General features: G+C 40.3%; 3 protein-coding genes across 4 annotated transcripts; 2 read left to right on the plus strand and 1 right to left on the minus strand.

Moving 5' to 3' along the window:
• The first annotated feature begins 27,926 nt into the window (after positions 1-27,926).
• Positions 27,927-29,416, plus strand: LOC311170003 (tubulin beta-4B chain-like). Its single transcript, XM_084232316.1, has one exon. It carries the CDS (start codon positions 28,179-28,181, stop codon positions 29,298-29,300), a length of 1,122 nt encoding a protein of 373 aa, XP_084088442.1. The 5' UTR covers positions 27,927-28,178; the 3' UTR covers positions 29,301-29,416.
• A 19,767-nt stretch (positions 29,417-49,183) lies between these two features.
• Positions 49,184-92,841, plus strand: TOPBP1 (DNA topoisomerase II binding protein 1; the record flags this gene model as incomplete). Of its 2 annotated transcripts, none has more annotated exons than XM_084231031.1 (27): positions 49,184-49,267; positions 52,020-52,154; positions 53,962-54,105; positions 54,709-54,890; positions 56,608-56,804; positions 58,373-58,552; positions 59,269-59,438; positions 61,739-61,902; positions 62,052-62,299; positions 64,580-64,893; positions 65,806-65,978; positions 69,746-69,957; positions 71,352-71,635; positions 77,905-78,078; positions 78,167-78,276; positions 81,300-81,423; positions 82,216-82,362; positions 82,483-82,585; positions 83,512-83,704; positions 85,747-85,967; positions 86,623-86,789; positions 87,004-87,115; positions 89,235-89,398; positions 90,288-90,425; positions 91,700-91,789; positions 91,913-92,074; positions 92,698-92,841. In XM_084231031.1, 27 exons carry the CDS (start codon positions 49,184-49,186, stop codon positions 92,839-92,841), a joined length of 4,536 nt encoding a protein of 1,511 aa, XP_084087157.1. The 2 variants fall into 2 exon arrangements, with proteins under 2 accessions (XP_084087157.1, XP_084087158.1); XM_084231032.1 differs by having other exon boundaries at positions 59,284-59,438.
• Positions 92,842-112,928: 20,087 nt separating this feature from the next.
• Positions 112,929-126,807, minus strand: CDV3 (CDV3 homolog; the record flags this gene model as incomplete). The annotated part of the gene is made up of 5 exons (XM_084231607.1): positions 112,929-113,079; positions 114,165-114,324; positions 118,538-118,686; positions 125,804-125,880; positions 126,568-126,807. 5 exons carry the CDS (start codon positions 126,805-126,807, stop codon positions 112,929-112,931), a joined length of 777 nt encoding a protein of 258 aa, XP_084087733.1.
• Positions 126,808-144,179: the final 17,372 nt, after the last annotated feature.

Raw genomic sequence — 144,179 nt, forward strand, 5'->3', positions numbered from 1 at the left:
CAGGCAGTCATAAGGAGGTTGGGGCAGCCCAGCAAACAAGAACCCTCCATGATAAAGAAGTCAAGGGCCCCAGGAGAAAGGTGAGTATGAGGGGAATCTGAGATGACTCCTACATTGTGTTCATAAATAATGTGCCATGCGTCTCATAAGACAAGCATGAATAACATAGGAAGTCAGAGAAGAGTAAAATTCTGTAATAGAAACTGTGTCAACTCTTAGGAAAAATTGAGCAGCATTTCTTAAAGAGTGACTCCCCCAAGCAACTGAGCTGGTATATGGGTTCTTGTTCAAATGCCATCTGAGCCTCACTTCAAACCTATACATCCTTAATCTTGGGAATGTCTGTCCCAGAATTTTGAAACTGATAGAGGAAAGGGGTTCTCACCATGAGGCCAGGGAAGGTGAGAATGAAAAACATTAAATGGCTTTAAAATGATTTTCTGCTCTCCTAGACCCTTGAGACTGTTTCGATTGTGGGCACAGGTGACTTGCTAATAGCCATCTGTAGTTCTCACCAGGACACACTTCACACTCCCTCCATTTTAAGCTCTTTCCTTTTTCAGTTTTATTACCATTTCTCAGTCCTGTGTTTCCTCCCTTTCCTTTGCAGTTTCTTTTACGCCCCTTAATGGCTCTTCATCCCTCTTTCTTGGAGCTGTTGATCTTCTATAGGATTCTACATTCATCTTCCATTTTTTTTATTTCTCCTGCAGGAATGAATCACCCTTCTTTATCTGTGCATTATCCAATGCAGCAAAGCTCTCTGCATGACTCTTCAACCAAGATTTTGCCAGTCTTTCCTATTCTAGTATATAGAAGGTATAGTGAATATTCTTTAACAAATTTACTATTATAAATCAGGACCTCTAGGTATGTCTCCACTACTCTTACTGGTCTAAAATAAATGTCAGTTTACATATCCTCATCTGTTCCCATGACTTCTATACCAAAGAATCCCAAACCTATTACATGCCCTGAGGTATTTATCTTTCATTTCCTCTATCATATCCAAATTTTCCTCTATCATATCCAAATTCTCTTCCACTGTAATTTGGCCTTTCTCTTAGGTTTTATCTGCATGGATGTGAAAGTACTTACCTGTCACCACTCTTCTAAAATGGACACTTGTCATCCTTTGTTGTCTTCATGCCTCTTTTCCATTTGATTACTTATTTCCTTGGAGACTATTTCTATGATTATTCTCTCCTTCATTCTTTATTTCTTCTATCTTTGACTTATTTTATTGGCTGGTTAATTCCTCTGCTACTTGAAAGGTCCATCACTTCCCAATTCCCTACTTCTTCATGTTGCCATTAGAATAATTTTTTGATTAGAATAATTTTTTGAACTTCTGGTTTAAAAAAGTTATTAACGTGTCAGCATCTAAGCAAACAAAGCATAAGTTGGCAAATGAAACCTGACAAAAACTGACTCAGATCCCCCTCAAAAGCCTCAGCTGTCTCTGCCTGCCACCACCTCCAAGAAAAAATAATAACACAGAGCCTGGTATATAGTAGAAACTTCATAAATGACTGTCGTTGAATGGGAAAGCACTGTTTAGGAATACTAGCCAATAACAATATAAAAATAAGCTTTTTTATTTTGCTAATGGAAATATGTGAATTCTGCAGATACAATCGTCTAATTCATTGACTCTCATACTTTAATGAGCATCAGAATTACCTGCTGGGCTTATTAAAATCCAGATTGCTGGTGCACACTCAAGTTTCTGATTCAGTAAAACTGGGATGGGACCCAAAACAAGGTCCCATGACAATGATGCTTCTGGTCAGGGGACCACACTTTAAGATCTATTAATTTTGTTAATAACACTTAAAATGCTAACTAAACTGAAAGTCACTATGTTGTGGTTTTTTGTTGTAATTGTTATTCTCCACCACATCTAATTAAAGGATCTAAATTTGTTTATGGCATTTATACGCTATTTACGTATTTCTGTTTATATCATGATGTCTTCCTAAACTCCTATGATTTTTAGTTTTATGTGTCAACTTAGTTAGACAATGGTGTCCAGATATTTGATCAAACACCAGTCTAGCTCTCTCTGTGAAGGTCTTTTAACAATGAGATTAACTTTTAAATCAATATATTTTGAATGAATCAGATTACTCTCCTTATGTGAATGGGTCTCATCAAATCTGTTGAAGACCTTAGGAGGAAAAACACTAATGTTCTCCTAGGAAGAAAGAATTCTATCCACATATGGCTTGGAATTTGAGCTACAATGTTCCTTGGTCTCCTACTTACCTTGCAAATTTCAGTTTTCAGCCCCCACAATTATACGAGCAATTCCTAAAAATCTCTCTTTCTCTCTCTCTCTCTCTCTCCCCCTGCCCCTATTTATCTTCATATTTATATCCTATAGGTTCTATTTCTCTGGAGAACCTGACTAATAAAACCTATATCTTTAATCACTAAAAGCCTTCATTCTTCTGATGGGTCTGCCACGCTCATTCTTCTGATGGGTCTATATAAAATGAATTGATCTCTTGAGGACTATTTCAGATAGAAATGATATAAGTCCAAAGATAAGAAAATACTATTCATGTGAAAACTATATTATTTATATGGTTCCTAAAATTTCTAATCTTTGTTTAAACTAACTAGTCCTAATGATTTTTTCATAATTTAGCTTTTTAGGGGGAAAATGAGCTAATAAATTAAACAGGTTATAAAAGGAGCAATATCCTAATGTCATTTTTATTTTCTGTTCCATTCAAGAGCTAAAATTAATTGTCTCTACAATCATTAATAAAATAGGGCCAGCGATGTTGACTGTAGGAGTATTGCTCTAGTCCCTAATATCTTTAAAGGCATGTAGATGTGTCTTTGTGTTGGTTTTATAAATAGGGACTATTTTCAGGAGAAATTGAGTCCCAGGGAAATAATATAGAAAGGTAATGAGAACATGTCCCTATCTGAAGTTTTTCAGTTCATTACAAAAAATTATTTTCTCATTTTCTCTTAGCTATAGATGCTTCAGTGGAATAATTACCTTTTAGTGGAAAGAAGGGATGATAATGGGACAGCATTTTGTCCAATTTCACACTAAGGAATATGATTATTATTTATACATTTTTTTCTCCTCTCTAGCTTATACCAATAGGAATGCAAAGATTTCACAAAATAATTACATAAATGGTTATTTCCTGCCAATATAAAATGTCACTGAGCACAATGGTGGAGTCATTCTCCAAATAACAGCTGACTTTTTGGTTTGACCTATGGAGTTAAATCACATAAGCTACTTAAAGTTGGAGTAATAATCTTTGGAGATTAAAATGATGAAAGCTTTAAACTGGCCTGGTGCCAAATTTTGATTTCCCATTATGCCTTCTGGGCATAGTGTGGTGAATTTTGGGAAAGTGTTCTCTTGGTGAGTGTTCAGAAACCCTTTGTGATTCACTCCAATTTAGTTACTATCATTTTTTAATTATTTGCTAGTCTTTGGTCAGGTAACAAGGTCTAAGAAATTTGACACTTCAGTATCATTTTTCCATTTGTTAGTATTGAGACTGTAGAGTAGAGACTAAAGGCACAGACTTTGACAGACAGAAGAATGGGTTCAAATTCCAACTTCTCCTTTTATTAGTTCAATGATCTTGGGCAAATTAGCTTCTAGGTAAAAATTATGACTAAGGGAATCCTCCCATGAGATGGTGCATGTAAGCCCAGTGTGGTACTGGTCATCAAAGTATCACTTAGGAGAGGAAACACATTTTCACTTCAGTGTCTTCCTGGCCTCCCCAATTTCACTGATATGCCCAAAATTGGACCCCCGATTCTTCACCCCAATGTGTTGTTTCTGCACATCTCCCTGTCCTGTTGAGGACAACACCATCTTTCTATTTGCACAGACCTCATAATAGCTATCTATGCATTTATTTGTTATAAATAGAAACATATTTTTCTATCATATAGTGCCTGAAAACTGAAAAATAAAGTTGTTTATTTTTGTATATTTATAATAGATAAGTATTTTTGTGAATTTATAATAAAAATTATGAAATAATCCACATAACACATGTTTATTGTAAAAATAAAATATTTTGGTGCTTGTTAAAATGATAGGAAGAGTTTATTCAAGTCTTTCACAACGGGGAAGAAACTTGCAACTGGGGAGAGAGATTGAGCTCAACTCTGAATGCAAGAAAAAGTGGGGATTTATAGCCAAGTAGCATAGTGAAAGGGTCAATGGAAGGAAAGTCACTAAGGGATGAATCAAGGATAAGGGGATTCTTGCTAAACTGATCTATCAGGATTCATGCCAAAGTCAACCGAAGGCTTAGATGTCAAGGGTGAGGGGGTTTATGAATTTGATCATATGTGCAGGGAGGAAGGATTTTTCCTAAACCGACTTAGTGGAATTCTTGGTAAAAGCCAGCCAAGGTGGAGACATAACCAAGAAGAAGTCTCATAGGACAAAATTTTGATCAAAGAGGGAATCCGCCATTAGCTTCCTATCCCTGTCTCTCTTTTTTAAGTTTTTATAAAATTGATTGAAACTTCATATTTCTTCTCAATTTTCAACTATGAGTTTTTCTTTAGCTTGAGTAATTCATGTGTTTTCTTAAAATTGGCACTTTTTGGTGGTAGATTATTAACATAAAAACCTTCAGTGGACCATGTTTTTCAATACATATTACCTTATGGTGTCCCTCCTACATTGATTATGGTTTTGTCATGTGACTTGTTCTGTCCAATGAGACATCAGCAAGTGCCCTGCAAGTAAAGGCTTGATGGCAGTTATGAACTGGAGCTGACTCCATTAGAAATTTGCTGCCAATCTGAGGGGGTGGGGGGAAGAAAATATGGTCTAAAAATGTAAAAAATGATAAATGTTAAAAAAAAAGAAATTTGCTGCCATCTGGTGTGGAAGTTTGGTCTAGCATGTTTGAGAATGAAGATCAGGAGACAAAGACACAGGTCCTAACTACCCTCCAACTAAATGGAACCAAATAAATGAACCCAAATCAAGTCAGCAAAAGAACGGCCCAGCTAACTGATTAAACCATGAGAAATAATAAGTCAGTGTTACTTTAAACCATTAAGTTTTTGAGATACTTTCTTAAGCATCAATAGATAATTCAATTTGAATTCATTTGTAATGTTTAACTACTATTAAGATATTATTATCATTATTTCAAATGTCATGAACTAAATGACCTGTTACCACACTGGAGATCAGTGAAAATTGTGATAAGTGGTAGCTGTAGAAGTGGCACTGATATTCTACCTTTGATCAAAACTCACAGTTAGGTTGAGATTCCGATCAAGAGGGAAGAATTGTTAAATATAGAAATAGCAGCCCCCAAATAGAGTGGTTCAAGGTGGGCACCTACTCCCAGATTAATATCTAAAGTAACTGCAATTTCAACCTTTCCCCAAAATGCAATATTAAATCAGTCAATCTTGGATACTGCACCACTGAGCACCATTGAGGTAAACTATGTAATGACACACACCAGGGATTCCCCCCAAGAAAGGTAGGCTTATCTGAAATAATTTTTCTTTTCTTTCTCTAGTAAATTTGTCCCGCCATTTTTTCATCTATAAAAATTTTGTGTAAATCCTTGCAGTGCCTTTCTACGTGCTTGATGGGATACTGCCTGATACTGCAGTGAGGGTGCTCGGCTAGGCCTTTGGAGTGTGGAAATGGGAATCTTCAGGAAGGCTCCTGGGCAGAATGAGCAGCATAAGCCAGGGTCGCCCTGAAAGCCCTTGCTGGCCAGGGATCCAACTTGTGCTCCAGAGGGTGAGGATAGCTTCATAGTGCTGTGCTTAACCCCTTGCACCACCAGGGAGGCCCTGGAAAGTTTTTTTAAAAAGTTTTTTCTCAGACCAATTAAATCAGAAACTAGAGGGTAGGGTGAACCAAAGCTCTGGTATTAAAAAATACTACTTATTTTAAGTAGTAATGTGTCAACATGAAAAGACATTCATAATATATTGTTGAGTGAAAATAAAGCTTATGAATAACAAAAAAAAAATACTACTTATTTTAATGTGCAGTCAAAATTGCGATGTCCAGCCCCCGTGGTGGTGCACGGTTAAATCTCAGCGTGATCAAGCTTTCAACAGCCACTGCTATGTTCGATCCCTGGCCAGGGAGCTGACCCACATGGTGCAGCAGACCGCTCCTGTCTTGCTGGCTGCTCCCCTCGGCAGTGTATTTCAGTAGCTCTGCCTGCTCTGCTCCCCACTCTGTCTCTGGTGAATCTTCTCACCTCCCCTGCACCTCTGGCCAACACCCCAGCTCTTGTATGCAAAGATAAATTTAAAAAAAAATTGAGATGTACTGGTACAGTAAAAAATTTCAGATCATCAGATGATTGAAAACCAATAGCAGCAGTAACCTAGCAACTAATCTACTAATTCTGAAGGAAACATGTCTGAATTGTATCTCTCCATCCTCCACTCTGCTCTGTGCCCTTGTCCCAATCTGCCACTACAGTATGGCATCCATGTTTTGTATCTTCCTTGGATGACCAAGAAAGAGTTCATGCATATTCATGATAAATTCATAGCCATTAATAAAACCACAAATGTGGCCAAACAATGGATATTTATTTCACTTATCAGAATCTACTCCAGACCTCTAATTTAGGTTTTTACGTGGATTTGGGGGAAAGTTGTAAGATTAACTGTAGCTTTCTTTTTATTTTTTTTTTAAGATTTATTTTATTTAGGGCCTCCCCGGTGGCACAGCGGTTGAGAGCTGGGTTGCGAAGCTGTCTGCAGCCTCTGCAGCACGGGTTCAATCCCTGGCTGTTTCCCCGCCACCAGAGGAGGGTCCCACATGGCGCGCAGACCTCTCCTGCCGCCCGCTGCTCCCCTCAGCAGTGTACTTCGGTCCTTCTGCCTGCTCTGCTCCCCGCTCTGGCTCTGGTGAATTCTCTGACCCTCCCGCGCTTCTGACTGTACCCAGTGCATGTATAAACAAACAAACAAATAAATAAATAAAATACGTGCCTCTTTAAAAAAAAACAAAAAACAAAAAAAAACCAAACAAACAAAAAAAAAAACATATGGTGTAAATTTAAAATAAATAAATAAATCTACGAACTGTCTATTTGGAATTCTCTCTACCCACCTTTAAAAAAAAAAAAGATTTATTTTATTTATACAGAACCAGGGTACAGGCCAGATGTGCGGGAGGGTGAGAGGATTCACCAGAGACAGAGTGGGGAACAGAACAGGCAGACCTACTGATATACACCGCTGAGGAAAGCAGAGGGTGCAACAAGAGAGGTCTGCCCCGCAATGTGATTATCTCCCCAGCTGGCCGGGATCAAACCGGCCCTGCATAGGCTGCAGAGGCTGCAGACAGCTTCACAGCACTGCACTCAACCGCCTGTGCCGCCAGGGAGGCCCAACTGTAGCTTTCTTATACCTTAGCTTTTGAATCCCTTCAGAGGTGTTTCTGTCAGCAATGACTCTTAACCACGTGGTACTGTAGTTGTGATGTCTGAGGTTTTCATTCTTGACTTACACTGTAATCTCCTTAAAGGGGTAAGGTAGCTGTGTATTTTATTCATTTTTGCATATCCAGAAGTCAGAAGTCTGGGGAGGAAATCACTTAATGAATATCTTTTAAAATTATTTTAATTAAAATGTCCATTATTTTCAATAAAATTCACCCCTTTCAGGTATACAGTTTAATGAAAATTAGTAATTGATAATTATGTAGCCAATTCCACAATCAGGATGTAATACAATTTCCTCTTCCTAAAATATTTCTTTATGACCCTTTGTGTGCAAACAGCACCCCTGAACTTAGGCCAACACAACCAGTAAAAAAGAGCACTAAAAAAGGACACTTTTGCCTTTTATAGAATTTCCTGTAATGGAATCATGGTATTCAGGTTTTTGTATGTATTATGTCAGACTGTTTGATGTTATCTATTAGTGTACCAGGGGTGCGTTTTCTCTCTTTTAAGATTTTTCTCTTTGTGTCTCATCTCAGGGTGTTATCTGACAGGATTGTGGTTCATCACACTTGGAAGTTGAAGTCCTCAGTAAATATTGTTAAATAAAATAAAAATTGAATTAGAAGAAGTTCGAAAAAGGAAAAAGACTATTTGGGTAGAAAGAAAATTTTGTATTGGAACTTATAGATGTGTAGTCAATAGAACTTAACCAATGAAATGTGAGAGTTAAAAAAGAAAAGTTTAATTCTGAATTATTTGTCTTAGTCAATTATCTGAGAGTAGTATAATTAAGTGAGATATTGCAGAAGAGCCTTTCTAATTTCTTCATCAAAGGAATACTATGATTAAAAAAAAACTTCATTTTGAAACTATCTTAGTATGATAAAGTAGGTCTAAACCCAGCTTTGGATCATTTCTAGTTCATTTTCTGTATTTAGTCAATGAAATGTCTGGTATCAAAGTAAGTTCCTCTGAATTCAAGGCTTGATCATGTTATTCTGTAATTGTCATTTAATCAGATTAAACTCTCCATGGTTTCATTCTACTTGACAACTTAACAACTCTCAGTTCTTATCTTCATTAAAATATTTTCCCCCTCTCTACTCCCTCAGAAAATTGTTCATTTTTCTCCATCAAACCATGTCTATTTATAGAAGGCTTCCCAGCCAACTGCACTGCTGTTCTATTCACTGTGAAGGCCCATCATTTCCATTACAGTAATTTCTAACTCCATAGAACGTCATAAACATCTCTGTATTTTTTTTCCTATGCTATTTATGCTGTATTAGACTTTTTGAAAGTGAATATTTAAGTTCTTAGTATGCACCAAACTTGTTTGTGTATAGTCTCACTTAATTTTCACCATGGCATTATAAAATAGTATTTTAATTTTCCAATTGGGAAAATGAAGACAGGGCAAGACTAAATAATTTAACAAGACTAGATAATTTAGCAATCACCACATAATTAACAAGTGGAAAGGTTTGCGTTTATTAGATGAGATGCAAACTGGGATTTCCCTCTGCAAGATGGTTACCTCCACACATGAAGCCATACTCAGAATGATTTATTCTTCTATTTTTTCTATTATCAATAGATTTAAAATCACTTTCATGTAGAGCTGTTTTTTCACTTTGCAATCTCCCATAATCTTGGCTCCTATGTTACTCATGTTATCCCTACTTAGTTTTAAGTGACCAGATGCTTATCTTTGCCCAGAAGAAGCAACTATTTCATGAGTTCATGAAAAGTAATAGGCAATGTAACATTGCTAGCAAATGCCAGCTGCATTGCCAGCCAAACCACAATGCTTCCCAAGGTTGAGCAGAGCCCTGGTCACAGAGGCAGTGACTGCTACTTCACTCATTTACTTGCCACTTGCTGCCACTGCTGGTAGCTTTGCCCAACTAGTCCTATACATTCCAAAGCCTGCTCTTTACCAAAGATCATTTACCAGAAGTAAACCTATCTTACAATGGTCATCTTTCAAATGACTTCAAGACAGACTCAAAACAGCAATTATTCAACTTTATTGCTTCACCTACTAAAGCGTTTTTCCTTTAATGGGCTGCCAAGCTGTACAGAGAGGAAATGCTCGTGGCACAACCAGAAAGAGGAGACTACATGGGGAGTTAGAAAAGCAAACGCCTGTTCCCTGGGGCTTCGCTAAATAGCTGGCTTTCAGATTTCTGTGTTTCATGGAAGTCTCTGATACTGGCATCTGTGATTAGCTATTTGACCCCCTTTATCACCTTTTCATGTTAACACAGAGGTTCACAGTGTTGTTTCTTGTCAAAAGAACCACACTAAGTGAGATAGAGGAGCCTAATTGAGGATTTTGTCATGCTGATATTAATGACCCAGAGGGAGGCAGAGCACCAAAGCAAACTGTGCAGAGAGAATATTTTGCAAAGGTGGCAACCTGTGGCACAGAGTGCCCTGGAAAGACATGATTTGGGCACAGCCAGTCAGAACTTAATTTGTTACCTCATGTTTATGCTTTCTGTGGGCAACAGGTGTCTGAGGTATCATTTGAATAGGGACAGATCACTATTTTGTTTATAATCCAGGGTTGCTGTTATCAACAGGTACAAGTGCATTAAGTGCATCTTAAAAGAATACTCCAAGTGGGTAAGATAAAAGTTATTTGATCTTTAATGAAGAATTTTATCTCACTTTCTATTACTCTGACAGTGTATTGTATTGCACTAGGCCAATTTGACTTACAACATTGTGGAATACAACAGCATTTAAAATCTCTCCAGGAAATTTGGTCTGCCTTACATGGTTTTGTACTTAGCTTTAGAGGATATAGTGTGAGTTTTAAGACAATTGAAAATGAAGAACTCAGCAGATGGTTTCAAGGCTATGGGTTCTATTTGGGTTGAAGATGAAAGAAGTATTTTCCTGTGAGATAGTGGGGTAAGATTCAGTGATATTATAACCTCGTAAGAGGTCAGCAATTAGAGATGGAAAGAAGATTAATTTTGCAGTTGTAAATTTGCATTCACAACTGATAGTAGAAGAATGAAAGAACTTGCCAAAGGTAGTGATGTTTAAATGGAGGCTGATGCAGTTCACCCAACTTAACAAAAGTAAATTGAGCATTACATATTTTTAAAAATTCTATTTATAAAGCAGTTGATAGCAGTGATATTTAGTATCAGGATTTTTTGAGGGCCCATCTATTCTTTATAGATAATCCTAAAATTAGATAATTATATTACTGTACATGTCTTATATAATAATGAAATCTTCTCTGAATTAGATCTCATATTTAGGTCTATGATGTATTTCCAACTAGTTTTTGTGCATGATATGAAGTGAGGTAAAGGCTCAGATTTATCTTTCTGCATGAGGCTATCCAGTTGTCCCATTTGTTGCAAAGACTATTCTTTCCCCATTGAATTGTCTTGGCATTTTTGTCCAGTAGGTTTTTAATATATGTTGTATATATCTGACTACTATATAATATAGTCAATGTCCTCATCATGCTCACAAAGCAACCTAATGGTAAATGGAAAACCTACTATTGTACTAAGTCTTTATTCTTGTACAGGGCATCTCTAAATGCAAGAGAGTGTCTAGGAACATTAATCACATAATAATATAATACACAGTTATGAGCTATGATAGATGTTCAAGTGATTTTTATTTCTAGAAGCACTGGTTAGGGCCTCCCCGGTGGCGCAGCGGTTGAGCGCTGGGTTGCGAAGCTGCCCGCAGCCTCTGCAGCACCGGTTCGATCCCCGGCTGCTCCCCGGCTACCAGAGGAGGGTCCCACATGGCGCGCAGACCTCTCCTGCCGCCCGCTGCTCCCCTCAGCAGTGTACTTCAGTCCTTCTGCCTGCTCTGCTCCCCGCTCTGGCTCTGGTGGATTCTCTCACCCTCCCACGCTTCTGACTGTACCCAGTGCATGTATAAACAAAACAAACAAATAAATAAATAAATAAATAAAAATAAAACATGCCTCTATAAAAAAAAATAGAAGCAGTGGTTAGCAATAAGCTACCACCAAGTACATATTTCTTAGAGTACTGAAATATTAATTTATATATCAATTTTAAAATTTTAAATATGGATAACATATGTTATTATAATAACTCCAGTCATATTGGTTGTTAAAAATGTTACATAGCCTAGTCCTCAGCTTTGGTCTGAATGTTCATGTCATGCCCAAATTCAAGCATTGAAACTTAACCCCTCAAGTAAAGGTGTTAGGAGATGGGGCCTGTGGGAGATAATAGGTGCCCTAACAAAAGAGATCTGAGGGCCTCCCTGGTGGTGCATCACGTTGCTAGCCACACTGAAGCTACCCACAGCCACTGCAGCACAAGTTTGATTCTTGGCCAGGAAGCTAACCCCATGTTGCAGCAGACCTCTCATGTCTCACCCGCTGCTCCCCTCAGCAGTGTCTTTGGTCCATCTGCCTGTTCTGCTCCCCGCTCTGTCTCTGGTGAATTCTTTCACCCTCTGCGCCTCTGACTGTACCCCAGTTCTTGTATAAATAAATCTTTAAAAAAAGAGAGAGAGATCTGAGAGAGCGTCCTTGCCTTTTCCTGCCATGTGAGGGTACAAGTGAGAAGTCTGTGAATTGAAAAAGGGCCCCATCCTGCTGGCACCCTGCACCTAGACCTCCAGCCCCCAGAGCTGTGAGAAATTAATTTCTGTTGGTTGTAGATTATCCAACCTGTGGTATTTTGTTACAGTATTGAAAATGGAATAAGCAATCCTCTTATGGTTCTGTGAAGATGCGTTCATTCACCAGATTTTATTGAACACTGAGCTAAATATTGGACATCTCTTGTTCTTTTCTTTTGTAAGCATTTATGACTCTGGGAAAGTCACTCAACTCTTTTTCCTCCTCAATGTGGATACTAATTCTATCAATCTCATAAGACTGTTGTGAGACTAAAAAATGGGTTAACATAAAATGCTAAAAATAGTAAAAGTTAGTCACTCTTGCTCCTCATTTGATTATAAATTCTTTGAAGGCAGTGGTTTGTTTTTTTTTTTTACTTTAATTCACTGATAGTGTAATTTTCTGGAAACATACCTGATACATATTTGGTGTTAAGAAATTTGTAGAATGGATAGCATAAATCGTAAAATATTGGTTTTCAATATGACAACTTGTAGGGATTTGTGAAACTGATAACCATTGGAAAGTATGTCCCACATTCCTTATCTGTTATAACTTAGAACTGACTGTCCGCATGTCAAAAAGTATGCACGAGCATACTGGCCACCTTTGTGAACCATAGATTCGTAACAATATTTCATAAGTAAATGCAGTTTTAAAGGATTTGTGGGCTAAATTGAGATATACATAAAACAAACCACAATGAGATTAGAAAAAAAATCTCATTTTCCCAAACACCCAATTAAAGAATTAAAAAGACCTTGATGTAAAATCTTGCCAGAACTTCCTGATAGCACTGGGAACTGTGAAAAAAGAATGTGGTAGATGGGCCTCCCCGGTGGCGCAGCGGTTGAGCGCTGGGTTGCGAAGCTGCCAGCAGCCTCTGAAGCGCCGGTTCGATCCCCGGCTACTCCCCGGCCACTGGAGGAGGGTCCCACATGGCGCTCAGACCTCTCCTGCTGCCCGCTGCTCCCCTCAGCAGTGTACTTCGGTCCTTCTGTCTGCTCTGCTCCCCGCTCTGGCTCTGGTGAATTCTCTCACCCTCCCGTGCTTCTGACTGTACCCAGTGCATGTATAAACAAAACAAACAAATGAATAAATAAATAAATAAAACATGCCTCTATTAAAAAAAAAAAAAAAAGAATGTGGTAGGATAAAAGAAGAGTTGGCATAGAAGTCCTCCTTGGCATCAGCAAAGTTCCCTATGCATTTATTGGATTTCTAGTAATATTTAGAATGTTTCACGAGAAGAAGAATCAGTTTCTAGAAATAAATTTAAATGTGAATGCCACAGTAAAAGACCCCTTGGAAACTCTCATTGCTTGCTACTCTGAGCTAAATATCCAGTCAAGTCTAGATTCTATCAAATGAAGATTCTTTCTTTAAAAGGAAAGAGAAATTTGATCACTGCTGGGAGTAGGTAAAGTCAATTGTGAAATGAATAGGAAAAGGACACAGTTTCAAAAAGAAAGTGAGAGTTTCAAAGTTGGCTCTTTCAATATGCTTCTTGACAGATGTGCCATCGCTGAGCTTTTTTCTTGAGGTAGTCAAGGAAGTGAGTCTCTAACAAAGGCGGCCTCTCATGTGCCTCGCTGCATGGAAGGCAGCCTCTCTAATTGCATTTGGTTAATTTTAAAAGCCAGGGTTCTTGTGGTTTGAGCTCTTGTGGTTTGCAGGGAAATGTCTGAAGAATGCTAATTTGTTTATTTTCAGAACCTAAAGAGGCAGATTTCATCAAAATGTGTCCAGTATATCTTTCATTAAATTGAAATGTAATGTTAATGATCTAGACCAAATAATGTAATAATGAGGTATTTCTTTGCAATCTAGGTTAATATTCCTAATTTAATATAATCTTTCCCCTATTATTTTGATGGATTTGTTTCCACTTAAACATGCATCTTTATTTAAGCATTGGCTTGTTGTAGAAGTAGACCTATTCTTTTTCAGATCAGTTAAGTGACTTTGTCTTCTGCAAGTGGAAAGGAAATGATATGTATGACCGAGTTTTTCTTTAAGGAGTTCAGCATTTGCTGTACAGTCTTTTTTTTTTGGGGGGGGGGGTGATAAGGATCCTGGATCTAGAGCTCATAAACAAAATAACAATTAAAAAAAAAAAGGAATAAGGTAAAGCAAAATGTTGCCAAGCAAACAAAATTTGGATCCATTGTTACATTTGGAAAAAAAGAAAGTAGGCGGATTCTATGTAACAATAATAAAAATAAGTCCTGTCTATATAAGTAGTTTAAATTGTAGAAGTGTTTTCACATACATTATTATATTTGATCCTTGTAACACTGTTGTGACAATAGCCTAGCAAGATGGGCTTATATTAACCCCATTTTGTAAATGGTGAAACTGAGTGTATTAGTTGTCTAGCACGACCATTACAAATAACCATAAATTGGGTCTCCCTGGTGGCGCAAGGGGTTAAGACACAACCTATGAAGCTATCTGCTGCCACTGCAGCACGAGTTCGATCCCCAGCCAGGGAGGTGACCTACATGGTGCAGCAGACCTCTCCTGACTTGCCCGCTGCTCCCCTCAGCAGTGTATTTCAGTCAATCTGCCTGATCTGTTTCCCACTCTGTTTCTGGTGAATCTGCTCACCCCCCACACCTCTAGCTTGTACCCCAGCTCTTGTAATTAAAAAGAAAAAAAAGGAAAAAAATAGCCATACACTTTATGGTTTAAAATTAAATATATATAGAGTTCTGGGAGATAGAAGTCTGAAATCAAGGTGTCAAATTGCTGCATTATTTCTGGATGTTCTAGGAGAGAATCCAATGCTTGCCCCTTTCAAGTTCTGGTGGCTATTCATTTTCCCTGGCTTGCGAACACATCCTTCTCATCTCTGCCTCTGTGGTCACATTGCCTCCTGCTCTTCTGTCTGTGTCTTCTCTGTGTCTTAAATCTCCCTCTACCTTTCTCTTAAAAGGAAAGTTGTCATTGGATTCAGGGGCTATTCAAATAACCCAGGATGATTTCTTCATCTCAAGATCCTTAGCCATTAATTATACCTGCAAAAATGTATTATACTTATGAGCCAATAAAATAAGTATCTATGAAACTGGATGATATTTCATGGATACTAAAGAGAAATAAAGTAGCCTCATAAGAAAATTAAAACCTTGAAATGGAGAGTTCAAGTATGAAATAAAAAGATTAATAAGCAGATGTGGAATGAAGAGTCAATTGGTCTTATTATTTGAAATTCATAATGAGGTGACATGACATTAAACAGACTTCCCAGGCCTGTCTCCTGGCAACAATTGTTTTACTCTGTTTTTACAAATAGGATTTTTTTAGATTCTGCTTATAAGTGATATCAAACAGCTTATCATTCTCTGACTTATACAGTATAATGTGCTCAACATCCCTCCAAGTTGTTGTAGATGGCAGGATAGCCTCCTTTCTCAGAGCTGAATAGTATCCCATTATATATATGTACAGTCTGTTATATATGTATAATATATATATACAGATATTATAACTTTTATCCATTCATCTATTGATGGGCATTTAGGTTGTTTCCATATATTGACTATCATAGATAATGCTGCAAAAAATTTGGGAATGAACATATCTCTTCAAAATCATGTTTTTGTTTCCTTTTGGGTATATACCTAGAAGAAGAATTGCTGGATTGTGTGGTAGATTTTTTTGAAGTATATTAACTTATTTATTATTGAGGTAATATTGGTTTACAGTACTGTATATGATTCAGAAGTATAGGTTCACAACTCTTTTCATTTTAAGAATTTTTAACCTTTATTTTTAAATGTTTTAAAAGATTTATTTATTTGTGCATACACGAGCTGGGGTATAGGCCAGAGGTGCAGGGGGTTAAGAAGATGCACCAGAGACAAAGGGGGGAGTAGAACAGGCAGATCCACTGAAAGACACTGCTGAGGGGAGCAGCAGGCAAGTCAGGAGAGGTCTGCTGTGCCATGTGGGCCAGCTCCCTGGCTGGGGATCGAACCTCTTTAGATCATATCACACCATATCTACCACCAAGGCACCCAAAGTCCTCCACCATAGTCCATTAGGCCGATTTTCCCCTTTGTTCTACATCTTTCTCTTCCCTCTTTGGTAACCTCAGTTTTACAGTTAGATTTCTGTTTTTAATTTTTTCAAGGAAACTCCATATTGTGCTCCTTAGTGGTTGGATCAGTATATCCCCACCATCAATGTAAAGGGGATTGACCACATTCTGAAAGCACTTCTTGTTTCCTGTTGTTTTATTTTTTTTTTATTTATAAATTTTATTGTTATATTCCCCATACAATTGCAGCCCCCCATTCTGACCCCAATCCCTCCCCTCCCACCCCCGCCCCCCTAAAAGTATCTCTGGTTCATAGTTTTTTGTTGATTTTGATTTTCACTTTCTTATAGTTATTCATTTTCCTGGTCCCTTATTTAAGTTTTCTAGATTCCTGCTATGAGTGAGACCATCCGGTATTTTTCTTTTTCTTTTTGGCTTATTTCGCTGAGCATGATCCCTTCCAGCGCCATCCATGTTGCAGCAAATTGCATGTGTTTATCTTTTTTGAATGCTGAGTAATATTCCATGGTATATATGTACCACATCTTCTTGATCCAGTCATCTATTTTTGGGCATTTGGGTTGTTTCCAAAGCTTAGCTATTGTAAACAGTGCTGCTATAAACATAGGGGTGCAGGTGTTCTTTGGAATTGATGTTTCTGTGTCCTTTGGGTAAATACCTAGGAGTGGAATTGCTGGGTCATATGGAAGCTCTATGTTTAGTAGGTCCAGAAATCTCCACACAGCTTTCCACAGTGGTTGGACCAGTTTGCACTCCCACCAACAGTGCAGAAGAGTTCCTTTTTTTCCACACCCTCGCCAACATTTGTTGTTGCTAGTTTTTTTAATATGTGCCATTCTCACTGGTGTAAGATGGTATCTCATGGTAGTTTTGATTTGCATTTCCCTGATGACAAGTGATGTTGAACATTTTTTCATATGCCTGTTGGCCATTTGCATTTCCTCTTCAGAGAAGTTTCTTTTAAGCTCTTCTGCCCATTTTTTTTTTTTTTTTTAATTTTCTAGAGGCATGTCTTGTCTTATTTATTTATTTATTTATTATTTGTTTGTTTGGTTTATACATGCACTGGGTACAGTCAGAAGCGCGGGAGGGTGAGAGAATCACCAGAGCCAGAGCGGGGAGCAGAGCAGGCAGAAGGACCGAAGTACACTGCTGAGGGGAGCAGCGGGCGGCAGGAGAGGTCTGCGCGCCATGTGGGACCCTCCTCTGGTGGCCGGGGAGCAGCCGGGGATCGAACCGGCGCCGCAGAGGCCGCGGGCAGCTTCGCAACCCAGTGCTCAACCGCTGCGCCACCGGGGAGGCCCTCTTCTGCCCATTTTTTGACTGGATTATTTTCTTTGTTGTTGTTGAGTCTCATCAGCTCTTTGCAGATTTTTGTGATCAGTCCTTTATCATTAGTGTTGGGTGCAAAAATGTTCTCCCAGTTGGTGGGGTTTCTCTTTGTTTTTGTTATTGTCTCTTTTGCTGTGCAAAAGCTCTTTAATTTGATATAGTCCCAGCTGTTTATCTTTGCCTTCACTATCACTGCTTTGGGTGATGTGTCTGTAAAGATGTCTTTGATGTGCAAATCACGTAGTGTTTCGCCTATATTTCCTTCTATATATTTTATGGTTTCAGGTCTTATGTCTAGTTCTTTAATCCATTTTGAGTTGATTTTTGTGTATGGTGTGAGGTGGTGGTCAAGCTTCATTCTTTTGCATGTAGCGACCCAGTTTTCCCAGCACCATTTATTGAACAAACTTTCTTTGCTCCAATGCATAGTCTTTGCTCCTTTGTCAAAGATTAGTTGACCATAAATCTGTGGGTTTATTTCTGGATTTTCTATTCGATTCCATTGGTCTGTATGTCTGTTCTTGTTCCAATACCATGCAGTTTTGATGATTATGGCTTTGTAGTATAGTTTGAAGTCTGGGAGTCTGATGCCTCCATTCCCTTCTTTTTTTTTCAGGAGAGCTTTGGCTATTCGGGGTTTTTTGTGATTCCATATGAATTTCATCAATAATTGTTCTATTTCTTTGAAGAATGACATTGAAATTTTGATTGGAATAGCATTGAATCTGTATATTGCTTTTGGAAGGATGGCCATTTTAATAATGTTTATTCTTCCAATCCATGAGCAGGGGATGTCTCTCCATTTCTTTGTGTCTTCTTCTATTTCTTTTAACAGTGTTTTATAGTTTTCTTTGTATAGGTCCTTTACCTCTTTTGTTAGATTTATTCCCAAATATTTGATTTTTTTGTTTCAATAACAAAAGGGATGGTCTTTTTGATTTCTTCTTCTTCAGATTTATTGTTTGTGTATAGGAAGGCTACTGACTTTTGCGTGTTGATTTTGTATCCTGCCACTTTACTGAACTGATTGATGAGTTGAATTAGCTTTTCTGTGGAGTTTTTGGGGTTCTCTATGTATAATATCATATCGTCTGCAAATAGTGATAGTTTGACTTCTTCTTTTCCTATTTGGATTCCTTGGATGTCTTTCTCTTGTCTTATTGCCCTGGCTAGGACTTCCAGTATTATATTGAAAAGCAATGGTGAGAGTGGACATCCTTGTCTTGTTCCAGATCTTAATGGAATTGCTTTCAGCTTTTCACCATTGAGAATGATACTGGCTGTTGGCTTGTCATAGATGGCCTTTATGATGTTGAGGTATGTTCCTTGTATCCTAAGAATTTCAAGGGCTTTTATCATGAATGGGTGTTGCACTTTGTCGAAAGCTTTCTCAGCATCTATTGATATTATCATATGGTTTTTATATTTCTTTTTGTTGATGTGTTGGATAACGTTGATTGATTTTCGGATGTTAAACCATCCTTGTGCCCCTGGAATGAATCCAACTTGGTCGTGGTGAATTATCTTATGGATACATTGTTGGATTCTGATAGCTAAAATTTTATTGAGGATTTTTGCATCAGTGTTCATTAGGTAGATTGGCCTGTAGTTTTCCTTTTTTGTGTTGTCCTTGTTCGGTTTTGGTATTAGTGTAATGTTGGCTTCATAGAACGTGTTTGGTATTGTCCCTTCCTTCTCAATTTTTTGGAAGAGTTTGTGAAGGATAGGCACTAATTCGTCTCTGAATGTTTGGTAGAATTCATTTGTAAATCCATCAGGTCCTGGGCTTTTGTTTTTGGGGAGGTTTTTGATTACCATTTCAATTTCGCTAATTGTAATTGGTCTGTTTAGGTGTTCTATTTCTTCTTTATCTAGCTTTGGGTGATTGTAGAGTTGTAGGAATTTGTCCATCTCCTCTAGATTGTTAAACTTGTTGCCATATAACTGTTCATAGTAGTTACTGATTATTCTTTTGATTTCTGCTGTGTCCGTTGTGATTTCTCCTCTTTCATTGATGATCCTGTTTATTTGTGCTTTCTCCCTTTTTTCCTTTGTGAGCCTGGCTAGGGGTTTGTCTATTTTATTGATTTTTTCAAAGAACCAGCTCTTGGTTTCATTGATCTTTTGGATTGTTTTTTTAGTTTCAATTTCATTTATTTCTGCTTTGGTTTTTATTATTTCTTTTCTTCTACTGGTTTTGGGGTTTTTTTGTTGTTCTTTTTCTAGATCTTTGAGCTTCGAGATTAGGTTGTTTCTTTGCGTTCTTTCTTGTTTCTTGATGTGAGCTTCTATTGCTATATATTTTCCTCTTATTACTGCTTTTGCTGCATCCCATACATTTAGGATATTGGTGTCCTCCTTGTCGTTCAATTCAAAAAATTTTTTAATTTCTTCTTTGATCTCCTCATTAGTCCAATGGTCTTCCAGTAGTGTGGTTTTTAATCTCCATGAGGTAGGAAAGTTCCTTGCCTTCTTTTTATGGTTTATTTCTAGTTTGATGCCTTCATGGTCAGAAAAGATGGTTGATATGATTTCAATCTTGGTGTATCTGTTGATGTTTGTCTTGTGCCCCAGTATGTGATCGATCCTGGAGAATGATCCGTGTGCGCTTGAGAAAAATGTGTACTCCGTTTTTTGGGGGTTTAGTGTTCTATAGATGTCTGTTAAGCCCAATTGCTCTAGGTCTTTATTTAGAGCTTTGGTTTCTTTACTTATTTTTTGTCTTGTTGATCTATCCATTGTTGATAGTGGTGTGTTGAAGTCTCCCACTACGTATGTGTTTTCTCTGATGTCTGTTTTCAGAGAGGACAACAGTTGTCTGATATATTTTGGTGCTCCTTCGTTTGGTGAGTATATGTTAATGAGTGTTATTTCTTCTTGAAGTATTGTCCCCTTGATCATAATGTAGTGACCATTGGGGTCTCTTTTTATCTTTTTGAGTTTGAAATCTGTTTTATCTGATATAAGTATAGCTGTTCCTGCTTTCTTTTTTGGTCCATTTGCTTGTAGGATTGTTTTCCATCCTTTAACTTTGAGCCTATTTTTATCTTTTGTAGCTAAATGTGTTTCCTGGAGACAGCAAAAGGTTGGGTTTTGTTTCTTAATCCAGGCTGCAACTCTGTGTCTTTTTATTGAAGAGTTTAGTCCATTTACATTTAGAGTTAATATTGATATGTTAACATCTGTATTTGCCATTGTGTTTGTCTTTCCTTTGATTTTATTTATTTATTCTTTTAATAACTTTTTTTTTTTGGCCTTCTTTCATTGTTATTCGTCGCTCTGAGGTTCTGGCTTTAGGACTCCTTGCAGTATTTTTTGGAGTGGGGGTTTAGTTGCAATGAAATTCCGGAGTTTCTGTTTGTCTGGGAAGGTCCATATTCTTTCTTCAAAGAGGAAGGAGAGCTTTGCGGGATAGAGTATTCTTGGTTGGCATCTGTTTTCTTGGAGTCTGTTGACTATGTCCCTCCACTCTCTCCTTGCCCGTAGTGTTTCTTCGGAGAAGTCTGATGTCAGCCTGATTGGTTTTCCTTTGAATGTTATCTGTTTCTTCCCTCTTGCCAGCTTCATTATTTTTTCCTTGTCCTGGATTCTTGGGAGCTTTACTATTATGTGTCTTGCTGTATTTTTCCTTTCGTCGTGGAAGTTTGGTGTTCTTCTTGCTTCTTGTATATCAATTTTCAGCTCCTTCTTCACATTTGGGAAGTTCTCTTCAATTATCTCTTAGAATATTTTCTCTGTTCCTACATCTCTCTCCTCTCCTTCTGGTATTCCTATAACTCTTATATTTCCTTTCCTCATGGAGTCAGATAGTTCCCGAAGTCTTTCTTCGTTCTTTTTCCTTCGTACTTCTCTTTCCTTTTCTGTTTTGGTTCTTTTTATTTCTGTGTCTTCAAGATTACTTATTCGTTCTTCCATTTCATCTATTCTGCTTTCATTGCTTTTCCCAGAATTCTTTAGTTCTTCCATTAATTCTTTGATCTCCTGCATTTCTTTTACTTCCCTCTTTAGGGACTCAATTTCTTTCTTCTGACCATTGTTTTCCCTCTCTAGGGACTCAATTGCATTCTTCTGATCGTTGATTATTTTTCCCTTATCATTGTTTTCCTTTATGACTTCTGTCAGTTTTTTAATCACGGCAATTTTAAATTCTCTTTCTGGAAGGCTCAGAAATTCTTCCAAGTTATTGTCGTTGCAATCTGGGGGCTGGCTTTCTTTTTGTGGTGTGCTTTTTCTCTGGAGAGTTGCTAGGTTGCGTGTGGTTCTTCTCCTCCCTGCTGTCTGTTTTCTAATTTGCCGTATGCGTTGGGACACTGTGTTGTTGGGACTTGCCGGCATCTTGGGTGGGCTTCTCTGTTCCCCTCTGGTTCTCCCAGGAGTCATCTGTCAGTTTCAAGCAGCCTTTACTGGAGAAAGGTCCCTGTTCTAAAATGCCGATGTGGGGACACACTCCCCTGTGCGCCTGGTCTGCCCTGGCGGTGGGTTCCTGCTCCCCTCTGGGCTTGGACTGCAGGCCAGAGGGCGTCTGGCGTGGGCGAACTTCCCCCGCTCACCTCTGGCTCCTGAGGAAGCCTTCTGCAGGTAGTCTTTACTGAAGAAATGTCCCTGTTCTAAAATGGTGATGTGGGACACACTCCCTGCGCTTCTGGTCTCAGGCACACTATTCTGCGCGCCTGGTCTGCCCCGGCTGTGGGTGCTCGCTCTCCCTGTGGGCTCAGACTACTTGTTCAGAAGGGGCCCGGTGTGGGCTAACTCCCCAGCTGGCCACTAGCTCCTTCAGTAGCCTGTGCTGGGGTCAAGTCGCTAGGTGGCACCAGAGATCTCTCCTAGAGCCCTTGGGGAGCTGATTTTCCACCCCGTGGGACAGGGAGCAGAGCGGGGATGGTAGGGTACACCTCAACGGCTTTGGGGTGCTGTGTCTGCCTTGTGCCCCACCGTCGTGGGGAACCCACGCCCCTAATTTCGTGCCCCGGGTCTCAGTTCCAAAGCCCTCAGTTCCAGGACGCGGGCTGTAGCCCAGATCAGTGGCGCGGGAATGGCGCCTTTTGAATCCCGCTCCCCTGCCTGGGCGCCTTGTTCCTGCTCACTCAGGGAGGGCCTCCGCCCGGGTCTCAGTTCCAAAGCCCTCAGTTCCAGGACGCGGGCTGTAGCCCAGATCAGTGGCGCGGGAATGGCGCCTTTTGAATCCCGCTCCCCTGCCTGGGCGCCTTGTTCCTGCTCACTCAGGGAGGGCCTCCGCCGTCTCCCGGCAAGCCTAGGTCGCAGGCGCAGGGCCCTGGGCAGCTGCAATCCGAGCGCCGCTTTCTCGCAAGCTTACCGGGCGGCCGGGGCTGTGTGCTGGTGCTGGTCTCCTCCTGGGGGGCGGGGCTCTCTTTAATGGCGGCTGGAGCTCACCTCCGCAGCGGATCCTGCAGGGTTCGCCTCAGCTCCCGTTCACGGGGTGTGGTGGCTGAAATAGTTCCTTTCCACTCACAGTCCCGCTTGCTGCATCCGTTTTTCTTGTTGGGCGTTTTGGTTTGTTGAAATAGTTCCTTTCCACTCACAGTCCCACTTGCTGCATCCGTTTTTCTTGTTGGGCGTTTTGGTTTGTTGTTTGCCGCCTCTGTGGGCGGGGGAGGGGAGCAGGGTTCTGCGCTTCCCTCCCTTCTCGTCCTCTTTTATGGCCACTTTCTTCTTCGGGCAGTTTGTTATCTTCCGTGTCCCAGTTCTCACTGGGACCTGCCGCTTTTCCTCCCTATTAACTTTTTTTAATGGGAGATCTTACTCGCAGCGTCTCCTCGCCGCCATGTTGCTCCGCCCCTCTCTTGTTTCCTGTTGTTTTAAAAGGTTTATTTATTTATGCATACAAGAGCTGGGGAACAGCCCAGTGATGCGGGGGGTGAGAGGATCCACCAGAGACAGAGTGGGGAACAGAACAGGCAGACTGACTGAAATACACTGCTGAGGGAGCAGCGGGTGAGTCAGGAGAGGTCTACTGTGCCATGTGGGTTGCTCCCTGGCCAGCTGGGGATCGAACTCATGCTGCAGAGGCTGTGGATTGCTTCATAATGCGGTCCTTAACCCCTTGTGCCACCAGGGAGGCCCTGTTTCTTGTCTTTTTTATTCCTCTTATCTATTTGCCAATCGTCATTCTATCAGATAGGAGGTTACATCTCGTTGATTTGCATTTATTTGATTATCAGTGATATTGAGCATTTTTTTCATTTGCCTATTAACTATTTTGTCTTCCTATTTGGAAAAATGTCTCCTTAGATCTTTTATTTTATTTTATTTTTTATTTTAACATTTAAAAATTTTTAATTTTTTTAGATCTTTTACCCACTTTCAAATCATATTGCTTTTTGTTATTTAATTATATGAGTTATTTATCTATTTTGGATATTAACTCTTTATCTGATATATGATTTGCAAAGATTTTCTCCCATCCTAATGGTTGTCTTTTCACTTTGTTGTTGCTTTTGCTGTGTGGTGATAAATATCACTAGAATGGAAATCATATTACAACATATAAATATATCAAATTAACACATAAACACCTTAAATGTACACAGAGTTAAGTTAAATATATTTAATTTAAAAAATTAAGCAGACTTCTCAATTGCAGTTTGCTCAAAGTTTTTAATATTTCAGTTTGAGTGTCTTGAATTTTCAAAGCAATTGTAATCTTTTCCAAGATTACTTGAAGAAGAGAATTCCTTTTTGCTGAACTTCAAGGAATAGTGGGCTTCAAAGCATGGTTGGAAAAGCAAACTATTACCACTTGACAAAAAGAAATTTAGCTCAATTCCTATGAATAATTTGTGAGAACAGTAATATGAATAGCTATCATTTATTGAGTATTTACTATGCATTTAGTTACTGTTGTATAAGTACTTTATATAAGTGCTTTATATATAAAGTGCTTTATATCAACTCATTTAGTTTTTACAACACATTTGAGTATGAAGGTTCTATTATGATTATAACTGAGGAAGTTGAGGCAAAGAGAGATGAGGCCACCAGTCCAGGTTTACACAGCTAGTTGGTAGTAAAGTCTGACACCTAACCCAAGCTGCCTACCTTATCAAGCCTGCTATCACAATCAGTATGTAATTCCAACACTAAAATAACAGAGCAGTTCCAATGTAACCAGGTCACTAAATGTATATCTACACTGGTCTCAAAGACCTGCAAAGCAGCAGCTTGGGCAATTTTGGTCTGTATTTGGCATCAGGAGAGTGAGGCTCACTGTCCAATCAGTCCATCATCATTTCTGTCATCTGGGGCTTTGAGATGAAACAAGGCTAGTGTTCTGAAGGAGCAAAAGAAATATGTCGCTCTGTTCTCAAGACTTATGTCAGAAATGTTTCAGTCAGATAATTTACTAGGGCTGGTTCTATTCCTATTTACTTCAAAGCTTCAGTAAAAATGAAAGGGCTGCAAAATGGTATTTAGTTTTGCAGAGAGACATCTGGATTCTTCTGGATCTAGTCTTGCTGACAGCATTCATCCTCTGACAACCACATGCTGATGTAGAAGATGTTTATTTTCTTTTTCCCTAAAATAAAATTATGAATGATTTTTCTTGAATATTCCCCAGCAAATTCTCTGTGGTACATTTAAAATCCACTCCCACCTTCTGCCCCCAGATAACCACTACTACCAATGCTAAACACTAATTTTAGGAGTAAATGCTGAATTATTTAACACTGAAGAGTAGATTATTTGGTAGAACAAGAAGATTGCAGCCATATTTTAAAGAGTGGCATCAAACTCACAGGATTAATTATTGTTAGTAAAGCACTTACACACAGAAGTCAACTAATTGATTAAAAATACAACTAAGAGAGAACTTGCCTTCTGTGGAACAGTCCTGAGGGCTTCTGATAAAATTTTTGAAAGGAGTCAGCAATAGCAGGAAGAGCAAGACATTGCAGGTGAGCTGAGCTCAACATGTAACATGTAATGATTTCTAACTTTTTAATCCTTGCATGTTTGATACAATGGCAAATTCACCTGTACCACTGGCTTCCATTATGATAGAAGGGGCATTGTATTTCCAAGGGTCTCAGGAAATACAGAGTTGGTAATAGCTGCAAAGAAGTTAAGTTTCTTGCCCAAGGTCAGTCAGAATGAAGATTCATCTCATATTAAGATGCTGCCCCTGCACTACTCCAGGCAGAAAGGCAGAACCAATACATGGTCTCGTCGGGATCAGTATTTCTTTCTTTTTTCTTTAATCTTATGAAATTCTGTTTTTCACAAGACAATAATTCTCATAGATTTCAATTGACACGGTTTCTTTTTTTTTAATTAATAAATTTTATTTTTATATTCCCCATACAATTGCAATCCCCCCATTCTGACCCCAATCCCTCCCCTCCCGCCCCCCACCCCCCAAAAAGTGTCTCTGGTTCATAGTTTTTGTTGATTTTGATTTTCACTTTCTTATAGTTATTCATTTTCCTGGTCCCTTATTTAAGTATTCTAGATTCCTGCTATGAGTGAGACCATCTGGTATTTTTCTTTTTCTTTTTGGCTTATTTCACTGAGCATGATCCCTTCCAGCGCCATCCATGTTGCTGCAAATTGCATATGTTTATCTTTTTTGAATGCTGAGTAATATTCCATGGTATATATGTACCACATCTTCTTGATCCAGTCATCTATTTTTGGGCATTTGGGCTGTTTCCAAAGCTTAGCTATTGTAAATAGTGCTGCTATAAACATAGGGGTGCAGGTGTTCTTTGGAATTGATGTTTCTGTGTTCTTTGGGTAAATACCTAGGAGTGGAATTGCTGGATCCTGTGTAAGCTCTATGTTTAGTAGGTCCAGAAATCTCCACACAGCTCTCCATAGTGGTTGGACCAGTTTGCACTCCCACCAACAGTGCAGAAGAGTTCCTTTTTCTCCACATCCTCGCCAACATTTGTTGTTGCTAGTTTTTTTAATATGTGCCATTCTCACTGGTGTAAGATGGTATCTCATGGTAGTTTTGATTTGCATTTCCCTGATTGCAAGTGATGTTGAACATTTTTTCATATGCCTGTTGGCCATTCGCATTTCCTCTTCAGAGAAGTTTCTTTTTAGCTCTTCTGTCCATTTTTTGACTGGATTATTTTCTTTGTTGTTGTTGAGTCTCATCAGCTCTTTGCAGATTTTTGTGATCAGTTGTTTATCATTAGTGTTGGGTGCAAAAATTTTCTCCCAGTTGGTGGGGTTTCTCTTTGTTTTTGTTATTGTCTCTTTTGCTGTGCAGAAGCTCTTTAATTTGATGTAGTCCCAGCTGTTGATCTTTGCCTTCACTATCACTGCTTTGGGTGATGTGTCTGTAAAGATGTCTTTGATATGCAAATCACGTAGTGTTTCGCCTATATTTCCTTCTATATATTTTATGGTTTCAGGTCTCATGTCTAGTTCTTTAATCCATTTTGAGTTGATTTTTGTATATGGTGTGAGGTAGTGGTCAAGCTTCATTCTTTTGCATGTAGCGACCCAGTTTTCCCAGCACCATTTATTGAACAAACTTTCTTTGCTCCAATGCATAGTCTTTGCTCCTTTGTCAAATATTAGTTGACCATAAATCTGTGGGTTTATTTCTGGATTTTCTATTCGATTCCATTGGTCTGTATGTCTGTTCTTGTTCCAATACCATGCCGTTTTGATGATTATGGCTTTGTAGTAGAGTTTGAAGTCTGGGAGTTTGATGCCTCCATTCCCTTCTTTTTTTTTTCAGGAGAGCTTTGGCTATTCGGGGTTTTTTGTGATTCCATATGAATTTCATCAATAATTGTTCTATTTCTTTGAAGAATGACATTGAAATTTTGATTGGAATAGCATTGAATCTGTATATTGCTTTTGGTAGGATGGCCATTTTAATAATATTTATTCTCCCAATCCATGAGCAGGGGATGTTTTTCCATTTCTTTGTGTCTTCTTCTATTTCTTTTAACAGTGTTTTATAGTTTTCTTTGTATAGGTCCTTTACCTCTTTTGTTAGATTTATTCCCAAATATTTGATTTTTTTTGTTTCAATAATAAAAGCGGGCCTCCCCGGTGGCGCAGCGGTTGAGCGCTGGGTTGCGAAGCTGCCCGCAGCCTCTGCAGCGCTGGTTCGATCCCTGGCTGCTCCCCGGCCACCTGAGGAGGTTCCCACATGCGCGCAGACCTCTCCTGCCGCCCGCTGCTCCCCTCAGCAGTGTGCTTCGGTCCTTCTGCCTGTTCTGCTCCCCAATCTGGCTCTGGTGAATTCTCTCACCCTCCTGCGCTTCTGACTGTACCCAGTGCTTGTATAAATAATAAATAAATTAAAATAAATCTTTAAGAAAAAAAAATAAAATAAAAGGGATGGTTTTTTTGATTTCTTCTTCTTCAGATTTATTGTTTGTGTATAGGAAGGCTACTGACTTTTGCGTGTTGATTTTGTATTCTGCCACTTTACTGAACTGATTGATGAGTTGAATTAGTTTTTCTGTGGAGTTTTTGGGGTTCTCTATGTATATTATCATATCATCTGCAGGCCGGCCAGTGCGGCAACCAGATCGGCGCCAAGTTCTGGGAGGTGATCAGCGACGAGCATGGCATCGACCCCACCGGGACCTACCACGGCGACAGCGACCTGCAGCTGGAGCGCATCAACGTGTACTACAACGAGGCCACCGGCGGCAAGTATGTGCCCCGCGCCGTGCTCGTGGACCTGGAACCCGGCACCATGGACTCCGTGCGCTCCGGGCCCTTCGGCCAGATCTTCAGGCCCGACAACTTTGTCTTCGGTCAGAGTGGTGCCGGGAACAACTGGGCTAAGGGCCACTACACAGAGGGCGCCGAGCTGGTCGACTCTGTGCTGGACGTCGTGAGGAAGGAGGCCGAGAGCTGCGACTGCCTGCAGGGCTTCCAGCTGACGCACTCGCTGGGCGGGGGCACGGGCTCTGGCATGGGCACGCTGCTCATCAGCAAGATCCGGGAGGAGTACCCCGACTGCATCATGAACACCTTCAGCGTGGTGCCCTCGCCCAAGGTGTCGGACACAGTGGTGGAGCCCTACAACGCCACCCTGTCTGTGCACCAGCTGGTGGAGAACACGGACGAGACCTACTGCATCGACAACGAGGCTCTGTACGACATCTGCTTCCGCACCCTGAAACTCACCACCCCCACCTACGGGGACCTCAACCACTTGGTGTCGGCCACCATGAGCGGGGTCACCACCTGCCTGCGCTTCCCGGGCCAGCTCAACGCCGACCTGCGCAAGCTGGCCGTCAACATGGTGCCCTTCCCGCGCTTGCACTTCTTCATGCCCGGCTTTGCCCCGCTGACCAGCCGGGGGAGCCAGCAGTACCGCGCGCTGACCGTGCCCGAGCTCACCCAGCAGATGTTCGACGCCAAGAACATGATGGCCGCCTGCGACCCGCGCCACGGCCGCTACCTGACCGTGGCCGCCGTGTTCAGGGGCCGCATGTCCATGAAGGAGGTGGATGAGCAGATGCTCAACGTGCAGAACAAGAACAGCAGCTACTTCGTGGAGTGGATCCCCAACAACGTCAAGACGGCCGTGTGCGACATCCCGCCCCGGGGGCTGAAGATGTCGGCCACCTTCATCGGCAACAGCACGGCCATCCAGGAGCTGTTCAAGCGCATCTCGGAGCAGTTCACGGCCATGTTCCGGCGCAAGGCCTTCCTGCACTGGTACACGGGCGAGGGCATGGACGAGATGGAGTTCACCGAGGCCGAGAGCAACATGAACGACCTGGTGTCCGAGTACCAGCAGTACCAGGACGCCACGGCCGAGGAGGAGGGCGAGTTTGAGGAGGAGGCCGAGGAGGAGGTGGCCTAGAGCGGCCCGTGGCGGAGCGTGCGAACTCTTTATTCCCCCCCAGCCTGCTCCGGCCGCTCTGCCGCACCGCCACTCGCTCCTGCCCCGACGCCGCCGGCTGTACAGATGCCATTAAAGGGTTTTCACAGCGACTTCTTCTTTTCCTATTTGGATTCCTTGGATGTCTTTCTCTTGTCTTATTGCTCTGGCTAGGACTTCCAGTATTATATTGAAAAGCAGTGGTGAAAGTGGACATCCTTGTCTTGTTCCAGATCTTAATGGAATTGCTTTCAGCTTTTCACCATTGAGAATGATACTGGCTGTTGGCTTGTCATAGATGGCCTTTATGATGTTGAGGTATGTTCCTTGTATCCCAAGAATTTCAAGGGCTTTTATCATGAATGGGTGTTGCACTTGAGCCTAAATTTTCCCTGGTTGATTCAACAAAGTGGCAAAATGCTTATTAGGCGGTATAAAAACTAGAAGTTGTTACGTGCTTAGAGAGGGTAGGAATTTATGTCTTCTTTTTAAGAAAAAATTAAACATGGAAACTGAAATATAAACGTTTGATTGCATCTGACTCGCATTCCCTCATTTAGCTAGCGTTTTTTGAATATAACACTACTAGAAGACGCATTTCATAGTTAATAGCAAAATATTCAATATGTATGATCAAGCTATCAAAAGAGAAGTAGAGCAAAATATTTGTGCTGGTCAAGTGTTCCATGAATATAAAAATTAGGAAAACACAGATCTCGTAGTGAGCTCACAACCTACTATATACATAATCTAATCAGGCAACTCTTAGTTCTCAGAGGCACCAAAAGATGCAGAAACTATTTATAACTCAACCACTAAGCTAAAATGTACAATAAATAATTCATCTTCCACATCAAAAAGTTAAATGTATGTGTATACACATACATAAATAAATGTATAGATGTGTACCTTTAATTTCACTTTCTCGCATTGTGTCAGTCTGGTTATAACAAAGAGGAAAAGACTAGGACAATTTATATTAGAACCTGGGATTAAAATGCTAACAAAAAGATTGACAAAATTAATACTGTGATAATGATTACTGGCTATAATTTATGGATAATTATCTGGGTCCGATGCGATACATTTTCATACAATGCCTCACTTGTTTATTTATTATGGTGTATTTTCCACTTATTTAACAACCCAATTTAAACCTTACATTTGGCATCTTTGACTAGCCAATACAATAATTCAAGTAGCAGTTTCTGTTAAATATCAGTTTTCACTAAACAATATTCATGGAGCACTTAACCAACATAAACATCTTACCCTACTTCCCTTTTGATCCTCTTATACACATTGAATATTTGCTAATGGTATGTGTTTCTTAATATTTTCTAAGACTTAAATTTCAGGGAGTCAGGGATAAAACATTACTAAAGTTTCGTATTCTGCTTCTTGTCTAAAAATCTCCAAATTGTCAGGGTACGTTTAAATATTCCAATTTTATAGTTGGTATGAAAGTGTTTGGGAATTAATTTAAAAATTATATTATGAGAAGATTATCATTAGAAATACTAAACCTAAACATGTTTTAGAACAATATAGTAAATAGCAAGATTACAGTATCGAGATTACAATATCCATACCCAATTTTTGTCTTTCTATGAGTGCTCTTTACTTTCTTTCTTGTTGAAATAGATATTTTTCTGTTTAGTCATTTGAATCTGTTTGCCTTTGAATAATGGATAACTTTTATTTTTAGCAACTGTCAGAGCCTACACCTTATTCTTCAAGATAAGTGGATAAGCTATGAGTGCCTTCAGCCTGCCTTTTTTTTTTTAGAAAAAAAAACATTCAGTATGAATTTGTAGAACAACCTGTGTCCTTTGTGTCTGTTATTTTTCACTGAGGGCAAATGGATCTCTCTCACCCCGAGACCCCAGTCAGGCAAGTCTGCCTTTCCTTTTCCCATCCCCAAGACAAATTAAGAATGCTGAAACCTTTCACTCATAACAAAACAGTGATAAAGCAGGTAACAAGACCTCACATTAATCAGGTTTTTCAAAGAAGAGGCCCCAACCTGCACCCTTTGTCTGGCCTGCTGGTAGGTGGGTTTTTTCCAAGCCCTTTTTAGGGTCCTAGCATTCTTTAGTCCGGCAAGACATTCTCCTTGGAAATGTTTCACTTTTCAGACAGCCTCTGTGTTGATCAAAAAACCCAGAGAGCCACTGCAGAAATCTGAACTTCTAATGATCTTCTTTTATATTTTCTTACAATGGACAATGGTCCTCTCAATACTGATGGCATCTGTACACAAAGCAGGCAACAACACAAAGAGATGGAGGGTGGAGAAAGAGTAGTCACTATCAGGAAATGTGCTGTATCATCTCGGCGGAAAAAAATCCTGTTCTCTGTAGCCAAATTGTTGCTGTCTCATGTTGAAAATATTCAAGGTCTCCACAAACCAAGATGAGAAAAGATAAGAGTAGATGAACAATTTTCTTCTCGGGAAGAAACATCACCTCCAGTTAAATAGCAATAGACCAGGCTTCTTGTGCCTTTCACTACCAACACAACAGAAAACTAACTCAGTAATAATTCCTCCCTTAAGTTTTCCCCAGGCGGTGCCTGACTTTTTTCCAAGCCAAATGAAGCAAGCTGTCAGTGTGTACATAATTACAATGTTGAGTCAAGTACGCCCTCTGCTGATCAATTGAGATACTACCAAACTGGTACTGGATTCATTGATACCAGAAAGATGCTTGTGGCAGTTTTACCTGCAAGTGTGTTTTTTAAAATATCACTATATAAGAAAATTGTAAAAATTTGTGTATTTTATTTCATAGAAACAGGATTTAATATAAATCAGTTTTTATTATTTAACTTGTATTAATTCATAAATTGCCATGGATTGCTTGGAAAAATTGAAATAACTTCATCTTTGTCCTCAAGATTTTTGCAAAAAAGCTAACATTTCAATAACACGTGAAAAGTTATTATTATTATTATTATTATTATAAATCGGGGATTGACTTTTTTCTTTAATGAGTTAGGCAGTAAAAATATTAGAATTTGCTCGTCATTCTGTCTCTTTTGCAGCTATTCAGCTCTGACTTGCAAAAGCATTCACAGACAATATTTGAATGAATGGTTGTGGCTGTGATTTAATAAAACTTTATTTACAAAAAACATGTCAGATTGGGTCTGTAAAGCAGTGAACCTGCAGAAATGTTGTACCGTGAAAGAATGTAAGTACCCCCAAACTGTCACATTCTTTTAAAAAAAAAGTTGCTTGGGGAGCGGTGTGCTTATAATTTTTGCTTGAAGATTGCTATCACTTCCAAACTTTTGGGAACTCTTCTTTTTGATTGGTTTCCAGACTCAATTAAAACCCTTGCTGAAAGCAATGAATGGTTACAGCTGTTAGGAAACTCGGAGGTTATTTAATACATTTATTTCATTGACAGAAGAAGAAACTAAAGGCCAAAATAATTCCTGAATGCTATCGTGCTCATTGGATCAGTTCTAGAAGACTTTGGCTATTTTGGTAAAATAATCCATGGAATAATGTTTTGAAACCTTAAGGAATATAACAAATATTATTGTTATGAACATAATTAAGGAAAAAAAAAGACTTGTGTTTTCTCTTTCTTTGACAACTAAGTCTACTTAAATGAGAGTCACAAGTCAACATCTCCCTCAATTGGAAGCATCAAAAAATTTAAAGATATTAATTCACACAGGTATTTTATGTAAAGGTAATTTTATAGATTTTAGAATTTTTATTGGCAGTTGAATATAGAGGTGACTGTAATTTCTCTCAGCATTTGAGCAAAGTTGTGAATTTTATATGTTGATTTGATAGCCAAATGTAGTTATGTTTTCATTATCAGATTATTTTTGGAAAAGGATGGCATTATTCAAAGATGGAAACAAATTTTGATTATAAAAGTTAGCCTATCTGGTCCTGGCTCTCAGTGAGCTCTCAGGCTATGGAAGTAATCTGCCTCTACATTTCTCCTGCTAATTATATCTGGGCTATGGCAAATGAGTCAGTACTTGGAATGTAAATCCTGGCTCATCTATTCCTGAGTTGCCCAACTTTTAGAAAGTTATTTAATCTCTTTAGTGCTCAGATTTTTTCTTGTTACACTGAAGTTAATAATAGAACTTTATTAATATTCAAAAATAAAAAAATATATTAGTTCTGCAGACTCATTCTAATCTGGTATCACCAGTTGTAGCAAGTTCTAACCCCCTACCTTTTTTCCCCACATGTTCATGTTTATTGCTTCCATGGTCACCTGACCTTTATCAGAGGTTATTTTCCTATGGGATTTCAAGGAACATTTTGTAGTAGAGTGACTATTTGATGTTGGTCTTGAAGGCTGAATAGGCTTGAACAAGCAGAGATGAAGCAAGAGAGGAAAGAATAGACATTTTTGACAAAAGAAGCATTATCGACATAAAATGCAATGTGCTTGGGGAATGGTGACTCAACTATGGGGATTTGTTTATGTCTGCTTTGTTGGGAGAAGTATTATGACAGAGATTGTTTGAATCCAAATCATGTTGGATATTGAAAGATAATGAAAGGAGGTTGAGTCAGACTGGAGGCTATTGGAGGTTTTTTAACATGGTAGTGACATTGTCAGAACTGTGGTTTTTGTCACGTACCTGAGAGCTTAATCTCAAGAAGAGGAGATGAGCTGTGGCAGTAACTTGGGAGAAAAGTAACAAAGACCTGAACTTTCCAGTGTTGTTTGTGAATAGATAGAAAGAAATGCAATTTGATTCACAAGCTGGAGAAAAATCTACAGTCTGGGTGTCTGAGGAATTTATTGAGAAAGGGAGAAATGGAAATGGCTTTTAAGATTTGTCAGATAGGTTGGTAACAGCATTAATATTTGAGGAAACAACAGCCTGTTATATGGGGGAGAATATGAATTTTGTTTTGAACGTATTTATTTTGAAGTGAGAGAACAGCCACATAACTATAAATTGTAGGATTTGCAAATACATTTTTGATTTTTAAAAAAGATGTAAATTTAGTAGTTGTCTGCATAAAGTGATAATTGAAGCAATGGAAAGTGACACTTTTCCCATATGACTTCAATGCTTTCCTTTTAATAGGATTTAAATAATTCATTTTGGTCAAATTGGAGCTAAAACTTCTTTGAAAACCTATGATATAATAAATTCATATGCACCATAGATTTTATAATAATCTTTTGTTGCTCAGAGTTTTAGGAGAAAATCCTTTAGAATGTTAAGATTTCAGACTCAGCATTTTTTTTTTTTTCTGAATGTGTGGAAAAGGAAGTTCGTCACTAGTTAGGAAAACTGCTGGAGATGTTGCCTATTTGTCAATAGGGTGGAATAAAAAGAAGGGGGGAAAAGAGTTCCCTAAGTATTCTCTGCAAGTATTATTACTCAGGAAGGGCAGCATTATAATTATTTTGAGAAAGTTGAGCTTATGAGCATGTTAGAATTTAGAAGGGTTGAACAGAAATCACCAATTTTCCAATTTATATTTTCATTTTGAGATAATTTATAACATGATTTACTAATTCAATCCCTCATTATATTTTATTACAGTATTTACAGAGCAGGAAAAGATTAATGACTAAGATGAAAGCCTCTATTTGAACTTAGGAACTGGATATTCCACTTAAAAAGGAAAACTAAAGTTTAGCAAGAATGAGCAATATTTTGTGATGTAAAGGCTATGTAGCTCACTGTGGATGAAGAGAACAAGCCAAAATTTCACTAGATAAAATACAGAACAAGATTTTACAAAATTAATAAGAAAATAGAGAAGAGTCCAAATTCATCCATCCAAATGGCTATACTTTCCTCACTTCCTGTTTCCCCTCTTTACTTCCTGTTTGCAGGTAAAAGGAGAGCAGAGAGAATACAACATATTATTGCCTAGTTTTCACACTGGCACTCTAAGGGTCAGAGGTACTCTGGTCTCAGATAAGATAGGAAGGGATTCAAAAAAGTTCATACATGGACAAACAGATATTACCCATGGCTAATATGAGTAAAATGAGAAAAATAGGATAATGACTATGAGAAATTATTGTGATTATATTAGAAATGAAATAAATGAACTTCCCCTGCAGAGCACTTTGAATGAGGACATACCCCAGGAAACAAAAGAAAAATATCCAGAGCTAATGCTTTGAATTTTCAAACAAAGAGAATTTAGTATATGTGAAACCATAAATTGGAAAGGAAGAGATAAAAAGATAATTTTTGGAGAGGTAGAAAAATAAATTGAATATAAAAAGAAAATTTTGAAAGTAATTAAAATTATGAAGTAAGTCATGTTGAAAATTAAACAAATGGATGGGCCTCCCTGGTAGCACAGGGGTTAAAGTCTTAGCACTATCAAGTTATCACCAGGCACTGCAGCATGAGTTCAATTCCTGGCCAGGCAGCTGACCTACATGGCATAGCAGATCTCTCCTGTCTTGCCTGCTGCTCCCCTCAGCAGTGTATCTCAGTAGATCCGCCCATTCTGCTCCTCACTCTGTCTCTGGTAAATCCTTTCACCCCCTGCATCTCTGGCCTACATCCCAGTTCTTGTATGCATAAATAAATAAAAATAAATCTTTCTTTAAAAAATAATGAAAAAGAAAATCAAACCAATGGTAATAAGACTAGGAAAATAACTCAGATAACATAAAGAATAAAGACAAGACATGAGTCCCTGTTAAAAGAATAGAAACAAATGTTGGCAAGGATGTGGAGTAAAGAGAAGTGTATTACTGTCGGTGATCGTGATCCATTTATTCATATTGTGACCAAATAGCAAATTCACTATCAGTGAATTAAAGTAAAAAAAAAAAAATCACTGCCTTCAAAGAATTGTGTGTGTGTGTGTGTGTGTGTGTGTGTGTCTCAGTGTCATTAAAGATGCAGGCCCAAGATGTTAAGTACCTTGAAATCTCGAGATAATCCTGCACAACCAAGAATTGTCTTGCCAAAGACTAATAGCATAACTGTGGTAGACACACTGAGATCTAGTCAAAGATTATTATCCAGTAAAGAAAAAGGAGGCTGCAGGAACGTTGTATCAAATGATCCTCATGCTCTCTCAAGTGTATTTCTCATATAAATGGAGGTTTGGTTCATATGTTATATTCTGTTGTGACAGTCTTGCAGTGGGTGTAAGGAGTGTTTATCCACTTTATATAGGACCCTACTTCATCCAGTTGACTTCAGGACAATGTCATGTCGCCTTAATACCAGGAACACTGAAAAAAGGACAACTGCTTCATTACAAAGGTTAAGTGAATGTTCTACTGTCAAAAGGAAGTGAGAGCGGAGAAAAAGTTATAGCCCCGGCTCTTTTTGTCATTTTAGTCTTTGTTCTCACTCTGAATTGAGAAGTTAGTAATTATTTGAAAATGAGCACAATCATAATACAAATTAGAAAAGGAGCATATATGTCCTTAATTACATTGTGAAATGTGCTTTTACTTTATATTTTACTGACTTTATTTCTCTGTCATTCAAAGGTTAAGCATATGGCCTCGGGACTTTGACTTCCTTGTTCAAATTCCAGTTCTGATAATTCTGTGCTGTTTATGTTGAAGACTCAGCTTCTTTATTTGTAAAAAGAAGTTTAGAGTTGTTTTGAATAGAATACAAAATAATTTACACCAGCTCCTTATCGGTGCACAGAACACAGTGAATCCTCAAAAACTAGCATCATTTCGGTGTATTCTCTGCACAGGTGCAGACATTCTAATAAATACACTTCAGCATAATTATAAACCTCAAATTTGTTCTCTGGAATTTTTTTTGTTTACTCTTTTTATTTTATTTTATATAATTCTTACATCAGTTTTCATTTTGCACAATGTATGCATTTTTTATTATTTAAATTTTATTTTTATATTCCCCTTACAATTACAACCCCCTTATTTTGACCCCAAGCCCTCCTTTCCACACCCCCCATAAAGTGTCTCTGGTTCATAGTTGTTTGTTGATTTTGATTTTCACTTTCTTATAGTTACTCATTTTCCTGGTCCCTTATTTAAGGTTTCTATATTCCTGCTATGAGTGAGACCACCGGTATTTTTCTTTTTCTTTCTGGCTTATTTCGCTGAGCATGATCCCTTCCAGCTCCATCCATGTTGCTGCAAATTGCATGTGTTTATCTTTTTTGATTGCTGAGTAATATTCCATGGTGTATATGTACCACATCTTCTTGATCCAGTCATCTATTTTTGGGCATTTGGGCTGTTTCCAAAGCTTAGCTATTGTAAACAGTGCTGCTATAAACATAGGGGTGCAGGTGCTCTTTGGAATTGATGTTTCTGTGTCCTTTGGGTAAATACCTAGGAGTGGAATTGCTGGATCATATGGAAGCTCTATGTTTAGTAGGCCCAGAAATCTCCACACAGCTCTCCATAGTGGTTGGAACAGTTTGCACTCCCACCAACAGTGCAGGAGAGTTCCTTTTTCTTCACAAGTTCGCCAACATTTGTTGTTGCTAGTTTTTTAAATATGTGCCATTCTCACTGGTGTAAGATGGTATCTCATGGTAGTTTTAATTTGCATTTCCCTGATTACAAGTGATGTTGAACATTTTTTCATATGCCTGTTGCATTTGCAATTCCTCTTCAGAGAAGTTTCTTTTTAGCAATTCTGCCCATTTTTTGACTGGATTATTTTCTTTGTTTTTGTTGAGTCTCATCAGCTCTTTGTAGATTTTTGGAATCAGTCCTTTGCCATTAGTGTTGTGTGCAAAAATGTTCTCCCAGTCTGTGGGGTTTCTCTTTGTTTTTGTTATTGTCTCTTTTGCTGTGCAGAAGCTCTTTAATTTGATGTAGTCCCAGCTGTTTATCTTTGCCTTCACTATCACTGCTTTGGGTGATGCGTCTGTAAAGATGTCTTTGAGGTGCATATCATGTAGTGTGTCGCCTGTATTTCCTTCTATGTATTTTATGGTTTCAGGTCTAATGTCTAGTTCTTTAATCCATTTTGTGTTGGTTTTTGTGCATGGTGTGTTCTCTGGAATTTTAATCAGCTCATAATAAAAGCCATACAGTCTGGAAGCTATTATATATGGTTACAAGAATCCTATAATTGCCTTTGAAAATGACACAATTTAGAATAGTCACTTTTTGTCTTCTGACTGTAGAAAAACTCATCGCAGGGCTGCTACGGGAATTACTCCAGACATCCCTGGCCCCTACACCGTGATGGTTCATCTGGTGTTGAGATTTGTGATACAGGTTAACCTCTGTTGCTTTGAGAGAAATATTTTTTTTTTTAATTTTCTAGAGGCATGTCTTATTTATTTATTTGTTTGGTTGGTTGGTTTATACATGCACTGGGTACAGTCAGAAGCGCGGGAGGATGAGAGGATTCACCAGAGCCAGAGCGGGGAGCAGAGCAGGCAGAAGGACCGAAGTACACTGCTGAGGGGAGCAGCGGGCGGCAGGAGAGGTCTGCGTGCCATGTGGGACCCTCCTCCGGTGGCCGGGGAGCAGCCGGGGATCGAACCGGCGCCACAGAGGCCGCGGGCAGCTTCGCAACCCAGCGCTCAACCGCTGCGCCACCGGGGAGGCCCGAGAGAAATATATTTTTAAACATCTAGCTAAATGTCCATAATTTTGAAAGTTTGCCTTCTTTCATTTTCTCTTGCCTACGCTTACTCTTAAATACATTGTTGGTGGTTGTGCTCTTTCCCCATCTCCCTGAATCGCTGGGAAATTCTTTTCAAGCTTTAATGGACTTCAAATGTAGATGAAAACTAATTACTACCATTTCTATTTTGTATCTCTTTATATATGTGTATATATATATATGGTTTACTGCATAAACCAAGATTTAAACTAAGATAACCAAATTCTTGAAGTATCCACTAGGGGGGGAACTTGTCCTTTAATTAAATGTATACTTTCATTTAAAAAAGAGAGAGAGAAATTAAAATTTCTATCCTCCTTCTGACCATCTGAAAGCTTTAGCCCTGGTACTAAAAGCTTTGCTTAAAGTCGTGGTTATATTGTGTCTCTTTTGAGGTTGATGATGCGGAATTTACTCAAGGAGAAAAAGACATGCTGATCTGTGAACAGTGTTTAGTTTTCTTTTTTTCTTTACCCTTCATGGCTACCCAAACAAAAGTCTCCAGCCCTTCTCTCCTCAAAGGATGGAAGGTGGAGTTGAAACATCAGAGCTCCCTATCATGACTCTTCCTGGGATTTGTCCCCATCCCGAAACCAGCTAACAACAAAGACACTCCTGCCAGCAGCATTTCATTAGTCCATAATGAGCAACTTGAACCTCTACTATTTCATTTTTGCCCAGTTATTCATAAATGGCTCAACCTTGGTCACAGGATGAAGTTTAAGAAAAAGAACGTCTACATCTGAGGAAGCAACCGAGATCACTGAAAAGCTGCTGAATGAGAACTGAAAAGAAAAAAAGAAAACTACCCTTAAAAGATTTTATAGAATTAATAATTATCTAAAAATAGGCAATATTTCTAGCCGCCTACTTTATCCACCTGTATCAAGTCACTGGTGTCAGCCCCTCATCTGAGGCACATTGACAGGCTGACATGTAGCTTCCTTGTTCATAGCTTGGAAAAAAAAAACTGATAGCTGGTCATTTTTGTGGTTTTCTTCTATTTTCCTCTTTTTCCTCTCCTTTTTCTTCCTCCTCCTGTCTTTCCCTCCCTCTACTTGCTTTTCTTTTTGGCTGTTGAAGATTTATTGCCTTTCAATACTTACTGATGATGTTTTCATAGTGCCGAATGAGGTCCCAGCCGTTTTTAACAATAACAGGCCATTATTGATCCCACGATATATTACAGGTTCTCCCTCATCTTTCTTCCTTCCTAGCTTAGAAGAATGTTCTTCCCTTTACTATGATAAAGAGTCCAGTTAATTCATAGGGCTAAATACTTTGCTATGACTTTTATAGTACTCATTTGAATATCATCCTAAAAAGAAGAGCATTTGTGTGCTTCTGAGGAACTTTCTGGTATAAAGATCTGCCTGAGCACATGCCAAAACACCTGTTTATTGTCAATCTTAGAAGACTTCTTTGATGCCATCTTTGCTAATCAAGCATCTGGATGGAGATTTTTGCAACATTTCCGGGTCCTCCTGAAGAACTGGTCCAGACACAAGTACCAGTATCCTTCTGTGCTTATTCTGGCTCCAGCCTGGCTAGAGTCTGCCTTTAACTGCCTTTGCTGAGCTGGCTGGAAAGGTCAGACCTTCTCTAGCTGTCTCAATGTAACTCAGGAGCATGGAGTAATTTTAAAGGAGAAAATATCTTGCTGAGCAAATGCCTGGGTGCTGCGTGATGTGGGCACTCCCAGCACTTGTTCTGTGGTGACAGGGTTGGGAGCCAAGTCTAGGGGTATTTTTTTTTCTCCTTAAAGGTCAGACAGATTAAATTTGAACAGCAAAGAAAAGAAGCAGGCTGTGTCCCAGGATGTAACACTGGGCCTTTAATAAAATCAGGCATTTTCCTTTGAGGAATCAAATTGCAGAGAACACTGCATAGTCAGAAAGAGTTTGGGGAAGGAAGCCCCCAAATGATTTGTCTTAGTGTGCTTTATTTTGCTTTGGGGCTAGCTTGGATCAGCACTTTCCCTCTGACCTGAAATTAGCATGTTATAAATGGACCAGTTAGGTCTCTGATCCAGCAAAGAAGCCAGCCTGAAAAATCATTTTGAGAAATACACTAAATCATTTGTTCGAGACATAGAAAGCCACTGTGCCTTGAGAAACAGCATCAGCAAAATCCCTTGACAAGTATCCCCATATCTGCTGTTGAGGAGCAAAGGTTCTCCTTCCTTCTTGGCTTGCATTCTTTAAGCCTGTCACTTCACTACTCATACTATTTAGGGTTTGATTTCTACTAAGAGGTTCTCAGAGACTGTCTACAGACAGCTTTTTTTTAAAAGATGTATTTTATTTATGCATACAAGAACCAGGGTGTAGGCCAGAGGTACATGGGGTGAGAGGATTCACCAGAGACGGAGTGGGGGGCAGAACAGGCGGATCTACTGAAATGCACTGCTGAGGGGAGCAGTGGGTGAGACAGGAGAGGTCTGCTGCACCATATGTGAATCAGCTCCCAGGCCCAGGTATCGAACTCATGCCACAATCAAGGGCTGGCATTAGCTTGATAGCGCTGAGACTTTAACCCCTGAGCCACTGGGGGAGGGAAGGACCCTGTAGACAGCTTTTGAAGAAACTTCCCTTTCTGCACTCCTGTGGGTGAGAAACTATGGAGCTATTTAATGCAGTTTGCAAGAACCCTCGTTTCCACCCTCTTTTTACCGGGCAAATCCTTGCTCTTCACATACACACATAATGACCATAATGAGTTCCAGGCAAGAGCAGAAATCCACATGCCCTGTGTCTCTGCCCTGTGCAGAAGGCTGAATAATATTCCCTTGTTTAAATTTGCCACCATTTATTTATCTATTCAACTCTTGAAGGATATCTGAGTTTTGGCAATTATGAATGAGACTGGCATATATAGCATGTGCAGGTTTTTGAGTGAATATAAGTTTTCAACTCTTTTGCATAAGTACCAGGGAGCATGATTGCTGGATGGTATTATGGTAAGAGTAAGAAGTAAATGATGGAAAATTAAGTTTCTTGAGTTAGCATAATTGATACTGTGTTTTTTGTTAAAGAAGTATGTCCAAGCCAGAAAGAAGCAAAGGATTTGGTAATATGTGCACAAAAATTGATTCACCACTGAATTTAAATAAAATGCTTAAAGGGGCTCACTTAAGAGTGGATCAGGAAGAAGATAGGTCGAAAGATTGGCTGCATCAGTGAGACAGAAGCATTGTAGTAGTCAGGGAATAAGGAGGCCAAGTCAGAAAAGGAAGATGGTAGACAGAGAGAAAAACTTTTAATGTTATCAGAAACTGTATTTTGCACAACACTAGATGAACGCTTCAGGAAATAGACCTTCGGTATATTTAATTGAGAATAATAAAAGGAAGGGATTGGAACTATCAAGTCAAATGAAAAATTATTCATTGATCGTCTACTGTATACTGTGTTGTCTGCTGGCCTTTTGAGGAACTTCTATTTACTTAGACCTACAACATTTTCTACGGATTTCTAATCAGACTAGAGTAGATAGAAATTAGTGTATTGGGCCTCCCCGGTGGCGCAGTGGTTGAGCACTGGGTTGCAAAGCTGCCCGCAGCCTCTGCAGCGCTGGTTCAATCCCCACCTGCTCCCCGGCCACCACCGGAGGAGGGTCCCACATGACGCGCAGACCTCTCCTGCCGCCCGCTGCTCCCCATCAGCAGTGTACTTCGGTCCTTCTGCCTGCTCTGCTCCCTGCTCTGGTTCTGCTCCCCTCAGCAGTGTACTTCGGTCCTTCTGCCTGCTCTGCTCCCCGCTCTGGCTCTGGTGAATTCTCTCACCCTCCCGCGCTTCTCACTGTACCCAGTGCTTGTATAAATAAATAAATTAATCTTTAAAAAACTATAATTTTAAAAAAATAAAAATAAATAAATTGGTGTGTTGACCTTTAGCACCCTCAGCATGCTGAAAGGGGTGTCTTCGCAGGAATGTGAAATCTGCTCAGAAGCTGCGGGTACACCAAGTTTCTCTGGCTGCCAGCAATGTCTTGACCATAGGAGTACAGGAGTTCATGTCATTTGGTGGGTAGCCAGCATCTGCAGTGTGATTTCACAGAAATTGTTTCTACAAAATGAAGATGCAGAATTAGAAAAAAAAAGTCAGAATTTTCAACAGTACTATAATTATAAGGAAACTGATTTCTTTCTTTCTTCCCACTGACTTATGAAGATGACAATTTAAAAAACTTAGTATATGTTTTAAAATGTACTTCATTTATGATTCATTTATTTGAAATGCATTTTAAAATATTGCTATTTCAAAGGTTTGTTCTTTAATGATATTTTAAAATAAGTTTAAAAATATCAAAGTTGTTCTTTTTCCTTCTTTAAAATCCTATGTGAGGGCCTCCCCGGTGGTGCAGCGGTTGAGTGCTTTGTTGCGAAGCTGCCCGCAGCCTCTGCAGCGCCAGTTCGATCCCCGGCTGCTCCCCGGCCGCCAGAGGAGGGTCCCACGTGGCGCACAGACCTCTCCTGCCGCCCGCTGCTCCCCTCAGCAGTGTACTTCGGTCCTTCTGCCTGCTCTGCTCCCCGCTCTGGCTCTGGTGAATTCTCTCACCCTCCCGCGCTTCTCACTGTACCCAGTGCTTGTATAAATAAATAAATAAATAAATAAATAAATAAATAAATAAATAAATAAATAAATCTTTAAAAAAAAAATCCTATGTGAGTTATACTTCAGAAGCAACTATCTTTTCCAAGTTAGAGAAGTGGGTTTGAAGCTATAGTTCAAGTTTTGTTTGTTTGTTTAAAAGTGAACTACATTCCTTTTGAAATGCCTCACATGCAGAAGTCACTAAGAATATCCAGTGTAGACACATCCTTCTGAAGTGCATGTGAATCAAGAATAATTGTGGGTCTAGAGTGTCTGCTGGGGTGTGACTTGACCCTTTCTGTTTTATTTCTACTACAATGCAAAGACAGTTTCCACACCCCAAGTTTTCTTGCTGATGTTCCTATACAATTTGACATTTATCTGAAGACTGTTCACATCCCATTATGTTTTCTAAGCTATGTGTCAGCATTAATAATCAGGGAATAGTGTAGATTTTCATGTGTTTTGACCATGATGTAGCTCATGCCTGCTATTAAATTGGATAAAACAAATGTAGTGATTTGAGGCCTTAATGGTTTCATAATAATAAATTGACCTTGGTGTTATCTGTTTTAAAATCAGTGTGTTTCTATTTCAGACTTCTATATCAGCAGTTTAAGTTTTATATTTTTTCTACTTTATTTTTTTACTCCATGCTTATGAAATCTAAGTATTCTATTTTTGGTAATGTATAATTTGAATTTCAAATAAGATATTCCAAATGAATATACTCTACTTTTCAAAATCTTTTGTTTCTATTCTGCTTTGGCATTGATATTAGTTTATTATTATAAAATGAATGTTTGATATCAAAGAACTTGAAATGGCAAAGATGGATATAGGTGAAAAGTTAGTGTGTATATTCCTCCAATTCCATTTTCTAGACACCACCACTAACTTCTGAAGTAGTCTAGATGTTTTGAAATCATACTGTATTTCCTACATTGAAACGTTTTTGAAATGTGAAAATAATATAGTCAAATATTTTATTACACTGTAACTCTTAAGTTATAAGATCACTTAGTAAATTAGCCACCTATGAAGTATTCTGAATCTTTAACCAGCCAGTTTATATTGAGAATTATAATATTTTAGCAACATGAACCTGAAAAAAGTTAGCACAAGTCAACTCCATTAAAATAATAGCATTTGGGGGTAGGGCCAAAACTGATTCACAGATTGCTCAAGTTGGGGTGAAGATGAAATTATGTGCTAGAGGTTAGAAATCCAGTTAGAGTAGACTTGCCAAAAAAAAGGAAGTTTTGAAAATGAAGATAAAATTGAGATAGGAATAACAAGGTGAAAGGGGGGAGAACATGTATCCAACACTTAGGAAAGGAGTACAATACAAACAATACAATTTAGTGTTCATATGTGTGAGTTTCCATGTGTAAGCTTGAAGATGGGTACATCAAAATTTAAATATCCAGATTTCTGGTTTCATCGACTGTAATGACAGGAAGAGCATGGAGCAGGATCTCTATGATTCTATGCAGATGGGTGAAGGAGAGGCCCTGGAGCCCTCAGCATCTTTTTCAGGCTTTTATTGAGTTTACCAGGTACACAGCAGGCAGGGAGGCCGGGAGGCTGGCAGACCTCCCAGCCCCCAGCGTATCTTCATTCTCTCCGGCATTCTCTCACGGCCTCTGCTTCTCTGCTGGTTCTCTCCCAGTCTCTTGCTGCTGCTTCTTCTGGTCTCATTCCTCGGCATCCTGGCCTTTTATACCCAGTGTCTTGGCTCAGGTGCACCCACCTATGCATGCCCACACCCTACTCCAGGTGTCCGCCATCAAAGCCTGATTACTATCCTTACCCCTTACTCTCAGTTCTCAGTTGATAATGATGAACTACTTGGGTGTAGGATCATATTCTTAGCTAGATGTTTTCTGCCTGGTTGGTTGTAATAGACATCTGTCACTCAAAACCTTCAGTTTAGCTCATTTTTAGGACCTAGATGCAGTTAACTTTTTTGATCTTGCAAAACCTATTTTTTTATTTTTAAATTCTCCTTTGTCTTTGCTTGCAAACAAGCCAATTCTCTGTTTCTCTTTCTTATAATACATAATTAAATTCAGCCAGTAATAACCAATATGAATCACTAATATTCTGTTCTACCTCCATTTCCCTGTACCTCAGCAGATGTAGTAGGCCAAAAATCTACCTTCCAGGTTACTGAAGATAACAGCTTGAATAAATGTTTTGCCACTGCAAAGACTAATTCTGTAGCAATAAAAATCAATGACTAATCTCACCTTAAATGTATACCCATTTATTTATTCATAGCACTGGAAACTAAATATAATTGTATTGCCCAAAACGCTCCTCAAAAAAAAAAAAATCTATCTTAATTTGCTTATTTTTTTACTTTATTTTTAAGCAGTTTTAAAGAATACAAATTTATTACTCTCCATTATACATTGGTCAGTAGTCCCACTGCGATCTTGACATCCTCTAAACTCACCCAGGTTGTCAGCTGAATTGAGTTACTCATGGTTGTAATTGAGGAGCCCATCTCCTTGTTAACTGACATCTGTGGGAATTTGTTTTTTCATTTTGAGAAATCTTATCTATGTGGCAAAGCAACACAAGAAATACTCATGTTATCACCATCCATATATTAAAAGTAGCTCTTTTGTCATAATATTCCTCATGTTTTTTCATTCTATGACTAGGTAAAGGTAAAGTTCCATTTTTTACATCTTAAGCAGAATCTGGAATGTCTTGCTCCAGGTGACAGAAGGGCAAATAAACTGGGAGGTAACCCTGAATACCAGGGACATGAAGAGAAAGTTAACCCCAAAACTCTATATTCTGAGGCAGCTCCATCACCAAATTTTCATGGACCATGACCATATCGCTTTCACCTTTTCCCCAAGGAGAGGCAAATTTTAATGTGTATCAGAATCACCATTGGAGGGCTTGTTAAAGCAAATTATACTGGGTCCTACCCCTTGAGTTCCTGACTCAGGAGGTTTGAGATTGTGCCTAAGACTTTTTATTTCTAACAAATTCTTAAGTGATGCTGACACTGCTGGTCCAGAGACCTCACTAAGAGAATCACTGCTCTATTTTCCAAATTTAGGTACTTCTCCTTCTAAGATCCAGCCAAGCTAAAAGCTAAAGGATTGATTTCACTTTCTTCCTTCTGAAAACTATTAATCTCTTCTCCACAGGCCTCCAAACTGTCAGGAATGTAATCCTGCTCTCCTGGTGGCCTCAATTTTATGCAGAGATGGGCAGGCAACATGTGACATGCAGTTGTGGTTGGTCAGGAAGGTACAGAATCAACAGCCAAACAGCCACTTCTCAAAGGCAGTTGCTACCACTTCCAGACTATGTGCCCTAGGGAAGTCTTAAACAGTCTCATTTTCTCCATCTACATACCCTGGAATCATGATGCTCACATACTAAAGAACTCCTTACAGAGTAAACAGGAGTAGCAAGCAGGAGTCCTGGGTTGGCTCTGAAGTGATCTACAAGTACTAATTACTATTATAATTTCAGGAAGGGGAATTGTGGCATTTTTTTCCCCAATTTCAGTAACTTTTATTTTTAATGCTTAACCTTTCCCCAGCAACAGGCTTTTTTTTTTTTTTTTTAATAGAGGCATGTTTTTATTTATTTGTTTGTTTGTTCGTTCGTTTTGTTTATACATGCATTGGGTCAGAAGCACAGGAGGGTGAGAGAATTCACCAGAGCCAGAGCGGGGAGCAGAGCAGGCAGAAGGACCAAAGTACACTGCTGAGGGGAGCAGCGGGCGGCAGGAGAGGTCTGCGCGCCATGTGGGACCCTCCTCCGGTGGCCGGGGAGCAGCCGGGGATCGAACCGGCGCCGCAGAGGTCGCCGGCAGCTTTGCAACCCAGTGCTCAACCGCTGCGCCACCGGGGAGGCCCAGCAACAGGCTTTTATCTTTGAGACTCGGTATTATGCTCTGGCTCACCTTCATGGATGAAGTCACACTAGGGCTGTTGCTTATTGCCATTTTTAGACTCTTAAAACCTACCAAGCTACATGGCATTAGAACTTCAATTCAAAATCATGAGCTTCTCAATGGCCAAAAATAAAAAAAAAGCAGCCCTAACTAAGCAGTTTTTCACTGGTTGTCTTCGAGCCAAGAATTTACAGTTCTATTTTATTTCTTCTCCTCGAACTCAACATTAGGTTCCATCCCAGAATTTCCCCAACAGGGAGTTACAGATTAGGAAAATTAGTTGCTCAATGAAGAGGGTAAGGAGGAAGTGGGCAGAGGGAGCATTAACGATGTTGACAAAGACCACCTGTGCCAGGCATGTAATTAGTCATCCTGATTATCTTCCCTTCAAAGCTCTTGGCTGTGGCAGGCAGTGATTCTATTTCTGCTGTACTGGTGGCTAAAGAACCCAGTCGGTGGCGTCAAAGGACCCGCAGGCCCTCTCAATTCTGGCACCTTCTGTGTGATCTTGGACAAATCCTTACTTTCTCTAAGTCCCAGTTTCTATATCTGTAAAATGAAGATACCACAGTTTGTCTTGCAGAGCTTAGATGCTAATACATGGTTTCTCGCAGGCTGTCTGACCTACGGCAGGTGTAAACATTTACCAAGGAGACCCACTTTCCCTGGCTTTATTTTTCGGTGTCAGGATCTCCTGTAAGATACTGAAGGCCTGAGGCCCAACCCTAACCCGTGGGTCCTTGGTCCGCTCCCAGCGGAGCCCAGACTCGCCCTTCCAAACCCGCAACTACAGAGGACGCAGCCTCAGGCTCCCCGGAGACCCACCCCAGCGCCCCTCACCGCGTTTGACCTCCCCGCCCTCCCCGCGCGCGGCGGTGGCGTCACTTCCGCCGGAAGAGGCGGGGGCGCTCGAGCACTTGGCGCGAAAGTCGGTTCGCGGCCTTGGCAACTTCCGCGTTCTGTTCGCTCGGGCTGGGGGCGCCGCCGGTGGGCGGGTGTGCGCCGGGGTGGCGCCCGACCCCAGCCGCCGTCCTGAGGGCCGCGCGCCGCCCCGCTCGCCGCCCGAGAACCCCAGGCCTCCGCCGAGGTGAGTGCGGCGCCGAGAGAGGATTCCGCCCCCTCGACACCCCAACTGCGGTCGCGACGCCCCCTGTGGCCTTCGGGGCCCTGGTTTCCTGCCCTGGTAATCGGCCCCGGGTCGGCGGGGAGGACCCTGACGCCCGAGAGGACGGGGCTGCGGCGGACCCAGGGTAGGGCCTTTCCCTGGGAGCTGGGGAGCGAGAACATCCGGGTGTGTAGGGGTCATGACTTTCCTAAATGGCTTCTTTGTTTATCTTTAAAATCCCTTAGACTGAAGGGTGGACAAATCTCGAGGGCCGGGGGTCCCCCCAGAGGCCTGCAGGGACAGCTGCGATTGTGTATCTTTAAGTGGAATTAAATGTCCATTGACTTCAGCGATGTAAGCCCCATAGCCAGGGCCCTCGAGGTGTTCCGTTTTAGGGACGTTAATTTCGTTCTCTGATTTGCAAGGGTTGGTGTCGGTGTTGTCATCTTTTCCCTTGACTTTGCCCTACCCCAGCGTTTCCTAGAAACGTGATGGACGAATTCATGGGCTGGGCAAGGCCAGAAGGGCCGCCCGTGCTGTACTTGTCTGCGCTGAAAAATAGGCACCTCAAAATATTTGACTTCATAGGTAATTGTGTTTGTGTTCTTGCTAATGGTTCCTTTATTTTGACAGCTCAAAAATGTCCACAAATGACAAAGAACCGTTTTATGTGAAGTTTTTAAAGTCTTCCGACAATTCTGAATGTTTTTTTAAAGCTCTTGAGGTAAGAAGAGTTGAAAACATCTTGTTTGATGCTGTGAATTTCTTGATTTCAGGGTGTTTGGTTTAATGGGATTTTTATGCGCTGATCGTAGCTATCTTATTTTCATAATTCTATCCGTGTAGTCTACAATAGTGTAGACGTATCACTGCATACTTTTCAATTGGTGTGAGTGTATCATTATTAAGCATTTGGGGGAGCTTATAATCTATTATAACATTTCTTTTGAAGGTAATAGACCTGCTATTCTTGGAAATTAAGTTGCTGGATTGCTTGGTTTTTAAAAAAATTTTAGGAACCAGAGTAGTCCTTGTATGTTGAAAAAATTTGAGTAGGTCACATACTGGTTACACATAAGTTAATTGTTAAAAGTATGTTTCATTTTGTATAGTGTGATAAGAGAATGTTGCTGTGGTGTAGGCTCTTACTACTTAACAGAACTCAGTAGTGTCAGCATTGCCTGAAAGTTTGTTAGTGCAATACTTTGATGCAATTCAGACTTAGCATTTAGAACATTTTAACAGGATCCTCAGTGTGATTTCTATGTACACTGAAATTTGAGGTGCACTGTTGTAGTTTTTAATTCATCAGTCAGCAAATAATCATTGTGTCCATGAGCTAATTTCTGTTCTAGTACTTGGGGTATGTTATTGATCAGAGCAGTCAGAAATCCCTGCTTACTCAGAACTTATATTCTATTCCAGGTGGAGGGAATTGGCATTAATTAGACACGATGAATGAGTAAACCATGTAATATGTTTCAAAGTGTTGAATATTATGGGAAGAGAAAAGAGGGCCAGGGTAAGGGATTCTGGAGAATGTTTGGGGGAGAAGAAGAAGGGAAGGTTATGGTTTTAAATAAAGTGAGATTAGGATAAACTTTATGAAGATGATGATATTTGAGTACGCTAAAAAGAGGTGAGATACTTAGCTATGTGGATATCTGAGAAAGGGTTTCAAGCAGAGTGGACAACCATCCACAGGCCTCTGGAAAAATGGAAAAATGCTTGGAGCATCTGTCCAAATTAGTGTGGCAAGGAGAGGGAATGAATATTAACAGATGCTTGAGAAAGTAAGAGTAAAGCGGTCTTGTAGGGCCTTGTGAGCCATTGTAAGAACTTCAGCTTTTTCTTTCAGTGAGATGGAGACCCACCAAAGGGCTTTAATCAGAAATGTAATATAATCAGACTTAATTGTTTAAAAGGATCACTAAGTATTTAATGTAACGACTTCAAAATTTGCCCAGAAAATACGTGCATGCACACTGAGTGGGTATGGTAGCTTACAAGATAGATTTTTTTTTTTTAAGATTTATTTATTTATGCACACAAGAGCGGGGGTGTAGTCCAGAGGTATGGGGAGTGAGAGGATTCACCAGAGACAGAGTGGGGAGCAGAATAGGTGGATCCACTGAAAGACACTGCTGAGGGGAGCAGCAGGTGAGACAGGAGAGGTCTGCTGCGCCATGTGGGTCACCTCCCTGCCTGGTGATCCACTTGCAGACAGCTTCATGGTGCTGAGACTTTAACCCCTTACACCACCAGGGAGGACCCCAAGATAGATCTTGAAACTGTAATTTTTATAAGGGAGAAAGACAAAAATTGTGTGTGTGTAACATGTCAATGTTTTTCTTTATAAAATAAAGTGGAGAGGTAGGGAAATGGTATTTTAGATGTATAATCAAGATAGGCATCTCTGGTGTGGTGATATGAGCACATATGATTGAAGTGAAGGATTGTCAGGTGAAGACTAGGGAGATAAGTATTCCAGGCAGTGGGAACAAGAACAAAGCCTCTAAATGGACTCATGCTTAGCTTGTTGCAAGCTTAATAAGAAATCAGGAATGGGGCCTCCCCGGTGGCGCAGCGGTTGAGCGCTGGGTTGCGAAGCTGCCCGCAGCCTCTGCGGCGCCAGTTCGATCCCCGGCTGCTCCCGGCCACCAGAGGAGGGTCCCACATGGCCCTTCTGCCTGCTCTGCTCCCCGCTCTGGCTCTGGTGATTTCTCTCACCCTCCCGCGCTTCTGACTGTACCCAGTGCATGTATAAACAAAACAAACAAACAAATAAATAAATAAATAAAACATGCCTCTATATAAAAACAAAAAAAATTAAAAAAAAAAAGGAAATCAGGAATGGCTATAATAGAGTAAATAGTGGTGAGACGAGGCAGCAGGCAAGCTCTGGTCTTATAGAACATTGTTAAGAAATGTGGAGGGGCCTCCCTGGTGGCACAAGGGGTTAAGCATCCGCAGTATGAAGCAACCTGCAGCTGCTACAGCTCTAGTTCAAGCCCTGGTCAGGGAGGTGACCCACACAGCAAAGCAGACCTCTCCTGTCTTGCCCACTGCTCCCCCTCAGCAGTGTATTTAGTTGATCTGCCTGTTCTGTTCCCCACTCTGTGTCTGGTGAAGACTCTCAACCCTCCCCCCGCACCTCTAGCCAACATGCAGCTCTTGTATGAAAAATTTTTTAAAAATGTGGATTTTGAGTGTGGCAGGAAGCCATTGGAGGGTTTGAGCAGAGTGCTGTGACCAGATTCCCTTTGTTAAAAAGGTCACTAGCTGCTATGTGGAGAATAAATTTAGGACAAGAAAGGAAGGAGAGTTGGGGCCATTTTAGAAGCAACTGCAAAGGTGAGAGATGATGGTAGTTTTCAGTAGGGGAAAGACTGGATTTGACATGGATTTTGAAGATTGAAGTTTATGGACTTGAATACATGTGACTAATTTCAGTGCATTCATTTTTTTTCTTTCAGTCAATAAAAGAGTTCCAATCAGAAGAATATCTTCAGATTATTTCAGAAGACGAGGCATTGAAGATAAAGGAAAATGATAGATCACTTTATATCTGTGACCCTTTTAGTGGCATTGTCTTTGATCACCTCAAAAAGGTTTGCTAACTTAAAGTATGTTCCTTCAACAGTCTGGTTTCTGTTTTTGTTTTTTGTTTCAGTGGGCATAACTTCTTTGCCGATGATACAAATTACTAATACCAAGGAATTCTTCAATTTGGGAGATCAGAATGTTTTTAAAGGCTAATTATGTTACAGTAGGCATTTGATATATGTAATTTTTATATTTCAGGGACTGAACTTCAGTTAGTGTAAATGAACCTTTATAGTAATGATGCATTTTAGTGAAATTTTACTGTTCTTAAACCCAGTTTGATTGCATGTTATTTCAGGGAGGTAGACCGCAACATATAGTGCTGTGTTATTTACTGTCTTATGTGCTGTTGCACACAGAATTTTAGTGCCTCTACTTTGTATATGATCTGAAAATTATATGCTAAGAGGAAGTTTTTGGGTGATGAGTATTGCTAATATACCAATGAGCTATCTTATTTTTTTTTGTTGTTGATTCTAGAGTCTACTGACTCATTACTTTTTTGGTGTCTGGACAAGAGAGAAGCATTGAAATAAAAGTAAACTGGCTGTAATTCCATCCAGATTACAAAGAAGTGATTCTTGTTTGAAGGAGAAGAAAACATAGAAGAGTAGGTAGATGCAGTATCTGTATAATTTATGGAAGGTCTGTTGCCCACCTTTGCCAAAAGCATTGTTGGTCTTACCCTCCTTTTGGAAATAACACTACTTGTCAGACAGAGACAAAAAGAGACAAAAGCATCATAAATTTACCTTTCTTATGGCTGACCCAAAAGATAGTAATCATTTGCCCTCAGATATTTAAATCAGTCATGCTGTGGTGACTTTGGCATAGCATGTGGTGACTATAGGCCTTTTAGTCAGGCTTGAATATGCCGATGTTTGAGTAATGTTGCTAGCTTTGTTAATTATCAGTGAAAATAAAGTCTTTTTTTTTTTTTTTTTTTTTTTTTTTGAGTAGCCTGCAATATCTTAGACATATTTGTGGGTCTTCCTGGGAAAGACAGAGTATTTAAAATACAAATGTGTAGGTATTGCTATGATTAGATTTTTGGTGACATAGTAGGTATATTAGAGTGGGGTGTATAGATTGTTACATTTTCAAACTGCTTTATTGACTGGGTGCTTTATTTGAAAAGTGTGTGTTTATTTTTTTCTAATTGTTAGAGCATGAAATTGTTACTCATACTCCCTTATTAAGAAGCATTTGTTTCAGAGATTAAAATTTTGAGGGCAATTTTAATTGAGTTTGGCTCTTAGAGCTTCTTTCTTTTTTTTTTTTTTAAAGATTTATTTATGCATACAATAACTGAGGTATAGGCCAGAGGTGAGGGGGTTGGGTAAGAGGGTTCACCAGAGACAGAGTGGGGAGCAGAAGAGACAGACTGACTGAAACACACTGCTGACTGAAGCAGCAGGCGAGATGGAGAGGTCTGCTGCGCCATGTGGGTGGCTCCCTGGCTGGCCAGGGATCGAATTCATGCTGCAGTGGCTGTGGATAGCTTCACAGTGCTGTGCTTAACCCCTTGCACCACCAGGGAGGCCCCTCTTAGAGCTTATTTCTATTGATAGCCTACATTGTTTGATATGCTTTTGGTTTGTGGGTGGGTGAGTGTACATATGTGTGTGAATTTAATATGTAATGTGTGAGAAATTATCAATATATAATGGTCTTTATTTTTTCTCATAACAAATTGTTGATTTTTTTACAGTGGTCAACTTCTATAAAGAATTGGTCATCATTACAAAATTAAATGTTTTAAGATTGGAGGTCTTTTCCTATTAACTCAGTAACCTTTTTCTTTCTTTGTAGCTTGGTTGCAGAATTGTTGGTCCTCAGGTAGTAATATTTTGTATGCACCACCAGCGATGTGTCCCAAGAGCTGAACATCCAGTCTATAACATGGTTATGTCTGATGTAATAATATCTTGTACAAGCCTGGATAAAGATAAAAGGGTAGGTGTTGAGAGGAATATCATAATCAATATATCTGTTTCCATAGTTAATTTTTCACTATGTAGGAGATGCCTTGAAAGATCTTCCACTTAGTGTTCATGACTTATTTCAAAGTCAGAATACAACAGTGTATTGCCTTTTTTTATTTTTTAATAAATACAGTGAAATTTGTTGTATTGAAAACCAGCTAATTGAAGATTTTTGTTTAGATTTAAAAGCAAACTCACTTTTTCTTTATATTGTCAGTGAATGTTTTTAAATTACTTATATTTTTCCACCATATATATATATATATATATATAATTCATATACTTTCAAAACATGTACAGTAAATTAAAGTATATTGTATATTTATAAATGCAGCATTGTTTAGTGAATTCATGGACTCGAAAGAGGTAAATATAGGAAAATGTATCGAGGCAATTTTTTTAATTTGTAATTCATATATATCTTATTTCCATAAGATAATTTGATTTAACTTTGTAGTGATAAGATGCACTGTGCATTCACACTAACATCAAAAGATATTTATAGGATTTTGTATTAAAAATGGAGGAGATATTTGCTTCAGTACTAATACTGTGTTTTCTTTTGGGGCTATAGGAAGAAGTTCATAAATATGTACAAATGATGGGTGGACGTGTTTACAGAGACCTTAATATATCAGTAACTCACCTTATTGCAGGAGAAGTTGGTAGCAAAAAATACTTAGTTGCTGCAAACCTAAAGAAACCTATTTTGCTTCCTTCTTGGATAAAAACACTTTGGGAGAAGTCACAAGAAAAGTAAGAAAAACATTTAAGTTTTCCAGATTTTAAAAAATATATCCATCCAATCATTTTGATATCTGAGTGTTCATAGGGTAGGTTTTATACTATTCTTTTTATATTTGCTACTGAGGAACAGAAATGGGGTCCTTAAGCTTCTTTAGGAGCAGAACCTGCAAACTTATTACTAAGGTATAAGGTGATAGGCAGAATTGGCTGTGGGTTTAGCATTAGTTACAAGAAATGCTTTGATAATTGTTTTCAAAATAGTTGAGAAAATCTGGGGCCTCCCTGGTGGTGCAAGAGGTTAAGCACCGCACTATGAACAATCCGCAGCCTCTGCAGCACAAGTTCAATCCCTGGCTAGCCAGGAAGCAACCCACATGGCGAAGCAGACCTCTCCTGACTAGCCCGCTGCCACCCTCAGCAGTGTATTTCATTCAGTCTGCCTGTTCTGCTCCCCACTCTGTCTCTGGTGAATCCTCTTACCCCTCCTCCCCCCACATCTCTGGCCTGTACCCCAGCTCTTGAATGCATAAATAAATCTTTTTTAAAAAAAAAAAAAAAGTTGAGTGCCCTCCCCGGTGGCGCTGCGGTTGAGCGCTGGGTTGCAAAGCTGCCCACAGCCTCTACAGCACCGGTTCGATCCCCGGCCACCAGGAGAGGGTCCCACATGGCGCCCAGACCTCTCCTGCCGCTCGCTGCTCCCCTCAGCAGTGCACTTCATCAGTCTGCCTGTTCTGCTCTCCGCTCTGGCTCTGGCGAATTCTCTCACCCTCCCGCGCTTCTGACTGTACCCCAGTGCTTGTATAAATAAATAATAAATCTTTATAAATAAATAAATAAATAATTTTTGAAAGATGAGAAAATCATTGTAGCAACTGTAGCTCATGTATTACATTATTCTTCAATACTGTGTCCATTCGTTAAGAGAGTAAATTAGCCATATTAGTGGTCATACATATTACCCTCCCAAAGGAATATTAGCCATTCACTAAGATCCATTCACTAAGATGATTTTTCAGAATGTTAAAATTGAGTCCACTTTCAATACCTTGCCTTAAGTAAGGCAATAGATACACATAATGCAACAGGAAAGATAGCATCCCTGCTGTCGTGGAATTTAGAACCCATTTCAAGAAAAGAGGTACTATTTCAAGAAAAGTACCACTGTTTGAATTTAATAGTCATTTTTCTGGTCTTTTCAACATCTTCTAGCACATCCTAACTTTATCTCCATATTGACACCCTCACTCCCAGCCTAACTTACTTCATCAGTATCTGCCTGGCATGCCAGCAATAATGAAATTTTTGTTGGTATTCGCCCCCAAATCACTGCTCATTACTCAGGTAGTATATTGGAAGAATAAAAAGGCTGTTTTTCTAATAGGTGTCCAAAGCCCCTTTGAATTTTTTAAAATCCAGACTTACAGCTTTGAAAAATATACCACTTTGATGAGCTTAAATATGGTTACTAAAATAAATATTTTCCCATAAGTTTTATTTGGAAAAATGCCTCTATCCAAAACACTTTTTACTAGAGGCAATGATACTGAGCTAGATGAGCAATTAGTTAAATTTAGACTATATTTGTTTCCCTTCAAAATGATTAAAATCATAAGAAGTGAGGAAAACATGAGTGGTATTTCTTTTTTGTCATTGTTCTTTTGGGAAATTTTTAATGACCTGGTATGTTTAATGTATTAATTGTCTTTCTTATTTTTTCCCCCCACAGAAAAATAGCTAGATACACTGATATAAACATGGAAGACTTCAAGTGTCCTATTTTTCTTGGTTGCATAATCTGTGTGACTGGCTTATGTAGCGTAGACAGGAAGGCAGTTCAGCAGCTTGCACTTAAGCATGGAGGTCAATACATGGGACAATTGAAAATGAATGAATGTACACACCTCATTGTGCAAGAACCAAAAGGTAAAGCTGTCTTTAACAAATGGAAAAATGCAAAGTTTTCTTTAGTATTTAACATTTTAAGATCTTCACAGATAGTGTTTCCCTCTGATGTGGCATAAATCTAGCATTCCCCACAACCCCTCCTAAAATCTTGCAAAGATAGAAAAGGTATATAACTCATAGTATTTATCCTGGTCATTACTTAAGAGACAAGAATTTTGGATGAATAACAAGAATAGATGTAGCTAAGTTACATGTCTTTCTAATGACAAATTTAGAAGATGTGGTTTAGTTTTTAATTGAATAAGTTTCACTAGATGAACTAAGTTTTAACTTGAAAGCTGTATCTTACAAAACATGAGTTTGGGGCCTCCCTGATAGTTCAAGGGGGTAAGACGCAACCTATGAAGCTATCTGCAGCCATTGCAGCTTGAGTTTGATCCCTGGCCAGGGAGCTACTCACATGGCGCAACAGACCTCTCCTGACTCTCCCGCTGCTGCCCTCAGCAGTGTATTTCAGTCAGTCTGCCTGTTCTGTTCCCCACTCTTGTCTCTGGTGAATCCTATCACCCTCACACCTCTGGCCTGTACCCCAGTTCTTGTATGTATGAATAAATAAATCTTTTAAACAAAACAAAACATGAGTTTGTTAAAGATACATTACAAATAAGAATTCCTTAAAATTGCTATTAATTTTGGAGATCTGTAACCTTTCTGGAGAATATTATTTTACCAATACCCTAGTATATATACTAGCTAATGAGAGGAGGATTTTATTTTCATTTTCATTATCTTTTGTCTATACTGTTAAGCTACCTAGGTAAGTAATAAAATTAGGAAAATAAATTAAGATTAATTAATTAATGATTATCCTTAATCAGAACTTTAGGTATGGCCAGTTAACATTACTGTTGTCAATTGGTTTGATAACCGCTATTGATTTTCCAAATCTAAAAGTGGTTCCTCTCTCGGTCACAAAATTGGGGGGGGGGGGTGGAGAGGAACTTTCATGTTATTATTTACTACATATTCATCTGTTTCTTTTGATACTATTTTAAAGTAGATTATATTAAGGATTTTTTTAAGATAATGAAAAGTATTTTAAGTGTATTTGCCTATTTGCCTATCTTTCTTGTACTTTAGAATCCTCTTGCTATAGTAGTATATTCAAAACTAGTGGTTCTTATGTTGCAAACATTTACATTGTTCAGTCATTTTATAGTCTTACTGAAACCACATAATTCTGAAATGTATCCCCATTTTACAGACTAGGAACTAGTTTAAAGAGTGATGGAGTGATGGAGGCTGTGCTCAAACCACTTTAACATTTCAGTTACCCCTCCTCCCTTGTCTCTGGAATTTTATAAAAGATCAGTACTAATATAATGTGTATTTATGCAATATATAGGAAATATAAATGATTGATAATGTACAATAACTGCTTTTTGACATACCATGTAGCATACTACTTAAAAGAGTAATTGTTGATAACTGATTTTGTTTCAGGTATTTATTTTTAACCTGTCATAATTTGAATGTATCTGCAAAAATAGAATTTAATGGTTTGCATTTCTCTGTTAACGTGATAGGTCAAAAATATGAATGTGCCAAGAGATGGAATGTACACTGTGTGACCACACAATGGTTTTTTGACAGTGTTGAAAAAGGTTTTTGTCAGGATGAATCTATGTACAAGACAGAGTCTAAACCAGAAACAAAGACTATACCTGAGACTTCAACTCCTACTGGACAGATCAATGCAATTGCTAGTAAGTCTCATTGGAATTACAGTAAGAAGTTATTTTTAAGAGAATCATTTTATTATGCTAAGAATTGATTTGTTACAGGCTCGCCAAGGTACAGAATTATTATTTTCTTGCTCTGTATTAAGGCATAATTATATAATGAAATTAGCCAAACTATATAAAAATTTTGTTCAGAACTGCTCCTGACATTTCTCTTTATAACTGATGCATACTTTCATACCCCTGATACAGTGCAAAATATGATTAAAGAAATTCAGAATAGTAAAAAAGGTTTAAAGGAATTTTTTATATCTTGACTGATGTGCAAATATTAGTACATGTTCATACTAGTTTGCTAAAATTGTTACGTATCTATTATATATCTGTATTCATATAAAATTTAAAAGTTTCTGTTTTGTAGGCTCCATGTTGGCAATTTTGCAAATGTAAATTTTTTTTCAAATGTAAGCTGCCAACTTTAGGTTTTATTTGGGCGCAAACCACTATTAAGAAAATGTATTAAATGTATTTTTATTTGAGTAAGACATGAACCTTAGTTTCATTTTCCCTTTTCATACTTCACTATCAAGATGTTATTAAAAACATTTGAATCTTACATTTGAATGTTATTAAAAACATTGGAAATTCTTCATAGTCCTTTGTTTATAAAAAAGCTGTAGGAAAATAGGTAATCAGTTATTTTATCTCCATAAACTTAGACATTTTTGTTTACTATGTAGGTCGTACTCTTTCAGATGTCAGCCATATTTCCAACATCAATACAAGCTGCATAAATGAGTCAATATGTACTTCAGTTCTTAATAGCAAAGTAGAGCCTACACTTGAAAATTTGGAAAATCTGGATGTCAGTGCATTTCAAGCACCTGAAGATTTATTAGATGGTTGTCGGGTATGTCTTTATTATGTAATAAGTGATAATATGTGTCAGTACTTCCTAGCATAACTTTGAAAACCCTTCAGACTTCAGCTTCCTTGTTATAACCCTTGTTATATAACCCTTCATGCTAGCTAAGCAGATACATTCATTAGGTCATGTCCATCCTTTAGATGTCAGGGTGTATCTGCCTGGGATTTACTTTCATCTTGTCATCTTTCAAAGTTCATATAAGCTTTTCACTCTATTCTGAACCTTTCCAACTACATTAATCTTTCCATGGTTGGAGGGTACTTTCTGAACTACTAAATGAATTTTTATTAATGACTACTTTAAAATGTTCATAATATACTAGACACTGTGCTAATCATTTCATATATATACATTTTTTTTAAAGATTTATTTATACAAGCACTGGGTACAGTGAGAAGTGCGGGAGGGTGAGAGAATTCACCAGAGCGGGGAACAGAGCAGGCAGAAGGACCGAAGTACACTGCTGAGAGGAGCAGCGGGCGGCAGGAGAGGTCTGCGTGCCATGTGGGACCCTCCTCCGGTGGCCGGGGAGCAGCCGGGGATCGAACCGGCGCTGCAGAGGCTGCAGGCAGCTTCGCAACCCAGAGCTCAACTGCTGCGCCACCGGGGAGGCCCCATTTCATATATATTATTACTGTGTTGTATAAAACTTTCAAATTCCCACAAATAAGTCTAAGATGATTGTTACCCTGAAACTGAAATATGAAGGATTAAAATTCTTTTCAGTAACCGATATTAAGTAGCCAGTAATCTACTCCAAAGCCTGTAATCCTAAACTTTAGGCATATTGCTTTGCCTCATATCTCCATTTATTTTTTGTATATAACTAAATTATAAGTGCTTTATAGAAACATCACATGCAGTACGTCTCCCAGAGTTACTTAATATATTCCTATTTGTAGAATGTGAAGACTATGAATTAATTCTCAAAGACTAGCAAAGATTTAACCCTGTTTTGTTAGGAAAGGAAATTCGGGGTCTCCCTGGTGGCACAGGTTAAAGACAGCACTATCAAGCTATCACTAGCCACTGAAGCACAAGTTCGATCCCTGGCTGGCCAGGGAGCGACCCACATGGTGCAGCAGACCTCTCCTGCCTCGCCCGCTGCTCTCCTCAGCAGTTTATTTCAGTAGATCTGCTTGTTCCGCTCCCCACTCTCTCTGGTGAATCCTTTTACCCCCCCATACCCCTGGCTGACGCCCCAGTTCTTGTGTGCATGATTCAATCCTTAAAAAAAAAAAAAAAGGAAATTGGTCACATCACCTTATCTTTCTGTACTTAAAATAGTTACCAGTTTATGGGCAGAACAGAAAACAGCTTGTATAATTAGACTATACTAATTCTGGTTGTGAATTATTTTTTACTTATGGGAAGTACGTGATTCCTAATTTTTGTCAAAATATATTCCAGTAATAGAGGTTATTTAGTTTGGGATATAAATACAGCTAGAAATACATGTGCATTCCTAAGAAAATTTTAAACGACACATATATATATATTTATGCATACAAGAACTGGGTATAGGCCAGGGGTGTGGGAGTAAGAAGATTCACCAGCGACAGAGTGGAGAGCAGAATAGGCAGATCTTCTGAAATACACTACTGAGGGAAATAGCAGGCGAGACAGGAGAAGTCTGCGTCGTGTGCATAGCTCCCTGGGTGAGGATCAAACTTATGCTACAGTGGCTTGATAATACTGAGACTTTAACTCCTGTACCACCAAGGGAGGCCCTACATACTAATATTTAAAAATACATTATTGCATATGTTATCCTTAAAGCATATGCTTAGGTCTTAGATTTAAATTTTCTTGTTTAAATCAATTGTGCAAAGATACCTCAATTTAGAGGGAGGAAATTGGTTTAAAGTGCCTAAGTAACTTGCCATAGTCACATGGTGGATCATTGTCAGCTAAAACAACATTTGCATAGTTTTTCTGAAGTCAGACATTTAACTCCAGTTTATTTCTGTAATTACTTAAAAATTTATAAGTAGTAAGAACTTTACAATTTAAGAAGCAACCTGTATTTTAGAAGTTGCTGTGATACTAAATTCTGGCTTCTGTTTCATCCAAAGCCCAAAAGTACTTACCAAATGCCTGCTGTGAAGGATAAAGCTGCTATGGAATTTTGCTATGAAGTGCAAAATTTCAAAGTATACTCACTTCTTAATATATCTTAAAATATATATATATAAACATATACAGTGGATTTAGATGCTTTTAGTGACTGTTTCTGTTGAGATACCATCTTAAATACATTGAAGTATTTTCTTTCTTTACAGATATATCTTTGTGGTTTTAGTGGCAGAAAACTGGATAAACTGAGAAGACTTATTAATAGTGGAGGTGGAGTTCGTTTTAACCAGCTCAATGAAGATGTAACTCATGTTATTGTGGGAGATTACGATGATGAATTGAAGCAGTTTTGGGATAAATCAGCCTACAGGTTTTACCACTTTTTAATTCAAAAATTTTTTACTATATAATGATTTTTCTTAAAATTCCATGTGTATGTAATTATGGAAACTGCATTGCAGGTGGGATATGACGTGTTTATACTTTAAATTAATATATATCTATGTGCTATTTTTGTAGGCCTCATGTTGTGGGAGCAAAATGGTTGCTAGAGTGTTTTAGTAAAGGTTATATGCTTCCTGAAGAGCCATATATCCATGCTAACTACCTGCCAGTGGAAGTTCCAATTTCAGATCAACCTGAAAGTAAAACAGCCCTCTTGAAAAAGAACAGCAGCTTCTCTAAGAAAGACTTTGTTCCCAATGAAAAGCCTGAGCAAGCTGATGAAGATTTACTCTCTCAGTATGTCAATAATAACTCAACAACAGGTAAGAAAAAGAAGATTAGTATTCACAGTCATTAAGAAGTAACTTAGTAGTAGAATACACATATATGTGTGATTTCTTCTGGGTTTTCTAGATTATAAGTTAAATTAACCTTTTTCTTTAAGTGTTAACATTTATTTGCTGAACAGGGTAAGGCCAAATTGTTCTGAACCCTCTGACCCCACTTCTCTTCAGCCCACCAGTTTCATTGCCATCTGTTTTGTATAGAGGCATCACTTGGTCTGTATGTGAGTTTGTAACTGTAAGAGCTTTTATTTTAACCTGTAACAAATGCCTCTTTCTTGGTTTTTGTGATCTTTGATACATACAGTGCTACACTGTGGATTGCCATCTTGGGATGTAGTCTTCTTGGTATGGTTCAGGAAATTGCCAGTGAAGAATTGTGAGCACTATTTCTCTTTAACAAAAAACTTATGTAGTATTTAATACATTCAAAAACACAAAAAGAATATACCACTTTGCCAAAAGCCTCTTGTGGACCACTCCCCATTTTCTTTATGGTTTACATATATATATGTAAACTATATAGAGACTATTTCTATATATAAACTGTATGTATTATATAGTTTACATATATACATGTAAACTATAAATACTATTTTAATTCGTCTCTACTGGCTCACCTGAGTACCTCTGCAAGTATCTCCCCTCAGTTAAGAGTGTGATTCCTCTTTAAAAAAGGGTATAAATACACACATTTTATTGGCCTCATAGTATCATGATTATTATATGAATGTAAAACACTTAGGCACAGTATCTATATAAACAAAGGATCCCTGAATAATGTCCAGACTTGTCAGTATCTAGACTTGTCAGCATCCTATAAAGCAGTACTCAGCATACTTTTTTTAAAAAGGATTTATTTATGCATACAAGAACTGGGGTGTAGGCCAGAGGTGTGGGGAGTGAGAGGATTCACCAGAGACAAAGTAGGGAGCAGAACAGGCTGATATACTGAAATACACTGCTGAGGGGAGCAGCGGCGAGGCAGGAGAGGTCTGCTGCGCCATGTGGGTCAGCTCCCTGGCCGGGGATGGGAGTGCTACAGTGGCTGCCAGCTTCTTAGTGCTGAGACTTAACCCCTTGAGCCACTAGCAAGCCCTCAGCATACTTTTTTTTGTAAAGGGCTGTAGAGTAGATATTTTAGACCTTGCCTGCTGCATCCTGTCTTTGTCACATTCTATTTTGTTTGGTTTTTACAACCCTTTAGAAATGTGAAAACATACTTACAGACTGTGGGCCCAGTTTGACAATTCCTACTATAAAGTGTTACCTTCCAACACAGCTCCATGAGAGTTTTAAAAAATACGCTAAGGTTTTCTTAAGCTAACCTTGATTTACAATGTTTGCTATGTATTAGGGGACTGTGTGTTTCTGTTTTTGACATTTATATTTTTATATAGCTATGTTTTTTTCTTCTGCCATTTCTCAGCCAGCTTTACCTAAAGAGAAATGGTTGAGATCATTTCCTTGGGTCTTTGATCAATTGTTCTATTAGGAAATGTGTAGAGAAGCTAAGTTGAAACATTTTAGGAATTTATTGAAAGAGAGGTAACCACACATGGGCCCCCTGGTGGCACAGGGGTTTTTCTCAGCGCTATCAGGCAATCACCAGCCACTGCAATATGACTTCAATCCCTGGCCGGTGAGCTAACACACAGTGGTGCAGCAGACCTCTTCAGTCTCACTTGCTGCTCCTCTCAGCAGTGTATTTCAGTAGATCCACCTGTTCTGCTCCCCACTCTGTCTCTGCTGAATCCTCTCACCCCTCCTCCCCCATACCTCTGGCCTACACTCCAGTTCTTATACACATAAATAAAAAGAAATCTTTAAAAAAGAGAGAGATAACCACAAAATTCTCTTAATGCATTTGTATATTTACTTTCATTTGAAGAGCCACTTAAGCTTTTGTTACTTCTGTTTTCCCCTTCATATTTTCTCTGTCCTATTATCACAACTAGTTTTGTAACAAAACAGGCTCATGAAACTTCTTAATTTTCAACTAGGGTTTCTAATCCATTAGCAGTAAATTAGAACAATAATATGATTGTTGTTGTCATTTCTAATGGAATATGGCTTACTGATAATATTCTTAGTGACCCAGAAGATGAGATGGATTTGTATCCTTTGCTGTGTACTTTTAATGCCTTAGATTTCTAAATAAGATCACTATTCTCATGTTATACTAATATCTTTGCTAGGAAATAAACTTTGATTATATGATAAATTATATGTTAGAAAACATTTCTTTTTCTCTTGTAGTTGAAGCTTCGAGGTCTGAAGTTGAACCTTTTAGTGATTCTACTTATATTTCTCTGCAAGAAGAAAATCAATCTTCTGTCACTCATTGCCTCCCTGACACTTCTACAGTAATTGAAGGTTTATTTAGCCAAAAGAGTTTCCTTGTCTTGGGTTTTAGTAATGAAAATGAATCTAATATTGCAAATATCATAAGAGAAAATGCTGGAAAGATTGTGTCACTTCAGAGTAGAATTGTTGCTGATTATGCGGTGGTTCCTCTACTGGGTTGTGAAGTAGAAGCAACAGTGGGAGAAGTTGTTACAAATACATGGCTGGTAAGAAAATACTGTACTAGTTAAAATGTAGTATTGAAAGCTATCTGAGTGCCAAAAGTGTTAATGTTTATTTCTTTAAAAAAAAAATTTATATATTTATGTATATAAGAACTGGGGTACAGGCCAGAGGTGTGGAGGTGAGAGGATTCACCAGAGACAGTGGGGAACAGGACAGGTAGATTGACTGAAGTTCACTGCTGACGGAAAGGGAGACAGGAGGTCTGCTGCACCATGTGGATTGGCTCCCTGGTTGGGGATTGAACTTGACTTGTGCTGCAGGGACTGCTGATAGTTTCATAGTGCTGAGACTTAACCCCTTGCGCCACCAGGGAGACCCTGTTAATGTTTATTTCTTATGCAGCTCAGTTTAGGTAATTTGGTATTTGGGTTTGAATACTGTTTGGATTTTGCTTTAACAAGAGAAATTCTAAAATATGAAGATATCTAAGCTGCTTGGTCCTAATCCTGGTAGAGGTTATTGTTTCCCAGAGGCCACAACAGCAACATTTCTCTTATGATTTTATTCCTGGTTATTTCATACTATTTCACTCTTCCTTTTTTCTCATAATCAAAATATAACTTGCACTTTTGTATTAGTCCATGTTTTTGGCTTATCACTGGTAATTTCAGCATTGACTTTATAAATTCCCAAAAATCTAGAAAAAAATTATAAACTAATACAGTAGAAGAAATTAAATTTAAAATAATATTCAGTAACTTCAGTGATTATCTGACTTATGTATTTCTTTAGATAAAATTTGAAATGTATTGAGAATGAGCATACACAAGTTTATATTAAAGTAAGCTTGCTTTTCATCTAAACCAAAATTAATACTACTGCAATTTAACCAATGCTGACTGCTGGTTGTTTATTCCTGTAGTTTGATATTACTGTTTCTTTTGTGTTAAAAGGTAACTTGTATAGACTATCAGACTTTAATTGATCCAAAGTCAAATCCTCTCTTCACGCCAGTCTCAGTAATGGCAGGAATGACTCCTTTAGAGGAGTGTGTCATTTCATTCAGCCAGTGTGCAGGAGCAGAAAAAGATTCTTTGACATTCTTAGCAAATCGCCTAGGAGCAAGGTATGTAGTATTTTTAATTTTATGTTTTGACTTACTGAAGCGCATTCAAGTTAAAATTCACCTGGGTGCTTTTTATAATGTTAATGGGTCATATGTAGTATCTATCTGTGTAATGTTTTAATGTGTTTGATGAGAGGGAGAGCTGGATACCTGGTGAATGTTAAATAATATTGTTAAAGCTACAGGCATTAGTGGTTACCTACCAAGAAAGGGAATATTTAAAACTGATAAATTGGCCAGTATTGAATATTGCTTCTTTAAGCAAAGTTCTCTTCCATGTGCCATGTGAGTGATTTGCCCTTTTTTTGGTATACACTTGTTGTTCCTCTGGTTTTCAACAAGAAATAACTAATGTAAAGCAGGAGTAATGAGTCCTTTGGGAGAAAGAAAATGCATTTTAAAAGTTACTTCCAAAATCCATATTGTCCCAACCCCTAAATGAACATTAAATGGTGGCTATTTATAAAAGTAATAGAAACTGTAACATCAGTAAATGTAAATAAACTCAACTTTTTTACATTAAAAATTCTTTTAGATTATGTTGTGAAGCAACACTTAAAATGCTTTTAAACAAGGCATACCTAAAACAGTGATTTCCAAATATTTGGGGAAATAGGATGGGCAAAGTTAAGTAAATGCAAAAAAAAAAAACAGAAGAAGTTGCAGTTTTAATGACAAACAAATTTGGGTTCACATCAAGAGGCATTAATTAAGAAATAGAAGAGCACTGTAAATAGTGAATTTACACAGAATATAAAATAGTGAGAACATGACTATCACTCATTAAACAGAAGCAACTGGAAATATAAGGTAGAATCAACAGAAAATAATTTACTTGTGGAAGACTTTCATTCTCATTTTTTACCTGATGACAAGGCAAGTAAAAAATAGGGAAGGACATAAATTTAAATAGCATATTTAAATATCTACTATGGCACAGTAAACCTGCCTTTCAAATGCTTATGGAACACTATTTACTATAAAGAAAATGACCAAAAAAAAACCCTTGGTAAATTCCCTAAAGTAGAAAGAATGCAGACCATTTCTCTAATCACAGTACAAAAATCTAGAAATGAGTAGTAGCAATAGAATATGAAAAGGTATCAGTAAAACATTTTAATAATTACTGGTTCAAAGATAAAAACAATTTATAAGCCTAGAAATCATAACACAATGATAGCAAGCAACCCTAGTGCCCAGATTGTTATCTTAAAAATACCATTTCACACTCAAAGATAATATAGCTAAAAATAGTTAATCTAGATCTGGGTTATGAAATGTATCTGCATCTGGATCATTTTGTCAGATGAGATAGCAAGTACATTATTAAAGACTATCAAGGAGTGGGCCTTTGTGGTGGCACAAGGGGTTAAGTCTCAGCATGATGAAGCTACCAGTAGCCACTGCAGCACAAGTTCAATCCCTGGCCAGGGAGCTAACTCACATAGCACAGCAGACTTTTCTCTTGCCCACTGTGCCTCTCAGCAGTGTATTTCAGTAGATTAGCCTGTTCTGCTCCCCACCCTGTCTCTGGTGAATCCTCTTCCCCCTCCTCAGGCCCCTCCCACACCTCTGGTCTACACTCCAGTTCTTGTATGCATAGATAAATAAAATATATCTTTAAAAAAAAAGACTATCAAGGAGAGTTGTCAAAAGGACCTCCTTTATCCAAAGACCAAAAAAGTGTCATTAGAGATGATAGTGGCAATGGATTTGACACATAATATTTATATCATGACTTCATAATAACATCAAACTAAGTTAATTGATTGCTCTTGAAAAATTGCTAGGATAGGAAACCTTTATTTAGAAACTGGTAAATAAAGGGAAAGGATCAAGTATCCTGCCTTTCATGTACAATCTGTACCAGAGAATGAGAATAACAGATGAACAGAATTTCCTTTATAGAGGTATTCCAGCAAATTAGTGAAAAGGGAATAATAGGTGAACTCCTAGTAAATGAAAATCTATGCATTGAAAAATCAATAAGCACATAATAGAGACAATTAAATGTTATGTGCCCACTGACAAAGAACACACCTTGAAGTAGTCTTACAAAAATAATGAAACCTTAATTTAATAAAACCTCTAGATTCAAGTACTGATTTATGGGGAACATAGAAAAATACCATGTTCAATTATACCACAGTAATACAATCAGCAAAGTCCATATTTAGACACAGCCCTACATTAAAATGATCCACTATTTGCAACAAGTATATATTAAGGTATTGGGGGAAAAGAAAAAACTATAGCTAAAACAAAAAAACTAAATGTAGTGTCTGAGGATGTACTGTGTGATAAAACTAAAGAAAGGTAAAGGAAGTGATTACCATAAGTAACCAAATAGTGACTACCATTAAGAACAGAGGGGTTATAAATGGCGAAGAGGGCACATTTGGAGGTCCTGGAGTATCTGGCAAGATTCTTTTCTCTGACGTGGGTGATAGATGAAGATTTTTACTTTACTGTAATCCTTTAAATTATATAACTTATATTTGAATTATGCTAAAGAATGAAAAGCTTTTTGAAAAAAATAGAAAATCTAGGAAATAACAGTAACAAGCGAGGCAGACTCAGTGAGGTAGGACTAAGGCATTGCTCATCAAAAAACTCAGTAAAGTGGCAAAGTAGGAAATTACAGAAATCATTGACCTTTGTATATACAACTAGTAGAAGAGCTAATGAAAAAGGCTTTGTACTAAGTTTGCAATAAAAGATAAAATACCCAGCAATAAGTTTAACATGAAACCTGGAAGAGCCACAGAAACTCCTATACTGTTGTTGAGGAAAACAAAAGATGTAGAACATCTTGTAAAGGAAAACTAAACATTATAAATGTTAACGTATAACTTTAAATATCCAAATAAAAATGCCAACAAACTTTTTAGGAAGGACAATAAGCAAACTAGTTCTTAAATTCATAAGAAAAGACTAGCAAACAAGAAAATCATGAAAACTCAGGAATAGCATAACTGGGATTAACCCCAATGGTTATTAAAATATATTTTGTAAAACAAAATAGTGTTGCTATATGTAACAAAGTCCAGTGAATAAACACAAAGTCTGGAAATAGACTCAAATATAAATAGGGATTTAGTATATGATACAAGTGGCATTTCAAGTTATTGAGGAGGGTAATTCATTCAATAAATAGGATTCAATAAAATTGGAATCACATTTCATACCAAAGTAAGTCCCAAATGGATCAGGGGGTTTAGTGTGAAAAATGAAATCATGAAAACTCAAAAACATGATCAATTAAAAAAATTGTAAAAGTGGGAAATTAGAATATAAAGCTCAGCTATCTTACATTTTCTGCCCCCTTTTCTCTATGTTCAGTAGCTTGTGATGTTGAACAAAGCAAATTCTCTATCTTTTCCTAGGTTTTATCTTTGTAATATTTTATAAGATATTAACACATCATAAATATTGAGAAGATCAAATGAGATTAGAATGAAATGCTTTGAAAAATTATGATAGGCTAAAAGGATATGTGTTACTCAAATGCTTTCTTTGCTCTGTGCCTCCCTGGAGGAAAGGGCAAGGTGGGTGGGTAATGACCGAGTAGAGCTTAATGGTATCAGTATATTTTTATCTTAGAGTAAGCATTTTTAAGGAGATTAGCTTAAGAAATAGAATAAACCCACTTTTAATCATTGTGTATTTTCTCATACTTAGTACTCCAATGATATTTTCGTATTAGGAATTTTGTTTTAACTTGCCAACTAATTTCAATCTTTGCATGCCTTTAATACAACTTTCAGTGTTCAAGAATTCTTTGTTCGCAAATCCAATGCAAAGAAAGGCATGCTTGCTAGTACACATCTTATATTGAAGGAACCAGGTGGTTCTAAATATGAAGCTTCTAAGAAGTGGAATTTACCAGCAGTTACTATCGCTTGGCTCTTGGAAACTGCTAGAATGGGAAAGAAAGCAGATGAAAGCCATTTTCTGATTGAAAATTCACCTAAAGAAGGTTAATATTTCTATTCTTTTATATATAATTTTTTTTTTAACAATTTGATGATTTCTGTGATGTGACTGTGTCAAAATTTGTTGTTAAAAAAGGTCTTTGATTTCTACTTTCCACATTGGGTGCAGTGAGTGTCAAATGCATAGCACAAATGTTTGCCTCTTTTCTGTACTATAGAGGGTAGGCACAGTCTGTAAACTAGAGGATACAGAACACACTTGATATAGGATGTAATTAATGTGCTCTCTCTTTGTCTCATCTTTGAACCTTGCGTGTCTAAACTTCCCTCTAGCCTTCCTCATATTTGCCTGTTGTTCTTTGTTATTTTTCAATTCTCAGTTTGCTTGTCACTTTCCCTGAGGATCCTTCCTTGACTCACCAACTATGGTCTTGCCATAACACCCTGTTAACTTTCATGCCTCCCGGCTCAACTATAAGCTCTGAGAAGGCAGGGATTGTGCATGTCTTGTGCACATATATTTCTATTGTCCACCATTGGGTCTGGTATGCAGCAGCCATCTAATAGATGAAGAAAGGTAGGAGGCATAGGTGGAGAGGACACAGTAGCCCCTTGTTAGATGATGGCATCCCTGGGAAAACTTCAGGGGCAAGTCAGCAGCTTAGGAACAGGTCTCAAAAATATTACTTATCAAACAGGCTAGAAATTTTACAACTGAGACAAAAGTGATCTTTAGGTCATATTAAAATTTCATTAAAGATGTTCTAAAAATTTGACTGTCATTCTTGTGAATATATGTAATTGGAATTTTCACTTTACTCTGCCCTCGATTGAGATGGCTTTTGTTTTCACAATTTAGTAATTCTGAAATTATAATTATGAGGTTTATTGAGACTATTTCAAGTTAATGGCAAGATGAAGCAGGAAATCTAATTTCATTAATTACTTCACATTCTTATCTAGCTCAATCTGTATTTTAATACATCATTTGATATGTTTCTTGGAAAGTGGATATAAAACTTTGTGGTTTAAATTGTACTTGAGGGCCTCCCTTATGGCACGGGGTTAAAGTCTTAGCACTATCAAGCTATCGCCAGCCACTATAGCATGAGTTCGATTCCCAGCCATGGAACTAACCAACATATGACTTGGTAGACCTCTGTCTCAGCTGCTGCTCCCCTCAACAGTATATTTCAGTAGACCTGCCTATTCTGTTCCCCACTTTCTCTTTAGTGAATCCTCTCACCCCTTGCACCTCTGGCCTATACCCCAGTACTTGTATGCATAAATAAATAAAAATAAATCTTTTTTAAAAATCAAAGAATATTGTACTTAAATTCACATGGAAACTATAGAGTATTAAAAACATCAGTTCTTGTGTTCCTCTTTAGGGAAAAAGAGTGGTTCAAATTTCTTTCTTTTCATTTTAAATCTCTAGAACGAAGTTTGGAAACTGAAATAACAAATGGAATGAAACTAAATCCAGATACTCCAGAGCATCCTATCACACAACTGGAAACTCACAGAAAAACAACCATTACACCATTAGATATGAACTGTTTTCAAAGCAAAGCTTTTCATGCTGTGATCTCACACACTGGACAGGCTCCAGTCTCCCCAGCGATGGGACAGCGACTTCAAAAGGAGCCCTCATTACATCTGGATACACCATCAAAATTCCTGTCCAAGGATAAACTCTTCAAGCCTTCCTTTGATGTGAAGGTAGGATTTAAAGGAAATGGTCTTGGAGTTATCAGTTGTGTAGTTTATGAAGTTAGCACTCCAAATTCTAGGGATATTGGTAAATAGATTTATATTATTGAGTCCCAGTATATACACAGGATTCGGGTAGTGGAGAGATACATAGTATGATGTCAGGATGTGCAACTTCAAATCCTGGATCTGTCATGAACTGTATGTGACTCTAGGCAGATGATTTAACATACTTGAACTTCTGTTTCTGGTATACAAATAAGATAGTGATACTTTCTCTGAAAACTCGGATTCATCATAAGGATCAAATGAAATGATAAAATAATTAAACTATAAAGTGATATAAACATTATTTTAATGCATTGATTCTAGTAGCTAGGCGTGTTTTTCTGAAAATGTCTATTGTCATTCCCCTAGACTATGACTTTGTTTGATCATCTGAGCAGTGTAGTATGACTCTTCTGAAAAATTCACAAATCACGGGCTAATGTACCTTTCTCAAATGGTTTCCTTTCACTTACCGAAGTATGATTTTCTTCACTCTTCCTTTAGTAGCTTTTGACCTTTCGAGTAGATACTTTAAAAAAAAAAAACGTTTTCTGTTTTTTTTTTTTTTAACCCATGGACCTTGGCAAAATTATTTTACCAGTTTTTTGCTCATGGGATATTAAGCATTAAAATATTGCCTAATAGGGCCTCCCCTGGTGACGCAGCAGTTGAGCGCTGGGTTGCAAGGCTGCCCGCAGCCTTTGCAGCACCAGTTCAATCCCCGGCCACCAGCGAGGGGCCCACAAAAAAAAATAAAATATTGCTTAATATCCCATGGTCCATTTTGAAAAAAACTTACTATAAATTTATAGATGATTATTCAAGAAATAATATAAGCTGGTACCTGGGTCAGTGTTTTCCAACAAATCTTTGCTTAGAATTCCAGTGACCCATATGAAAACGATTTTAACATGACAAACTCAAAATCTTAGCCATTCACATTAACCCTCTTCTGAGGTGACATTTTGTACTGAGTTACACTCTGCTCCTTATACCATGAGAAATAGAAGAAAACCCCTGGTTTGGGAACTGATATCTAGAAAACAGTTCTCTGTGCTGCTTTTTAAGGCAAGTCAGCCTTCTTTAGGTTTTATCATTCCCATCTATAAATTAGGGAGTAAGTTTAGATGCTCTTTTAACATCCCACAGACCTCAGAGTCTTTGAATAGTAAATGAAATTACAATTCTCATAATAGATATGTTTCCAGTCACTCATACTAGACTTCTTTAGATACCTTCTATACAAAGTTGCTATTTCTGTAAATAGTCTTAGTGAAGGTACAAAACACAAGTAAGGGTTTCATTGTTTTATTTTTTTCCCAAAAATATTCTTGTTATTGATTACCTCTTAAAGTTGAACATTGATATTTTACAAAGTTCTTTCTACTGTCCCCCCTTCTCACCAACTCTCCCCCTCCGTTGGAATTAAGTTAAACAAATATTACTTGGTTAAAACAGGCAAGTTTTCACTATTCTTTCTTCAGATCAAAGGAATTATCTTTTCTTAAAATGCAGCAGTTCTGTTGTCTCTGTTTTATTATTGCCTTTTAAACTCCCTGTAGCGTTACATTGGATCTCTTGAAGCAGTCCTTCATACCTCATTAACTTGTTCATCATATTTATCTCTATACATTTTCTCTGAATTCTTAGGAGAGATATCAGGGTTGTTCTTCAATTTGATGTTTCATTTTCTGAAACATTCAGTTTGCTCTTCACTGTCCCAACTGTTTTTTAAATTCCTGGGATTACAGAGCATACTGTGTTTGTTCATTCAGGTCTCATGGTGCTGAATATCAGGTGACTGTTAACCTTCCTAAAGCTACCCCTGCATAGGTGTAACATTTCATTGATTTACTCCCCTAGATATGTCTCAAGAAACTTAGGAGCCTTTTCCAAATACTATTTTTCTCTTTACTTTAAGGTACTCATTCACTAAAAGTAGATCCCTTATGAAAAGTAGGATATGAGTATATGTAACATTTTCCAAGTTTAGAATATAAAATAATAGAGGTATATATTGAGAAACAGAATAGCCAGTCACTTCCAAGCATATGAAGTTGGATTCTAATCAGTGTTGAATTAGTAATTTATCAGTACTAAAAGTAAATTTTTTTTTTTTAATTTATTTAAGCACTGGGTACAGTCAGAAGCGCGGGAGGGTGAGAGAATTCACCAGAGCCAGAGCGGGGAACAGAACAGGCAGACCCACAAAATACACTGCTGAGGGGAGCAGCGGGTGCGGCAGGTCTGCGCGCCATGAGGGACCCTTGCCAGGAGCTGGGGATTGAAACGGTGCTGCAGAGGCTGCGGGCCTCTTTGCAGCCCAGCGCTCAACCACTGTACCACCAGGGGAGGCCTCTAAAAGTAAATTCTGCCTTACCAAAAGAAAGATACTTCTGAGGAGGCCTTGACCAGCTTTGGCATCTCTGGTTCTTGAGGTAGAGCACCCGAGGTAATACTAGGTAAGGGTGGAATATTGAAAGTGAAGTCTTACCCCCTACAAAAACTCTTGTGGATCACTTGGCCTGTTAATACATTATAAAGTCATACTGTTGGTAGATAAAGATACTGTGCTTCCACATACCGTCATGCATTTTCCTCACCTTGTGCCGCTTGTGAATTTATATTATGAAAGTATAGCATCTGTGATTCAGTCCATAATTCAGAGAGTTGTTGGTCATGTTTTAGTTGCCATTTTTCCCACATTGTGTATGAAATAAATTCTGTAATTAGTAACACCAGGAAAAGAGTCTACGTTTCTATCTGTTGTAAAGGACATTTTTGATTCCTCATTCCTTAGGCTGTAAATCAATGGATTTAGTGTGGGAATTATAATAGTGTTGAAGCCCGATGCCAACTTATTTTGACTCAGGAATCATCAGGGTTGGGATTACAAAGATACCTGAAACAGAGGGCTCATTACTGTCAGGCAAGAAGCATAGGTGGTAAAGGCCTTGGACCTGCCTTCAGTTGAATTGTTCTTGTGAGTGGTGATAACAGTATAGATATAAGACATCATAGTAGCCAGGATAGATGTGAGTCCAAAGATTACTTTGCACAGTGGTCACGGTTTGAAAGAAAAAGTTGTCAGAGCAGGATAGGAAGCACTTGGTAAAGATCACAGAAGAGATGATTGATAACATACCCAAAGAAATGGAGCTAAAGTAGGGCACACAGTTGAATAAATGAGCTAAAGAATCCAGTGATGGTTGTGTAGTGCAAAGCATTACAAATGACAGCATGTCCTTCATAAGCCATGACTGCCAGGAGACAGTGCTCAGTTGCCCAGGCTAGCGAAGAAGAATTGCATGGAACACCCAGTATAGGAGATGAATTTATGCTTCTTGAAGAAGTCTCAGCATCCTCAGATAACCCAGAACAGATTACAAAGGAAAAAAGTACATAGGTGTGTGCGAATAGGTGTCATCCTGATAAGACTGATATGGCCCCTGTTCTAGGACACTGCCATGACATCAATCCCTAGGAATATTAGAACGAGGACAGTGGTGACTTTGGAAACTTAGAAAATCTACTAGTATATGCTGCTAAAAGAAGTTCAAGTATGAACAGATTATCACTGATGCTGCAGAATCCTTCTCAGGCCTTTTCCCATCTTTGCTTCCTCCCTCCTCCGCAGAGGTAACATTCCTGACTTCTGACACTGCAGCTTTGTTGTGCTTGTTTTTGTTTTGTTTTGTTTTAAAGATTTATTTATTTATCATACAAGAGCTGGAGTAACAGGCCAGAGATGTGGGGGTGAGAGGATTCACCAGAGACAGAGTGGGGAGCAGAACAGGCAGACTGACTGAAATACACTGCTGAGGGGAGAAGTGGGCGAGACAGGAGAGGTCTGCTGCGCCATGTGGGTTGCTCCCTGGCTGGCCAGGGATCGAATTCGTGCTGCAGAGGATGTGGATTGCTTCATAGTGCGGTGCTTAACCCCTTGCCCTTGCGCCACCAGGGAGGCCCTGTTGTGCTTGCTTTTGATGGACAGCATGCATGTGTTCTTCAGGTCAATCTGTGTTGGTCAGCCATTGTGTGAATATACCACAGTTCACATATCCAGCCTACTGTTAGGGATATTTAGGTGGTTGCTAGTTTTTTGCTCTCACAATAATGCTGCTGTGCACTTTCCTGTGCACATGTCCTTAGTGTGTGTACATGCATTTCTTTTTGGTATATCCCTAGAAGGGAAATTGTTGAGTCCTGTTTGAACTCTAGTAGATACTGAAGAACTGTCAGATATCCAGTGTTCCCCATCCTTGCCAACAAGGTTTTTTTTTTTAAAGGACTTTTTTCATAGAAATAATTACAAAAAATTACAAAATAAAAATAGTACAAGGAATTCTCATACCCTTTAATCAAATGTGTACGTTTTTTATTGATTTCCAAATTGAGGGACTTTTAGTTTCTATTTTTAATGTATTGTGGTTAGTTTTGTTTGTAGTATTTCACAGAACTTACTGGTGTTTTCTTTGTGCCCTAGAGTATGATTGCTTTTTGAAAACATTCCTTGAATTTAGAGAACATTTCTTGAGAAGGCAAATTTTCTCTCTTAAGGGCACCGATTTTCTCTCTTCAGTATATATCCAAAAGACCTAAGATCTAACTTATTTATTTTGATTTCTTTGTTCACTGGATCTATTTTGTACAGATTGGTAATTTCCAAGTTTCCTAATACTGCTGTATTTCTGTCCTTGGATCTCGTGTGGTTTTTGTTTTAAAGAAATACTTGCCAGAGTTAATTAGTTCATAGATAGTTGTCACTGTGAGTAACTTGTGATGTGTCCGTTGTCTTATTTTATGTTTTCTGGTTTGAAGTCTGCTTTGCTCTTAAGATTTCAATCCCTGGAAAAAAAAAAAAAAGATTTCAATCCCTGGTCTTATTTTATTTGCCTCATAAATATATACATTCCTTCATTTTTAGCCTTTTTGGATTGTTGTGTGTCTCCTGTATACAACATAAAGTTACTTTTACATTTTGAGCCAATTTGAAAACATTTGGTATTATATTTAGTCTCAATTCTAACATGTTATATTGTGTTTATTTTGTGATTGTTATCTATATATGCATATTAGGTTTTTTCATTTATTTTCTTTGTTTTTGTGTTTTTCTTATATTTATGAAAGGGTTTGTTTTTCATGGTTTCCTCTATATTGATATTTTATAGTGCCCCATTCCTTCTTACTTTCTGTTGGTTTTAAATTTTTTTTTATTGCTATTTACTGCTTCTGTTGCAGTCAGTGATCTTCTGTTTACCCCTTTTCTGTCTTGATGGTTTTAGCTACGTTTTTCTACTTTCTCAGAAAATGTTCTTCATCCCATGGGCCTCACTCTGTTTTAGTCTTAACTCTACAATCAAAAATAAGAATTGTTTACTGTTACATGCTTTTTGAATCAACCCTGTCATTTTTTTTTTTTTTAGATTTATTTTTATGCATACAAGAGCTGGGGTACAGGCCAGATATGCGGGGGCGGGGGTGAGAGGATCCACCAGAGACAGAATGGGGAGCAGAACAGGCAGACTGACTGAAATACACTGCTGAGGGGAGCAGTGGGCGAGATAGCAGAGGTCTGCTGTGTCATGTGGGTTTCTCCCTGGCTGGCCAGGGGGATGGAACTTGTGCTACAGAGGCTGTGGATTGCTTCATAGTGCAGTGCTTAACCCCTGTGCCACCAGGGAGGCCCCGTCATCTTTTGGTAGGATGAAGTTTGCTCTTTAGTAGGCTCCTCGGGAAGGGCATGTGTACCTACCCTTTATGTACACTTAATATCTCTGTTACAGAGTTGCCTGAGCCCTGCATATTTATGGCTTTGTTGTGGCCTTGATTCTTGGACACACTGTTTGGATATACTCTTCTGAGTTGCTGCTACTTTGTTTTTTCCTCGATTGTCCTGAAAATGCTGTTCTTTTGTAGTTTACTTGTATCTTTTCTTGTTTACTTGTTTCCATCTGTGCTTTTTGTTTGCCTGTGTGTTGTGTTTTTTGGTATCCTTTAACTGCAACTTCAATCTTAAGAGTCAGGCATATGTGATGATCATACGCACAGCTGAAAGTTTAAACTCATTAGTCTCTCTACCAATTTGCTGGGCAGTATGAAATTTTTCTTCATATACATAAGGATCATAATTTTTGTTGTTTAAAGCTATATAACCCAATTAATTTTGAGAAATGTGCATTTCTCCACCTATCTTCTTTTTGTCTTCTCTTTTTCTCCCTTTAATATAGGATGCACTTGCAGCCTTGGAAACTCCCGGAGGTCCCAGCCAGCGTAAAAGGAAACTGAGTACACCCCTCTCAGAAGTCATTGTCAGAAACTTGAAATTTGCTTTGGCAAATAGCTCTGGAAATGCCGTCACTCTTTCTGCCAGCCCTCATCTGAAGGATACCCAGTCAGATAAGGTAAAATTCAATCTTATTAATAGGAAACATCAGATTAAAAAATTCAAACAATAATGGCTGATCTGTTTCTTTTACTTTTCATGGGCAGGAAGAAGCTCCAAAGCCACTTCACAAAGTAGTGGTATGTGTTAGTAAAAAGCTCAGTAAAAAGCAGAGTGAACTAAATGGGATTGCAGCCTCTTTAGGAGCAGATTACAGGTAGTTGCCACATCTTTTCTATTTTACTGCTTTGGAGACATGGATTATCAGATCTTCCCTGCACCTGACAGTCTAATCAGAGGCGTGTCTGTAACACAAATGGCAAAGAGACATCCTGTGTCGATTATACTCCTTCACTGCTAGCCTTCTTCAGCACTTGTATTCAGCCATTCACAGAGAGCATAATCACTGGGTTTACAAATAACAGTTGAGGAATATGATTAATTTTATCTTCCCCTTTGATAAGTCTTAGTTTTCTAGTTGATAAATTAGATCAAGGTTATAGGTGTTTAGTGCATCTGCTGTAGAAGAGTGAACTGTTACTTAAATTATTATTTATTATATTGTATGATAATTATGTCTATATTACCTGGTTGCCAAAACATGGTAGAAGCCAAGCATTTAATTTCATTTTTTTCTTTTTAAAGATTTATTTATGCATAGAAGAACTGGGGTGTCAGCCAGAGGTGTTGGAGGGGTGAGAGGAAACCAGAGACAGAGTGAGGAACAGAATAGGCAGATCTATTGAAATACACTGCTGAGGGGAGCAGTGGGTGAGACAGGAGAGGTCTGCTACGCCATGTGGGTCAGCTTCCTGGGGATCAAACTTGAGCTGCAGTGGCTAGAGGTAGCTTGATAATGCTGTGTCTGTAACCCCTGCACCACCAGGAGGCCCTCACTTCATAGTTGTTAAAATTTAATGCATCCTTCGATACTCTATTTGGATGTGAATTTGATGTAAGACTTAAACATAGGACTTGTAGTTTTTATTAGATTTAAATGCCAATCATCTCAGCATGAAAGAAGAATATATTGCTGCAATTTCTAGATAGATGTGCAGAGATAATATTTATGTGTTCATAGGGTGGTTAATTCTCAAGTGAAGATGTCCCAGATAGTCCCTTGAATATGCAAGGTCCCAGACCATCCTGAAGAGATCATCTGATGCTGTCTTCCACCTTCCAAGTTAAAAATCTACACTAGATCTTTTCAGCACATCCGATATAGCTTCCCCTTTTTATTACAAATATTTATATAGTTTCCTCAACTAAAATGAATTTCATAAGTATAACATATTTTGTAATTAAAGTCAATATAAGTCTTAGTAATAGAAGACTATATAAGTGTCTTTGCCTGATGACACTAGAGAAAATGAAGTATTCATATGTTTACCTGTATATGCATAATTACTTCAAATGCTGCAACCAGACTGGAACAGATATGAAGACTCAGATATCACAAGCAGCATGTCCATTGGCAACATGACGTTACAAAAAGTTGACAGTTTTGCAAAGTTCCAAATTAAGCAAAATTCTTCCATCAGTTTACTCAGTGGTTGCACCCAGTCTGGTAAATCAGTGTATATTAAAACTGCAAAAATAACTTGTTTACTTAAAAATAGATTCTAGGTTCAACTAATTATAAACAACCTTTTTTTGATCTATGCAAATATTGGACATTAGAAAATTGTATGGGATATGGGATAATTGTATGAATGACTGTTTTCCAGAATTTCTGGCATCCCTAGACCTTACCCACTAAATGCCAGAAGCACCCTTCCCACCCCAACCCCCTCCAGTGTACACATATTTTTTTAATTTTATTTTTATATTCCCCATACAATTATAACCGCCTTATTTTGACTCTAATCCCTCCTTTTCCCCCCTCTCCCCCAAATTTGTTGATTTTGATTTTTCCTTTCTTATAGTTATTCTTTTTCCTGGTCCTTTATTTAGGTTTTCTAGATTCCTGCTATGAGTGAGACCATCCGGTATTTTTCTTTTTCTTGCTTATTTTGCTGAGCATGATCCCTTCCAGCTCCATCCATGTTGCTGCAAATTGCATGTGTTTATCTTTTTTGATTGCTGAGTAATATTCCATTGCAAATACACATTATTCTAACAACCAAAATCATCCCCACAAATTTTCAAATTAACTTGTAAAGTAAAGGGACAATTTTGGCAAAACACTATTCTAGATCAAGGGTTGGGCAGGCCAGTGCTCTGTTTTTGTAAAGTTTTGTTAGAGCACAATTTTGCCTGCTTGTTTACATAAAGAGAAAATACTATTTTTTAATTAATCTTGGCTATTTAAAAAGTTCGGAGATGATTTCTATTAGGAAATGGGAAGTATATTAAATGTCCATAAAGGAAAATTTCTGTTTTGGTGATTTCATTTAGAAATTAAATTTTTACTTCATCTTTGAAGGATGATATATTTTATATTTTCCTAGGTCAGGAACAATATTAAATGGGCAGAATCAGGAGTTCATAGCATAGTATGATAGTTAAAGCGTGTGGGTTTTGTAGTCAAGCCTAATTCTGCCACTTACTGAATATCCTGGATATTCAGTTATTTAGCCATATTTAACCTTCAATTTTCTTATCTATAAATAGAATTAAAAATACCAGTGTTGGGCTTCCCTGGTGGCACAAGGGTTAAGGCGCAGCACTGTGAAGCTACCCACAGCCACTGCAGCACAAGTTGAATCCCTGGCCACATGGCACAGCAGACCTCTCCTGACTTGCCCGCTGCTCCACTCAGCAGTGTATTTTAGTAAATCTGCCTGTTCAGTTACCCACTCTGTCTCTGGGGAATCCACTCACCACCCACACCTCTGGCCTGTACCCCAGTTCTTATATGTATAAATAAATAAATCTTAAAAAAAAAATACCAGTGTTTTAGGATTATTGTGAGGAATGGATAAGATAATGCAGTGTGAAGTATATAATCTGTGGGGGCACAGAGCAGATGCATAATGATTGCCTAAAACTGGAATGCAAATTGGATGCTTTGCTATTTGTTAATTTGAAATACTATTTTAGAGACCATCCAAGTATCTCCATGTACTTATATTCATCGACAGAGATGTGTACATAATTTGGCCAAAAAAAAGTAGAGCCTATCATTTAATATTCTTGCTTACTGTAGTTTGTGAAAGTCAAAATATTCTATTCATAATGAGTAATAGTCATCTTAATGTAGATGTTTCTCTTAGTTATTATTTTCTTTGGTTATTTCAGGTGGAGTTTTGATGAAACAGTGACTCACTTCATCTATCAAGGACGACCAAATGATACAAATCGAGAGTATAAATCTGTAAAAGAAAGAGGGGTACACATTGTTTCAGAGCACTGGATTTTAGAAGTAAGCAATGCCTATTTTCCTGTCATTTCTGTTAAATGAAACTATGTACAAACTTTTTTAAGGCCCAAACTAGTTTCAGTGTGTGTAAACAAGTTCGATGATCTTAGTTACATTTCATTAACATTAAAAACATATAAGGTTTTTGTTTTTGAAGCATTTAAGCACGCCTTAAATGTTTAGCAAGCCTTTGATGATACTTTTCCTGATTCTTTGATTCTTGCCAGTGATTCTAAATGTTAGGAGGAGGAAGGAAGTGGGACGGTAAAGGGTCGCCTGTTTGGTGATGGACGAGAACAGGAATTTCGGTGCAAACATGAAGTGATATATACAGAAATCGATTGAAAAGCTGTATAGCTAAAACCTCATTAATGTTTTAAAGCATTACTGTTTTCGTTTTTTAAAAGGATAAATGAGAGACTGGATGGAAAAATACTATGAAAGAAAACTATATTAGAGAATTAATTTAGCATACCAGTAACTTTTAGAATGGTTCCTTTTCTTTTTTGTCTTGTTTTCTCTTTCTTTTGGTTCTTCTCCGGAGTATGGTTGATATCTTGGTAAAAGCACAGAAACAAAATTTGATTTTATGCTTTAGTGGATCTGATATTAGAAAGTAGGACAGTTGTCATTTGTATGATGGAATTTTTCAGTGTCAGCTGATTTTCAAAACTAATTTTGTGAACTTTGTTCGTCTTAGGACATAATGTATTGATTCTGCTTATTCTATTCAACATCATTTATTCACTAAGTCTTTTTTCAGTCCTATTTTAAAAGTACACTATTGTATTGCAGTGTGCCCGAGAATATAAACATCTTCCTGAATCTCTTTATCCACATACTTATAATCCCAAAATGAGTTTGGATATCAGTGCAGTGCAAGATGGGAGACCCTGTAGTAGTCGACTACTCTCAGCTAATTCTACAGCAAAGGATGATAAGGTAGATGATAAGGATAATACACTTACCCATTTATTAAGCTAAATGTATAATTGTATTTATTGCTGTGAAACCTTATCCAATGGTGTAGTTTGAGAAGTTCTAATTTTTCTCATTTAAAAGCCAGATCATATGCCTGTAGAAGAAAACATTGATATAGACAATATGACCAGTAATAATGAATCAGCAGCATCAAGTGGAAATGAAAACAATGACTCTAAAGGAGGTACAATATTTTAAATTACAAAAAATTTTATGAGTATCTTTCATAAGAATGCTTCCTTTGCACCAGATGGAAAAATACGCTTATTTTCTATGTTAATTTAAATAAGGTGAAGCATATATTTGAGGCCTGAATTGAGACTCCATGATTTAAGCATGAAACTTGTGAAATTTGTGGAAGCTAGGTATTTTATGGTTAGTGTGATACAGCCTTCTAGTAAAGCTAGTTTGGAGATGGTGACTTTCAGAGTTTTATTATGTATATAATACATTTTAATATGGTTATATGATTTTAAATATACAGAAGGAGATATGAGCTTCTCACCCTTTCAGTGTTGTTAGCTCCCTGTGTATCCTTAAGGGTAGGCTATTTTGCATAGATAATCGTAAATATATATATGTTCTTCCTTCCCTGCTTAAAAAAAATACATAAATGGTGAATTACTATATATGCTGTTTTATATTTGATATTGATTTTTTTGCTTGACAGTTCAACTTATAGTGTTTCATATGATACATAAGGAGCTTCTTTAGCCTATTTCTTTTTTAAATGTTCATAAGGAAACCAAAGATAAATAAATATCTGTGGTCTGTGTTTTCAAGGACCATAGGGGAAAATCATAAACATAAGTGACTGAAATGAACCTCAGAGAACAGTACATAACATGAGACAGGAAAAGAAGCAGACAGGGAGCTCTACAAAAGTGTCTTCAGAGGGCTTCCTGATTATTTCATATACAGTCCTCGGGGTAAGGGCTGCCTTTATATTCTGCAGCATTCATAGTCTTAGTACATTACTACAGCCTGTGGTCAGTATTTAGTAAATGTCAAGTCAATAAATTTGTGTTCAACCAAATCTAGATGAAATAGTTAATGTAACTAAGATGTAGGAAAATATACCTTCATTGGTATATTTTTGTTTTCTTCAAGCTTTGACACAGACTTTGGAGATGAGAGAAAACTTCCAAAAGCAGCTGCAAGAGATAATGTCAGCAACATCAATAGTGAAGCCCCAAGGGCAAAGGACTTCCCTTTCAAGAAGTGGTGGCAACAGTGCTTCTTCAACCCCAGACAGCACTCGCTCTGTCCGCAGCGGGCGAAGCAGAGTCCTAGAGGCGCTGAGGTATGTGCTTGTCACTGGTGGCCGAAAAGAGTGACTGGATGACTGAAATAAATGTTGTTCCTTATTTAGGTACCAGCAAACTGAATTCTACGAGTTAAGGCTAATTTTGCTTTTTTTTTTTTTTTTAACATCATAAAGCAGTTTAGAATAAAAGGGATATACTGCTGGGCCTCCTTTCGCCCAAACTATATATATTCAGATATTACTTGCTGATTGTTGCCCTCTACTGATGAGCCTTTCCTTTTTTAAAGATTTTATTTATGCATAGAAGAACTGGGGTATAGGCCAGAGGTGTGGGGGGTGGTGAGAAGCTTCTCCAGAGACAGAATGGGGAGCAGAACAGGCAGATACACTGAAATACATTGCTGAGGGGGGAGAAGTGGGTGAGACAGGAGAGGTCTGCTGTGCCAAGTGGGTCGATTCTCTCGCTGGGGAAACTCATACCGCAGTGGTGGTGATAGTTTGATAGCGCTGACACTTTAACCCCTGTGTCACCAGGAAGGCCTCTGATTTTTAAGATTCACTTTGTAGTGCTTAAAGGACACTCTTTGTATTTTTTAGTATAGTTATTTCCTATTGGAGCTACATGCATTTTGTATTCTCTTTATAAATTTATCTCCTAGGAAAGGTAATTACAGATCTTAGCATAATGTGACTGAAGTTCAATAGCATAATTCATCTTTTTCTAATAGAAAATTCTCTAATTGTGTGATGAATATAAGGATTTATGCGTTGAGTTGATTAAGTATAAATAAATACATTGCGAAGGGGCCTCCCTGGTGGCGCAAGGGGTTAAGACGCAGCACTTTAAAGCTACAGGCGGCCAGTGCAGCAGTTGTTCAATTCCCAGCCAGGAAGGTGATTCCGCCCCTCCCCCCCCCCCCCCCCCACACACAAGGCACAGCAGACCTCTCCTGACTCCCCTGCTGCTCCCCTCACCAGTGTATTTCAGTAGATGTGCCTGTTCTGTTCCCCACTCTGTCTCTGGTAAATCCTGTCACCCCCCCCCCACACCCACACACACACACCTCTGGCTTGTACCCCAGTTCTTGTATGCATAAATAAATAAATCTTTTTTAAAAAATACACAGAATAAGAAACTATCTTGTTTTTGAGGCATATGAACTCTGGGGATACATCATTATTGGTAAATTTTTACTAAGATTCCACAAAGATAAACACGTGCGCATGCACACACTCAGAGATTCAGTACTTACATTGAAAGAACATAGTTGGGGGCCTCACCGGTGGCGCAGCGGTTGAGTGGTGGGTTGCGAAGCTGCTCGCAGCATCTGCAGTGCCAGTTCCATCCCTGGCTGCTGGGCGAGGGTCCCACATGGCGCGTAGACCTCTCCTGCCGCCTGCTGCTCCCCTCAGCAGTGTACTTCGGTCCTTCTGCCTGCTCTGCTCCCCGCTCTGGCTCTGGTGAATTCTCTCACCCTCCCGCACTTCTGACTGTACCCGGTGCTTGTATAAATAAATAAATCTTTGAAAAAAAAAAAAACATAGTTGGAATTCTATTTACTCTCCAGTGGAATTTTATCTCTTCTGGACTGGGGGATTTGGTAACGAAGAGCTAAAAGGACCTCTTTTAAAGCACTTACAGCAAGCAAGGCTTTTGTGTAACTATAGTTTTTATTATTTCAAATTATATATAGTTATATTAGAAAAATATTAACTATAGGTAAGCAAAGTGACCAGTTAGCTAAACATTGCTGTTTCCCTAAACCTATAATAAAAGATATCCCATTTGTAAATGCAGTATTTTTTAAATTTCTTTTAAAATTTTGAGAGAACTCCCCCTTTGAAGTTTTAAGTGTGTAAACATCCAGTGCTTCATTTTCTAGCTAAAATAAGTTTCTGGAGAAACATTTTAAAATGAAAAGTTTCCCAATTTTATTTAATATTTTCAGATGCTTACTGCCTGGTAGATGATGGGTGTATAAAGGTGAACTCAAATTTACACTCTCACCTGTGGCTTTTATGAATGTGGACTTGGTTGTGGCTATATATTCATTATAATCATCACTTTACTTCCTCAGGCAGTCTCGTCAAACAGCACCTGACATCAACACAGAGCCCTCCCAAAATGAACAGATCATTTGGGACGACCCTACAGCCAGGGAAGAGAGAGCAAGGCTTGCCAGCAACCTGCAGTGGCCTTGTTGTCCTACACAGTACTCTGAGCTTCAGGTTGACATTAAGAAATTGGAGGATTCTCCTTTTCAAGAGCCTTTACATGATTCAGAAATCACTGAGCAGGGTAACAAAACAACTGTTTACTTGTTTGTATAAAGGACATGTTGATTTGTTAAAAATAGATAAGTGTCATGGTTCTTCTGAATTGTACATGCAGAAAATTTATTCTGTGTTGTAAACTAAATCGGAGTAATGTATCAGTAATTTAAAAATTAAATTTTTTAACTCGTAAATTTGGAAATGTAGGGTTAGACATGCTTTCCTAGACATGGTTTTCCTCTTTATTTTCATTTCACTCTTCTAAATTCCACCTAGCTATACCTACATTTTTCTTTGGATTTAAATTGGTTTCCTTTCTGAATTCTACTTTGTTCTTTGCTCATCTTTCTCTTTCATATCAAATGATTATTTCTCTACATTCGCTGTATAGTTGTATCTCTGCTTCTCATTTTTTCCAACTGTGAAATTTGTTTTTATTTAATTTGGGTTACATTTTACTGATGGCAATGTGATATTTAAAGAAGCTCACGGATAATACCATTTGCCCTTTTAATTAATTGCATTTATTTATAAGCTATAGAAGTAGGCTACTTCTTTTGCATGTATTTTTTGCATCCTGAGTTTGTGTTTAATTTCATCTTAGCTAAGACAGATGAGGGTATTTCCCAGAATTTGTCATATTTGGATAATGTTACAGTGCAGCGTTTTATTGCCTTCAGCTATCTGTGATCCTGCAAAGGTGTGTGTAACTGAAGTCCCAAAACACCCTATCTCTGAAGAACCAGAAACTGCAGTAAAAGACAGCCACCTGATCCCTACGCCTCAAGCCCCGAGTATTGCCTTCCCCCTAGCCAACCCACCTGTGGCTCCACACCCTAAAGAAAAGGTTTGTTTATCCTTAGGGTGGCAATATGGCTTTTGGGTATTTCTGGTATGCTGCATTCAAAATTTGCTGATTTTAATATCAAGCGTTCATCAGATGTTGAAAACTGCTTTTCTTTGCATGTCTTATAATTTCTGTATTTGAAAACTCAGAAGACTAAGTAAAATGTCACTAATAATTTTTGGTATTAACTTTTTTGTAAACTCTTCCATTCCAGATTATAACAATAGAGGACACACATGAAGACTTAAAAAAACAGTACATATTTCAGTTGTCATCTCTGAATCCTCAAGAACGTATTGATTATTATCATCTGATTGAAAAACTAGGTACCAGTATTTTACTTAAAAAATATCCCATAGGGTAACCTTATTTGGAAGTCGTTAATGTTGCTATTATTTAGAAGGTGTAGAAGTTGGGATTAAAAAGCAGGCAATTTATCTAAGGCTCCACATTAAGTCAGCATTACAACTGATTTTGTGAAGCTGAATCTAAATTCAGTGGTCCTGGGATTTAAAGATTTAAATTAAAAACAATCCATAAGGTTTAAGAATCTCTTGTGCTGCTTTGAGCATTTGTTATTAATAAAACCTTCGACAGAAATCTGTGAAGTTAAAGTCTTCACTATAAACCACATTTTAATGAAATTGAAGGTATAGTAATAACAGAAGAGAAGCTCTTATTCCAGTAGTTGTCAGGCTTTCCATTTGACAGTCATCTGGAAGCAGCATACCAGAAAGCTCCCAGCACCACTGTCCAATAGAAATCACACCTGAACCACTCATGTAATCTTAAACTTTCTGCTAGGCACATATTAAAAAGTGAAAAGAAACAGATAAAATTAGTTTCAAACATATTTTAACCTATATGTAAACTAGTTTGTGATCAACAAAATATCAGTTATTTTACATTGTTTCCACTTTAAGTCTTTGAAATCTGGGACATATTTTGCACTTAATAACACATCTCAGTTTGGACTGGTGCTGTTTCAGGTGTATGATAGCCTCACATAACTAGCATCTACCATATTGGACAAAGCAGCTCTGTACAGTTAAAAAAAAAAATGAAAGGCAGAGAACTAAGTGTTTTCTCTGTGTCAAGCTGTCACACCAAGAAGTAGTGGATGTTTTGAGTCATCAAGAAAAGTTTAAATGCTGTCCTTTGAAGGATTTGGAAAATATGGTATATGTTTAAGAAATTTCTGTCAAGTACAGTTATAAACTTGAAGAGCTATCTCTCAGAGAATGTACTTGTGTAGAACACTTGGTTTTTTAGTCACCTAATAAATCAGATGGAGTTAGAAGATACAACTTCTGTGCTTTACCAAAGTAGAATGCATTGATGACTCTCACAGACTCTGGACAAGAATGGTAGCAATTAGCAGAGATTTGTCCAGAAGAGGAAAGGGTAGAGGCAAATGAGTACAGATTGTGCTGGCGTTAGGAGTCTGTCTAGGTTTCTGGTATTAGAATGCAGCCAGGGCTTCATTTTACAAATGAAGCGGTTGTGGCTAATACATATAAAAGCAAATCTGTCCGGGTCACAGTATAATTTATTATATAGAATTAGATATTGATCTTAATTTTTTATCACTGCGATTCTGTGAGTTACTGTGTACTTGTATCCTCGCGTGCACATTGCAAGTAATAGTAACCTGCTTTCATAGTATTGTAAGGATTAAATAGTTAATCTTGGAACACTTATAGCAGTCCTTGGCCTGTAATAGGTGCTTAAGAGGTACTGCTGTTAGAGAGTCATCCATGATACAGCTCTTCCTGTCAAGCATTTAAACTTGTAAACTGTAAATCAGAAGCCGTGTTTCACGTCAGGTTATATATATAGTACCTAAACCTTCTTTCTTTACTCAGTCAGGGTTCGTGTGTATTTCTGTGAGAGGTCCCAGCTCGTACCTGCTGCGGCCTCTCTCATCTAGCATGTGTTTTCTTCCCAGACGGCTGTGCTGGTTTTCCGCCCTTTCCACTCACAAAAAATTTTCTTCTGCTTTTAGTCTGTTGATGCCCCTTCTGATTTCCTTCTCCCTTGTACCCAGATTCTATCTATATTTAGTGCTTAAAAATTAAGATAGTTGAGAGAAGCTTAAGAGATGTCATAGCCAAATCTTAACTGTAACAAATTAAGTGTAAACAGGAAAACCCGGGCAAGGACTTCTTACTGAGATAGAAGAAAATTGCCAATTTTAGAGATGCATACTGACTATGTAGGGGTAAAATAACATATTTGGAATTTACTTTAAGAAAAAGGGGTAGACTGAAGTGAGGATAATTTTAGAACACAGGTGACCAGTATATAGGATTCATTTTACTATTTTGTCAGTGTTTTAAATTTTCATAACATTTTAAATGTAAAGTAACATAACTGATAGTCAAGATACATCTTTCCTAGGAAAAAAGGCTCAGTAAAGTGCAACCAGTTTTTCTCTACTTAAAGGTGGAGTAGTGATAGAGAAGCAGTGCTTTGACCCCACCTGCACTCACATTGTTGTGGGACATCCGCTTCGAAATGAGAAGTACTTAGCCTCGGTGGCCGCTGGGAAATGGGTGCTTCATCGCTCCTACCTTGAAGCCTGCAGGACTGCTGGGCACTTCGTGCAGGTGTGTATTCAAATGAATAAAGGGTCGTTTTTACTTAAAAGTAAATGTGTTCATTGATTCCAGTACATATACTGACCATTCATAACTGAAAACCAAATTTGACCATTTCAATGATATTGCTGTAAAGTTCCTAACAAAGCAGAAAAGTTTAAAGAATACAGACCCATCTCTTCATTTACTCTAAATTCAAATGTGAGTTTGCTTTTTAAATTAAAATGACATTTGGCGATTTTAAGATTATCTTGCAGTAAGCTTTTATCTTTACTTCTGGCCCAGAAAGTGTCAAGCTAATTTAATTTTTTGAGATTTTATGCATAGAAGAACTGGGTGTGGGCCAGAGATGCAGGGGTGAGAGGATTCAGCAGAGTATGGGGAGCAGCAGGCAAGACAGGAGAGTCTGCTGCGTCATGTGGGTTAGCTCCCTGGTTGGGGATCGAACTCATGCTGCCATGGCTGATAATATCATAGTGCTGAGACTTAACCCCTTCTACCACCAGGGAGACCATGACTAATTGAAATTTTGTTCCTAACTGGACATATCTCAGATACCTATTATGTAGTTTCAGACAAGATCCCGAGGGACCTCTTCTGTAGACAGGTAATAAGCTGTTAGTACATACGTCCTTTGAGACCATATTCTTCCATGAAGTTCATTTCACAGTACCTGAATTCCAATAATAAATATTACCAGTTGTTAAAGTATTGTTTATTAGAAATGTATGCAGTAATTTTTCTTATTTCCAATTAAAAGCCAAATTAATCTACATTTCCCGTGCTCAAACAATATTAGTTTTCTCTGTATTGAATGTATAGTGTCTAAGTCGTATTAGATTGTGGACTCCTTGAGGACATATTATAGGAACGCAAACGTGTTGGTCTAATTCACCAGGAAGAAGACTATGAATGGGGAAGTAGTTCCATACTTGACGTTTTGACTGGAATCAGTGTACAGCAACGAAGACTAGCACTGGCAGCCATGAGATGGAGGAAAAAAATTCAGCAAAGACAAGAATCTGGCATAGTTGAGGTAGTAGCATAGATAAGTATGCCATGCTTGACAGTAAGAATGATTTTGTCTTTTCTTCTGATTGACATATTTTAAATTGAGCTTGTTAATTTGTAATTCTTTTAATTGTGATCAACAGTAAGATTTTTATTTTAAAAATTGTGTAAAAGGAAAATTTTTTGTATTTTTTAAAATTTTTGATTAATTTATTTATACAAGCTCTGGGTACAGTCAGAAGCGCGGGAGGGTGAGAGAATTCACCAGAGTGGGGAACAGAACAGGCAGAGTGAGGAAATACACTGCTGAGGGGAGCAGCGGGCGCAGCAGGAGAGGTCTATCGCGCCATGTGGGACTCTCGCTGGTGGCCGAACTGGCGCTGCAGAGGCTGCGGGCAGCTTTGCAGCCCAGTGCTCAACCGCTGCGCCACCAGGGGAGGCCCAAAAGGAAAAAAATTTTAAGGAAAAAAATATGTACATGCTTATATGACCCATTTCTTCCAGATAATCTTGTCAGCAAAATAGTTCCAGGGTTTCTTAACTTGGAGTTAAGAAAGTGTCCCCCAAAAGGAATTTGTAGCTCAAGATCAGAATGACTATCTTTTGTCTGGGGGTGGAGGGGATTGCCCTTACTAATCTCTAATTGAATGTTAGCATTTTTTTTTATGGTTAATCTAGACAACAAGCCACAACAGAAATCATCTGACCCACCACTATGGTCTTAAAATTTAATGTATTATAAAAGCACATCTGTTACTGTATCAACTTTTTAAAATATTTTGGCATTTTTCAATGAAAGTTTCTTATCCTCTGCACTTACAAGCGTTAAAAACAGTTGTGTATTATGAAAATAACATCTTGATGAAGTTATCATTTTTTAAAAAATTTAAAGAATAGGCTCACGGGTTTTACCAGGTTATCAAAGGGGTCCAAGATTTATAGAACAGTTAAGAACTGTTTGAAGATTCCCTTTATTTTAGAGTAATTCCACTGGCTTCTGTTAAAATTGTTATTCCTACTTTAAATTTTATATTTTCAGTTTGCAGATATATAAAAGAAATATGATATATAAAAGTCGTGCTTGAGGCTCTCTCCTTAAGAGAAATACTAGAAAAAAACAAAGCAAGTTACTTCATCTTAATGTTACCTAATTATTTCCCCTCATCCATCATTTATTGGTGGTCTTCTGTATGCCAGATACCACGCCCAAGACAACATGACTGTTTCAGTGGTAAAAATATTTTATCTGTATTAGCACTTATTTTCCAAGTGATTTCACACTGGTTATTTTATTTTCAGGGGGCATTTAGTGGGTGGAAGGTAATTTTACACGTTGGTAAGTCCCGAGAAGCAGGATTCAAACGCCTTCTTCAATCAGGAGGAGCAAAGGTATGTATGTATAGGATATTTTTTCATGAATTATTTCTAGGTTTTCTGTTCTTTGTAAGATGATAATCCTTAAGTACAGATTATATATATTTTATAAATGATGATGCTTGGTTTCTTTACTAGGTGCTACCTGGTCATTCTGTCACTTTATTTAAAGAAGCTACACATCTCTTTTCTGACTTTAATAAACTGAAAACAGATGACTCAGGAGTTAATATAGCAGAAGCTGCTTCCCAGAATGTGTTTTGCTTGAAAACAGAATACATTGCTGATTATCTTATGCAGGTTTGTAAGAGTTTGTCCTTGACCTCCTCACTACCACTGGAAATTCACCCCATAACATTCCTTTCTTCTAGATGTCAGCTCTTGTCTAGTGTTCACCTGATTTTGTTTATTCGAGAGAGAGAGGTAGTTTTAGATTATGCTGATCAGAATAGTTAAGAGGCACTTACTCGGTCTTCTGTGGTAGTTTTCTTGTTATCCAGTTTGTCATAATACCAGAAAATTAAGTTATGTTACACTTACAATAAGGGCGGAAATGTTCGTTTATGTTGGTATATGTGAGGAAGAAAAATGCAGGGGTTTTGAAATAGAGAATTATATGAATTTTGGCTTTCCCGAGTTAATTATGTGGCAATAGACATCTAACATTTATTGTAAAGATTGTAAATTAAAAAATATTTTTAAATGTTAGCTGTTAACCATATTTTCCATATTCTATATCTAATCCATGTTTTAAAGCTGAAACTAAGATCTGATAAAAAGGCGAGATTTTCTTGCACAGGATCTGTGACCAGCTGTTTCAAGTGCAAGAACCTAGGAATGAATATGCACTTTTCTAGACAAGCAGAGGAAAGATCATTTATTACTTTGAAATCTGAAAAACATTTCCCCCCCCCTTTTTATAGGAATCCCCTCCTCAAGTACAAAATTACTGTCTACCAGAAGCTGTTTCATTTCTTCAGAATAACAAGGAGCCTGGGCCTGGATTATCGCAAAAGAGGAAAGTTCCTACAGAGCCAAATAAAATGAAAAGACCTAGAATACACTGAGCACATCTATTCCTTCGTACCCAACATTAAATGTTTAAATTGAAAGCCTGAATGTTACTGGGATTTGTGTAGTAATTTAAAGACAAGTACCTGAAGAATTTGGTTTCAGAGTGTAAATGATCTCCCTGCTTGAAGTTAGTTTTTACTGAAGTTTTAATCAATGAAATATTAACTGTTCCTGAATGAAAGTTACTTGAAAGAACAAAACCTGACTCCTCAGCTAGGCTGTCTTTAAAACCACATTGTAAATATCTGAGGCTCTTGGCTTAGTGGAGTTTTAGCAAGGTAATGACTTTTTTACCTTGAAAGTTGTCGATTGGGATTTATTCATGCTTTCCATGATTTTCATCTTCTCACCATTTTACCTCTTTTTAACAGGAGCCTGAACACAAGGTTAAATGAGGAACTGAGGCTTTGAATGTGTGTGTATATATGTATATGTATGTTTGTACAAATCTCCATGATGTTTGCCAAGTTTGGGCACCAAAACTTGGAAAAATAAAGACAAAGAATAAAAGTAGTGACTCAAATTAGTTGTTCAGATAAGTTTTTAAAAGGAAAAGTATCTGGCACCATTTTCTCATCGAAGCAATAAAAGATTCGTGAAAACTAGCTAAAGTGAATTGCTAGTTATGTTTCTGATGTTTGTTTAGAACATTCTTCTGTTGGGTTCAAAAAAACTTTTTGGAACCACATTAGCCTTTATTAATCCAAAAACTAAGCTCCAGGTACTGAAAGTATTGCTACAATCCTCTAATATAAAGCTCTATCATTTTAAAGGACAAACCATATATCAGTCTCAAGCTTTGAGGCAACTCACAATTCAGAAAGGACAACCCAAATTTGGCTTACCCAAACAAAAGCTTATGTATCCGGTTTTATTAGCACCATTTTGTGGTAAGTGGGTGTGTCAGGCAGTTTGCAAGTAAATTTCCCTGAATTTTACCACTTGAAAATTCTTTGACCACCATTTCCCTGACAAGGACACCCCAAGAAAATTATAGGCCAATATTCCTGATAAAGTGCAGATACAAAAAGCTTCAAAATAGTACAAGCCAAATGCAAAAATGCTTTAAGAGAACGACACAACTTGATAAAGTAGCATTTGTTCCATAGATGTAAGATGTTTCAATATCTGCAAGTCAGTGCAATACACCTCATTAAAAAAATGAGTAAAAACCGATCACAATAGATGCAGAAAAATTTATACATGGCAAAAAAACATAGCAGGAACATATGTCAACATAATAAAAGGCTATGACAAGCCAACAGCAAAAAAAAAAAAAATCTATAGCATCAAGAGATTAGAAGCCTATCTTGGCAATTATGCCCACCCCCAAAAGGCATTGAAATAAAAAAAAATTTTAATTCCCTGTCTGGCATTGATATATGTATAAAATACCCTAAGACCCTCACAATATATTGTTAGACAACCTCAGAATTGCAGGATACACAATACGTAAGAATCTTGTTTCTATACAATATACTATCAGAAAAATTAAGAATGTAATCCTATTTGTAATTACACCAAAGAATGAAATACCAGATTAATTGTACCAGGGAGATGAAAGATCTGTATGCTGAAACAAGATACTGATTAAAGAAGTTGACATAAATGGAAAGGTATTCCATGTTAATGGACTGGAAGAATTAATATTAAAATGTCCATACTAGGGCGGCCTCCCTGGTGGCGCACGGGGTCAAGCCTCAGCACTGAAGCTATTGGCAGCTACTGCAGCACAAGTTCAATCCCCAGCCAGGGAGCTGACCCACGTGGTGTAAAGACCTCACCTGCTGCTCCCCTCAGTATGTAGTTCCGACTGTTCTGCTCCCCACTCTGTCTCTGGTGAATCCTCTCACTCCTACTATACCCCAGCTCTTGTATGTATGCATAAGTACATGAAAATATTTTTTTTTTTTAAAAGAAAGTCCATATTAGGGCCTAGCACACAAGGGATTAAGCATAGCACTATGAAGCAATCTGCAGCCTCTGCAGCATGATTTCCATGCCCTGTCCACCAGGAAGCAACCCACGTGGTGCAGCAGACCTCTCCTGTCTCACCCGCTGCTCCCCTCAGCAGTGTATTTCAGTCAATTCGCCTGCTCTGTTCCCCACTCTGTCTCTGGTGAATACTCTCATCCCCCACACCTCTGGCCTGTAACCCAGCTCTTGTATGCATAAATAAATCTTTAAAAAAAAAGAAAGTCCATATTAGCCAAAGCAATCTACAGATTCATTGTAATCCTTATTAAAATCCCAGGGTCATTTTTCACAAAACCACAACAATCTTAAAATTTGAAACTGAAAGACTCAGCCAAAGCAATCAAATAGCCAAAGATGAACATAACTGGAGGCATCACGCTGATTTCAAATTTTATTATCAAGGTACAGTAATCAACAAAGTGGTATTGAGGAAAATAGACGTGAAAACTAATGAAAATTTGGGCCTCTCTGGTGGCCCAGGGGTTAAGTTTCAGGGCGCTATCAGTGCTATGGCCAATCCCTGGCTAACCCATAGGTGGCACAGCATACCTCCTGCCTCGCCCGCTGCTCCCCTCAGCAGTGTATTTCAGTCAGTCTGCCTGTTCTGTTCCCCGCTCTATCTCTGGTGAATCCTCTCACCCCCGCCCCCCACACCTCTGTACCTCAGTTCTTGTATGCATAAATAAATCTTTAAAAAAATAAATAGATGCTCTCTTACAGATCATGGGGCAAAGCCCATTAGGCAGACATAATGCTGAGTTATGCCAGATCTGGTATTTTCATTGCTGTGGGCTGAGTTGCGCTCTTGCCCGCTCCCAGTGCATAGGTTGAAGCATAAACCCCATTGCTACTGTATCTGAAGCCCGGATCTCTAAGGAGGTAAATGAGATTCATGGCTGGGTCTCTAATCTGGTTTCAGAAGGTAAGACCTGGAGCGCCAGCGCAGGAGGAAGGAGAGGAAAGGCCGTGCATGTGGGAACACAGCAGCGCTTCTGCAGGTCAGACAGCCCACTGAAATGCCTCTGCCAACACCTTCCTCTTGGACTTGACGTGTCCAGCCCTGTGAAAAATGGGCTGGAAGCTTCCTGGTCTGAGTAGTGCCCGTCTGAACCCGATCATTATAATGCAGTCCTTACAATGCAAAGGATTGGAACTGGGAGGCTGGGGAGGCCATAAGCACAATTTTGCTTACGTGCATTTGGAGCTCAGTGTTCCTATTGTTCAGGGCTCAGGGCTGCGACTTCCCATCCAAAGAGCGCCCCACAAACAACTGCTCTAACCTATTTCACCGCTGCAGCTTTCACCCAGAAATGCTTGGATACACACTGATACCAATCAGGGATGGCCTGACCTTTCTGTTCAAGCTTTGTGGTCTGAGTCTGTGGATACCCCTCATCCTTCCAAAATGTAAAAACAATTCTTGGCTTGAAGCCTAACAAAAAGTGGGTCATAAACTATGCTGTTGGATAGAAATATTTTTAATCTAGATCTCTGGGGCCCCCGACTGTGTTTCTACCACCCCGTGAGGAAGGATAGGCCTTCAGCGGAGGCATCTCATGCCTGGTTAGCGTTTGGAAATCTGCAATTGATAGTTACACATGAGGTATTTGTAGGAAGATAAGCCTGGGTATAGTATATTTCATGTAAGTAGGTTTTTTCAAGTCATAAAAAAAGGTTAAAGAAAATTTTAATGTAATGGTGACTGATAAGGGAGCGAATGAATAATTATCCTATCAGTATGAACTACATTTCAAGAAAACCTCACAATTGAGGGAAAATTCTTCTATACAGATCAGTCCAGGAAATAAATGCAGAAAAATAATGATAGACACAAGTCATTTCCTAGTGAAATTATAGATCTGGAAAGTGATGATTAATTGCTGTGAAAATCATTACAGAAAAAAATGCCACTCCAGACTCCCAGATACTCGTACCTCTGAGCAAACAAAATGGTGGTAAAGAAAAACACAAGAGGGGGCCTCCCTGATGGCACAAGGGGTTAAGTTGAAGCATATGAAGCTATCGGCAGCCACTGCAGCACAAGTTCGATCCCCTGCCAGGGAGTAAATCCACATGGCGCAGCAGACCTCTCCTGTCTCGCCCACTGCTCCCCTCAGCAGTGTATTTCAGCACATCTGCCTGTTTGATTCCCATTTTGTCTCTGGTGACTCTCTCACCACCACCCCTTCCCCCGCACTTCTGATTTAGCTGACCCCCAGCTCTTTTATGCATAAATAAATCTTTAAAAAAAAAAAAAAAAGAACACAAGAGGGTATATAGGCCTCAGCTAATGACAGTAGCATCCTGCCACTAGGTGGCAGAAAAACTTGTCTTAGGCCATGAACCCCAGGGACCACTGCTACAGAGAAGAGCCTTGCAGTAGGGTAGAGGCTGCTGCTGAGAGTGACAGGAAGCACAGAGAAACACTACAACAGGCTGATAAGTGGATGTAGAAAACATACACCAGAAAGGGAGGTCCCTTCTGCTCTAAGCTTTCAATGCCTCTTCAGCACCCTCTGTTGATAACAGTCCATTGATAACTGAGCCAGTTAAGTGCACCACTTGACCTGTTACTTTGATTGGGGAACCAGTCTCAAAGGAACAGCTGTAACTGTCTACAAACCAGAGCAATCTGTGAGATCCTAGGATACAGGTGCTCACCTCCCGGAAGTACTTTTCAAAGCCTTTATTAAGGGAGTATCTTCTGGATCTTCTCAGAGAATGTAGTTTGGGATTTGCATGTTACACATACACATGATAAATCCACTCCAACATACCTGTCTCCCTAAACCTTTTTTTTAAAAGATTATTTATGCATACAAGAGCTGGGGCACAGGCCAGAGATGAGGGAGGGAGGGGGCATGGTGAAAGGATTCACCAGAGACAGAGTGGGGAGCAGAACAGGCAGACTGACTGAAACACACTGCTGAGGGGAGCAGCGGGCGAGACAGGAGAGGTCTGCTTCGTCATGTGGGTTTCTCCCTGGCCAACCAGGGATTGAACTCATGCTGCAGAAGCTGTGGATTGCTTCATAGAGTGGTGCTTAACCCCTTGCACCACCAGGGAGTCCCTGTCTCCCTATACCTTTTGATGCCTTCTTACACATCATCATGCTTGGAAGCTCCAGCATCTCTACTTCATTAAGATAGGCCACCTCATTGGGCCTCCCATGGTGGCGCAGCGGTTGAGCGCTGGGCTGCGAGGCTGCCCACAGCCTCTGCAGCACTGGTTTGTTCCCTGGCCACCGGTGAGGGTCCCACAAAAAAAATAAATAAATAAATAAGATAGGCCACCACTGAGTCCAAATTTCCATCAACCAACCCAGTAAGCAGATAGAGCATTCAAGGCTAGTTAATACTTCTTTTTTTATTAATATTTTAATTCCAGGGGCCTCCCTGGTGGCGCAAGGGGTTAAGATGCAGCACTATGAAGCAATCCTCAGCCACTGCAGCATGTGTTCGATCCCCGGCCAGGGAGCTACCCACAAGGCGCAGCAGACCTCTCCTGTCTCACCCGCTGCTCCCCTCAGCAGTGTATTTCAGTTAATTCACCTGTTGTACTCCCCACTCTGTCTCTGGTGAATCCTCTCACCACCACTTCTCTGGCCTGTACCCCAGTTCTTGCATGCATAAATTATTTAAAAAAAAAAAAAAAAACTAATTCCAGAATCTCCTAAGTGCATCCATATCAATGAATTCAGCATGATCGAGAGTGATGTTCTGTTCTCTTTGTTCTAACACCCTTAAACACACTCCCATACACATTCCCTCAATTTCTATCAATGTTAGGTAAATTTTACTTTTCTTCATATTGGTCACTCTAGCTATGGGTATAGAAGGAACAAGAAGTTCTTTAAAATAAACAGCTCTCTGCAAAGCAATCTGTCCCAAATAAGGCATCTCGGAATTTTTAAGAAAAGTTTAGCCTCTTCAGCTAAGACAGAATGGTAAATATGTCCACTGGCAAAGGAGGCTCAGAAAGATTAAGTTTAAGAATGAAGTTTGTGGGGCCTCCCTGGTGGCACAGGGATTAAAGTTTCAGCACTACCAAGCTGTCACCAGCCATTGCAGCATGAACTCGATCCCTGGCCAGCAAGGGAGCTGGCAGACCTCTCCCGTCTCGCCTGCTGCTCCCCTCGGCAGTGTATCTCAGTGTGCCTGCTCTGCTCCCCACTCTTGTCTCTGATGAATCCTCACACCTCCCACCCTCACCTCCCCTCTGCCTCCACGCACCTCTGGCCTACACCCCAGTTCCTGGATGCATAAATAGAAATAAATCTTTTAAAAAAGAAAAGGCTGAAATGGGTCTGAGTCCAGCCAGATGTTGCCATTCCAGGTTTAAGGTCCCCATCCTGCCACATTAATACCCTAAATTTCACATGAGAGACTTAATATTAAGTTGTGAATTCAACTGATGCTGTAATTATGCAACCCACACACATTGTTTTCCAGCAACATCAGCCTCCAGCTACATGAAATGCTTCTACTGGAACTTCAGTGGCGGTTCTCCTGTCTTCAGTCTGATTTGAACTGAGTTTAAAGGCCTAAGTTTGTCATTTGCTCCTGCAAGAACTCCAGTATATGCACAACCAACGTCACACTGGTCTTTGCAGACACCATTACTGCTGTAACAGGCAGGGGCAGCCCAGGTCTCGAAGGCTCCCAAGGCACATGCTTAGTCGACACTTCATCACAAGCAGAGGTGGTAGCTTAATTGTGTGACACCACACGTCCTGGTGTATTCACATCCTGCTTCCCACTAGCACTGGATTCATCTGTTCACTTTAGTCCAAAGACACCACAAATACAATGACCAAGTCCAATCTTCGAGAATACTTTTCCTGAGACCACTTCCTTATTATCCGGCCAGAAAACAAATTAAACCAATAATTTAAACAGGAAAAAAGGGAGCCTCCCTGGTGGCGCAAGGGGTTGAGTCTCCATGCTATCAAGCTCTCAGCAGCCACTACAGCATGAGTTCGATCCCCCGCCAGGGAGCTGATCCACATGGCGCAGCAGACCTCTCCTGGCTCGCCCGCTGCTCCCCTCAGCAGTGCATTTCACTGGATCCTCCTGTTCTGCCCCCCACTTGTCTCTGGTGAATCCTCTCACCTACCCACACCTCGGGCCTACACCCCAGCTCTTGTATGCATAAATATTTTAGAAAAAAGAAAAAAAATACAAAGAATTATTAACCAATAAAAGGTAGTTAAATACCAACAAGGGCAAAGAGGACGCTAAGGGGCACAGCAGCACCAACTGCAGAAAGCAGCCTCTGCCCTGACAGCTGAGGAAGGGGGAACAGCTGAGGAAGGAAGGAACTTGGAAACTTCAAGGTAGGGCAGGGTCCCACTCAAGGCTGAGGCTCCAACCTGTGTGGGGACACAGCACAGCTGCTACCTTAACCCCAGCCTGCCCGTGGCAGAGAAACTTGCTGGAGGATATGGACTGCAGCTGTCGCCAGGGGGTGAGAGCCAGAGGGGAACAGAACAAAGAGAGCAGCTGAGGCTAAGACCTCAGGCCCCACATGCCACTCTGCGGGCAGCTCTCCGGAGCAAGGCCCTCCTCTTACCAGTCCTGCGTGTGCCTCCAGCGCCCTCTGCTGGCAAGGTCGGGGGCCGAGGGAAAAGGGTCGAGCGGGGCTGGAGCTCCCAAATCCAGAAACACAACGCAGGGAGGGCACAGAAAGGCAGCTTTGGCAGCTAAAAGCAATCAATTAGTAACTGGCAGGTAACTCATTTATGGAGAATGTAGGACAGCGACCTGATAAAGTCAGAATGCGAAGAAACGCTACACGTCAAATGACCAGGTTTCTTCAGTAACTACATCTTAAGAATAAAATGGGAAGATTAAAGGAGACTTAAAAAACTAAATGCAGGGCCTCCCCTGGTAGCGCAGTGGTCGAGCACTGGGTTGCGAAGCTGCCCGCAGCCTCTGCAGCGCTGGTTCGATCCCCAGCTGCTCCCCGGCCACCACCGGAGGAGGGTCCCACATGGAGAAAAGAAAAAGAAAAATACCGGATGGTCTCACTCATAGCAGGAATCTAGAAAACTTAAATAAGGGACCAGGAAAATGAATAAGTATAAGAAAGTGAAAATCAAAATCAACAAAAAACTATGAACCAGAGACACTTTTAGGGGGGCGGGAGGGGAGGGATTGGGGTCAGAATGGGGGGGCTGCAATTGTATGGGGAATATAACAATAAAATTTATAAAAAAAAAAAAAAGAAATAAAGTGAAATAATGGTGCAGAAAAAAAAAAAAAAAAAAACTAAATGCAACCGGGTCCTCATTTTCTGGATTCTGTTTCAGACCAACCCACCACAAAACGCCGTGAGAAACCAGACAAATTTTAGCAACAACAGGATAAGAAAATGTTAGTTTCTTAGGTGCGGTGGTGATATTACCGTTAAGACGCCCCCGGAGAAACAGGTCTGCTGCTGGCTTTTCAATAATACAGGAATGTGTTTGTGGGCGAAATGAGTGACCACAAAGTTATCATTGTTGAAGCTGGGTTATGGGCTCAGAACATTTACTATAGTAGTCTCTGTACTTCTGGATTTGAAACTTTTCATCACAGAACATCCTAAAGAAAAAACAACCTGCTCCCAGCAATTTAAAGTAAGATAAATCCACTCACCTCAACATGAGGAACTCTGTGTTGTGCTGCTTTGCAGAGTCTGGAAGGAAGCCAGGTTCGAGGGCAGCTGCTGACCTTGGGAAGGAAGTAGGGCAGAAGGCAGTTTCAAGTCAGATCCAAGACGCAGGTCTCCTGCTCGCCTTCCTTTGCCTTAAATCTAGCAAGAGCGGGCGCAAAGCCTTATGGTTAAGAATTTGCCAGAGTGAAAACACCTGAGGTGCAGCTCCTTCCTTACTCTGTGATTTAGGCAAAAAAGCACTACTTAACCGTTCCAAACCTGCCTTCCCTCTTTAAGGGACCAAAAGGGATTAAAGAGTAACACGTGTTACTTGTTTAGAAGCGTCCCCCTGTTCCAAGGGTTTAAAAAAGAAAAGAAAGAAGGTAATGTCAGGGAAGAGCAAAGGAATATAATGGAAGCTTTGCAAACTGCTTTCATCACATTATTACAGCGCCACTGAGGCTGGGAGTTCCTGACTTCAATGTTTAATTCAGGGTCTCACAAAAGTCATACATTTGAACTGTGAAAAGAGAAACCCAGGAAGAAAACTGCAATAGTCCCAGCAAGATAAAACCAAAAACAAGCCTCGCGATTCCTCCCTGTGCCCATCCTCTGTTAAAAAGGAGGCTGAAAAATAACCCACATGAACTTTCAAAGGGCAGGAACTGGCGAGTAAAGTGAACCACAGACCAAGAGTGGATGTGACAAGCCTCTGAGGCTCCAATCCTGAGTAGCTGAGTGCCGCAGGATCCGTAGTTGCAGAAGCTTCTCTCTGGAAAAACTAATTATGGTTCATTTCATTGTCATGAGGGAGAAATGCAAAATTCCAAGAAAATCCTAATTCCAGAGGTGCTGTAACCAGACAACATAATGAACGGGCCAGTTAAAAGTAGTCAGGAGCAGGGAAGTGCAGATGAACACCTACCGTGAATGCATTCTGAAATGGTCAGGTTTACTGCAAGGCACAAGCCAAACAGAACAAAGTTACTATATACAGGGAAGACAGAGCAGCTACAGTAATCATAGTGCTTGTGAGGTTGCTTGCTAAGAAATCACGGGAAAAATTAAAAATGGTTTTTATACTGAAAATTTCTTACAAAAAGGTATACATAAAAATCAAAAGAACTAGTACTTCAGCTTATAAATCTCTCCCCCTTCAGGGCCCATGTTCCTCTCTCCACGCTCCACCCTTCCCTTCCCCACCTTGTAGCAGTATTAAAAAATGCATTTGAAAATATAAAAATCCTCTCTGGGTTAAGAATACAATTGAAATAATTTCCTATAGGGCCTCCCCGGTGGCGCAGCGGTTGAGCGCTGGGTTGTGAAGCTGCCCGCGGCCTTTGCAGCGCCGGTTCGATCCCCGGCTGCTCACCGGCCACCAGAGGAGGGTCCCACATGGCACACAGACCTCTCCTGCTGCCCGCTGCTCCCCTCAGCAGTGTACTTCGGTCCTTCTGCCTGCTCTGCTCCCTGCTCTGGCTCTGGTGAATTCTCTCACCCTCCCATGCTTCTGACTGTACCCAGTGCTTGTATAAACAAAAAACCAAACAAACAAATAAATAAGTAAAACATGCCTCTATTTAAAAAAAAAAAGAAAAAGAAATAATTTCCTATATATTCTAGCCCCGTTTCCAGCTCCATCCTGGGGAGACTGTCTTTTTAAAAAATTTTTGATGTAATTGACACATAAGAGCTTCAGGTGCACAACATAATGATCTGATACAGGCACATATTGTGAAATCATATCCATTACCAGTTTTACAAATTGTTTTTCTTGTGATGAAAACTTTTACCTGCTACTTTCTTAGCAACTTACAATGCAGTACTATTACTAATGTCACTATGCTATACACCCCCCTGATTTATTTAGTTTAGAACGGACATTTTGTACCTCTTGATGATCTTCACCTTTGCCCATTTTGTCCACCTCCCACCCTCTGTCTCTGGTAACTACCAACCTGTGTTGCTGAGCTTTGTGATTTTGCTTTTTAAGATTCCACATACAGGGCCCCCCCTGGTGGCGCTGGGGTTAAAGACAGTGCTATCAAGCTATCAGCAGCCTTTGCAGCACAAATTCAATTCCCGGCCAGAGAGCTGACCCACATGGCGCAGCAGACCTCTCCTGTCTAGCCCGCTGCTCCCCTCAGCAGGGTATTTCAGTCAGTCTGCCTGTTCTGCTCCCCACTCTGTCTCTGGTGAATCCTCTCACTGCCCCCGCCCCTCATCTCTGGCCTGTACCCCAGCTCTTGTATGCATAAATAAATCTTTTTTTAAAAAAAGTTCCCACATATAAGTGAGATTGTGTAACTTTTGTATTTCTGACTTATTTCACCTAGCATGATAAACTTGAGGGCAATCTATATTGTTGCAAATAAAATATCCTTTTTTATGGCTGAATAACCTACCAGTGTGTGCTTGTATGTGTCTGCGTATGTGCACATGCCCACGTAATAGTTTCTTTATCCATTTGTCCATGGTTGAACACTTAAGTTGCTTCCATGACTTTGCTATTGTAAATAATACTGCAATTAACATTTTTGAGTTAGTGTTCACATTTTCAGATAAATACCCAGAAGTAGAATTGTGGAATCATATGGTAGTTTTATTTCTAATTTTTGGAGGAACCTCCATACTGTTTTCAAGCAACTGCACCAATTTACATTCCCATTGAAAGTGCACAAGTTCCCATGGTAACTTGTCTCTTATTGTGACATACCCAAATGGTTCCCAAGTTTTGCTGCACATTAGAATCAATTAGGAAACAAAAACAATATCCAGAATAAGGACTAAGTTAGGGTCAGAGGAGGTTCCTTTCTCCACTCCCAAGAGGATCATCTGACAACTAAGCAGAGGGACACTACACCCAGGGGTTCCATGGCTTGGAGCAAAAGTAAGAGAACCTCTTGGACATCAGAGACCAGCACACGCTGCACCAGAAGAGAGACAGATGATGATTCTGATTCACTAAACAAGACATGGGTGGAGAGAAAGCCTTGGAGGCTGCAGTCCAGGGCAGGGGTCACAAGACTATGGGCTGCTGATCTGCCAGGGGATCGGAGGAGGGTAAGCTAAATGGTGTGGTGGCACACACCTTCGACTGAGAGGAAATACGTGTGGAACAGCTGGGCTGTTCCCTACAGGCCAGACCTCTCCTTGGTAGAAAGAACAAAGACAGGGCCTCCCTGGTGGCGCAGGGATTAAGACACAACCTATGAAGCTATCCGCAGCCACTGCAGCATAAGTTCAATCCCCAGCCAGGGAGCTACCCGCATGGCACAGCAGACCTCTCCTGACTCGCCCGCTGCTCCGCTCAGCAGTGTATTTCAGTCAGTCTGCCTGCTCTATTCCCCACTCTGTCTCTGGTGAATCCTCTCACCCTCCACACCTCTGGCCTGGACCCCAGTTCTTGTATGCATAAATAAATAAATCTGAAAAAAATATTTAAAAAGAAATAACAAAGACAGTATTGAACTGCACGCCCCCTCCCTCACCCTGTGGGACTGGTACTGACCTTGTGTAGGGTAAAGAAAATATCAGGCTTTTCTGCCCTTCCGCCATCAGGATAGATGATGGATCTTTGTCCTGAATGCATGCCTGATGGCGGGCACCTGGAATAGGGTGTGGGCATAGGTAGATGGGATTCAGCTGAGCTAAGACTGTGCTTTTAAGGGCGGCGTCACGGGGACGCCAGCAGCAGCAGGAGAAGCCGAAGCAGAAGCCGAGAAGCAGCAGAACGAACGCCAAAGAGTCCAGATAGAGTGAAGACTTGCTGGGGGCTGGGAGGCCTACCAGCCTCCCAGCCCCCCAGCCAGCACCCCTGCCTGCCAAATGCCTGGTGAACCCCAAATAAAAAACCTGCAAAACCACTGAGGACTTTGACTCCTCCTTTACCCGGTCTGCATGGGATCAGAAAACCTGCACTGTGGCCAGTCCGGCCTTTACACCTCGTGAAGTGCACTGATAGCATGCAAACCCCATTCCAATTAAACCATTACACAGAAAGGAGGAATTATCAGCAGCATCACAAAATCGAGCCAGCCTTACCCCCACCCCAGCACATTCACATCAGCACATTCAAATGGAAAGATAGTCCCTACTCATGGCTAGAAGAATCAACATTGTTTACATGGCCATCACACTCAAAGCAATATACAGATTCAATGCAATCCCTATCAAAGTTTCAATGACATTCTAAAAGGAAATAGAGCAAATGTTACTGAAATACATGGAATTACAAAAGACCCTGAACAGCCAAAGCAATCCTGCCAGAGAAAAAAAAGAGAAAAAAAAAAAAGATATCACACTCCTTGACTTCAAACTACACAAAAAGATTTTAATCAAAACCATAAGGTATTAGATTGAAAATATCTACACACTAATATATAGACTTATATATTAAGAAATAAACCCATATTCACATGGTCAGTCTACAACAAAAGAGCCAAGCGTAGACAATGGAGAAAGGAATGACTCTTCAAATGGTACTGGGAAAACTGTACAGCCACATGCAAAAGAATGAAATTAGACCACTACCTCCCTCCACACACATAAATTAACTCAAAATGGATTAAAGACTTGGAGGTAAGACCTGAAACCACAAAAATACACCAAAAAAAAAAAAAACCAGGCAAAACACTCCACAACATTGGCTTCAGGACCTTGGCTCCAATGGCAAGGGGAACAAAAGCAAAAATAAACAAATGGGACTAGATTGAACTAAATAGTTTCTAAACATAAAAAAAAAAAATTAAAATGAAGAAACGCCCTACCAAATGGGAGAAAATATTTGCACACCACACATCTGGCAAGGGACCAATATCTAAGATCTACAGAGAACTCATACAACTCAACAAAAATAGCCTAATCAAAAACTGGATATAACTAAATAGACACTCTTCTAAAACAGACATACAGATGGCCAACAAGCACGTGAAAAAATGTTCACTTATCACAAGAGAAATGCATATGCACCCACACCTGTGAGAATGGCCCATATCAAAAAGACCAGAAACAATAAGGGTTGGTGATGGTTTGGGGGGAAAGGAAACCCTGTACACGGGATAGGAATGTAGACTGGTACAGTTGCTATGGAAATCAATATGGAGGTTTCTCAAAAATAGATTTCTGAAAAATGCAGAAACACCACTTGGAAGGGATATAGGCACTCTGTTTACTGCTGCACCATTTACAACAGCCAAGTTATGGAAACTACTCAAGTGCCTAATAACAGAATTAGTGGATTAAGATGATGTGGCTTAGAAACCCAATGGAATACTACTCAGCTATGACAAAGATAAATCTGGCCATTTGTGACAACATGGATGGAACTGAGGTCCCCGGGGAGGAGGGAGATTATGCTAGGCAAAATAAGTCAGGAATGATGTGGAGTGAAAAAAAACGAACAAAAATAAATCCTTGAAATCTCTCACTGCAGAACAGCCTACCAGAAGAGGAGGTTGGAGAGGTGAGAGCAAAGTGGGGAGGGGGCCCAATAGGACTTTGGTGGAAGATTATCAGTGCTTTGGTGGTAAACTTAGCATAACATAATTTGTAGAGGTGTGAATTTACATCCCTAACACACACACAATGTTGTAAATTAACTTTACCTCAATAAACATTAAAAAAAAATCTAGTGCAGGTCACAACCTCATTCCAATTAAACCAGAATGTCTGCGGGTGGGAGTCTATTTTTATTTTAAACATGACGCTTATTTAAACAAACCTAGTAATCATTTCTTCTTAGACAGATTGCCTTACATATAATGGCTACTTACAAAAATGTTATAAATTTGCCCTTGGTTTTACAATATAATTTAAAAGACATTAAAATTCCCCAATTGAACCACGTATGCAAGAATTTTTATGTTGTTTTCATTAAACATTTAGAGCAAAAAAATTTATGGGAATAAAAAGGTGAATGAGCGAGCCACTAATGGAGAAAGGGTTTTCACAGAACCAGTATTTTTCCCCCATACCATCTCCATTTGATGTCTATTAAAACACATCATTGGGGCCTCCCCGGTGGCGCAGAGGTTGAGCGCTGGGTTGCGAAGCTGCCCACTGCCTCTGCGGCGCCGGTTCGATCCCCGGCTGCTCCCCGGCCACCAGAGGAGGGTCCCACATGGCGCACAGACCTCTCCTGCCGCCCGCTGCTCCCCTCAGCAGTGTACTTCGGTCCTTCTGCCTGCTCTGCTCCCCGCTCTGGCTCTGGTGAATTCTCTCACCCTCCTGCGCTTCTGACTGTACCCAGTGCTTGTATGAATAAAAATAAATCTTTAAAAAAAAAAACCACATCATTGGCAGTTTAAAAAGATGCAGTATGTTTGGGCATACACACCAGTTACTTTATGCATTAAAAAAAGAATGGGGAGGGGGAAAGAAGAGCAGAGAAAACGATACCATAGCAGTCAGGATATGCTGGAACCAGATTGTGGTTTTCTGGAGGAACTGAGTTCTGGAGCGCAGTAGTGGGTTCCTTCGTAGTAGACAGTTCCTGCGCGCTGCTGGGGGACGTCAGCTTTATCTTCAGCTTTCATTTCCAACTGTGCTGGTGTGTATTTCATTGAATGCCTGCCCCTCAAATTAGAATCCATTTGCCTCATTGACATCTTGTCCTTAGCAACAGGTTTTCATTAGTAAGTGATGTATGTCTTACTCTTAACTTGCACCACACAACCATCTTGACCTGCCACCTTCAGATTAATAAAATCTTACTCTTCTTGACTCCTTCCTTGGGCTTTTTGTTGACCATAGTGTGAGCACTGGAGTCTCCTCAGCTGCCACATCACAAGGGGTACCAAGCCTGCACCAAAAGGTGCACACAAGCAGCCCTGGGATGCAGGATAGGGCATGCCCAAGCTGTGGGTTCCCTCCTCGCATCCCAGGTAGCTATAATTTTTAAAAAGATGTCCAGGTTATTCCAAAATGCAAGTTTGAGAACTGTGGACATAACCAGCAGACTTGCCCCCTTCTTTTGAGGAAAAAACCAAACCAAAACTGTTCACACAAGATAAAAGTTTCCACTTTTTTTAGGGACAATATACTGTCTAATCTCTGGGGTTTAAAAAGAACATTCTGTGATAATTTTTGAACTGCCATATGCAAACATTCAAAGTAACCAAGTTTATTTTGTTCATCTTGCCCCACTATCCAAAAATGTCAAAAAAAATTTCTGTAAAAAAGGTAAAATTATCCAATTGAAATTAAGAGATAGTGTAGGAAATTATGCCAGATATTTTGTAATAGCAAGGTACAAAAAAATAACCCTGATTTAAGATTTACAATTTGAGCTTGGGAAACTGCTGCGGTCAAAAGAAACAAACTTGTCACAGATGTTTCCTAAATATCACTGCAAGATATAGAACATTGCAGTAAATATTTGCAATAAACTTTTGAAGTCATTTCCAGTTAAATCTGCTACCATTTTAACTGAGAAACCATCTGCCTCTCTAATGAGTCAACCCACCTTCTTACTTGATACTGAAGCCATTTGCTCTAGTAACAAGACAATGGATGCAGGTTCCCTTGTTCTCAACGCACTATGTCCTATATTTGAGACATAGGATCTTGTCCTTAGAGGTTTCTTACTGCATCCTGACAGGATCCCTAAAAAATTTACTTGGGAGAAGGAATTCATAGGTAAAATAAGAGTTGGTAACTTACGTCCTACCAGCTTGTGTTACTACTTCCAGTTTATTTACAGTTCTACTTCTCACTTAGGCTACAATTTCAAAAGGTTTAAAAAGGTTTAAATGACCTTGATTATTTTTATGTTTATACTGAATTTTAGATGTGGGCATAATTCCTCTCATTTACTTTTAAATAATAAAAAGGCTTATTTAAAGCTATTCTTTTCTTTAATATATACTTTATAACACTCATTACCTTTGTATCAAGCCCAAGAGAAACAATTCATAATCTGCCTGCATTCTGCAGGCCTCATTAAACCACTAATTACAGTAGCTGGGTAAGGAGTTAAGAATCTACAAACCTGCAGTTTGAGGACACCAGTTATTAGGATATGTTTATATGATTCTCCTTCCAAGCTCTGATTACCAGATTAACTTGTCTCCACTCCCTAAATAGATTCTGACCTCATTTCTTTCATCAGTTTTACTAAATCCAGCCTGACTTCTCTATCCAATTCCTGGTCCACACTCCCAAACTCCTCACATCCCTTCTCTACATGTTCCTATTTTGAACCATTTTCACATTCCAGTAGAGGGAGATGAAGCAGCAAACATTTTGGTGTGCCAAATGGAGATGTCTTTTTAACAAATGTGCTGGACAACTGGATATCCACATGCAGAAGTTACACTCCTACCTCACACATTAAAAAATTAACTCAAATTGATTCAAAACCTAACAGCTAGAACTACAAAACTTAGAACCAATAAATATTGATTACAGGGGTGTGGGGTGGATTAGGTAACGATTTCTTATATAGCCAAAGCACAATTAAAAGTCAATAAACTGGGCTTCATGAAAACACAAGGTTTTATATTTCAGACACAATGAAGATGGGAGAAAATATTTACAAGTCATGTCTGCGGAGGGACTAGTAGCTAAGACAATATGCTAAACACAACTACATTTTAAGGGTGACTTGGAGAAAAAAACTTGGGAGTCTATTCTGAGAAAAATCAAGTACAAAGATTGTGCAAATTGTTAACATTTCAACTCCACCAGAAATGACTTGAAATATACTCTCTAGTTTAGCAATCAAGGTACTGAAATTCAGCCAATCATTTCAGAAAGAAGCTCCTGTTTTCTTAAAGGACAAGACAAATTTTCAGTTTACACAGTAATTATCAGTTCCCTTTGCCATGGGTTAAGATGATAAAATTTAGAACAGTGATGACAAAAGTACATGAATTTTCAACCGAGTTTTGCAGCCACTTTCATACCAAATCTGTCATTTTAACTAACACTCCCAGTACTCTGTAAACACTTATCAGAGTTCACTCCTGAGATGAGAATAGTATCATCCTCCTACAGTCAAGGGGGAATGACATCAATTCACTATTTTCAAAGAGGGATTAAATTAAGGGTTAAGAATAAAAACGGGGCCTCTCTGGTGGTGCAAGGGGTTAAGCACCGCACTATGTAGCAATCTGCAGCCTCTGCAGCACGAGTTCGATCCCTGGCTGGCCAGGGAGATACCCACATGGCTCATCAGACCTCTCCTGTCTCTCCCGCTGCTCCCCTCAGCAGTGTATTTCAGTCAGTCTGCCTGTTCTGTTCCCCACTGTCTTTGGTCAATCCTCTCACCACCACCCCACACCTCTGGCCTGTACCCCAGTTCTTGTATGCATAAATAAACCTTTGAAAAAATTTTTAAAAATTACCGTTTTAAAAAAAGAATAAAAACCACCATTGGGAAATCCATATATTTACTTTTTATTGAATTTGTTAATGTTACAAGAGTTCTTGCACTGTCAAACCATGCCTGAGAATTCAAAGAAATGGTACAATGGACAGCCTCATCAACCCATCATACAGTATATTAAAACTTGATTCATGTGCATTTTGAGAATTTCACAATCTTTAAAAAGTTACAAGAGTTGGAATTTTAAATCTGCAGATCTTCAGATTACTAGTACAGTATGCCATTAAATAACATATTCATCCCAGTTGATTCCTCTGTAACAAAATTTTGCTGGGAAAAAAATGCATACTTTTTATCGCTTTATCACCCAACCTCTCCTTGGCTGGCTCAGCTACTCACCCAAATATATCAGATAGACATCCTGCCTGCCACCTCAAATAACCAACATTATGGCCCAGACCTGGTCAGCATGTCCTGTCAAGTGATATTATAACTCCCCTAGGAGTCAGATTCCCCTGCATGACAGTTGTACCCAGACTGATCTATAGGAAAATGCTCCACATCAGGATTGTTTTACTCACGCATCTGCATCACTCTTGCCTGCAGCGTGTCACAACTCTTGCACTTGGCAAAGGGATTTATTATAGAGAAACCCAGGCTCTATCAAGTGGTCACATACCACTCTGAAATATTTTTATTGAACCAAAGATAAAAAACTAGGAAATTACCAGATTATCTCATGAGATGGAAAGAAACCGTCAGAAATCATGGAGAGCTTACTTGAGTCCCTTAATTAAGGACCAAAATTTACGAGATATCGTAAGCTGTAATTATTAAAAACAGAAGTGCTACATCACCTGTCTTTTGCCCCTAACTCTCCAAATCAACAACATAAAGAACATACTGAAAGGCTGACGATAGCGCTATGCTGGGACAATCACTGCATCTATAATGCCCGATACCTGAAATATTTGGGCACAAGTATAACGGGAATTCTTGTCAAAGATCATGCAAGGTCCAAGAAACTTCAGTGGGCTTAGGTGAGGTCTGCTCACATTTCTTTGAATTTATAAGGACAGGTCAGTGAATCCCGTGGCCGAAGCAGATACTATGCCCTTGACCCTTCCACTGCAGCTTACTTCACAATTTAGACCTGATTCAAGGAGGCTGTAGCAGCACCTGAAGTAGAGCCCCCTGCATCCACTGCCCTTGACATCAAAAGCCATTTGGTTCCACTCTAGGGATTGGCAAAGTCACGAGACACTTCACAATTCTACCGCATATTTCAGGTTACTCAATGAACCAAGCAATATGCTCCAAAGAACTTACTCGAAGTCAATGTGTAAAAGGCCTTAATGTGGAACAGAAAAAGCACTACCCGAATAAAAAACTAAAAGAAACAAGATCATTCCCTCCCCCACCCCCTTTCCCACCTGGTGGACCCAAGTTTGGTTGAATTTGTGGTTACCTCAGAATACAACTCAAAGTTGAAATTAGAAATCACAGCCCTACCGATGATCTGAACACATCAGTTCTCTTGAGCGGCATGTTCCAGAAGTCTTAACACAGCCACAGCCCACTATGGAGTATTTTTAAGGGTGGGGCACAGGACAGGTTAATTAAGGTCACTTAAATCTTCATCTTTTACAGCAGATCAAAACCCAGATGGCTGACTTTCTGCAGGATTTCTGATAGGAATCCAGTAGAGCTGGTTTCAAGTTTCATATTGACACTTAATAGCAGTAACCTTCTTATCCAGAAGTTGTGATCCACATGAAGTCCACAATGAGTGCAGCAAATCTGAGGTAGTCAACCCTTACGGAGGCTCAGTATCTGAACATAAAAAGATTTTGAAATGACCACTGGCTGAAGTTTGTTTTTGTATTTGCAAAGCAATTATGAAAGAACACTGCTGAATATAGCTCACGCATTTATGAGACAACGAAAATCCCCCTAAATGCAATACACATTAAGAGTAGTTGTGACACTTTCAACTTCCATAGTGCAATAGGCTCGATCACTTATATTGAGTAGTCTGCATCAGTTGCTGTAGATCCAGCAGAAATCAGATGATGAATGGCTGTTCATGGTGGTTAGCTGTGGTCTAGTTACCTTGGAAGGGTTAGCAAAGACCATTCGTTAATTGTACTGAGTGTGGCTGCTTTTCTGATTTTCAAGCACAGCATACTGGTTGTCTAGCTGAAGTTTAAGGGCCTGGTTTTTTGAAACCTCGTCCCTACCTCTATTTTTGTGTCTTACTACTTCAAAGCTCTTCTCCATTTCTTTATCCCTAAGGGAAAAGAAATGTAATCAGTAAATATTTCTAGATAGTTTTGAAAATATCTTAGTTGAATTAAAAAAAAAAAAAAAACCCTTAGGAAAATCTTGAGGGAGAGACATGAGAAAACTGGTATATAACATTCCTATCAAACCATAAAAGGCTTCAATTCAGCAGAAAACAATACTGTCCTGAAGTTGATCCTATTTCTGTGATGACAAATTCACTGGATACTATTAAGTGCAAATCTAATTCAGGACCAACTCAAAGACAACCGCAAAGTTAGAAAGCAGTCTAATGACAGGACCATTTCTTCTAAGACTTATTTTAGCAAATTTCTCTCTGCATAAGGACAATTTTCTCATTCAAGATTTGCTTATTATTCAGTGATTTCTCCTCACTTCTACTTAATAGTAGTGGATTAGACAAAGAAAGATGACTATGGTGAATCACTGCCTTTCCTCAGAAGTCCCTTATTTTGTAGGACAGAGCAGAGCAGCAAGTTCAAGTGGAGGTTTAAATTGAAGCCAGCTGTGCTTTTACTCAAGGGCAAAAAGGCTGGGATTTAGTTAAGTCACCCCAAAAACCATTATTTCCATCTGATATCATTTACATTTCTTCCCATTTTATTTACTTTAATAATTTCATGTCCATAAATAAGATGTGGATGTGCCATATGTGGTCATTTAACTCCAGATTGCATTCATTTTAACTACCTGCTGAAATAAGATTTTACTATTAGATTTATAAATGCCAACATCTTTCATCTATATTCACATTAACTGGGATTACACAAAACGATTGTGCCTACATTTCTACTTCCCATGTTACAAAGAATACAACCAGCAATAATATACTCATGTAAAGAATTTTAACTAAATGAGACTAGTTACAGAACAACAAAAACCAAAACAGAAACTTGTAGTTTATCTTTTATGCTCTTTTCCTCTGCCCCTCCAGAACCTTATTCCCTTCCCCCTATCTGGACACAAAAGTCTTACCCTAATTCTCCACCGCCTGTTGGTTTTTTTCAACCTGGGCTTTTTCAACATGGAGTAACCCCACCCCCAACCCAGGGATACGTCTTGCTTACTTACTTCCGGCTTTCTACATGCTTGGCAGTGGACTGCAGGGATGGGAACTGTGTATCGCTGTAGATCTCTGGTGGTCCTTGTGGTGTTTTCCTTGTTGTGGTTAACCGGGCACCAGGAGGCCTATATACACCACTAGTCATTGCCGTTTCTGGGGCTTCTGTAACTAAAGTTATGAGCAGTTTTTAGAACCTAGTCAAATGCCTGACATTTTAATAAGTCATTCCTGTGTTTCTATCATTTAGAAATTAGAGGGAAAACAAACAATGCCTGACCTAAGAAGGATCTTGGACAACACAAGTTATCTGAGAAAATGTCTGAAAGTGAAAATATTCTACTATTCTGATAAAGTAGTTGGCCAACTCCTCTTTCACGACTTGCATTATCTACATAGATGCGTTCTGTAAGTCAACTTACTGGAAATGGGAAAGGAATCTGCTAGACTTGGGAGACAGGCCTCATCAGGGACTGCCTTTCAGAGAGTATGACTAATCCACTTTACAGATCAATAAATGTTGATAATCACTTCTTTACCTGGTTGGTAGATTAAGTAAGATGCCATGTGTAAAGAATTTATTTAATGATAATAAAAAAAAAAAAAACTGTGTCATTTTTCAACTGTAAAGAAAAGAAACTAGAAAAAAAAAAAAAAAAAAAAACCAAGAAGCAAAATGGGCCTCCTTGGTGGCGCAGTACTTGAAGTCTCAAACCTGTCAAGCTATTGCCAAGCACTGCAACATGAGTTCGATTCCCAGGCAAGGTGCTAACCCACATATGGTGCTGCAAACCTCAACTGTTTTGCCCAATGCTCCCCTCAGCAGAATATATCAGTAGATCTGCCTGTTCTGTTCCCCACTGTCTCTGGTGAATCCTCTCACCCCCTGCACCCCTGGCCTACCCTCCAGTTTTTCTATGCATAAATAAATCTTTTAAAAAAAGACTAATAAAAAAATCCTTAATTATTTCATTGAGTCTACATCAGCAATGGATTTTTTCTCAAGCTGCTTCTTTATTTTCTCATACTACACAGGTAAAACAGAAAGGGAAAAAATAAGCTGCGGGAAAGCCCAAAGTCCTCCAGATTTTCCCTATGTTTCATTTCCCATTACAGGACATTTTGTTCTCCACTTATCAGAAACTTCATTTCTACATCATTAATTAACTGAAATATAATGTAGTTATTTCAATACTGCTATGAAGATTTTTATAATCTTATATAACTTTAATTACACAGGAAAAAGTAGCAATTTAACATTCTTTCATTCGTTTCTGAGTACCTACTATGGGTTAGGCGCTGACTTAAACTACACAGTAGGGATACAAATACTAACAAAACCCCTGTCTTCATGACAAGTATACTCTAGCCATTATCCACTTGTGGTTATTTAAATAAAATTTAAAACTCAGTTCCTGAGTCACTAGTGGCTATTACACTGAATGAGCAGTGCTATCGCAAAGGGAGGAAAGAAAATACATAAAGAGGCGCTATGCCAAAAATTTAAGCAGGAAGGGCTTGTAAAGACAGCACAAGATGGGTGGAGTGGAATTTGAAATAAGATTGTCTGGAGGGTGTCAGACATGACGTGAACCGAGCAAAGGCCTTACAGTAGTTAGGAGGCAAACATAAAGCTAAAGTTTACAGAAAAGCTAAATTCAGTACAACTATTGATTTTGTAAATGTTTCACTGAAACTTATCTATACTGATTAGGTATACATATCCTTCACAGCTATGTGTGTGCTACTACAATAGTTGAATAATTAAAACAGTCTGTCCCTCAAATTTACTATTGGTCCTCAAAAAAAAAAAAAATTCTGGGGACCTCCCCGGTGGCACAGTGATTGAGCGCTGGGTTGCGAAGCTGCCCGCAGCCTCTACAGTGCCGGTTCGATCCCCAGCCACTGGGCGAGGCTCCCACATGGCGCTCAGACCTCTCCTGGCGCCCGCTGCTCCCCTCAGCAGTGTACTTAGTCAGTCTGCCTGCTCTGCCCTCCTCTCTGGCTCTGGTGAATTCTCTCACCCTCCTGCGCTTCTGACTGTACCCAGTGCTTGTATAAATAAATAAATCATCTTAAAAAAAAAAAATCTGGGTCTCCCTGGTGGTGCAAAAGGTTAAGACGCAAACTATGAAGCTATCCGCAGCCTCTGCAGCACGAGTTCGATCCCTAGTCAGGGAGATACCCACATGGCGCAGCAGACCTCTCCTGACTTGCCTGCTGCTACTCTCAGCAGTATATTTCAGTCAGTCTGCCTGTTCTGCTCCCCGCTGTCTCTGGTGAATCCTCTTACTCCCCACACCTCTGGCCTATATTTATGAAGTTCTTGTATGCATAAATAAATAAATCTTTCCCAAAAAATTTGGAAAAAAAAAAAAAGTCTTTAAACTCCCTCTGTAAAGTAAAGCAAGGCCTCCCCTGGTGGCGCAGCGGTTGAGCGCTGGGCTGCGAGGCTGCCCGCAGCCTCTGCAGCGCTGGTTCAATCCCTGGCCGCCGGCAAGGGTCCCACATGGTGCACAGACCTCTCCTGCCGCACCCACTGCTCCCCCCAGCAGTGTATTTCGTCTGTCTGCCTGCTCTGCTCCCGCTCTGGCTCTGGTGAATTCTCTCACCCTCCCACACTTCTGACTGTACCCAGTGCTTGTATAAATAAATAAATAAATCTTTAAAAAAAAAATACATAAATAAAGCAAATTCCAGGATGAAATTGTAAGCACAAAGGGCCTGCAATAGCAGTGTGCCTGGTATATTCAAGGTGCAGAGGGAGCCAAGATCAAACTTACAGAAAGAAAAAGTGAGAAATAGGGTAGCACAAGGCAAGTGGGGAAAAGTCTTACAAGTTCCTAAAAATGGTAGCTTCTACTCAGATGAAGGTGCCAATGGAGGATTGTGAAAAGCATGTAGGGACACAGTCTGCCATGAAAAGATCACCATTCTGGCTGCTTGCTGTGTTGAGAACACAGTATACATAAGTATAGAAAAAGACACAAGCAGACAAGTAAGAGGTGACACCTCAGTAAACCATAAAAGAAATGATAGTCCAAAAGCAGACTGGCAGCCACAGAACTGATAAGAACTGGACACACAATCAGCCTGTATTTATTTATTTTAAAGATTTATTTATACAAGAATGGGAGTACAGGCCAGATGCGCGGGAGGGTGAGAAGATTCACCAGAGACAGAGCGAGGAGCAGAACAGGCAAATTGACGAAATAAACTGCTGAGGGGAGCAGTGGGCGAGACAGGAGAGGTCTGCCATGCCATGTGGGTATCTCCCCAGCTGGCCAGAATCAAACCGGTGCTGCAGAGGCTGCAGACAGCTTCACAGTGCTGCGCTCAACCCGCTGTGCCACGGGGGAGGCCCCTGATTTTATTGTTATAGTAAAATCAAAAAGAATTTACTGATACATTTAGGTTTGGAACAAGAGAAGGCAGTCAAAGATAACTCTAAGATGTGTGGCCTAAGTGAATGAAAGAGCACTGTGGTGAGAGACAGAGCAGATACACAAGTTCAGTTTCAGACTTGCTGAGACTGAGGTGCTGGTAGGCAGCTAGGATATGCGTTTGGAGTTTAGGGAAAATCTGAGCTGGTGATGTAATTTAAGAATTGCTGGCATATGGAGATTGCCAAGGGAGTGAGGATGCCAAGGAGAAGATACCAGCGAAGAGTGAGAACAAGGGAACGGGAGAATGTGGGGTCCTGGAAGTCAAGAGAGTAATGTGTCTCAAAGAGGTGCTCCAATCACGCTGACAACATAAATAAGATGAGGATTGACACTTAGGGATAGGATTTAGGAATGTAAGGGCCACTAGGGATCACTGGTAGATACTACTTGTTCTCTCCTATTAAGATGTAGTTAAAAAAAAAAAGTTAAATGAAGAAAATCCAGACTAGAAACCCAGAAGGATGAAAAAATTGTTGTAATACAGCACAGGTATCTAAATTCTAACAGATTCAGAATTACTCGCTGTCCTTTTTTATTCTGTGTAGAGTAATAATGGGTATCACTACTTAAAACAGTGTTTCTTAAACATCTTCATTATTGTCCTCCTAAGAACCTTCTTCCTGATCACGACTCCACCACCAAAACATGTTAATACCAGAGAGAATTCATAAAATAGTAAAGACAGTAAAATGGGAAATGGAGGGAAGATTAAATGACACAAGCACCCAATCTTCTCCAGTGCGTTAACAGCTGGGTGAGTCAGTTTACCTAGAAGCTTAAGCAGCCAGCATCTTAACTGCCAAGCGTTATCAACATCCATATACCAATCTCTCCAGGAAAAGAATCCCACTCATCCCACTGTAAGCCTGCATTCAGCTCAAGCTGACCACACACCGTCACGCACCAACAGCTTTATCACAATGAGACATGAAGATTACCGATTGCTGGAGCAGGTGGTGCTTGCACCGGGGCTGTTTTATTCCAGGGGCCTGAGGACTTCTCCATGCCACCACCACCACCTCCGCCGCCTTCCTCCCAGTTATCACCCGGATCTTCTCGTTTTTCGTTGTCGTCTTCTTCCTTTTCACTATTGGAAAAGCAAATGAATTCAATTACAGAGCCACCAGAAAAATCCAGTGCAAATTCTTCCTCTTACTGATATTTATCTGTGTAATCCCGGAGAAGTCAATCTCTTCAAAACTCAAATGCCTCTCCTCACTTGTTTCAAAGACACAGACAAATCAGGGCTTTAATCTCTCTTACACACGGAAACTTATAATTGACTTAACACGAAAAGAGGATTTCACTGCTTAAAAAGTTTAGGAAAGCAGAGATTCCACCTCCCCTTTTTGCACTCAAGAACATTTAAAAATATTTAATGTACTGACATGTCAGGCTTTCGACAACCTGACGATCTGTGTGATTATTCAGTCATGTAAGAGCAGGACCCCAGCTACCACTGCAAATAAGGAGAAAGGTCCAGCTAACCTGAAATGTGGAGAAAAGGGTGACTTGACTGATAAAAAAAAAGAAGTGTAATCACATATTTGTAGAACCAAAGTATACAAACAGGCACGTCAGTAAGCATTGTTTTAGTAATCAAATGGTTTCTAAAAGTTATACAACTTAATTTTGTTAATCCTTTAGCACATTACAAAATACTCTCGAAACCAGAATTCACATTCCACCTGAGGAAATCAAATCAGTGTTCAGTGCTTACATCAGTGTCACAGATTTTTCTATTATTGCCAGTCTCCACTCTCTTCTGACACAGTGGTATAGCGTACATATAACTGGTTCCACACTAGTTACATATTCTTCACCCATTTAAAAAAGAAAAGACTAGGGCCTCCCTGGTGGTGCAGGGGTTAAAGTCTCAGCACTATCAAGCTATCCCTGGCCAAGGAGCTAACCCACATGGTGCAGCAGATCTCTCATCTTGCCTGCTGCTTCCCTCAGCAGTATATTTCAGTCAATCCACCTGTTCTGCTCCACACTTGGTCTCTGGTGAATCCTCTCACTGCCTCCTCCCTCCCGGCGCCACATCTCTGGCCTATACCCTAGCTCTTGTATGCATAAATAAAATAAATCTTAAAAAAAAAAAAAAGACTATAAGAACTTGGTCTTTGGCTTACCAGTGGTTATAAACACAAGGAAATAGCTGCCAAATCAACCTTCCTTTTTGCAACCCTTTGCCCTTGCTGAAGTATCTGGCACAGACTACTGACCTTTTCCCTGATAATGGTGGCTTTTCCCAAGTCTTCATCTAATCAATCTCCGTAACTATTCTATCTTTCCCCTCCTATTAACATGGCTGGCCCCTAAAGCTCTGTCCCTGGCCTTTCACTTAGACATTTTCTCCTTTTGGTATACACAGATCCCTTCCACCCTGACTGAGTGACCCTGTGAACATCATAGCTTCTCTTGGCTTCTGGGAAAGGATCTCTAAGGGTGCATTCCTTCCATTTTTATTAAAACAATTTCTGGCAATAAGACATACTTCTTGAATAGCTAATGGCCTCGTTTAAAGACACTTAGCAAATGGAAACATCCTATAAATTGCCCACCGACCAGAGGTGATTCCAGAACTGGGGCTTAGAATGGCTATCAATCTGCATTTAGAGCAATGTAGTCTGAGTAAAAAATGATGGAGGAGGAGAATGTGCCCAAGTCACCTTCAGTTTTCCTTTCTGTTAACACAGTAGAATCCTACTCAGTCATTTAAAATGTTAGGCCTGTGTTAATGTAACACTTATGTCATATAGACCAACAATGTACTTAAACAAAACCTGTACAACTAGAATGATTTTTATAAATTATGTTATAAGAAGTAGCTCTGAGTGCTAGAACCCAAGACTATTTTCTCAGGTAACAAGCATGTATGAGCAGTTTTCTAAAGTCAAACCATATACACTTTGCCATTTACCAAGCAAAAAAGTCTAAGCAGTATTTTGGTTAGACATGATTTAAATATTCTATTACTTTTTCATATTTACATATTTCAGAAAATGTCAAATCTCCAAATGCCTAAGTCAAAACAAGATGCATGCCACAATTATTTTGATAGGAGAAAACTAGGTTAAGTTAGTGTTTGACCCAAATAAATAGCTTCTCATTGGGTTAAGTTTCATGTTTTTATATACTACAATGTTACTGTAAACTCATTATCACAATTCAAAAAGTATGCTATCTTAAAGATGGCTAAGTCTGTAAGGAAGTACTTACTGGTGAGGTAGGAGGCATGATGATTCTAGAAAGGGAATATTTACTGAGCATCTACTATGCCAGGAAGCATTCTAACCACTTTATAAAGTTAAACCTCACAATAATATTAAGACAAGACTCACTGTAAATAAGGGAGGAATACCCATACATTTATGTACCCTCATAGGAGCTACGAAGTAGCAGAGCCAAGTCAGTAGAACTCCAGGGACGTTTTCTTTCAGGTTGCCTCATCTCATTTTACCCTCTTTTCAGTTCTAAGATATGACACTGAAACTTTCCCTATTTTGAGATCTGAAAGATTCACATTCTGCAATAAGGTTTATGAGGATTACACATCCTGCAGCTGTATGTTTATAAAGAACAGAACACTGTTACCTCCTACCTCAAGGGACATTACTTGAGAATTTATGCATCCTAATCTCCATTTCCCCAAATAACAAAATCCAGACTTGACTACACTTCTGCTGGAATGCCAGGCATCTCCACTGGTGACCCTGTGATTCAACCACTGTTACATTAGTAAAACAGAGGTAGAAAGGCCTTATGAGCTATGCCTAGCCGCTTAAAATGTCACTACATGCCAGCCAAGGACTTCTTGACCCTTTCATGGTAGACCATCTTTCTCCTTTGCCCCAAAGCACAGTGCACATCACCGATCTCCTGTTGTTAAGTAGAACATGTGTAATTTCTACAACCCCAAGACACAGAACAATGTCCCATCTGACACACATTAGTTGACATTTGCTACAATGAATCTAGCTTGGATGCAAGAGTAATTTCTTCAAATTAAAACTTAACTAGCTCTACCATTAATCCATTAGAGATTATAGGTCTAGCTTTCTTATGACGCTTCCCAGAAAGTCACCAGGCTCCCATAACTCAACTCTTTATTGGAAATGACAAGTGCTCAAAAATTCAGTAACCTCAAATATTAAATGAAATTTTTTTCCACAGAATGCATTTAAAAGATAGGCAAGGTCCTCGGGTCCTATTCAACCAATAATCTAAACTCTAGTGCTCTAAGTCCCTTCTCTTATCTCTCTCTCTCTCTTTTTTTTTTAAGATTTATTTAGTTATTTATACAAGCACTGGGTACAGTCAGAAGCACGGGAGGGTGAGAGAATTCACCAGAGCCAGAGCGGGGAGCAGAGCTGGCAGAAGGACCAAAGTACACTGCTGAGGGTAGCAGCGGGCGGCAGGAGAGGTCTGTGCGCCATGTGGGACCCTCCTCCGGTGGCCGGGGAGCAGCCGGGGATCGAACCGGCACTGCAGAGGCTGTGGGCAGCTTTGCAACCCAGCGCTCAACCGCTGCGCCACCGGGGAGGCCCCCCTTCTCTTATCTCTATCTCAATGACTACCCCCCTTCAAGATTTGTCTATAAATGACATGACTTTGAATAAGACCTATTAAATAGACACAATATTTGACACATACCCTTTTTAATCTTCAGCTAATTGGTAAATGAGAGACAGGATGTTAATATAACACATTTGCAGCTACTTAAAATTTCCCTTTTAAATGTACATTTATCTTTGATAAAGGTAACCTTTACCAAACCTTTTTCAGTTGCATGGTAACCAACTACAAGGACAACTGTCAAGAACATTAAGACTGTGCTATAGCCACAACTCACAAGATAAATGTGGAAATATGATGGGTAGCACTAAGCAAAAAGTATAAGGGCATTTATTTTACCAGTCTTGCAACTTTTTTGAGGATTGCCAACTTTTCAAATCAGAAAGTTGGGAGAAAAAAATATAAGATTCTAGGTTGAGAATTTCAAGGTAACATTAAGTCAACCTCCAAAGTTTCATGTTCCCTTGTCCCAGTTTTGAGATAGCAAGGATTCCTTGCCCATGAATTAAAAAAAATTAAAAAATTAAAGGTATAAAGTGCCTCCCTCCACCAAAAGGTAAAACTTAGTCATATGATAATATTTTAAGATCTTGGACCTCCCTGGTGGCACAGTGCTATCAAGTAATCGCCTGCCACTTTGGCCTGAATTCGATCCCTGGCCAGGGAGCTAACCCACATGGCACAGCAGACCTCTCCTGTCTTGCCTGCTGCTCCCCTCAGCAGTGTATTTCAGATCACCTGTTCTGCTCCCCACTGTCTCTGGCCTATCCTCTGACTCCCTGTGCCTCTGATCTAGACTCCAGTTCTTGTATGCACAAATAAATCTTAAAAAAAAATGTTCAAGATCTTTAGCAATGTTCAATACTAAGAGGAATCTTTGTATGGTTATCATACCAAGCTGAATGTATCATTTTCTTCTATTATGTTCACAGTGAACTGACTCACCAGAGTTTGACTATAGTCGTGACAATCTGAAGTCTCCACTCTACTTTCTCCTCAAATCTTGATATTATAATTCAGATGCCTGATGACTAAAGTAATAGAAATTCTCAGAGTCACTCTAACTTAGATTAATATTCACCAAGGGGATATTCTACAAACACTGCTCAAAGAGATCCTCATAACAATCTCAGTAGTTCAATTTTGCAGACAAAAATCAACATCTAAAAGTAAAATGACACATCTAACATTACACACATAAGCAGCAGGACTAAAACAAAAACTCACTTTTGTCTTGCCCCAAAGTCTATGTGTTAGTCCCAACCGCAACTCTATCCCACTTAACGTGTGTAACCAACCTGCTTCCCACTCTTATGAACTAACATGTCTTTCCTTGGGATGCCCCACTATGAGTTTCACTGTTAACATTTAATATTAAGTTTATATTCAGTATAAAAGCAAACATTTCAGACATTGTTATCTAAACCCCAAATGGATTCTCACCCTTAAGCCTTTCCTGAACACAGTTGAAATTTTCCTTGAGGAATGATTTATGAAGGCAATGGAAATACAGACCCCAGACTCCACAATTACTGAGAAGCCACTGAAGTTTCTGAAGAAGCAATGTTTTTCAATTTTAGGCTGGTGGAAGACCTTTTATCATCAATGAGAGGCCACGAAGTATAATAAAAAACACATATAAAAACTGATCTTACTTAAGGTCAAGAATAATTTAAACGCAAACACTGAGATTTACTTATGCCCCTTGGCAGAAGTGAGGTTGTGAGTGATTTAAGAAATGTCTCAGCTTCTCAAAAGTAGCCAAAAGAAGACAAACATAACCTTGCCTATGGATATAGGAAGTACTTTCAATGGCAACAAAGTAAGCCCTGTTGACACATTCTCCATAATATAACAAAATCAATTCCTAGCACTCAGCGAGCTTGAAACCTTTTCCCCTTGGCAAGAGCTTACTCTTTCTTGGTAAGTTCAACCTAACCAAATTACTATCCCTCCTATGAAGTCTGCTAAAATCAGTACTTCAGGTCCTGCCATCCAGAAAGGATGACCAACACTTTTATTAAGCACTATGAAGCTATCCCCAGTGACTGCAGCACGAGTTCGATCCCTGGCCAGGGAGCTACCCGCATGGTGCAGCAGACCTCTCCTGACTCGCCTGCTGCTCCCCTCAGTCAGTCTGCCTGTTCTGTTTCCCACTCTGTCTGGTGAATCCTCTTACCTCCCAACCCCACACCTCTGGCCTGTTCCCCAGGGCTTGTATGCATAAATAAATCTTTTTTAAAAATTCAAATAAAGCCAAGTGGTTGGGAATAAAACTCCAATCTAATCACTTACACAAAGGGATCTCAAGAGAAGTCACGTTTCCTAAAAGTTTCATACTGTTAATTGGGTTACCTTTGGTTTAGCTCATGAAATGATTTGAAAGACCCAGGGACAGGAATGCCTAGCTGAGGCAGGCACTTCAAGTTTGCTGAATGCTGGGAATTGATTTTTTTTATATTATGGAGAATAAACCGTGCTTACTTTTTTGCCATTACCCCTGGTTTTTGAGTAAGTTACTTAAGGCTTAAAATACTACCATCTAGGGCCTCCCTGGTGGCACAAGGGGTTAAGTTTCAGCACTATCAAGTTAGCTCAAGCCAGTGAGTTAACCCGTGGTGCAGCAGACCTCTCCTGTCTCACCTATTGCTCCCCTCAACAGTGTATTTCTGTAGATTGACCTGTTCTGCTCCCCACTCTGTCTCTGGTGAATCCTCTCACCCCATGCACCTCATCTCATATCCATAAACAAATCTAAAATAAATACTACCATCTAGAAAAACCAAGACAGTTAAGGAAAATGATCTCCTTCACTGTGTCACATGGTTGCTGGCATTGGGATTATTTATTTCACTAAGGGTTTTTAATCTCAAACCAATGGAATACTATAGTCACCTGTTTTTTCCTTATTATGAACCCCTTAAATTGAGTTATTGATGTGACTGTAAAATTGACTACCACAGATTTAATTTGATAAAACATGTTAATTTCAAATCCTCTAAGCCAACAAATCCAATTTTTAAAAAGTAATGCTTCCTAACTTAAAGTTAACACACTTTGGCTACATGATTACATCCCTATAAAAGTTTAGGGGAAATTAATCTAGTGTCAGGATACGTATTAACCCCGCTGGTGAAGGCAGTCACTACAAGGTGTTAGAGGGGTGCTTTCTTCTGTACCAATAAAGTTCAATTTCTTGATTTCAGTGATTACACAGGCTGGCTTTATTGCATGAAAAAGTAAAAAAAAAAAAAAATTGTACTTCTCTCGAGTATGCGTCCATTACAAAAATACGTATTATCAGAGAGCTGAAACAAAAACTAAATTCCACCAACCTCAAAGTAAAATTTCTGAAACCACATAATTCATTTTAGCTGTCTCCAATAAAAAGGCCTAACCAGGGCTGGAAGTAGGCAAGCTCTCACAGGATTTTGGAGCTGGCAGCTCTCTGATCAGCACACAGAAGGACAGCCGTGAGAGAGGAATAGACACAACCCATTAGAGTCCTAATAAGCATATCTAAACCACAAGGCTACCATTATCCAGTTTAGGCGCTAAAGAAAATCCAAACATACAATCCCTGTCCTAAGGGTTATCTAAACACATTTGTAACCAGACCATACCTTATTTGCATTGCCTGAACTCTTAGGCCGCTGTAATCAACCTCTTTTTGCTCAAATTCTTTCCACTCATCTTCATCCTGCAAAACACATAACTTTTGCTCAATTACAGTTATTTGTGACAACTAAGGCACATTTCAGACAACGAAAAGGGCGCTCCAAGGACTGGAATCTCCAGTGTGGAACTGCTTTCAGGTCACAGACCTTGCTTAACTCCTAGGCCGACTACCCTGGAGGACAAACGTGTCCAAAGCCAACCACCGTTTCCTTCCACCGGGTTCCAACGTGAGCGCTGCTTTAAAAGCAACCAGGAAAGCCGAGGGACTCCAGCACCAGTAACCTCACAACTAGCCGTCCGCCTCAAGGTGGCCACGAGACTTTTTTCCTCCACGGGCTCAGAGCACGGGTCATGCCAGAAACGAGAATGTTAGAGAGAAAAATCCAGCTCCGACCGCCGGGCTGTCGTCAGACACTAAATTACTCGGGGGCAGACGTCGCTCACACATGCCGGCCCGTGCCGGGCACTAGGGCGCACCCCGCTTTCCCGTGGGGGGAGCTCTGCCTGGGTCGGGCGGGTCGGGGCGGGGTGCGGGGGTCCCCCGGAGTTGGGGCGCCCCGGCCCGCCGGGGGCAGCCCATGTCACGTGGCCAGTCACCGCGCCCGGCCCGGCCGGCCCGGCGGCCCCCCCGACGCCTCCCCGGGCGGGGGCGGGCCCAGGGGCGCGAGCACGCCGCCGGCCCGGAGCCCCGGCCTCCCCGGCCCCTCACCTTCGTCACGGCCTTGGTGGTGGCCGCGGCGCCGGCGGCCCCCGCGCTCGCGGTCGCGCCGTCGCCGGGCCGGGCCCCCGCGCCCGCCCCGCCGCCCGCCGCGCCGGGGACTCCGCTGCTCCCGCCGGCGCCGCCCGCCGCGCCCGCGGCGCTCGCCGCCCGGCTGCTGCGCTCCTTCTTCTTCTTCTTGTCCCTCTTGGCGAAGAAGTTGTCCAGGCTGCGCTCCTCCGTCTCGGCCATGGCCGCGGCCTCCTCAGCCCGGATGGGTGGGGCCGGCGGCAGGCGCGGCCCGCGGGGCTCGGAGCGCGGGGTCGAGGCCGGCTCGGCGCTCACGCTCCCGGGCGCGGCGCCGCCTCAGCCCCGCGGGGCCGCCGAGGCGCGGGCGGCGGGGCGGCGGCTGCCCCCCGCGTGCCGGCGGGAAGGGGCTCGGCCCGCCTGGGGCACCGCGCGCTCCGGCCGCCCGCCGAGTCCGTCGAGGCTGCCGCCGCTTTCGCGACCGCGACCGCGACGCCGGAGCCCGCCCGCTCCGCAGCCGGAGGGGAAAAGGAACGCGCGGTCCAGCAGCTCCGGCTCGAGTGCTGGGCTAGCGGCGGCGCGTGCAGGAGGAAGACGCGCGCGCGCAGGCCCAGAGAGGAGGGGAGAGGGGGCGGGGAGGGGAGGGAGGGGGAGGAGGGAGGGCGGGCCGTCCGAAGAGAGAGGCAGCGCCTGCGCCTGCGTACTTAGTCCGCCCGCCGCTGTGGGAGCGCGGAGGGGAGGGGAGCGGGGGGAGACGGAGGGGGAGCCGGCAAGGGAGCCAATCAGGAGCCAGGACGAAGTGCTTAAGCGACAATCCCTACCTCGGACGGGGCGGGGCCGTGACGTAAGCGGAGAGAGGCGGGTCTATGCTAAATAAGTTACGCGCAGGAGGACCCCGGCCTCCCGATTGGCCGAGGGGTCAGCCTAGAAGGCGGGCGTTGAGAGGGCTGCTTGGTGACTTGGCTAAATGAGGTCGCGCCAAAGGGGCGGCGGAGCGCGTCTGGACGCATGCGCAGGGTACACGTGTTTCTTCTCGCCCGGCGCTCGCTGTGGCCTTGTAGTCGGGTGAACTTCTGGGAAACGGAAGGCGCATGAAGCCGTCGGTGCCTCCTGCTCTGCTCGCCTCTATACTTCCTTTGTAGGCTGGCAACTGTTTTCATTTTACGGGATTATGATGAAGCGAAAGGAGCAGTGGGTTTAAAGTTCAGGTCTCATTTACTGAAACAGCTTTAATATGCCAGGACGTAATGGAAGTGGATTGATTTTTGTCTGAACTCCACTTTCTGCTGGATATGGCAAGATCAGACTAAGTCTGACCTTCAAGCTCTTCATTTATAAAATGGGGACAGTCATCTGTAAAATGGGAAAATTAACTTCAGAGGGATGTGGGGGAGGAGCTGCTACTAGCTGCCCAGCATTATGCTTAATGCGCATTAGATAAGAGATAAATGATTTTAAAACACATTTACATAGCGCCCACTGCCCTGGCTTGAATCTGGATGACGATTGCAGCTTATCTTTTACCCCTTTTCCCTGCTAACAGGAGGGGATGGTGTCTAGTAGGTGTGGAGATAAAATGCTCATGCTAACCCTGGCTACCATGTTAGTGCCCTCTGGGTCTTGAGAGTGAAGTTAATCCTTGTGTATGAAAAAGGTGGTTTAATGTAAGCTTAAAGTATTAAACTTTCCACTTCCTTCTAAGGACAGAGGAGAGGGTTGTCACAACGACTGAGGAAATGAGTCAGATGTGTTAGTACATAAACTGCCCCCAACCACTCAGGATAGGAATAGGTTTCCTCTGTGACACCAGTTATCATCCTGTGATGCAGTTCAAGTTCAGTACTGGCTCCCCTCCCCTCTTAATATCTCTGATCAAATTTATTTTTCTTACCTATGAAGTACCTGTTTAGCTATATTTAAGGCAAAAATATGCCTTATTCTAAATCGAGTATTCTGTCCTCCTGCCTATAACTAAATTATAATATACACGAGAAACTAGGTATGAATAGCTGGAATTCAGTACTCCCTTTCATAGGTTCTCATCAATGTATGAGTGTCTTGAAAGAATTAATGACTTACGAAAATGCAGAGAAGTAACAGCAGCCAAGGGTTAACAGAAAAAAATAAAAATTCTTACTATACTTTTCAGTGTAATTGAACTTGATTATAAGAAATTCGGATCAGGCCAGTAGAGAGACCATTGTCTTTGTGGTTGTGTCACTCTGTAGTCACTCTCCATGCAGCTGGTCTCTTCCTCTTTCAATCTCCTGCCCTAGAACCAACAACATATATTCCCTGTTCTTTTCTTTTTAAAAAAACATTTATTTATGCATGTAAGAACCGGGGTATAGACCAGAGGTGTGGAGGGAGAGAGGATTCACCAGAGACAGAGTGGGGAGCAGAACAGGCGGATTGACTGAAATACACTGCTGAGGGGAACAGTGGGCGAGTCAGGAGAGGTCTGCTGCATCGTGTGGGTAGCTCCCTGGCTGTGGATAGAACTTGTGCTGCAGTGGCTGCAGATAGCTTCATAGGCTGTGTCTTAACCCCTTGCGCCACCACAGAGGCCCTCCCTGCTCTTCTTAAATCTCCCCGGCACCTGCCTCCAGATTGGTTATAAAGGGTCCTGAATCTTACTGTCTTCACCCACTTCATTTTCATCCTACCTTCATCTCCAGTGCTTCCTCCAGCTCTCTTGAGGTTGATGTCTTCTGTCTACCTCCCAATGTATGCATCTTCCCCATGTTTGAAGTAAAACACATCTTCAGTTGCCCTTGCTAGATGGAAAGTTGAGTAATAGTGAGAACTCAAACCACCCCCAAGTAATTTAGCATGTCTTCTAAGGTTCCTAATGCTCTCTGAACGTGGAAATTTATCTTTGAGTCCTCTAAAGTGTTATAATCCAAAGGACATCTTTTACCTCCCGCCACAAGGCCCACTGAGTTCTAATATTGTTTTTTATTTTTATTTATTGATGCATACAACTGGGGTACAGGCCAGAGGTATGGAGGGTGAGAGGATTCACTGGAGACAGGGTGGGGAGTGGGCAGATCTACTGAAATACATAGCTGAAGGGAGCAGTGGATGAGACAAGAGAGGTCTGCTGTGCCATGTGGGTCAGCTCCCTGGCTGGGGATGTAACTCATGCTGCAGTGGCTGGCGATAGCTTGATAGCACTGAGACTTTAACCCCAGCGCTACCAGGGAGGCCCTGAATCCTAATGCTAAGTGAACTCAAGACCTGGTAAAAGGTAGCTGGATCCAGGCCCATTGTCCTTGGGTTCTTTTTGCTGAGCAATTTGTTCCAAGTTCCATTCTGCTACCTAGCTGGAAATTCCACACGTGCTCAGTTCAAAGGAATGTAGCTCAGGCTGGCCAAAGAGCTTGCCAGGAAATGGGGAGCAACTTTTCATTTGTGGCTTCCTCTCTAACATCTGTGAGGCAGACCTGTGCTACTGCCTGAGTTCCACCAATCTTTTCCAGTTGGGTAGCAGCTGTTTGCAGATCACCTCCTCTGGGGAGTCTCTGTTGACTTTTCCTACAGGGAACTGGGTTTCCTGACCTCTATAGGCCCCGAGACCTTTCCTTTGATATGGTATTTGTTGCCTTCCTGTTATTTCCATGATTTGTTCTTTAATCCCTATATTCAATCATTTATTTATTCACTCATTTATGTAAGACATTTATTATGGGCCTCCCTGGTGGCCCAAGGGGTTAAGATACAATCTCTGAGACTGTCCACAGCCACTGCAGCACGAGTTTGAGCAGACCTCTCCTGCCTCGCCCGCCACTCTTCTCAGCCGTGTACTTCGGTCAATCTGCCTGTTCTGGTCCCCACTCTGTCTCTGGGGAATCCTCTCACCTCCACACCTCTCACCTCCGCACCTCAGACCTGTACCTCAGTTCTTGTATACATAAATAAATAAATCTTTTCTATAAAAAAAATTATTAAATGAGCACTTAAAAAAAAAGATTTATTTATTCATGCATAATAGGAGCTAGGGCACAGGCCAGAGATGTGGGGGTGGGGAGCAATGAGAGGATTCACCAGAGACAGAGCGGGGAACAGAACAGTCAGACTGACTAAAATATACTGCTGAGGGGAGGAGCGGGCAAGACAGGAGAGGTCTGCTTCACCATGTGGGTTGCTCCCTGGCCAGCTGGGGATCGAACCTGTGCTGCAGAGGCTGTGGATTGATTCATAGTGTGGTGCTTAACCCCTTGTGCCATCAGGAAGGCCCTAAATGAGCACTTATTAAATGCCATACCCGATGATAGAATTTAAGAATAAGTAAGCCTACCCTCACAGAACTTACTGTATCATAAGTTGATAGCTAGAAGCCCTTGCAATTGGGAATGGTATAAGGCATTCAGCCTACATCACACAAGTGTTTGATGTTTGTGTAATGTCTAGTCCTCAGTTTTCCGTATTAACAGGGAAATGCACAAGCAGTCCTTTAAAACCATTCCTTGTTGACTTCAGAACACATTCTCTGTCATGTATAAAGAATTTGACCTTCTCCCTCAAGTCCCTCCATAATTCATCCCTGACATTAAAGTCTTGCTAGAGGATAAATGCACAGCAAGAAGAACAAGATGCCAGACACTGATGGCTACCTAGAAAAGCCTGTTTCCAAAAACAGCTAAAGGGCTGACATGAAATCCCCCCTCACACAAATGTACCTACCAACAGGGCTCAGAAAAACACTTAACTCATGAAACCCACCCCGAATGGATGCAGTCTGCTTTAGCTGAACCACAAGTGACTTCCACTTTTTTTACCTACAAAAGCAGCAATTTTGTATGGCTCAACCATTGATATAGCTGAGAATAAACAAAAAAATATTCCATGAATGAACAGCTTGGAACCACCAACCCACCCACCACAGTTGTAATCCCAGGGAGGGTGGGCAGGGCTGAAATGAGGCAGCAGTTAAATAATCAGTAACCTAATCAATTGTGTTGCATAGAGAACACATGAGACAAGGGATGATGTGGGACTAGGCTGGAGAATAAAAAGGAAGGAAAAAGAAATAAGGGTAAAGCCAAGAGGCCAGAGGTTGGCACTTAGTACACACCACTGTCCAGGACAGAACAACATGAAATTGAGCTCACACAGATACACCCTGCTGTGAGGCAGACATGACTCACCAGACACTAACCTGACTTGGATGAAATCTGCTTTCCTTAACTCTTAGGATCTACTTACCTACCAGCCTGCCGCTGATGGACTTGGCTCCTGGGATTGCTGATAATGGAGAAAGTGACCCAGTTGGGAGAGGAGCGCTCCACCTTTTGAAGACCTGACACCTACTGTTAATGAGCACACATGTATCTGGCTATATGCTTCAGCCTCTGCACAGGATTTCTGGAAGTCACGCTCCTGGCTGCCAAGTCTTGGGACACTGACTTGGCTGTGAACCAGGTTCAGTTCTGTGGCAAATTTACCAAGGTAAAACTAACCTGGGTGACCTCTTTGGGAGTCAGTCAGATGACTGGCACAAAGCAACCCCTTCTGACTCAAACATTTTGATCACAGAGTACAAGGGATATAATTATACTGCCAAGCATGATTATCCTGGCTTTGACCCCTACTCCATTCCGAATCCTGCCTCATGACCCAACAAGTAGATGTGAAATTGCTTGGCATTTTCTACTTTTGACTCAGAGCCACCCCTGTCCTGTTACCAGGTCAGTAGGTCAATGATTTTCTCATTTTACTTCAGCTAAAAAAGCAAGACAAGGATGAGGATATAGGAAGCCTAGAGACAGCCTCCCCATAGTGAAGGCATTTCCTTAACTTTCTCTGCGACACCCAGCCCTTTCTTCATTGTCAAGTGCATGCAGTGCTTTCAGCAGTCAAACCTGGGTGCAAATCATAGGTCAGCGACTCCCTAGAAAGTCATAATGTATCTGCACCTTAGGATTTTTCACCAGGTGTCATGCCCCGTGGAGTTGGGAGGAGACGAATTGAAGACCATTCAGCAATGTGGCTGGCAAAGGGGTAACACACTTAATTTTAGGTAGTAGTAGTGGTGGTAGTAGTATTAAGGAAAAGGCAGGCCCCCAGTAGGTTTCCTTTTGTGTAGGACATGCTGGGAAATGTGAGAGGCCCAGGAAACTAGATATTGGTTGGGATATGGTGATAGTAGGGTGGAGGGCCCCACCCAGATTTAATACCTAAGCTAATTGCAGTTTCAAACTCCACCAAAAGTGTAATCTTAAACCAATCAATCTGGAGTTCCCTCCGCTCCAGTAGGTAGTGGGCCAAGATGCATGATAAGCTCCCCTCCCTCCCCCACCCCCAAGGAAGGTGACTTTGCCTAAAATAATCTTTCTTTTTATTTGCTAATGACCTTGTCCCACCTTTTTCATAAAAACTTTCCATTTTGTGCTAGCCCCTTGCAGTCCCCTTGTGCCTGCTGGATGGGATGTTGCCAGATTTATGGATGGTTTCACGAAGCCAAATGGATCTCTAAAGTTATTCTGAAGAATTTTGTTTCAGTATCAGTATTACTACTACAACGTGTATCATGAAGTCTAGGTATGTTTTTTTTTCTGGAAATTATGTATTTCATCTATCCTCTCCAGCCATTGCTGAGTTTTTGGAGCTATGAGTGCCCTGTAGTAGATAATCACTAAACATTTGTTGTCAACAAAAAAAATAAAGGGGCCTCCCTGGTGGCACAAGGGGTTAAGCGCAGCACTGTGAAACCGTCCGCAGCCTCTGCAGCATGATTCCATCCCCAGCCCACCAGGGAGCTGCCCACATGGTGCATAAGACCTCTCCTGTCTTGCCCTGCTGCTCCTCTTGTTAGGGGGAAAGGATGACCTGAGCTAATCCCATGCAGGCTTTGTGGACGCCACCCCCACTCCAGACCAAAGCCATCAGGACATTGGGAAAGACAAATCCCGTCACCACCAAAGAGAAGGTGGCTGACACCTGAGGGGAGAGTTAAGCAGCCAGGGTTGGTATAAAAACCTGACACATGGGCCTTGGGCTCTCTCGCTCTCTAGCTCGCCTCCTGGCTTCACGGCTCCTGGCTCGCGGCCAGCTCTCAGAGCGCCATTTGGGATTCCTGATCAGCGATCGGGTAGGACACATTTAAAACTTTGTCTCCCACTTTTCTCCTTGAGCTGTACATTTCCTCATTTCCCCTTCCCTTGTAAATAAACCTTTTATTAACCTTTCGCATGTGCCTGCAGTAGAGCATTGATAAGTCCTTTTAAGCGCGGGTGAGGACCCACAGTCAGGCACCCTGTTTTGTATCGGGGCTGCCCTATAACACTCTCAGCAGTGTATTTAGGTCAGTCTACCTGTTCTGCTCCCCACTCTGTCTCTGGTGAATCCTCTCACTACCGATCCCCCACCCCTGAACCTCTGGCCTGTGCCCCAGTTCTTGTATGCATAAATAAATAAATCTTTAAAAAGAAATAAAGTTTTATGGTTTGTATTCAAAGATACCACATTGAAATTGCTTGGTATTTTGGCCTCTTTTTTCAGATCTCCTGATTATATAATTTTTGCTCATGCTAAACTGCCTATGACTGCTTCAGAATAGTGACTACATAGTCTTGTGTGCCTACCTAAGGACTCCAGCTCCTCAGGGCCTCGCTGCATGCTAGCCACTCTCCTTTGTGCTGGCCAGTCTTTTGTGCTGGGGGAGTCACCATCCCCTCTCAACCTGAATAGAACTAGATTTACTGGCCTACTCTTCAGGGTTGGAGGGAGGAGGCTCAGGTAAATCTTTGAGTATCCATCTGCTAAATGAGTACATAGAGGATGTAATGACTTGTGATCCAAACTAAATGGTGTCATTCCTGGTTATGCCACCCACCCTGGCCTCAGGAGACCTTACCACACAAAGGGAAGCCTAGCATGAGAAATGCTGAAGTTCAGAAACATTCTTTGTGTGGTTGCCTGGGGCTTTCTCCATTGCTGGCAGATTTCATGGGCATCTGTGAGTCTTGCTCCTGGAGGAACAAAAAGCATGTTCTGTATTTGTAAACAATTGTAAATTTACATAAATCAATAAGCTACAATGGTATATTATGTATTAAACCTACTGCTCAACACAGCTCAATGAAGAATAACTCAACTTATAAGGGCTCAGTAAAATGGTACAGGATGGTGGGCCTCCCTGGTGGCACAGGGGTTAAAGTCTCAGCACTATCAAGCTATGGACAGCCACTGCAGCAGCCGCCAGGGAGCTGACTCCACATGGCACTGCAGACCTCTCCTGTCTTGCCCGCTGCTCCCCTCAGCGGTGTATTTCAGTCAATCTGTGTGTTCTGTTCCCCACTCTGGTGAATCTTCTCAGCCCCCACACCTCTGGCCTCCACTCCAGTTCTTGTATGCATAAATAAATACATTTTTTAAAAAAAGTTAAAAAAAAATGGTACTGGGTGATGCTGCACCTCCCTCTCTTCGCTCTCCCAAATTCAGGGCAGAGAACTCAGATCCCAACATCTCCCACCAAAGGGCAGCAAATCTGCAGTTGCTCCAAGACTGTGAACATGTCCCAGTCCCAACACAGCTCCCGGGTCCTGAGGTTATCCACATTTCCCAGTAAGTCCTACACAAAAGGGAAACTTCTATTTCCTGGACATGGAAATGGGAATGCTGCAAATCTCTCTCAACCTTTAAATGTGACATTGGGATGAAAATGATCTGGCCTCTGGCCTTGCCTGACCAGCCTGTGTGGGGGCACAAAAGAAATCGTTCCTCACCTCTGCTTCTTCTCCAGCTAGACAAGTAACCAAAGCAGCAGCAGATGCATTAACAAAGGAAAAACAGTCTAATAAAAGAATAATGGAGCAGACCAGGAATGTTAATTCTGCATTTTGGAACCTGTGGCATCCAGGGTAGAGAGGGGGTAATAGCACAAGACAGACTAGGAGCAAGTGACCTCATCATAACTCTGAGAGTAAAGATGAAATACTTGGGGGCCTCCCTGGTGGCACAAGGGGTTAAGACGCAACCTATGAAGCTATCTGCAGCCACTGCAGCACAAGTTCTATCCTCAGCCAGGGAGCTACCCACATGGCGCAGCAGGCTCTCCTGACTTGCCTGCTGCTCCCCTCAGCAGTGTATTTCGGTCTCTCTGCCTGTTCTGTTCCCCACTCTGTCGCTGGTGAATCCTCTCACCCCACACACCTCTGGCCTGTACCCTCGTTCTTGTATGCATAAATAAATCTTTAAAAAAAAAAAGATGAAGTACTTGGAACACGTTTACTGATAAACCTTGAACTGGGTGAAACCTCCCAACCACATTCTTCTAGGTTATAAATGGGGGACCAGTGATTACTTCTATTAGGAAAAGGGCCAGATGCTTAGCAAGCGACAAATTCTGCTTTGATTAGGGAGGGCAAAAGATTAGAGAAGGATAAACATTTCTCCTAGACTTCAGGTCCCTCACTGCTCTGACCCCAAACAACCTGCATCCTTTGCGTAGTGGTAATAGACCCTGCAAGGCAGTCTTGATTGGCTTCTAGGCCCCACACCAGGGTGACAAGAGATCTGCTCTGACGCGTTGGGAGAAGCCTATGTGCAGACAGACTGGTCACTGTCTCTGGTCCCTGAGGACTTCCTGTGCTTTCAATTCCAGCTGACTCCAAATGCAGTCCCCAGAGCCCCCTGCCTAGCTTTGCTCTTTTGGCACTTCGTTTTGAGGCCTCTCCAGGATGCTTGTCCCATTTAGCTCTATCCACGAGACTCAGGGACCCTGAGAAGATTTGGTGGACACTGGATTTCTTTTGAAAGAATATGACAGGCTTAATGTTTTATAGGTTTATTTCTACATATCTTATCACCACCTCTAAAGGCTTAAATATAAAGAAGGCAAAAGGGGGCCTCCCTGATGTAAACACCACACTATGAAGCAATCTGCAGCCTCTGCAGCACGAGTTCGATCCCCAGCCAGCCAGGGAACAACCCACATGGCGCAGCAGACCTCTCCTGCCTTGCCCACTGCTCCCCTCAGCAGTGTACTTCCGTCAGTCTGCCTGTTCTGTTCCCCACTCTGTCTCTGGTAAATCCTCTCACCCCCTGCATCTCTGGCCTGTACCCCAGCTCTTGTATGTATAAATAAATAAATCTTTAAAAAAAAAAGGCAAAAGGCAAAATAAAGATAGGAAGCAAGAAGCAAAGAGAGATAAGGCTAGTACAAAAAATGCACATCCTGGAAAGTTGCTTTGGGAGGTGGAGATGGGCAAGTTAGGCATTGAGCTTCCTAGCATTTTCCCAGAAATGATATCATGGGACATTTCTATCTCAGCTATGGAAAACGAAGTTGTCTTTAGGGCCAAGTTAGAGTGTTGCCCCAGAGCCTCACAATCTGTGGGTCTGCACACTACAAACAGTTGCATGTCCTTGAATCTCAAGAGCCTCAAGCCACTACCTCTGCTCCAGTGTCCTGTATGTCCCCCTCTTTTGATCTTTGCACCAGCCATTAAGTTCCCCCTTCTAAGAATGTTCCACCTTCTCCCCAGTGCTTGGAAATCAACTTGTTCTTTAGAGTCTGGAGAAAAACCCATCACTTCTCCACCCTCCCAGATGGGATTAAACTGCCTTCCCCGGGGTTGCCCAAACCTCTGCATCTCTCCTAAAGCACTGATCCAGGCCTGTGCTGGTCACCTTAACATTTTTCCCTGGCTGACCATAGATCTTTGGAAGCATGAGGGCTAGGGAGTTTTCGTCCTGGTTCTACACCTGGGGTGATGTTTCCTTCTAAGTATGAAACCAGAATCTTTGAATTGAGAAGCCCAGGGACTTGATGACTTTCACCTCAAACTGGTCCTGAAGGTAGGGTTGTCCAGAGTTCCCTTCCAGGGAAGGTTTAGTCTCATGGGTTGCTGGGGCTCAGGGGCCTCAGAGTCTCAGTGTCTACAGTTCTCCTGCTGTGACAGTTGTGGCTTTCTAGAAACTCCAGTTCTATAGGCTAGCCTGGCAAGAGGGCTTTTCCTGGGCCTCAGTCCTTGTGATCAAGTAGCTAGTCAGCAGAGTCCTGAGAATTGTTTTTTTTTTTTTTTAAAAGATTGATTTATTTATGCATAAAAGAGCTGGGGTACAGGCCAGAGATGCGGGGCAGGGGTGTGGGGTGGTAGTGAGAGGATTCACCAGAGACAGAGTGGGGAACAGAACAGGCAGGCTGACTGAAATACACTGCTGAGGGAAGCAGCGGGTGAGACAGGAGAGGTCTGCTGCACTATGTGGGTTGTTCTCTGGCTGGCCAGGGATCAAATTCGTGCTGCAGAGGCTGCAGATTGCTTCATAGTGCAGTGCTTAACCCCTTGCGCCACCAGGGAGGCCCTTGAGAATTGTTTTTTAAAATAAACAAACAAAAAAAAAGGGCCAAATTGGAGTCATTTACACCAAGTCCCCACTGAGACTTAATATCTACCCTAATTGTAGCTTTAGCCTTTCCCAAAGTAGAAATTTAAAAACTAACCAATTTAGCGTTTCCTGGTCTGGTACTGAGGTCATCTGCATGATAGGACCTCCCTGCATCCCCCTAAAGGAAGGTGACTTTTCCTGAAATACCTTTCTTTTGTTAATAACGCTGTTTCACCCTCTTTCTGACTATAAACACTTTCTGTTTTATATAACTTCTTTCTTACTATATAGAATGCTGCACAATTAATGCGTCTTTCAGTAAAGCCAATTAGAGCTTCAAAATGAACTTGATTGGACTTTTGTTATTTAACAGGGAGCATGTGGAAGTTGACCTGCTTACCTGCCCCAAATCACTGCCTTCCCTCAGGCATCCCTAGCTCACCTGGTCCCAAGTATTCTGCCATTGCCTTCCCTTCCTGCTATCACCCTGTTAGGGGGAAAAGGATGTCCTAAAGCTAATTCCATACAGGCTTTGTGGACTCCACCCCCACCCCAGGCCAAAGCCAAAGACAGTGGGAACTCCAAATCCCATCACCACCAAAGGGAAGGGGGCTGGGACCTGAGGGTGGGGTTAAGCAGCCAGGTTGATATAAGGCAGACACGTGGGCTTTGGAGGGGTGCCCCCATTTTGGCTCTCCGCCAGTTCGCAGTGTGTCCGGCCAGCTCTGAGAGTGCCTTTGGGTTTCCAGGTCGGCGGATCGGGTAGGACGCATTAAAGACTTTATTTCCCTATTTTCTCCCTGAGTTGTACATTTTCCTTATTTCCTTTTCCCTTGTAAATAAACCTTTTATTAACCTTTTGTGTGTGCCTGTAGTGGAGTATTAATAAGTCCTTTTTAAGCGGGCGGGTGAGGACCCACAGCCAGGCAACCCGCTCAATATCCGGGCTGCCCTATAACAACCCTACTTACCCAACTGTTCTGGGTAGAATCCTAGAGTCCTGCTGGAGTCTCCCCTCCATCCCTATCCCTTTATCACTAAATCCACTTCCCTCTAAAACAGGGTGTTCTTTCTAGATCAAAATTCAGATTAGGTCATCACTCCTTTGTTTAGAACTATTCAGTGACTACCCATTGCTCTCAGGATCAAGGCTAAAATTCTTAACAAGGAGTTAAAAACCTTTCCCCTGGCCTTTTTAAAATAAGGGGATTTATAATCTTTTCAAAACCAACAAGAATCTCACATGATCTTAATTTTTTCCAGCTGTCAATACTATTTAAACCTGTTGAGGTCTGCATTCAAATGTTAAAAGATCCCACCTGGTCTGAATGGGTGTGAGTTCCAAGGGAATCTTTATTTTCTCCCCCTTCTTTGCTGTACCTTGAAATACCTCCTAAGGAGGTGACAGTGTAACCAAATTCATTAAGGCACTCACAGTATGGCAGAATTATGGGAACTATACTGAGCGAAGAAATCAAATATTGTACAGAAATACATGATAGTAGTTACAGTAGAGAGAGCAGTAGAGGAGGAGTTATGCAGATGAAATTCCTACCAATACAAAAGAAACCCCAATGTTAACCCACCTGACCCTCTGGAATGCCTACTCTGGAAAGCACACTACAACTAGTAGTACTGCTTTTATTTATTTATATTTTTTAAAGATTTATTTTATTCATATAAGAGCTGGGGTGTAGGCTAGAGATGTGTGTGGGGGGGAGGGGTGTGGTGAGAAGATTCACCAAAGACAAAGTGGGGAGCAGAACAGGTAGACTGAAATACACTGCTGAGGGGAGCAGGGGGCGAGCCAGGAGAGGTCTGCTGCGCCTTGTGGGCTGCTCCCTGGCTAGCTGGGGATCGATCTTGTGCTGCAGTGACTGACCATAGCTTGATAGTGCTGTGTCTAACTCCTGCACCACCAGGGAGGCCCCCTTTTATTATATCTTATGATTGTCCCAAAGGTGAGGAATTTGTTCAAGTGTCAGTCAGGCAATTCTTTGCCTCCACATGGCATTAACTGAGGCTACTCAGCAGTATTTCTCTGGTGATGGGGCTGATCTAGAGGGGGTCAAGATGTAGTCCTCTTTCACAAGTCTAATGCCTTGGTGAAGATGACTGAAAGCACTGACCAGTTGATTCACAGGAAGAGAAACTTTAACATGCAAATGTGTGAAGATACAGAAGTTCAGAGCAACTTCTTTGAAATAACAAGGTGCTGGAGCCTCCCTAGTGGTGCAAGGGGTTAATTCTCAGCACAGTGAAGCTATTGGCAGCCACTGCAGCAGGAGCTCAATCCCAGCCAGCCAGGGAGCTAACCCACATGGCGCAGCAGACCTCTCCTGTCTCGCCCGCTGCTCCCCTCAGCAGTGTATTTCAGTGGCTCCGCCTGTTCTGCTCCCCACTCTGTCTCTGGTGAATTCTCTCACCCCCTCATACCTCTGGCCTGCACCCCAGTTCTTGGATGCATAAATAATCTTTAAAAAAAAACAAGTTTCTCACTTTTAAAAAACTGTGTGCAGGCTAAACAAGACTAATATTTGGGTCAGAAGTGGCTTGTGGGTAACCATTTTACCCCATCATCTGGCCTCACTATTGGTGGGACTGAACTGTGGTGTGGAGCAGTATCTGGGGCAGAGGTGGTGAAGGGAGTGCAGAGGAAAGCTTCAGTCTGAGGATTCAGCTGCTTTCATTCCCTTTCTAACCTGACAAATCTGAGAAAATTCATCTCAAAGGTTTCTGTATGTTCTGTTTTTTTGCCTTTTGGAATCTTCTTTACCCAGCACTGGTTTGCCAGGGAACTTTGGTTTGGGTCTGGTTCTCACTCGTCAGCTTTCTAACTGAAAAATCTTATATAACCTATCCCATTTCAATAGTTATTTATTTTGTCCTGGGGTAAGACCTCACATAATCATTCTTTGCTCATGTGAGTGCACTTGTGTGTGTGTGTGTGTGTGTGTTGTGTGTAAAAGTCCTTCTGAATTATTTTCTCAAGAACTATCAGCATCAGGTTGAAATTTCTGAGCTTGGCAGGAGCTAAATCTTATGGAAAAACAGAATCTTTCACCTGCCGTATCTCAGGTGGGCCTCTGCACTCATAATCTTGGCTGACTACTTTAGATCCAAAGGTTACGCCTGTGTATTGGGATGATAGGAAACATATGGAAGAAATATTAGAATCAGCAGCACTAGATGAGAATGTTTCATTTGTTGGGTGACCTTGGTGAGTTATCTTACTTCTCTGTTTCTCAGTTACCTCATCCATAAAATACAACCTGAAATATTCACCTCCTAGGGGTTTTGGGAGGGCTCAGTGAGATCATGGATGTAAAGTGTTTGATACCTAGTTATGCTGGATCATAGAGAAAAGAATGAAGGACTTAGAGGTAAGGAGACAGAGATTTAAATCTTGACTCCACTACTTATTATAACAGCTACCCTGAGTTCAGTAATTACTGAATGTGCCAGGCTCTGTGCGCTGTCTTTTAAAATCCTCATAACAGGTCAGCATGGATGGGGCTCGAACTCATGCTGCAGTGGCTGCAGATAGCTTCATAGGTTGCATCTTAACTCCTTGTGCCACGAGGGAGGCCCAAAATTTCTTTTTTTTTTTTCTGATTAAGTTAACCAGAGTTGGTTTTGTTGTTGCAATGAAGAAACCTGATTGGCAGGTATACACTGAAACATATAACCCTTAAAATGATGTAGTTCTATATAAACCCTCACAGAAAGATATTCACAATGTAGTTATAAATGAAAATGGCCAGTTCCAAAACAGTAAGTATAGAAGGGTTCCATTTTTGTAAAATAGAAGTATTTTCTGGCATAAAAGACATTCTAGAATGCTATGTACCAATGCTTTCACCAATGGAATATACCATAAGGTGTTTAAGGACTTCTGGCCTCAACCTTATGAAGACTGACAGCTTCTGTTTCCTCCCTCTTACATAGTTGTTCTCAGGGTATTCCTTCTCAGAACCTCCCCCAAATCACAAGGAGAAGTCACATGGAGGAGAACCAAGACTCTCCTCCTGACAACATCAGCATCAAGAGCTCCTGTCAATAGCCAGCACCAACTGCCAGCCATGTGAGTGATTTGTTTGGGGATTCCAACCCAGCTGATACACAGGTGTTCACAGCTCCAACCAATATCATGTGGGGCAGAAGAACCACCCAGCTAAGCCTTGTTAACCCACAGACTCAGGAAAGTTACTAAAATAGGGCCTCCCCGGTGGCGCAGCGGTTGAGCACTGGGTTGCGATGCTGCCCGCAGCCTCTGCAGTGCCAGTTCGATCCCCGGCTGCTCCCAGGCCACCGGAGGAGGGTCCCACATGGTGCACAGACCTCTCCTGCCGCCCGCTGCTTCCCACTGCAGTGTACTTTGGTCCTTCTGCCTGCTCTGCTCCCCGTTCTGGCTCTGGTGAATTCTCTCACCCTCCCGCGCTTCTGACTGTACCCAGTGCTTGTATAAATAAATAAATAAATAAACAAACAAATAAATAAATAAATCTTTAAAAAAAAGTTACTAAAATAGTGGTTGTTTTACACCACTGTATTTTGGGGTGATAGTTTTGCCAGTCTTCAAGATGAATCCACATTTATACACTGTACCAAGTCAGTCTGTGTGACTAACAGAATACAGCGGAGGTGATGCAAAGCATGTTACCTCCAAGGTTAGATTATAAAAGATTCTGTCTTGGTCTCTCGGATCACTCTGCATATTGTTCAGCCCATGGACAAAGACCCACATAGGATAATTACCAACTTGTCCTCTGATTGTCCAGGAATTTCCTGGGTTTAGTACAGAAAGTCTCACATCCTGAGCATCCCCTCAGTCCTGGGCAAACCAGGAAGACTGGTCATTCTATAGCCATGTGGTGAGGACCAGACCTCTGAACAACTGTGAACAAGAAACTGAGGGCTCCCTGGTGGCGCAGGCGGTTGAGCGCAGCGCTGTGAAGCTGTCTGCAGCCTCTGCAGTGCCAGTTCTATCCCCTCCGGCCTAGGAGCAACCCACATGGCATGGCAGACCTCTCCTGTCTCCCCCGCTGCTCCCCTCAGCAGTGTATTTTGTCAGTCTGCCTGTTCTGTTCCCCGTTCTGTCTCTGCTGAATCCTCTCACCTTCTCGTGCATCTGGCCTGTACAACAGCTCTTGTATAAATAAAATAACTCTTAAAAAAAAAAAAACTTGTTTAAAAAAAAAAAAGAAACTGAGGCCTCCTACGACGTCGTGTCTTAGAAGCAAATCCTCTAGCCCCCTCAAGCCTTGTAATGGTTGAGACCCAACTGATAGCTTGAACTGCAATTTCATGAGAGTCTGATCTACAATCACCCCAGTAAGTTGGCCCCAGAAATTAGACCTCCAGAAATTAGATAAAAAATATTTGCTATTTTAAATAAGTTTGTGGTAATTTGCTGAACACCAGTATTAACTAATGCAGGTGATTTGTTATACTCTAACGGATATATACCCTAACGGATAACAGAAAATGACAATAATGGATCATGCTCTCCACCCTGTTTTAAACAGCTGCAATGATCTTTCTGTTTGGGAATTTCTTTTCCTTTCCTGAAAATCAACCTGAGGGAATTTTGCTTCAAGAGTTCTTAAAGAGCAGTGCTGGGCAGGGCCCTCAGTTGCTGCTAAGTGAGCTCATTCCAACTCTAATTGTTTTACAAGCTTTAACAATAAATCTCTTGGGTTCATAAGGTCCTCCCAGTTCTTCATTTCCAAATGCTCTCTGAGGCTGTGCTGATTTCCCTGAAGGCCTGAGGTGTTTAGCCCAACTGCTTAAACAGCCTCTTCTCTAGAAAGTGTCCCTTGATCTCTGGCTACATGGATATCAGTGTGCAGAGAGCAATGCATGAGGTGTTTGCCCTGCAGTGCATGCAGACAGTTTGACACAGTCTGGGGGTTTTGACTTAAAATCTCTTTTCCAACCCTCAGTATGGCTTGTGGCCATGCACTGCAGGCAGTTCTCTCTGTTGATCAGGCAGAACCCTGAAAAGCTGACCTTGGCTCCACTGCCTACTGTTGTATTTGATAGACTGTCTACAATTAGGCTGCATAGCCTCAGCATTTTTCTTTTTTTTTTTTTTTAATAGAGGCATGTTTTACTTATTTATTTGTTTGTTTGTTTTGTTTATACATGCACTGGGTACAGTCAGAAGCGCGGGAGGGTGAGAGAATTCACCAGAGCCAGAGCGGGGAGCAGAGCAGGCAGAAGGACCGAAGTACACTGCTGAGGGGAGCAGCAGGCGGCAG

This window comes from Talpa europaea (genome assembly GCF_964194135.1).
Source record: "Talpa europaea genome assembly, chromosome: 4".
NCBI lineage: Eukaryota > Metazoa > Chordata > Mammalia > Eulipotyphla > Talpidae > Talpa > Talpa europaea.

Bases quoted from the DNA above. Each gene is read 5' to 3' on its own strand.
- LOC311170003 (XM_084232316.1), top strand. From the start codon at position 28,179: ATGGACTCCGTGCGCTCCGGGCCCTTCGGCCAGATCTTCAGGCCCGAC.